This window comes from Vitis vinifera, chromosome 14 (assembly GCF_030704535.1).
Source record: "Vitis vinifera cultivar Pinot Noir 40024 chromosome 14, ASM3070453v1".
NCBI classification, from domain to species: domain Eukaryota; kingdom Viridiplantae; phylum Streptophyta; class Magnoliopsida; order Vitales; family Vitaceae; genus Vitis; species Vitis vinifera.
Window position 1 is genome coordinate 22,370,933 of NC_081818.1, and position 127,968 is coordinate 22,498,900.

The 127,968-nt window shown below is 33.8% G+C and overlaps 8 protein-coding genes, 2 long non-coding RNA genes and 1 pseudogene across 13 annotated transcripts; 2 read left to right on the plus strand and 9 right to left on the minus strand.

The window, feature by feature from the left end:
* Positions 1-16,864: 16,864 nt before the first annotated feature.
* LOC100242952 (protein trichome birefringence-like 19) lies at positions 16,865-20,482 on the minus strand. Its single transcript, XM_002279264.5, has 2 exons — positions 19,578-20,482; positions 16,865-17,867 (listed from the first exon to the last, which is right to left on the minus strand). The coding sequence occupies exons 1-2, from the start codon at positions 20,283-20,285 to the stop codon at positions 17,046-17,048; spliced, it is 1,530 nt and encodes a 509-aa protein (XP_002279300.4). The 5' UTR covers positions 20,286-20,482; the 3' UTR covers positions 16,865-17,045.
* Positions 20,483-26,081: 5,599 nt separating this feature from the next.
* On the plus strand, positions 26,082-26,948 carry LOC104881612 (uncharacterized). The gene is made up of 2 exons (XR_002031677.2): positions 26,082-26,401; positions 26,501-26,948. It is a non-coding gene; the product is annotated as an uncharacterized LOC104881612 (long non-coding RNA).
* A 10,025-nt stretch (positions 26,949-36,973) lies between these two features.
* GO:0016021 (tetraspanin-8) lies at positions 36,974-38,834 on the minus strand. The gene is made up of 3 exons (XM_002279227.2): positions 38,681-38,834; positions 37,467-37,663; positions 36,974-37,288 (listed from the first exon to the last, which is right to left on the minus strand). The coding sequence occupies exons 1-3, from the start codon at positions 38,832-38,834 to the stop codon at positions 36,974-36,976; spliced, it is 666 nt and encodes a 221-aa protein (XP_002279263.2).
* A 3,554-nt stretch (positions 38,835-42,388) lies between these two features.
* Positions 42,389-43,236, minus strand: LOC100241210 (protein TORNADO 2). The gene is made up of 2 exons (XM_002279168.4): positions 43,066-43,236; positions 42,389-42,703 (listed from the first exon to the last, which is right to left on the minus strand). Exons 1-2 carry the CDS (start codon positions 43,234-43,236, stop codon positions 42,389-42,391), a joined length of 486 nt encoding a protein of 161 aa, XP_002279204.2.
* A 7,185-nt stretch (positions 43,237-50,421) lies between these two features.
* LOC104881613 (uncharacterized) lies at positions 50,422-54,815 on the minus strand. Of its 3 annotated transcripts, none has more exons than XR_009467682.1 (5): positions 54,440-54,815; positions 53,208-53,311; positions 52,868-53,008; positions 52,048-52,158; positions 50,422-51,035 (listed from the first exon to the last, which is right to left on the minus strand). It is a non-coding gene; the product is annotated as an uncharacterized LOC104881613 (long non-coding RNA). The 3 variants fall into 3 exon arrangements; XR_009467683.1 differs by having other exon boundaries at positions 52,051-52,158; positions 54,440-54,814; XR_787574.3 differs by lacking the exon at positions 50,422-51,035 and having other exon boundaries at positions 51,920-52,158; positions 54,440-54,806.
* A 7,087-nt stretch (positions 54,816-61,902) lies between these two features.
* LOC100251476 (tetraspanin-8) lies at positions 61,903-63,254 on the minus strand. Its single transcript, XM_010662218.3, has 2 exons — positions 62,486-63,254; positions 61,903-62,331 (listed from the first exon to the last, which is right to left on the minus strand). Exons 1-2 carry the CDS (start codon positions 62,960-62,962, stop codon positions 62,014-62,016), a joined length of 795 nt encoding a protein of 264 aa, XP_010660520.1. The 5' UTR covers positions 62,963-63,254; the 3' UTR covers positions 61,903-62,013.
* Positions 63,255-63,352: 98 nt separating this feature from the next.
* Positions 63,353-78,660, minus strand: LOC100256612 (BRCT domain-containing protein At4g02110). 2 transcript variants are annotated; one of them, XM_002279109.5, is made up of 8 exons: positions 78,509-78,660; positions 78,151-78,262; positions 77,703-77,851; positions 77,237-77,370; positions 74,159-74,351; positions 71,989-72,609; positions 64,269-64,448; positions 63,353-63,687 (listed from the first exon to the last, which is right to left on the minus strand). In XM_002279109.5, the coding sequence occupies exons 2-8, from the start codon at positions 78,227-78,229 to the stop codon at positions 63,511-63,513; spliced, it is 1,533 nt and encodes a 510-aa protein (XP_002279145.3). In that variant the 5' UTR covers positions 78,230-78,262; positions 78,509-78,660; the 3' UTR covers positions 63,353-63,510. The 2 variants fall into 2 exon arrangements, with proteins under 2 accessions (XP_002279145.3, XP_010660521.1); XM_010662219.3 differs by lacking the exon at positions 78,151-78,262.
* Positions 78,661-80,228: 1,568 nt separating this feature from the next.
* On the minus strand, positions 80,229-87,650 carry LOC100244706 (protein FLX-like 2). The gene is made up of 5 exons (XM_002282769.4): positions 87,466-87,650; positions 84,660-85,236; positions 84,228-84,373; positions 84,023-84,123; positions 80,229-80,914 (listed from the first exon to the last, which is right to left on the minus strand). The coding sequence occupies exons 2-5, from the start codon at positions 85,214-85,216 to the stop codon at positions 80,453-80,455; spliced, it is 1,266 nt and encodes a 421-aa protein (XP_002282805.1). The 5' UTR covers positions 85,217-85,236; positions 87,466-87,650; the 3' UTR covers positions 80,229-80,452.
* An 11,190-nt stretch (positions 87,651-98,840) lies between these two features.
* Positions 98,841-101,904, minus strand: LOC100261704 (uncharacterized). The gene is made up of 6 exons (XM_002279088.5): positions 101,711-101,904; positions 100,728-101,040; positions 100,419-100,635; positions 99,593-100,130; positions 99,416-99,514; positions 98,841-99,314 (listed from the first exon to the last, which is right to left on the minus strand). Exons 1-6 carry the CDS (start codon positions 101,772-101,774, stop codon positions 99,058-99,060), a joined length of 1,488 nt encoding a protein of 495 aa, XP_002279124.3. The 5' UTR covers positions 101,775-101,904; the 3' UTR covers positions 98,841-99,057.
* Positions 101,905-107,522: 5,618 nt separating this feature from the next.
* LOC100266894 (uncharacterized) lies at positions 107,523-113,516 on the minus strand (annotated as a pseudogene).
* Positions 113,517-120,406: 6,890 nt separating this feature from the next.
* LOC100254983 (proline dehydrogenase 2, mitochondrial) lies at positions 120,407-122,477 on the plus strand. Its single transcript, XM_002282733.4, has 4 exons — positions 120,407-121,037; positions 121,193-121,841; positions 121,934-122,174; positions 122,288-122,477. The coding sequence occupies exons 1-4, from the start codon at positions 120,477-120,479 to the stop codon at positions 122,337-122,339; spliced, it is 1,503 nt and encodes a 500-aa protein (XP_002282769.1). The 5' UTR covers positions 120,407-120,476; the 3' UTR covers positions 122,340-122,477.
* The last annotated feature ends 5,491 nt before the right edge of the window (positions 122,478-127,968 follow it).

Consider the following 127,968-nt stretch of genomic DNA (forward strand, 5'->3'; position numbering starts at 1 on the left):
ATATCAAATATCTGTGTAATGGGTGAGTGGGGTGCAGACGTAGAGATACTATCACAAGAGACAGGCGAATACTCAAAAATGCTCAAATCCATAAATGAAGCAACAGAAACATCGTCAGAGCGGGAGACAAATCCCGATAAAACATCAAAAGAAAGAGATGGGTCCACAAGGTCGGACGCTCCCTCAACTGGGCTAACAATGCCCTCAAACAAACTACTATCATCCTCTGGAAGCTCTGGAACAGGAAGAGTCTGAGTCCCCTCAAAAACCTCAATGGTAGATACCCCAAACATATCAAATGCTGAAACAGGCTGAAGCTGAACAATGCCGGCAATCTGGCTCACGGTCATCATGTCCATCTCATCACGGTACTCATCATGGGGAACAACTCCATCAATCACCTCAGTATGATCAACAATCACCCCGTCACTCGTGATCTCCTCTGGAAAGCATAGAGACAACATGCTAGCTCGATCTGGAGACGTGGGAGTAATCGTCATAGGGAAAAAAGTGTCGGGAGCCCCATCACTCAACTGTAGCTGGTGAAATAGATGTTGAAGATCGGTCTCTCTATCTGTATGAACCACACTATCAATCTCCTCTAAACGAGGTCGAGTCTCTGATCCTCTGATAAAGTAGTCAGCCAAACTCATCCTATAGGGTCGAATAGGATAATCAAATGGTGTGTGGGATAAACGGGCTCTCACCCTCTCCTTGCGCAGCCGCGCCATGTGACGGTAATCGGCCTCAGTAGGGATGAATCCAAGTCCAAATGTCGTATCATGGTCAATGGCAGCTATGAACTCGCTCGGTCCCTGCTGACGTCGTCCTAACCCCATGCCAGGTAGAAAGGTCATACCCCTCATCATATCAAGAACCACTGTACTACTGTGCTGATCAAACGACATAGCCACAAAGTCTCTACAACAATCCTCAATCTCGAGAGTCTGTACCTCATCAAAAGTAAACCCAGTCAGAAGTAGGTCGTCCTCACTGTGACTGATCTGAAGTACTGGCTCAGAAGACGCAAATATATCCCTGGTAGAGCGCACTGTGATGACCTGCCCATCATGAATAAACTTCACCTTCTGATGAAGGGAAGAAGGAATAGCTCCAGCTACATGAATCCATGGTCGGCCTAGTAGCAGGTTAAAGGATGCAGGAATCCTCAAAACCTGGAACAAAGTGGAAAATGTGGCTGGACCAATCTGCAAATCGATCATCAAGGTACCCATAACCTCTCTCTTGGTGCTATCATACGCTCTGACTGTCTGAGTAGAAGGACCAAAATCTGAAGGCGCGAAACCAAGGGCTATAGCAGTGGCTAAAGGGCAAACATTCAGGGCTGAGCCGTTGTCCAGTAGGACAGACGGGACTCTACGGCCTGAACATCCAACTGTGATGTATAGAGGGCGCACGTGGTCTAAACCATCAGGTGGCAAGTCATCATCTGAAAATACAATGCAAGTGGCCCTGCCAGCCGTCATCATATGAATCAATCCCTCTGGAGTGGTGGTAGTCTCTACTCTGATCTGACTCAAGGCTCGAATCAAAGCATCTCTATGAGTACTGGATGATGCTAGTAAACTCCAGATGGAAATGCGAGCCTGAGTGCTCTGTAGCTGCCTCAAAACCTCATCATCATCTCTCCTAACCTCCTCATGAGAGGCTGTACCCTCAAATGGTCTGACTACTGGTGGTGGTGGCTGAGCTATCCTCCCACTACGAGTCACAATCTGTATCTCTCTCCCCTCCGAATCATCATCCTCTGGCCATAAGGTGAAATGAACAAAAGTATCCTGACATCCGATAACTAAGGGTGTAGGATGAGTCAACTGGAATGGTGCCTCGTCCGGGATCAAACTGAATGGTGCAGGAGTCTGAGGGACCAATGAAACCCCATCAATCTCATAGCTGTCATGCAAAACAATCGGCTCGGGTAATCCATCATCCCAACTCAACATGTGTATACTGTCATCCTCTATAAGGTCCATGTGATGAATATCTCCTGAAGATGGATGCACTGCGTGTGTAGAATGAGCAGGAAGAGGGTTAGTGGTCACACTTGGCTGCCCCAAGTTGACCAAACCCTGATCTATCAAATCCTGAATAGCATGTCTCAAAGCAGTGCAATGGTCCGTGTCATGCCCTGGTCCCTGATGGTAGGAACAATGTAAGTCCATCCTAAAGCGAGGTGGTATGGGTTGGGGTAAAGGCCTGGATGCTAATGGAATCAATAATCCACCCTCTGCGAGCTTCTGAAAAGCTCGACTCAAAGGCATACCCAACTGAGCAAACTGACGTGGTGGCCTCTGCACATAAGTAGTGGTCTGTGGAGCTCGGGGTCGAGTATATGGGGCAGGAGGCCTCTCTGCGACGTGTGCAGCAAAAACAGGCTGTGAGTCTGGATGCAGATAAGTAGGAGTCATGGGTCTGGAAGGAGCGGGTGGTCTGTAATGCGCATGAGGTGAAGGTGGATAGTAGTACCCAGGAGTCTGCCCAACTGTCTGATAGTGTCTAGAAGGTCTCATCCCTACTGAACTGATAGCACCAACATCTCCTGATCTCTGTCCTCCTGAAGGCCTCTTCCCCTTAGAATCAGTAGGGGAAGGCTCAGACCATAATCCTCTAGCAATGCCCTCCTCTATACCGTACAAAGCCTGTACCAAAGATCCAAAATCCGTATGGGGAAATCCCATCAAGTGTCTAGCAAATCTAGGCTGCAAGCTCCTCATGATCATGCTAATCTGATCCTTCTCTGAAGGACGGTCTATAATCTGTGAAATCTTCTCCCTCCAGCGGGAGATAAATGAAGTGACTGACTCCTCCGGCCTCTGTCTCAAAGCCTCCAACTCTCTCCTCGAAACATCAATGACAGTGTTAAATGCAAACTGTCTCAAAAACTCCTGGGCCAAGTCGTCCCAAGTCCTACGGCGTGATACCTCCAATGAAGCGAACCAACGCTGTGCAGCTCCACTCAGGGACATAGGGAAAAGCATAACCATCTGGGCCTCATCCAGTCCATGGGCCCTCATAACAGTACTATAGAGTCTCAAATGGATGCGAGGGCATCCTATGCCTGTGTATCTCTCAATCTCAGGCATCCTGAACTTGGCCGGTAGACTGGCCACTGGTGCTCCATCAAAATCCTCCCAAGTAATAGCTCCCTCTGAAGTCCTCATCTGTCTCAACTTCTGCTCAAGTTTATCCATACGAGCATGTGGGTCCTCTGAAGCCGGGATAGGCGATGTGATAGGAGGTGGGGCAACCTCGATCTGACTATGCAGAGTGAAAGGTATAGCCTGTGGTACTGACTGACTAGGCAGAGGTGGTGGCGGTACTGTGGTATCGAACTGGGTACTCTCCTGAACTGGGACCTGCTGGGTCTGCTGTCCATCTATCCTCTGACCAAGGTTAGCTATAGCCTCCTGGATAGAAGCCATGGCTGCGGCAAACTGGTCAACGGTAACTACCTGTGAGTCCATATCCCTCTGATCTGATCTCTGATCTGACTGGTCTGATACTCTGCTCAATCTACCTCCAACTCTAATCCACAAAGGTGAATCCAGATCGGTCACGGTAAACCCTCCTACAAATATGGAAACACTGAATAAGGTGCAACTCGAAGGTGACTCTGTATGAATCAAAGGCGTTGAAGCAAAGCCCAAATATACTCAATCTGATACCCTCTTCTGATTACACCAAAAGGAGACTAAGGAAGGGATAACCAATTCCAATTGTGACCAAGGCAGCTCTGAAGGTCCACAGATGCACCCACGTGTAGGAATGAAATCTTAATTGGGTCTAGGCTAACCTACAAGGTTAAGGTGGCTCTATAAGATAAAATGGGCGGGTCAAAGGATCCCTAGCAGAAGCGATCGTACCCTCCGGCGGTACGCAACCCTCTGCACGCCTCCAAGGAGACGGGGTGCTTCCATGCAAGGTGGTCATCACCTCCACACATGCACTTCCTCGCGTTCCCAGGGGGTTTCTTAATGGTGAAGGCTCTCCCATCTCTCAACACTCAGGGATAATCTAAAGTGCACAATGAAGGATGTGGGTGCATCCGAAAAACCTAAGATCTAAAGTGAGATAGTGAATGAAGACAAGCAATCATACGAACATGCAAGAGAAAGGGTTGTCATGCAACAAGCAGCCATGCGTAGCAGATAAATATCAAACAATCAAAGTCCTATCTAGCATATGTGAGAGTGAATCATGCTAAGTGAGCAAAACAATCAAGTGATCATCCAAGGCAATCAAACATATTAAGATAGCAAACCAAACAAGCAAGCAAATCAAATCACCTTGCCTAAAAAAAGAGGTACCCACTAATCGACCAATTAAACGCCACATTTTCCTTAAATAGTGTTCAAGCTTGATCCTCAAAATCCCCAGTGGAGTCGCCAATTTGTGGACCCGCATTTTTCACATGCGTCCCCACTCGATCGGCGAGACTCGCTTTTTATTTGTGAAAAATTAATTTTAAAAAAAAGTTGGAGTCGCCACTTATTTTATTTTTATTTTTTAAGGGAAAATAAAACAAGAAATAAAACCCTAAAAAAAATGACTCCATAATTTTTGGAAAAGCGTGTCTTTGAAAACCCAAGTCTTGGTCCGGGGATCAGGTTACTTATTGGGAAGGTACCTCTAAGAGGTAGCACCCTTCTAAGCCCTAAAAAAGTCTCTACTAATTAAGTTAAGGGGAATATGGCAATTAATCGGTTAATTATGGATACTAAGTAGGCTAGGTGATTTCAAAAGATTTGCATGCTAAACAAGATCAAATTGCCATAAAAGAAAGGTTAGGATGCGTACCTGGACCGCTTCTCAAGCGCTATCATAAAACATCAGAGTTAGTATAGAAGTATAACACACAACATGTATTTAATCATAGTGAATCAAGCATACATCTAAACACCTAAGGATCATCAAACATATGCATACTTCATAGTGACACGATTGTTTACAAAATTTAGAAAGTAGGCGATAGGGGGGGGCGTACCTGGATAGCATAAATAACTTACAATGCGCTCCCAGAAGACATGAGGGATTAGATAATAATAAAATAAAGAAACCCTAGCATGCTTGTTATCTAATTAGCATAACAAAAATTATCAAAGTATATGAAAACATTAATTATCACACACATCTTATATACAATTCCTAAAAAAAGATAGACATAATTTCAACGAGTGACAAAAATGGCAACAAAAATAATTTTTGAAAAGATTTTCTTATGTAGGGGTTTCACCAATTCCCCAATTGATATACACGAATTTAGCCCAGAATCATCCCATTATTTGGGACCACAAGCTTTGATTCGTGTTTTTGTTCAAAACCAAAATTTTTGTTGAAAACCGAGAAGGATGCAAACCGAACAAGATATGGTTGCATATTATTTTTAAATAATAAAAAAAAAAAGAGATTTTGATCCTGAGGACTCTAAATGAGTTTTTGAAATAGATTTTTAAAATGATTTTTTTGAGAAAAGTATTTTATTTTAAAATAAAAGGAATTAATTTGGAAAAAATAAAATATAAGAAATAAAATACCCAACAAAACAAAAATGAAACCTCAAAGTAAAATTTTTTTAGTAATTAACAAAAGTGATAATGGTGATGGTAGAGGCCAATCTTTATGATTTTCCAATGGCCTTTGAACAAATTTAATAAATATTCACCAAAGCAACAAACCAAACGACTTTAGATCAAATAAAACTAACGAAATATTAATCGAGAATTTATTAGGATCAATCAAGCACATAAATTGAGGTAAACAATTAAGAACTAATTTAAAATCAACCAAACACCTAAACATGTAATTATAATAATGTGAATATAGTAACACAAGCACATAGAATTCTAAAACATATTAACTAATCAACAACTAGACATTAATAACTTCCAAAACAAAAAAACAAAACTAAGTAACGAGGGATTAAGCAAAATGATAACCAAAATTAAAAAAAAAAGGACACATCAACTAAATAGAAAAGCTAAATTTAACTATTTTTAATACATGAGTATAATAACATGGGATAAAACTAATTAACTAAAATTTTGAAAAACTATAAACTAGGACAAGATTAGTCAAAAATCAAAATTAACAAACTTTTTTAAAACATGAGCATCGATTAAACTAATCAACTAAAACTCTAAAAAACACACGTACTAAAATTAGGTCAATCAAGAATTAAAATTAACAAACTTACAACATGAGAAAAATAACTTTTAAATTAAATATCTAAAACTCTAAAAAACACACAAAATAAAATTGGATCAATCGAGAATTAAAACGAACAAGCTCAGAACGTGGATATAATGACATGAGAAAGTAATAGACTCATCAACTAAAAATCTAAAACACATAAACTAAATAGGGTCAATCAAAGACTAAAGTTAACAATTTTAAACATGGAATTAATCACATAGGTTCAATAGGAATAATAAACTAAAATTCTAAAAACACATAAGCTAGATAAGATCAATCAAAACTAAAGTTAAAAAATTAAAACATGGATTTAATCAAGTGGTTCAATAGGAATAATAAACTATAATTCTAAAAACATAAGCTAGATAAGATCAATCAAAACTAAAGTTAAAAAAAATTAAAACATGGATTTAATCAAGTGGTTCAATAGGAATAATAAACTATAATCCTAAAAACATAACAACCTAGAAAAATCAAAACTTGGAATCAAGACAATGAATCAAAATCAAACTAACTACATTCTAACCTTTTCATCCGATTAAAAAATCAAAATTAATACATAAAAACTCTACCCTTCAATCCAATAAAAAAATTAAAACTAAAATCCTTAGAAATTCTAACTTACCTTCTCTAGGATTCCTCTATGGTGGTGCAGCTGCTCCTCTCTTTCTTGCCCGGCCTCTCTTTGTTCCCTCGAAAAAATGTCTCCGTGTTCTCTCAAAAAATTGCTTTTTTACGTGGATCGCTCTAAAAAAAATCTGTCCCTCTACCTATATGGCAGCCTTACCTTTTAAAATACACATGTGATGGTCTCTTCAATACGGAAAGCATGACTGCCCATATGGAATCATGATTTTGTCCCCCAAAAAGAAGAAAAAAATCTCATGCAACTTGGATATTTCCTCATTAAAAATTCCGTTTTCCATAAATTCTCCAATACATACCCATAAAGCATTTTGTTCCGAGAATCACGATTTCTCCATCTCCTTGCCGACAACCCCGCTTTGTATGGAATATTTTGTTTCTTTTTTTTAATGCATTTGGACATATGGAAAGTGCATTGCATGGTGGCTAACTTGAGATTCTCAAGGATGCAGCCGCATGTTGTGATAGTCACCGGAATGGGTGCTCCAACTGGCATGGATTGAAACCCTCCCCATAATGAGTAGACTTCATATTTTCTTCTATCATTTTGATGTTTTCCGCTTTGCAAACATGGTTCTAAAGGCTCTGTATAAGTCAGACGTTGCAATATTGAATTAAGAAAACAGGTATTACCCAGATTTTCCAAACCAACACCAATTGTTCTACTTGTGATCCCAATACCGAGCTCCAGATCCAACCCGTTCTTCATATGATTAGACCCATCTTGTTTTTTTTTTTCTACTCGAAGCCGCCAAACCAGTATTGTGCCCGGGTCGCTTTGCATCTGTGGTGGGGTTCAGAGTCTCAAGGCTAAAACCTCCGTCTCCGTCTCGATAATCCATTCATCGTCGTCATCACTGTTCTCCTTGCTTCTCTATTTCTCTCCATGTGTTCCAATCTTCTCTCACCAAATCAAACAACACTGCTAATTCATTAAAATACTAATTAAACTTCTGCCTCCAATCACCTCCTCACCGCGACTCCACCTTGTTTTCGTCCACAACAATCAGGAAAAAATCCAGATTCCGGCGACTCTCTGGTGAAGTCCTCTCTCAACCTTTCTGAAAATTCCCCAAGATCTTCTGCCCCGTTCTTTATCTCTCAAACAACCATCTTTACCAGAATTTCTCCACCTCTATTTTTCAGAAGACTTCCCTCCTTACTCTCTACTTCGACTTCTTTTTCTGCTCTCTGTTTTCTCCATTCTTCACGTCTTCTTCCCCTATTTTTCTTTTTCCCTTTCTCCACCCAATTCTCTCTCTTCCTTGCTTTCTGCTCAGTTATTCTTCCACTTCTTTTGTTTCAGCAAAATAATATATCCCCTTGCTGTAGCACCTGTGTAGAATGCAAGCTGCTCGGTGGCAAAACCCAAACGCTCGGCTAACGGGGTAATACCTAATAAGCTGAAGAAGAAGACCCATCCATGCTTTCCAGTAAGATAATGTAGCAAAATTGCTAAGGGACCGAAAGGTAGCAACATATTTATCTTCGCTTTAATCAAGACAATGTAAACACTTCTTAGAGGAGCAGTCCTCATTTTTTTAAAGATCCATGAGGTGGAGAGAGCTGCATGAGACCCAATATGAGATGTCTCGAAGTCAAAAGAATGAACTTTTCTTGTGCCTTGTGATGTGCTATAAGGGATCTCCGCATCTGATTCAAGGTCTATCTTCTCCTCAATGGAACCCATCTCCCTCTGCGTGTCCTTGGCTTTGTTATCTTTGTTGGTAAGGATGATCCTTCTTTAAAATTCCTCTCCCCATGCAAAATAGAATAATAGTATAAAAAAAATAAAAATAAAAAATTAAAAGAAAATTAAAGAAACTAATGAAATTAGTAATAAAATAGAATATCATTTCAAAGAAAAAGCAAAGGAATAAGGAGAGCTTAGATAATATCATTTCCTCGTTCGATAATAGGGTCACATGCGTATTTAAAGTATAAACAATTCAATCAATTTTTTATTAAGTAAATAAATAAATAAAATAAAAATAAATAAAAATAAAAATAAAGAATAAAGACAATTAAATACATGAATAAATAAATAATAAAAAGTAAAAGTAAAAAATGAATAGACAAAATAAGTGTAATTATCAAATACATGCCATAATAATAATATTATTATATATATATATATATATATATAAGAAATAATAATAATAAAATGTTGAGCCTCAATGAAATGTCTAAATGGACCTATTCTGAAAAAGGTGTCTAAGTGACCCAAGTGACGTGTGTAAATAAGGAGATGTCTCGGTGCGAGTCAAGGTGAATCTAGGTGGGCCTAGGGTGCCTAAATGGGCTTAAGTGCCTAAGTGGGCCCAGGGTGCCTAAGTGGACCTAAGATGGTGCTTAATGGGCCAAGTGAATCTCAAAACTATCCTAGAAATGAATGAAAAACCTAATTCTAAATTAGGGCTGCCAAAGGTCACAATAAAGGGTCAGATAGTCCCTCAACCAAAATCTCCGAGGTGACTCAGAAAAAGGTAAGTGGTACGAGTAGTAATGGGCCACCCTGGAACTACCGTGGAGCACTGGAAGTGGATTTAAAGACATGTGCTAAAGGGACAAAATTGAGGGTCTACAGTGGGACTTTACTTGTAATCAGAACAGGACTCTACTTATAAGTGGAACATGATTCTACTTGTAAGCAGAACGGGACTTTACTAGTACAATCTCAATGGAACTCTTCCCAAAGATAAAAGACTAAGTCAAATGGAATAAAAATTAAAATAAAAATAATAATAAAATAAAAAAAAATATTTTGAATTTTGTAAAAATTAGCCGAATTCACTAAAACACTTTTTTAGATTTACACTTTTCCTACATATATCTATCCCCTAAAGGGTACTTATCCTTGTACATGGTGGAATGATAATTCATAATTTCACTCAATTCTCATTCAAATTTTTTTTCAAGTCTGTTGTCAAATGAGCTATCACATTTCCATTGTCAACATCTAAAACAAAATCTCATTTTAGGTATCAATGGGGTTAGATAGGCACCAGTGGACACAATCAGCTATGGTCGCTTATTCTCATGCGGCTAATGCCTATAATGGTTTGGATGCCCATCTGGCCTCACCACCATTGCCTCAGTAGTATCCAACAATCTAAATTTTAAGCCCCTCTTCCTCTCTAACCTTGTTGTTGCCTTCAACTCCTTCCATCTTCATTCATTACTTTACTGGAAACTGGCTTTAGTCCTCATGCAATTCCCTCCCCATTATTAAAATGTGCCAGTGACAATGTCTTAAAAAATGCTACTCCCTTGAAGTTTTTTAGCCTAAAAAAGGTTCTAAATGTTGTCTAAAAAGCCTTTCTGTATCCGCAGAACATTGTAAGGTTCACGATGTTCTTTTCTATTTTTTTTTATTTTTTTTTTATTTTTTATGGCATACATGGCACCCAAAAATGTCACCATTTTCATAGAACACTCCCAAAAAGCCAAGTTCCAGTTGAGTCGATCACATAGCTAAATGTCTCGATTTGACTCATCCAAGCTTCATGTGCCTCATCAAGGTACACATTCACGAGGCGGTTGAAGGTCAGTCCATTGAGCTTTGCATCAATGGCTTTAACCAAGTCAGGAGACCAGGAGGATTCTAAGTTGAATTTGTACTCATTATATAGATGATGTTTGAATTTTGGATCTTTTCCATATGCAACATCTGTAGATTCTTGTCCCGCCTCAGATTCTAGGCAACCCATAATTCGAATTGTGATTCCAGGTCAAAGGTTTGACCCTAAGGGTTACACCTATCCACGTAGACAATCAATCCTAATAACCTCATTTTTTTTTCTCAACAAAACAATGTCTAACCCCAAATAAATTTATTAAGCTAAGACTTACTATATCATATTATTTTATTTCATTTTATTTATCTCCAAAACCAACCATCACACTATCACCTATTCCCAAGTATAATAAATTCGTCAACCCACTCACCACCCAAGGTGATAACCTAAATATTTACAATAATCTCTAAGTCAAAATATTTCCAAAAAAAGGTTTTACAAATTAACAAAATATAATTTAAGTTACAAAAGTTCAAATAACTCGAATTAGTATATGCCAAAAGGTAATATAACTGAAAAACAATCATTATTATGGTTCTTTTACTTTTTAGGGCTTTTTGGAACACTTCCTGTTCTTCATGTAGTTCCTCAAAAACTATATTTGCATCTAAAAATTTTAGAAAATAAAAGGGTTAGAATTTTCACATTACTCAGTAAAATGTTTTTACACCCAAGTAGGTTTGAGATTCTAGGTCAATAGAACATAATCATATCACAAAAATATAATAGTACATCTACATTGCATATCTGAAATGAAATTTCAACCATACAAATTTAAATCAATCAAAATTATCACTTTTCTTATTCAATCATGTGTATAACATATCAAACAATTCTAAATTTACAAAATATATAAGTCATTTTAGTCTTGAATAATATATTCAATCATACAATTAATGTCAATCCATTAAATAATACAATTCCTTATTTCAAATGCAAACATGATGTGGATGTTTACACACAATGCATTGTTTTTCTGAAGCTTTCACCAAAGGATATGCATTTGTACCCAAATACACTCCTCATTCGGAGTCTTCTCGAGGTAAACTTTTGAGTCTTTTACCCTAAGGATCTCACTCCCTTCTTAATTCACCATTTCTAAGGTATTTTCATTTCTTATTTATCTTTTCTTTTCATTTTTAGCCTCTTTAGGGTTTTTTCATTTTCATTTCCATTTCACTTTCTTCAATTCTTCTTTTTCTTCACACAACCATGTGCATATGAAGTGCAATTAAATCATATTTTAATATCCATAATTTTTCAAGACATAATTTTATTTACTTCTATTATGTTTCCTAATTTCCAACAATCCACACAACGATTTTTTTTTTTTTTTTTTTACCTTAATTACCATAAACATCAAAGAAAAACTCACAAACAAGTTGTATATCATCAAACATAATTTAAACCTTAGCCACATAAATTTTATTTATTCCTAATATGCTTAATAATTTCCAACAACCAACATAACAATTTCTCTTCAATTATATCATCCCAAATATCAACAAAAAAATAATTTATACCCTAATTTTTACTTATTCCCAACAATCTCAATAATATAAAATAATCATTTTAAACATATATCTATACTAAAAATTTTCAACAAATAATTCATATATATATATATATATATATATATATATATATATATATATATATATATATATATATATCACCAATAATTTCTATAATTTCTAACATGAAAACAATAAGAAAAATATATCAACCATTATTCGAATAAAATTATTTCACAACCAAAACAATCCAGTAAATTCTATCACAGGAACAACAACTAAATACCAACAATTCTAACATTTTGACCTTGTATTAAACTTTCATTCACTTCTCATTTAACATTTTCAAAACAAAACCAAATCATTTTACATGTTTAGGGTTTCCAAAAACAATCTAAATGAAAACTATATGACGATCTACTACAACTCAACAACTCACCCGTTTCTATGAAGGTTTTTGAAAGTAAATAAAAGCAAAACAAAAAGCCCAAAAAAAGTCGACAGAAAAATTTTAGGAAAACACACCCCTACTTGTACAGTAGAATCCAATTTTCGAATCGAGAATTCGACTCCACACAAGTGTTCACCACGTTGAAGACTATCACTTTTTGAGATTTCGTCACAATCGGAGGTCGTTTCATCGTCAGAGGCACGTGTACGACTACATCTCCCATTTTTCTTTCTTTCTTTCATTTCATTTTTTTTTCTTTTTAAGACTCCCATGCCCAACGACTTCATTTTACACACACACACACACACACACACACACACACACACATATATATATATATATATATATATATATATATCAATCCCTGATTTCCTAACTTGTGAATTTTTGCAGGATTCACAGGATCATGACCCCTAAAAAGGAAAAACAACCTTTTAAGCCCATTAATAAATCCTAAGAACCTAAGAAAACCCTTTCAGTTATTTCACAAAAATTCATGTCGTTATACTATGAGCCTTTTGATGTTGTAGGTTCTTAAAGCATGTTCCCAGATTTACCATCTTCAGAAGCCTTTAAGATTTCCTCATCCCCTAACAAGGATAATGAAGCAAGTTCAAGTTCGTCTCTAAGCATGTGAAGTTACAATTTGAGAGAAATGTTATCTTCCCTTAGGATGGATGTTTGACTATTGATCCAAGAAAGGGCTAAAGCCATGACAAAAGATAAACAAGTTTTTATATCTTCTAATCTTCAAGACCTTCATTTACATGTCTCAGCTATCCCAAGACTTCATGTTTTAGGTTTAATTAATCCATTTTCAAATTTCATCATTGTCTATATTGATGATGTTTTGATATATTCTATTTTTGTTGAAGAACATTGGAAACATCTCAATAGGTTCATCCAAACTGTCAAGGAAAATGGTTTAAGCTTGTCTGCCTTTAAGATTAATTTGTTTCAAACTAAGATAAGATTCTTAGGTTATCATATTTACCAAGAAACCATAACCCCTACGCAAAGGTCATTCCAATTTGCTGATAAGTTTCCAAATGAGATTAAGGATAAGAAACAATTACAATATTTCTTAGGAAGCCTTAATTATGTGTTAGAATTCCTTAAGGACATAAGCCAGTTATGTGCCCAATTAAGACAAAGACTTAAGAAGAACCTTGTTCCATGAAATGAACAACACACCAAGATTGTTAAGACTGTTAAGTCTAGAGTTAAGACTTTACTATGTCTATCCTTAGCCAACCCTGAAGCCTTTAAGATTGTTGAGACCGATGCTTCAAACATAGGTTATTGTGGGATCTTTAAGTAGAGAAATGGTAACCAAGAAAAATTGGTTAGGTTTACTTTAGGAACTTGGAATAATGCCCAACTCAATTACAGTACCATCAAAAAAGAGATTTTAAGCATTTCAAAATTTAAGATGATCTTTTGAACTAAGAGTTTTTATTAAGAGTTGATTGTAAATAAGCATAATTAGTTTTACAAAAAAATGTTAAAAATATAGCTTCCAAGTATATTTTTGCAAGATGATAAGTTATTTTAAGTAATTTTGATTTTCAAATTGAGTATATTAAAGGAGAAAATAACTCAATCCCTGATTTCCTATCTCATGAATTTTTGTAGAATCCATGAGATCATGACCCCTGAAAATGAAAAATAACTTTTTAAGCCCATTAAGAAATCCCAAGAATCTAAGTAAACCCTTTCAATTATTTCACAAAAATTCATGTCGTTATAGTATAAGCCTTTTGATGTTGTAGGTTCTTGAAGCATGTCCCCAAATTTACCATATTCGGAAGCCTTTAAGATTTTCTCATCCCCTAACAAGGATAAAAGAGCAAGTTCAAGTTTTTTACCTTCTGTGGAGGATTCTTTTCCCACAAAGTTATCTATTTATGATGCTAACCCTGTTTACAAAGAATTTTGGTATTTCAAGAGTCTTTGTGACTTGCAAGAAAAATTTAAGACTTTGGAAAGTAAACTGGAAATGGTTGACTTTCTTAAGTCCTAACTCGCTGTCCTTCAAAATCAAGCCTCTTTTTTCCTACTAGAAAAATGTGAAAATAAGTAGTCCACCCCACCAGTGGATGAATTAAAATTGAGTGAGGATGAGTGGAACAATTTTAAGTTAATAATGTACTTTTATAAGAGGGAAATTTCATATTCCCTTAAGATGGATGTCCGACTATTGATCCAAGAAAGGGTTAGAGCCATAGCGGAAGATAAACAAGTTTTCATATTTTCTTATCTTCAAGACCTTCATTTGTATATCTTAGCTATCCTAGGACTACATGTTCTAGATTTAAATTTAGTCAAGGATATTGAATTCGACGATTCTAAGTTTTGTAGAATTGTTAAGGACTTTCTTCTTTACCAACAAGGTCTTAAGCAACTGTTTTGCAAATGCAATAGAAATTTGATAATCAGTCATGTTTGTCTGAATTTGCAGTATTACAAACCAATCTGCCTTCCATGCAACCAGGAAGACTTGATCTTAACTCCAGACTTGCTCTTGGACTATGGAATAGTTTATCAGATTGTCTGCTCTAACCCCAATTAGACATTAAGTTTTGGAAAGAAGTTGGCTCTTGCTCTTCAACAAGGCTTTAAAATGAACAAGTTCTTTGAAGCAATTATCATCAGTAAAGCTCTAACACATGACCTCTCACCAAAAGGAACTCTGTTACCATGTGAGATTTAAAAGAATCATAGACAAAGGGAGAAAGGAAAAAAAAATGTCTAGAGTTTCTTATTAGGATCATTTAAAAATTAAAGTATGTACAAAGCAAATAAAGTTTAAATAGGTTTCCAATCAAAAGAAAATGACTAATTTACTCTTACTCCTAAAAAGAAATATAATAATTTTAAAATAGGAAATAGATGAGAACAACAAGAAGATTATAACAAGATCTTTTCATTTGAACCTTTCTTTGTAGGCTGCGGGGTACCTTAATCGGAATATGTCATATTTATTTCCTAGTTTTACACTGGCGATGTTGGCTCCAAGACAGCCAAGGTGAAACAAAATTGTTAAGGTAGAAATTAAGGAATCATGGCTAGGAGAACTATGGTGACATGGAGGAGAAGTTTGACTGTGGGATTCCGTAGTACCTTTTCCCCAATGTGAATCAATACACATGAATTTTGAATGATACGATAGGCCTTGAAATGCTCTTAGATTTCTTTCCTTCTTTGGGAATTAAGTTATATCATCGAGCCATGCCCTTCCTTTTCCACATGAATTGATCAAGTTCGTCTTGCACGTTGAAATACACTTACAAGCACCCAGCTCATACATGTACGTGCCCTTCTCTAGTAAGGATTGACCATTTTTGTACTAAAAAAGAACATGCTAACGTGCCCATCTCCAACATTTATGTAAGGATTGACCTTTCTGCAGTAGAAATTAAAGAATATGCTAAATGGCGTAATGATCCTCTCTCCGAACAAAAGTTGTTAGAAAAGTGTGAATAAAAGATATTTAAAAAGTTGTGATTTCTTCTTTAATATGTAAATGGAAATAAAAAATTGGGTAATGCATATGATAGTATGGTTCAAAGTCGTTGGTGTCACTTAATATGGTAATTCTCGAGATCCACTTACCTCGATCTTGCATCTATTTAATATGCTAGTTAAAAGATTTTAAAAATATTCTAAAATACTAAAAATAATTTTAAAAAAAAATTTTGAATACTAGTATGTAACATATGATATGATTGATGACGAGAATCAAACAAAATAGGTATTTAAAAACTTAAAAAGTAGAGATGACCCCATGAATAAGGCACATAGATCGGACCCACAACACATGAATTATGGCACCCAAATGACCCTATGCTATTATTCTTGTTTGGCTGCGACGAGAGAGTGCGGGCCACTAGTGGCGTGATGGTTCTATCTTAGCAGGAAATGATAAGATAAAAAAGGCCTCGAGTAGTGCTAACTCTAAAGAGAAAAACGTCTCACATGGAACAATGTTTCTAAAAGTTCAGGCATCCATGTGTACTCATCGTGCCTCCCAATTGTCTTATGCCACCTGTCATTAAGTGACCCCTGACGTGGCTTCAGAGCTAAGTTTATGATGGTTGTCAGCTGGACTCACTTTCTAGTCAACCCTCCTAGAAGAAACGTTAAAAATTGTTTTCTGTTAAAAGAAAAAGAAAAATATGTAAAAAGTTGATTAAGTCACGTCAACTTTTTACACCATTCAATTGCTTTATAGTATTATGAAATTTAAAACTTGGTCGTTGGGGGGTCTTTTCTGTTAATTTAAAACTTCGTAGGTAAGAGTTGGTTTCTTTCAGTGGCTTAATCATCAATTTGCTGAACACTCGAAACTGGCTCAATGATTTAAATTTGTCCAATCATCCTTCAATTATGAAGGCAGCCACTTTCTGCTTTGGAAAAAGCCAAAGGCCAGTTTGGCTGTGTACAAGTTCAAATACTAGATGAGAAGCCAAATTCTTACTATATTTTTAATTAAGATCATAAATAATATTCACTCATATATACCACCACAGCATTTGACAAGAAAAGGAAAAAAAATCAGAGATCCGATGAATCACAGACCCTAATTAAAAGACACCAATTACTAAAGCCTTGAAAATAAAAAATGAACTAAAATAAATAAACCTATTGGGCTCTCATCCTTTTCACCTTGGAATGAAGCTTTTCCTCATATTTTCTAGTGCCCTCCATCTTCAGCATCTCGAGCAAGAAATCACTCCATGTGTCAATGGGGCCCGGTAGACACCAGTGGACACAGTCATTATACAATGTCACATTAGCGTTTGGCCAGTGTCCGTATCTACTAGGATGCCCATCTGGTCTCAACCACATAGCCTGTGTCGTGTCAAGCAACCTAAACTTCAACCCCCTCTTCAACGCTACCCTTTCTGCAGCCCTATACTCCTCTATCTGGGTCATGTACAGCTCCAAATTTGGCCCCTCCATCGTACTCTCATTACTCATAAAAGGCCTCGTCCTCACACAGTTGCCTCCCTTGTTCCATAACCCATTTTCAAAGTGTGCAGGCGAAAAGGTTCGAAGAATCGTCATGCCCTTGAAGTTTTTGTTGCTGTTAATGGCTTTGAACACTGTTCTGAAAGCCTTTCGATAGCCGTAGTAAACTGTGAGGTCGGTGACATTTTCTTGGAGGCAGTAGTAGCAGCCGGATACCCGGCGGTTCTCGTAGAACATGGTTGGACGGTAGAACCATTGGCCAGCAGAGATGATAAGGTAGTCAAATTCCTCCATCTGATTTGTCCATGCCTCATCCAACTCATCAAGATAGAGGTTGAAGAGACCGGTCTGGGTTGGACCACCTGGGTCTGCTAATTTGGTTTTTATCAGAAAGGGTGTCCAGAAACTGGCCATGGTGAAGTTGTAGTCCGTGTACCTCCACCTTTTGAAATTTTCGTCTGTTGTGTATGAAACATCAATGGGGTATACTACCTGAACCAGCAAGGAAAATGTAGTACTGTAAGAAAGGAAAATTACCCAAGATTGAAAGATATTATAATATTCACACTCATGGACAGTCACGGACCCAGTACCAAAACGACATGAAGTTTTCTTTTGAAGGTGTAACTTTACTTTATTGCATCTCAGAAAAGAAAAAAAGTTGAAAAAGGAACATCTTTTTTTCTGTGTAAAAGAACACATACAGATCAATTATTTCTTATATTCCTGTACAAGGAAGATAAAATATCACACTCTCTCTGTTGGGTGTCCCACCTCAACGTCAGTGATATTATCTTTAAATAAATATAATGAGCGCATAGTGGTTGGGGGGTTTCAGCCACCAAATCTGTGTAAGGAGGACAATTGCTTTTGATAAGGATTTAGAAAAAGGAGCAGATAAAAAAGGAGGGGGCCATGTTATTGCTAGCTAAGCTTAGATTCCCTAAAGCTTGTCGTGAAGTTCAATGCAGATATACGTGAGTGAAGGAGGTAGCCCGGAAAGGAGCAATCATACCTCAACTAACTTGACTTTTCTGCAAAAATAGTCGAATTTTCAAAAGAACAATCTGACAAAACATAAGCTGGCAAAACGTCTACTTTCAATTTTGGGCTGGGTCTTCCTTCGTTATCAAAAACATTGTGTGTGTGTTTGTGTTTGTGTGTGGGCTTCCCCCTTCTTTTGTTACAAATTCTACTATCATATGATGGCATCCGGCTGTCCTACACCAAATGTGTGCATACCATATCAAGCCTGTCCAAAACTAAATCAGTGCAGATGATGGAAAACATCATCACTTCTACTATGAACCACATAGATGTTGATTGGTGACCCCCTTTCAATTTTCATCCTCTACCGTTACTTTATCAAACTTCTTAAGGTGTCAGAAAATCAAACAATATTCAATTGGTGCAAATAAAATGTGAAGCACATCTTCACAAGAATTAAAAATTCCACCGGGTAAATCATAGGTTTCGCCGCCATGCCCCCTTTTAAAAAGAATGATAATAATAATTTTTTGGGTTATTGTTAAAAATAATATTATGAAAAGAAGGGGACTTAATTTAACCCAAAAAAGAAAGAGTCAGAACAAACTTTCACTCTTCCACATGTGGTACGCCACCTACTTTACTCTAATAAAAATAAGTTAGCCATCGTTTTCAGATTCAGAACTGACGACTAGGCTTTTATTAAATTATTTAAGGAAGAGTCTGTCGGCTTGCGTAATACAAACTCCATAATAAAAATGGTTTTGAAAATTTGAATTTCAAACAAATTCTTTTGTAAAAAGGATGTAAGTATTATTTGTATGCATGCTGCTGCATGGAAAATTCAAATGGCTCCAATTATTACTTGCCATGTGAGATTCTACGTGGCAAGCCTATGCCACCCCAACTGAAAATTCTTATGTTTGAAAGGCAAATAACTCATTAGCACAGTAATGGCAAGGTATTGTATTAGGTGATGATGAAAGATTTTACCTAAACCTTGAATTTTGTGGTTAACTAATCTTGGCTTGACCAAATCAATTTAAACTGGAAATGGGGGAGAGAGTAGTTGATTAAGGATCAAAACCTATAAAATATGGGACATAGTTTAAAATAGTGATTTTAAAAAATAAAAATAAAAAGCATGACCAAGTAATTTTGAGATAGTAAAATTATATGAATAAAGATAATGTTTGAAAGCGCAGAAGGGCATACCCTGGATAAGAGGCACATCAAGGACTGCATATGGTTTCTGGCCACAGAATCCCCAACAAAGGCCAAGGTCTTATCTCTCATGAGTTCTAGGAACTGGGCTGGGTTGAAGATGGGTAGCTCGCACCCATCTGGTTTCCATCTCCATTTCATGAAGTCCAGGTCTGGCCTTCCGTATTTCATGCAGTTTTGATGCTCGTGGATCGCCCAACAGGTCGTGTTGGTGTAGTATGGCGCCTTGGGATTCCGAATCCATTCTCCAGAGAATATGTCGCACTTCTTCACTGTTGGTTCTTCTACCCTTATGGGGTCATCCTCCAATGGAGTATTGACATGTGAAGAGGATGGTTGACTTGAAAAAGAAGAAGAAGAAGGGGAAGAGGAGGAAGAAGAAGAAGAAATATTTTTCAAAAGAAATAAAGGGTACCCTAGCAAAGGGTAGTAGAGTGGGATAATTGTGAGGAGAACCAGGGCTAGTGTTACCAGAAGCACCACCTTTGGAGTCTTCTGTAGGGTGTGGCATTTCCCATATGGAAGAATGTCACTCCCTTGGAGCTTCATTGGAGAGATGGACAGAAAGAGAAAAGTTGAAAAATAATTTGGGCATGAAGTAGGAAAAGAGAGGTAGCTGAGCACATATGTTGAAGGAGAAGGTGGTGGGGAGATTTTATATGGATTAGTTGAACAAAGATGCCAATGTAAACTGATCATCTACAGGCTCCATCCAATGGGCCTGGGAATTTCATAATATTTGATCATGACCCCACAAATTTTAGCAATATTCCCCAATTATATGAGAAGCATATGTGTTGAACCTCTTTGCCACAACATCTTTTGGATTAACCCACCTGGATTTTCATTTATTTTCTTTGCTCCATTATTGTATTTGTTGAATCTTTTGGTCCATTTCTTTACTGTGGGTTAGATTTTTATTTGGGATATTCAAAAGATTTTTTTGAACTTTTTGCCCCCACTCAAAGGTACAGTTTTCCAACCATTATTTACCACATTGCCCATAAATACCACACTCAGTATAAGTCACAGTACAATCTTGAATCCTTATAATCTCAGTGACCTTAATGTGCATTTAAGATCTTTTCAAGGTATATTATTATCAAGAGACATTAAAAATTGTTACATGTTTTTTCCTTAAATTACATCTTTTTTTATACAAGGCATTACTAAAAAAATATTACACTAAAAATGCTTTTAAAATAATCATGCACCCCCAAATCACCTAAATTTTGTAAATTTAATAATAAATAAATAAATGTAAATGTAAATAAGAAGGCAATTAAGCAGAGAGAGTGAAGGCACAGGCATTTATTTACCAAGCATTGGAGGGATGCCTCTCACCCAACTCATGATTTGAGGTTTGTTTATTTCTAATTAATTATTCCTTTAGTCAGTCCAACTCACAAATGCTACTCTCCAACCACCAACCACATACATTTGGAAACCTTTGCGTGTGGTTCTCTTGCATGTGGGCATTCCTGTTTGAGTATACTCACTAGAAATCATTGTAAATCCTTCTATGATTTTTTAATCCTAGCCCTTTGATCATTCCTGATTAGTCCTAGTTGCTGATGAGTAGTGAGTAGAACTTTCTGTGAATTTTCAATACCCAAAAGGGTTTTGATTCTTAATTAGTCTCTCTCATACAGCATTCTCTCTCTTTGAAAATTTTATTCTTTGTCCTCTCATAAGGGATTCTCTTTTAAAAAATTTCCATTACCAAACGGTCAAATTCCTATTTCCTTTTCTTTTAATTTGTCGGTGTTTTCAAAATTTCCTGCTTATATCCTCAACAAATTTTCCTAGTTTACATTCTCCACACATGTGATAACTAAAATCTTAAACCATTTGCCTTTTTTCCCTTTCTTTTTGTTCTCCAAAGCAATTAGTTGCTGACAACAAGAGATTCCCACGAAAGCAAAAAGAAAAAAAGGAACAGAAAAGAAAAAAAAAACCAACACCACTGAGAATGTGATTAAGAGGGAGATGAGGTTGGTAACGGATTATAATCATGCTTTCACATCACTAATTGAATGCTTTCTTCAGATCACTGTTGATGATGCTTTTGGTGGCAAATAAAGATGGCCTTTAGTTCATTTATCTGACCCAAATTAATAGACTAGATGATAAAAATGTTGAACAAAAATGAAATTGATTAATTACTAATAGTATTTGGCCGCCTTGATAGTTGTTAGATTGTCATTTAATGGAATAGAAATATTATTTTTTGGTCTTCCTCTAGGTGGGTACGTTGTTACATCATGTATTTGCAACATATTCTAATTGGAACATTCAATCGCTATGTTTTTAAATTTGTTATGAAAATGACATGGTGGAATAGTGTCGGTGCCACCTAATTAATTGGAGATTAATTTTAAGCTAAAGTTATTAGGGAATTATAGAGATCGTTAATTCTTTTGGATTTGACAGAGTAGGCAAAGGAATATTCCAACTCCAATTTGAGTGATTGAATTTGATTAGAGGGATTAAACTCGTTGGTCTGGCTGTACTTTATCAGAATTAGTGGATAAGTATGGGTTATTGGAGGCCCATCAAAGGCCCATTTTTTTTTATTTAACAGCAAGGCTGAATCCTATTCAACAATTAGGATTATACACCATTGTGGGCTAACCATTTTTGTGGTAAGAAGATTTGTCATGCATCCTAAATCAGAGCCAGGCCACACAAAAAGGTAAGCGTGTATATGATCTGGGCCAGGCTCACTCTTGGTAGGCCCATACTCAGCCTAGTTTGGGCTCAAACTGGGCTATTGAGCCAACCCAGCTTTGGGCTGAAGGTTACAATTAATTAGTCTCGGAAAAGAAGAAGAAGACAAATGAAAGAGATTAGGTAGATAAGTGAATATATTGAAGGGGATGAAACTCCATAGCACCATCGCCACACCTAAATTTAATACTTTTTTGGACAAGTGTTTGTTGCGGGCCTGGTTTTGGGCTATATCCAAATTTCGTACGTGTATATAGGATGGGCTCGAGATTGAGAAAACAGCTGATTGTGCTTGGGCGGGTGAGAATAATAATCAAATCTTTATCTTGATTAGCGTCCAAGTATGTAGGACCAAAAATGATGAGAAATGATTGGCCACAAACTGGCATTGAAAAGAGAAGAAGGATCCTTCCGAGAGACAACCATGCAGACATTGCAACCAAGAATGGTGCGGTTTCCAAAGGCAACATTCCAAAAATTAGGCCTGAAAGTAGCTTCACATTACATCTCACGTCCGCACGCCCATTCAGAGGAGATGTTCCATCCATCAATTGCCCACCACTCCCACCAACCATTGAGTTATTGTTTTCCATCACATTCCACTCCTATTCTGTTTCCATTATCTTCTCCTGGGTTTTCTCGTTTGTTTCCTCCTCTTCTTATTCCCCTTTGAAAATCATGTATACCTCCCCCAAGCATTAAAACAAGGAACGAATGTAAATTTAATTGGCATATGATATGATATATGATTATAAAATAATAAATAAGATATATTATGTTGTAATTATATTTAGTTTATTTTCACAAATAAAAAAATAAAATAGAATATACATTATTTTTTAATATTCGATATTTATTTAAATAAAAATTATATTTTATTACTATTAAAAAATACAAAATTTCTCTTACTTTAATTATATTTATGATTACAATATATAATTTATAAACAAAATTTCTTATGTTATGTTATTCAATATATAAAAATAATATATATTAAATAATCCACATATCATTATTATTTATAAATATTTTTTACCTTTTTATAAACAAAATTTTGATCTTTTAATCAAAATTTTATTTTGTAAAATAAGTATAACAAAAAAATTGAAAATTTCTTTAAAAAAAATAACTTTATATATATAAGATTGATATATTTTACATATAAGGGATATTTAAAAAAAAAATTTAAATAAAACTCAAAACAAAAAATATCTATACCAAACAAATAATAATTATCCTCACGATATCAAAATCATTTCCCAGTATCGAGTTTTGTGCATGCAAATCTTATATGATTGAAGGAGCACTTCATATTTGTATAGGAGTTCATAAATTATGATAATGAAAATGTTTGAATTTTATGAATAAACTAATTGTTATACATTGATAAAATTTTTAGTTTTATATAGCAAAAATGCATTATATAATTAAAGTTATGCATAGAATAGGTAGTAGGGTATAGGATAGAGAAACATAGAGATGGTAATGGTCCAACCCTTTTATGGTATTTTTTGAAAAATCCAAAAATAATATAATTTAAGCCGTCTAGATCTGAGTTGAAGAGTTCTATAACATGTGAGAACCAAAGACAAATGATTTACGCTTAAGGGGGGGGGGGCTTCTGACCTCATTTGACCTAAAACTTCTGAATAAGCTTAGTTTAAGATAGGATTAGGTGGAGCTTGGTTGAAGTTTTCCAGGCTTGGATTATGTTATATTAGGTTGGCTTCAAGCATCTGGTCAAAGCTGAAGTAAGCCCAGGCAAAAAGTTAGATTGGAGTCATCAAGCCCAAAACCCAATTTATATTAATGTCATTCTTTTGAAAGCGCCATGAATAGAAGTAAATCAAACTTGATTCAATGAATTTCAGCTTAGAATTGAAGAATGTTGTCGAGGTGGGCCAAATTGGCAAGCTATGTTCTTTATGTCCTTTTTTTGAATTTTGTTTTTTTTTTTTCCTTGGATGAGTGACCTTTTTAGAATATTATAAGTTGAAATAATATGAAATAATTTTAAATAGTTCAATTTTATATAAGGTCCAAAAAGTTGTCCTATGCTTAGCTAGGTTGAAGCATCATGAAATAACTGAGGTGACCTAAGGGTGGAAGGGAACGATTTTCAAAATTGCGGATCTAAGCGAAAATAGGGCAGTTGGTGGTTGAGACGATACATTAAAGTTTACTTAGACGGTATATATAACTCATGTCGCCTTGTGCTATTGCCTTGTATTGTGTCCAAAACAATAATGTACTTTGTGAAAGTCTTCAAGTGGTATGCCAACCTTTAGATGTAGAATGGGTCATGTTGCCTTGCCATGCCACCTAAAATGTCATTGCGTTCCTCAATTTTCCTCGCTTGCTACACTTTCTTGATATGATCTAGGGCACCCTTTGAGGTCCCATAGTCATCAATATATAGTTCACAAAATTAGGCATTTAGGGGGCACATTTGATGCCAAGGAGACATACCAAGGACATGAATTGCAACCATAATTATGGAATATATAAGCTTAATAAGATATTTCATCGATATTTGACTATTCTTCTCCACAAACGTAACAAGAAATCTATACTATTTCCTATTTATGATAACTAGGAAAATAAATACAAACTTCATTTCAAAATTGACATCAATGACCATTCTTTATAATCCAATGATACTTTATCATATCTATACTATTTCTCTTAAAAAAAAAAAAAAGCCTACTTTAACATATATATTATTAGTTGTTCATTTTTGGCAAATTTTCATATGTTTTAATCATTTTTTTATGATTTTTTTAAATTTTTATTTTTTACACATTTTTAATGAAAGATTGCATTGATATCAATAGTCCCCATAACATTTTGCAAAATTGAACTATCAATACTTTTTTTCATGAATTCATATTTGATTTTAAGGTAATTATAAACTACCTAGATAGAGTTTGAAATTTTAATAAATTTTAATTCAACTTAAATATGAATAAATTAAACTTACAATGATGTTAAGTGATAAGACTATTTATCTTTTATATACATTATATGCATTAAGAATATCTAAATAACATTTTTTTTCCTTATAAAAAATAAGTATTATGTTATATATACAGGCAATACCATTACTTTTAACGCTATTATTAGAACCTTTTATCATGGAGATAATAGGGAAAAAAAATCTATTAATATGACATTATGTCAATTTATTTATTTTAGTTGTTTATGTTCATCTTTATGCAAAAAAGAAAAAAATTACAATATTTATAAAATATAATAAAGGCAAATGATAAGATGATGAAATTAACATTTTTGTAATAATGTAATGAATTAATTAATTAAAAAATAAAATAATTCTTATATTTGTGAATTTAAATCATTTCATGTTTTTATTTAAAAAATAATTCATTTGTGACATAAATGCCCATGACTATTTTAAATATTTATATGTATATTTAAAAAAGAAGTTATTATTATTATTTTTAAATAAAGATATTTTTATCAAAATGAGACCAAAAAATGAAAAAGGATTAGATTTTCAAATTTAGGTTTTTAATAACTCTTTTAATCAAATATGATGAGTGTTTTGAGCGAGAACCATCCTTATCAAATAAAACAATTTATTAAAATTTCCAAAAATACTAAGTTATGGGGTGTGATATAACACCCCGTAAGGAAAAAAGTACCCGTTGAAATTTACCATTTTCACCTGAAGTAATTAATCTTTATTTATTTTTTCTAAAGAATGGTTGTACCACCAAGTACCAGTACCACCATGGAGATGAAGGAAAAGGGCATTAAAGAGAAATAAGTATTCAGGACCAGTATATAAATGATGCCACCCACAAGTCAGAAGCAGAAGAGTGTTGGTCTCAAATCTCAAGTCTCTTAAAAATTGCGTGGTCCGCCTTCCAAGCCCTTAATGCCTTCATTGTGACCTCATTCTCCATTCATTCAAATTTTCTCATCCCCCACCTGGTCGCCTAGTCCTTCCCAACCTCCCTTTCCCTCTCAAATCTCCCAAAATCTTATCTTCTCTCTCGTTAACATTTATAACGTTTACTTTTCTCAAACGCCTCATTTTGTTAAACCCCGCAATTCCTCCTCAGGTAGTTAATTTCTCTCATTTTCTTCTCTTTTCTTTTGGGTTTTCTTTTTGACGACTTTCTGATCATTTTTAATTCTTTATTTATTTTCCATTGTTTAAGAAGGTTTTTCCAGGTTTAGTTGCAAGAATGGTGATGATGGGGTTGGAGAGGTTGCTGGTGAATCTAAAATCAAAGTTGAGGTGTCTGAAAATGAAGAAGCCTTACGATAAGATCGAAAAGAGTGAGAGCATGAGAGTGGAAATTAGGAGCAGGAAGGCCCGGAAGCTCATAGAAGAGACCCTCAAAGTTGCAGACTCTCCCAAGACCAAAAGCTATGCTTTCTGATCATCACTGTGCTTTCATCAATTATTACGAGGCACTGGCTTATAATTTTCCTTTTTTCTCTTTTTCTTTTCCTCTTAGTCTCCGCCATATATGAATAATCATATGATATGGTGGCTTTTCTTCTGTTTTCACTTGTCACATGACCCTTCTCTTTCTCTGTCTCACTCACAACCGTCCATATATGTAAGTTCCAGATCATGAACACATGGTTTATATTCTTACAGGTCGCCTGGCTCCTCTGGATTTTGTTTGTTTGTTTCTTGCTTGTTTTTATTAGTCTAGTTAATTACAAGAACCAAACGAGCCCTTGAAGATCGTGAAGGGTTCTCAAAGTGAGAGCTCCAATTTTGGCCATGGATATAATTTGATTTTGGTTAGGCTTCCCGTACACCTATTTGTCATGTGATAAGCCCGCGAGTGTGTAACAAAAATAATAAAACATAAATACTTTTAATCTTATAATTTAAAATTCACACATCTATAAAACACGTCACTACTAATCAAATCATAATTCAATAAAAAAACATGAATGAAGAGGGATTGTTGCATTATGTTAAAATTCAAGGTACAACATGAAGGAAATGAAAGACGAATGGTGCAATGATTGTTGGATGGATCAAGCTTGCTAGGTTCAAGATGGAGGATTTCCATGTAGTACAAATATGACTATCGAATGTGAAAGTCTTCATCTCTTTCTAATAGGTCAAGGCCGGTCACTGACCTAAATAGTGAGCAAAAAAATGACGATACAGTCACTCACTAGATCAATCATTATCATTAAGCAATATATCCAATGCATTCCAAGCAACTGTCTCATTTTGATTAACACCCGTTTCTTGTCTTCATGTGAAAAAGCTAAATGCTTTATTACAAGAGTATTTTGTTTGGTGCTCCTTTGGTAAAAGAGAATCCAAGATGAGTCGATAGCCATCAAAAGCAACAGCAAATGTCGTCATTATATATAAATTAATTTTATTGTATAGGGATCGAGTATTTGATTTGGAGTTCCTCTTTAGCCGTTTTTGAATTCTACTATACCCTCGGTCCATGCATTAGGATCCTAAAATAATACATCGTGACGTGTTTCGAACAATAGTCTCACTTTGATTAACACACATCTCTTGTCTGCATATAGAAAAGCTAATGCTCTAACAGAAGAGTACTTCATCTGCTGAAAGGAGTGAATTTAGGGAATCAAAGAGGAGTCATGGAGAGGACAACAAGTGTATAGACAAAACATGAAAGGCCTACAGCAATTGGCCCATTTAGATGTCATGTGTGTGTCAAGAAAGTGAAGCGAGTGAGATTTGAGGCTGAGGATTGAAGGAAAAGGAGAGTTGGTGGGGATGTGGAATTGTTTTCACATGAAAATGAAGCATGTTTGATGAAGGCTGAGCTTACTTCATATGGTTCATTTCCTCCAAAGCAAGCCCACTTTCTTCCCCACTGCATTATATAATTTTGAGTGCAAAGTATGTCCACTGAAATAAAGGTGAAGATGGCCGGTCCAGTGCTGATTAAAGTTGCTTTTAAAAGTGTAGGGTAATTGCCTTCTTTTCTTCCCCTCCAAATGGTGCTGTTTACCATGCTGTTGATTTTTGTATATTTATACACATGATTAAAGACAACACTTATCAAGGGTGTTTCAATTCTTACCTGAAATATTCTTTAATTTTATTACACTAAAAGTTTAAAAGTAAAACTAAAAAACAAAACTTTAGAATATCTTGTTTGAAAATAATCACTTCTTTATACTGATCTTTTTCCTCTTTCTCATAGCTTCCTTTTTTTTTTTCAATTCTACTTTTTTATGCTAATATTTTTGTTAATTTTCTTTGAATATTAGAGTTTTCTTAATTTTAATAAATTCTTAACAAAATTTATTTTGTAAATTAATGATAATAATGAAGTCTATAAAATTTTAAAATTATGTATATAAATAATATTAAATTGTATGTCACTTTCTTTAGTTGATGGTTTTAATGGTTTCCTATTTCATAAGATATCATTTTTTTTCCTTACTTTTAATAAGAATAAAAGCATATTTTCTATGATTTTGTTGTATTAATATTTTTTTTTATTTATAAAAACCTATTTTTTCAAATAAGTTAAAATTATTTGTCCAAGTAAATTAATTTAACTAAACTTGTTTGATTATGTTTTGAGAGGACAATATTTGCTAAAATATTAAGCTTCTACACTTAACAAAAAATAATAATAAATAAAAATAAATTCACCATTTTTACATGAGGCAAATCATTATTTTAATTGAAAAATAAAATTTTATTATCAATTGAAAACAAACAAATATCTAATGTTTCTCCTCATGTTAGCAATGCTAATGAAGTTACAAATCAAGTAGAGTTTTTGAAAAACCTAAAATCCAATGAGGTAACACCCAGAAGAGAGGTGAATGAGTAGTTTTTAAATATTATAATATAAGGGTTGAGATTTTAAACCCAATTGAACATGTGAAAGAGATTTAAATTTCTTTAACTTAATTAAACCTTGATAGATTAAAGAGACCAATGAAAATTCAATCACATACAAAAGACAAATATTTTTATATGGAAAATCTTCATACTAACTGTGGAAAAAAAAAAAAAAAAAACACAGGGTCTAAGATTTCAAATCAAACATCTATCATTTGAGATTAAGATAAACATATTTGCTTAAATGCTTACCTAAAGACTTACTCTCCAATACCTATATCATAATCTGCATCCACAAGGTAGCATATTAAATGCTCCAATGGATTCACCTTAACCATTGAGAGGGATGCAGGTTCTTCAATAAACCATAATTCAAATGTACAAATTGTTGAGAGTTTTTTGGGAATGATAGGACAAGTTAGGGTTTTCTTTTTTAGAAGCATCCAAACCTAAAACACATTTAGGTAAGGTATATATAGGCCTAAAAGCCTAGAAGGTCATAAATGGAATTTTCTTAAAAAATAAAATCTCAACTTTCCACAAATTAGTTAAAACATTTGATCTCAATTGTAAAACTTTTGATACAACCCTACCTTATCAAATAACTAACTTGCCATTATTCAAGCCTTTTCAAACTTACCTTTGATAGTCCAATTGATTAAACGACAACCTTAAATCTTCAATGGAGAGTAACTCATTGTCTAAAAAGATTCTATGCCAAAATGAAAACAAAAAAAATAATTATCAACAACAAAAACAAAATATAATGTCCTAACAATATCTCTCTTTGGCAATTTTGTGACAAAACAAAGTTACATAAACCCTCCAAAACTCTCAAAGGGAGTTTACATAACACTTAGTAATGCTTGTCTATATCTATTCAATTGACCACATACAAAGGACAAAACTATTCATCCAATAGTGCTAAATATCCCTATACTTGCAACCTGCACACATCACACAATAAATACCCAAGGTAAAGCTATATGTGGGAAATAATATAAACAACGAAATCAAATCAGGATAATAGGAAAAACAAATTAAGTTTGCAAGTCATGCACACATGTGAACTAATTGAAATCATCAAAATTAATCTTGTCTCCCCCTTTTTGTTGCAAAATATGACAAAGAAAACAAAAACAACAAATATCCATAGATAGATAAAAATAAAATAAAAAATTATGGATACAAGAGATAATGAAATGAGAAGTATACATCTAAATCAAGTAAGTTGAACAATAAAGAGAAAATTGAGTCTACATGGCTTTAATGTACACAAAATTGAAGAAAAACCATTGATAAAGCCAAAAAATTCAACTTAGGGCTCAATTTAATCGAATAAACTTGAAAAATTAGAAAGAACAATAATAAATCAAATAAAAGATCTAGAGAAAAGTTTCAATCAAATAAAACCAAGGTGGTCTCACTGTTTCTGTGGAAGATGGTCTCCTTGTTTCTATGGAGAGTAGTCTCCTTGGGTCCAAGAGATGTGGATTCGACTTGATGGCTGAAAGATTAGACAAGAGCAGTGAGATCTTTCTTACTAAATCCAAATAGAATTATTAATCACAATCTCAATTTGGAAAGAAGATCAATATAAATCAAAGTATATGAAGGCCAAAATGAACCAAAGGTATTAATTTTCAAGGGAATCAATTTATTATCTAATTCTATATTTTGAATTTGAATTCTTAGGAGCTACAAAACCATGTAATGACCTAATTAATTCACATTCAGTCAATGTGGCCTAAGTTCTTTGGATTTCTGTCTAACATGACATTTTTTTTTTATCTATATACAATACAACTTTTCTACTTCATTGTTGCTACCAGATCTACCTTTATATATTCCTCATTTCTGCTTCACTTTTCACTCTCTTAAGGGACAGTGAGAGGGACCTTGATTAGGCTCTAGTTTCCCATTTAAAGGAGCATTTGATATAGATGATATCCCGCTAGGGTGTTTCCTTAATGTGGAGCCTAAAGAGTTATATTATAATTGCTTCCATGAGCATAGAGTTGAGGTTGAGCATGATGTCAGACTTAGTCTTTTTCTAAGCTCGTGTGGTACTTAGACAAGTCAAAACCCTTGATCTTGTTAAGACATTCTTACTCTCGATGCTTAACTTGCTAGGCTAAGATGCACCCGACTTAGAAGCTTTAGAGGGCGTAATATGCAACATTTAAAGAATTGAAGTTTTATTGCTCAAATGAAGCTTTACAAGTGCTTAGGAACTCACTTGCTTGGTTGGTTAGGTTCTTGGGTGGTTTTTGGGAGATGCCTTGGCCAAATAAGGGTCTCACCTATTTATAGGCACCTTAGGAAGTTTCTGGAACCTTGGAGGGTTCCTTACAACTCAAGAATAATCTAGAACACCCTACACAATTCTATGTACAAACCTAGGTACAAGAATATACAAGAGATCCCTAGAATTCTCTAAAAAGCCTTGGACTCCTCTCATGCCTTCCACCATAGTGTACAAATGTGTGGATATCTTTAGGCATCTCTAAAACCTTCTACACTCTTCCCACCAATGGCTTAGTGTAGATGGCTCTAAGAGTCTCCAAAAGCTTCCTACCCTCTATATAACCCCCATGGGGAGGGTCATTGGAAGCATCTTGTGACACTGAGCTTTTTTTGCCATCTTTTTAGGACATAATGATCCCTTGTATCATGAAAGAACACCACAAGAGTCTTTAGCTTCCCTGATTGGAGCTACATACCCATATTATTTTTTAATGTTCTATGCAATCATCTATTTTGTTACCCCTTATATTTTCTTTCAAGTCACTGTGTATAGGCAAACCATTCTAGTTTCTACTAAATCAGTTCGTTAGCCCTTAGATCTTCATCCATTTATTGGAACCATTCCATATTTTTCTCTAAAGGTTCATAGTAAGTGGTTATGATATCCGTAAATTTGAAATGATCTTATATAGGGAGTTTATGTTTAGTCTTATTATGTCTTATTATCTCACATATCTTGTTGGATGTTGGGTTAGGCATCTAACATGAGGTTGAGGTGTTAGGTTAACATGCTCACATCAATGAGGGCTCTTGGTCTAAGCACATCAGTCATACTAAAGGGGTAATCAAAATACCTACTATTGACGAGGAGGATGAGATACAAGTGGTTGAGCAGGGTAGTGAGTGACATGGCCCTAGGACTTGAGGACGAGAGAGTTGAGGTTATGTTAGTAGTTCTTGAGACTTGGCTACTCCATCTCAACTCATCGAGGGTTAATTGTCATCAATCAATTGTGAGTTCACATTGATTCACACATTGATGAGCTTAAAGCCTATCTTGTTGCTCATTGGGATGCTTAGGTGACCCTACTTCAATCTCGTATGGATGTGCTCTTTGATAGTCCCAACATGTGGATGGCTGAATTACTTTTGTATGATTGTTGGTTATTAATTCTCAACTAAGCTCAAGCTCTCGTGGCTTTCCACCTCTAGATAATTCTAGCTAGCTTCTTTTGGGATGTATTAATTATATATGTTCGGCTAGATTTTTGGATGTACTTTCATGATATTATGATTATCCTTATATGTTTTGGATATATTTTGGCTTTTGAATGCATCCTGAACATCATTATATATATACAATTTCTTTGGTCATGCGTTCTTTATCTTTGCATCCTTTGTCAGTTTTGTGATAAAAAAGGAGATGTTGTATACTTGTTTAATTTGATTTGTTGCTTAATGTTATGGTTCAAGATTGCTTCACATGGATCATTAGATTACTATCAATTAGACTTTAGGCTATAACTATATTGCCTTTGTATCACTTTTTTTTTTCCAAACACTGTTTTTCACAAGTATTATTCTTTAAGTATTTGTAGGATCACAAGTTTAATTTTAATCTTCAAGAATTTTCAAGTCTAGCATCATTGAGTTGAAAATTAGACCTTAGAATGTTTAGTTGAAACATGAGCAAAATTGAGCGATATGCAAACTTCGTTTGAGAGTATTGGGAGGTTATGTAATGTATATTTTGTTGCAAAATTGCTAAAAAGGGAGATTGTTAGGTTATGTAGTTAAGCCGGATTAATTTTGTTCCATTCCTCTTAGATTAGGACCCTATATACTTTCCTATGATTTACACTACCTACAAAGGCTCAAGGTAACTATAAAATCAACTTTGAATTATGATATAGGTAAGTATTATCGAGTGTATAAATGATAATGATGTTTAAAAGGCATAAAGTGCACAAAGGGAAAATTGAGTAAAAAAATGATAATAATAATTGAAATAGGAAATTTTTGAAGGAGTGCTCAATCTCCCTTTAATGGTCATAATTTTTTAATTTTTTATTTGGTGCAAATTTTAGCTAGTTTCAAATTTGTTCCTACTTTCAATTTCAACTTTGGTAAACCAAGTTTTCTAAATTGAGTCGAATTATATATATATGTCTTATATTGTGTGTTTTCATATTTTATGTGCCTAAGCATTACATCATTATCCTTTGTGCTTAACTCAAAGCTCAAAAGATTTCATCTTTGTTCGCAAGGTTGTGGTAGTAGGATAACATCCCCTTAAGGATTTAAGGACTCTACTAAAAAGTACAAAGCTATTGCATTGTGGATATGAGGAAAAGTATAGGTATTAATAGTGTAAATCTCAAAAAAAATAGTGACTAACAAGTAAATAAGTAATTATTTTCCATATTCACTAGATTTAGCTCTATAATTTCTTAGCCCCCTGGCTTTTAGACCTACAATGTCTCTGAGAGCCCTTGTGAATGATTTTCCATATAAACCACTTGTCAATTAGTGCAATTGAAATTTTCAGGATTAACTCATAATTAATATTCTAATCAAAGAATTGGAAAAAATTTAAAGTTGAACATTTGAGCTAATATTTAAGAAATACCTATTTCCCCAAACTAGGCCGTTCCATGACATAAGATCTCAAATTTTCAATCTATATTAATGTCTATTTAAACAATTCAAACGAGTAAACATGTGTCTCTTTCATATTACCTAGGGTGTTCCTTGGCTTAAAATAAGCACAATTTATAATTAACTCTTGGATAAAAAAATTTCACTAATTTAGGTCTCATTTGGATACAATTTTTGTTGTTCGTTTTTTAAATTAAAAAATAGCAATAACTTGTATATAATAATTAATAGAAATTCTTCCACAAAATAAAATATATATATATCATATGTTCTTAAAAATCACTTTTAAAAATTTTAAAATTAGAGTGAAAATTTCTTAACACCTAATTTTTTTTTAAAAAAAATTAAAAACCCATTACCTTTTTAACATAAGTCTTCTGTGAGTTATCATATTTGATATAGAAATTATTGTTTATTTTCAAAAATAGAACATAAGTGTATTAAAACAAACACTTAACGTGCAATTATCTGATTTTGATGGTCGAATTCTATCATCATTTTTGGTCCATCACCTCAGTTTTGTTTCTTTTGCACTATATTTTCTTAGATGATATAGTCTACTCACTTCATTGATATCTATTTTAATTTCAGGATCTTATGATTTGCTATTATGTTTGTTAATTTTCTTATCCATTTGAAGGCTTTTAATGTTGAGATCCCGTTAATCCAACGTGTTCACTGTTACCTGCCAAACTCTGTACCTTTCCCTGTAGGAAATTTTCGTGAATGAATCAATGGGATCCATATAAACGCCTTGCTAAAAATATGTATGCTTCTGAGGTAGAAAAATGGGTTTGTGACAATTCTCTCTATCAACAGTGTTCTGGAAATGAAAGAAGTGAAAATCTGTAAAAGCAGCTTTTGGGCAAAATACTAGCGATCAACTGCATATATATAAAACGTAGGAATAATTCTTCGAGGGTTGTGCCTTTTTACTACTCCATTTTGCTGACGTTTGATCTCTAATAGCATTAATTCTTGGAGGATCCTGCCTATTTGTTTTCGTAGGATGCTGGAGTCTAATGAAATTCTCCAGTTGTTTGGGTTCGAGGATAATTCTATCTCGTTGCCTTTTGGCTAGGCCGCTAGGAACCTGTGTCTTGGTCACAACCAAGGTACCATTTAGAACTGGGCCCATTGCACTGGAATAATTTTCTGGACAACACTAATTTTGAACTTCAGTAGGATTTAAACTTGCCTTGTAACGATTACTCAAGTTCTTCAAGATGGTTGATTGAGGAATTTACACCTTTTTTCTTGTCCTTGTAATATAAAAGACAATATTTAAACTCAATCTCCAATGGGTGCCTTCCTCCTTTTTGATACTCATAATGGAAGGGTACGCCAATCTTCAGCCCTTATAATATTATTCACATCTTGGTATTCATGCATGTATCAGTTTCTTTTGGAGAATCACAAATCATACAAAATAATTATAGAAACCGATCATCTAAACAATATATACATCAGAATCTCATGTTAAATTTATAGGATAATAATATTGGAAGACATATTTGAATCCATTAAGATTATGTACTTGAGTTTTATCTTCCACATCTGAAATGAGTATTATAGCCTCAAAATCACTCACTGATGGGACGTGAATAATAAATAATTTTTCTATCTTCTCACGATTAGACTGAGGACCATAACCTTATTTATATCTCTTATTATTTTATTTTATTTATTGGTTCATCATTAATAAATAAAATAAAATTAGTCTCTATACATTGCAAATTAACCCATACAGTCTATATATATAGAGATGCTTTAAAAACCCATCATTAACTTAATTGATTATATTTAATTAAGTTCAAAAATAAAATAGCTTAATGTACAATGTGTTAATATGTAGGTCCATAATTACCAAAATATCCAACAATTTCATTGGCAGCTTGCATTTACTTTCTCAATGACAAGATGAAGATCATTGCTAGAGCTTCCATTGTTGAGTCAATTTGTACCTTGGACAAAAAATTATAAGCTTCCAATATCATTGAGTGAGTTTGTAGCTCGGAAATTATATATATATATATATATATATATATATATATATATATATATTTAGCTAGCCGATAATAATTGCAAAACCTATTTCCTCAAATGATTTTTCATTTCTCTTCTTAGAGAAGTGTCCCACATTGCAGATTCGAAGCTCTCACAGTTGGCTAGGTATTTGGTTCTTAACTTCTTAATTCCTGTGGTTCTGTCCTTACCAAAGCCTTACTAGAACTCTTGAATCCCTAACATTGTCCACTCACTGCCTATGTCTTCTTATTTCTTTGAGGCTGTAATGTTTTCCAGTGAACACAAAGAGCTTTTCTTTTTCCCATTCAATATATATCAAAGGGAGAGGCAGATCCACCTTGCTTTGTTTTCTAATGTTGGGTGGATAGAAATGTTAACATTAAAGGCTGTTTTCCACATTAAACATGGAACTTGAGTTTGAATTGATAAGACTAGATTGCAGCAGTGGAGCCTATGATGCCTCCAAGTTAAGGGGCCATGCAAACCCCTTCAGCAATCTAAATTTAAAGCACCGTGGTCTGTGTCATACCTCTTGGCAGAATTAGTTAGCTGTATATGTGAATGGGGCCATGCATGCCATCATGCATCTTCAAAATCCTACCATAATTTGAAGTCTTTGCATTGGAAAATCATCTGATTCCACATTCTTTTTTCATTAAAATTTTCAACTAGAGGAAAACCATTTGGTAAATTTTTAAATGCTTGTTGAGTCTTCCACCTTGCGGTTTCTAAACTTTTGTTTACTTGTTCATATTTTTTAGAGTCCTCTGGGAAGGAAATCGAAGCAATGTAGAGTGTCCGCCTTCTCTTAACCTTTTTGTTTGAATTCATTGGAAAAGACATCAAAAGTTTGTTTACAAAATAAATAGAAATATAGGACTGCTCAACTCTGATATCCACATCTCTGGTATTTGTCAAAAGCTCGGGTACTTCTGAAAGCACAGCAGCCGACCATGAAGTTGATGACGAGGAAGGCGATTAGGCAGCAAGCAACAATGCTTAGCCTCCACCAGTCCTCCTGTATCCTCGAAAGGACCCCTGCTTTGCACGACTCACAATCATAGCAGAGTGTATTCGGTTCACTACTCCACATAATGCAATCATGGTCTCGAGAAGCTAAGCCCGAGCTTGGGACTGTCCAAACGGTGCCATTCTTCAACTTATAACCACAGTGAGCAGGGGGCTTACAGCAACCATTCTGTAAGAAGAACAATTCTTTGTTACATGAAATCCTACAATGTTGATAATGTGCTAATTATTATCAGAATTTCATTAGCATAATATATTGAGTGCTTGCTTTCTTTCCATATCAGTTGAATGTGAACTATTTAGGACATGTTTTAAGAAAACTTCTAAAAACAGTCTTAGGGACATACCTTAATGGGACGATATAACCCACGCGCCGGTGGGGAGATTTCTGGGCTTGAGCAAATTTTAGTCTCGCTAAGACAGGCCTTGATACCGAGCCAGTTCTGCCTGTCAACCACATTCATCTGCAACCAGTCTGAAAACTGTTGGAGCCGTGGACTTTCGCCAGACACACCCTTTCTCATACCACTATGGACCTCAACAACTGCCAATACCGTGAAGCACAAGAGCACAAATATCAATAAGAACATCAACCATTGATAAAACCAGAGCATGAAGGTGACGCGATAGCATGAACCAATCATCCCCAGGATTGACACAACAAAAAGGACAATTCCAATCACAAAAAGGGGTTGCAGCAGGTAATGACTACAACTTGTATGGCTAGAAAAATGTGTAATCATGACTGAACCGATGAGAGGGAGTGATACTAAGAATGTCAGAAAATTGGAGCATGCGAGCAAGCAGCGACTGGCTCCAGACATTTATCTTATCAGATTGAACACCAGTGGATAAAATAGAAATAATCAATGGAATTGAAAGGGGAGATGCAGCAATGGTTGAAGAACGAGAGCAAGTTGATGGTGTTTGGCGTTTGAGATGCACACAAGGGTGAAAAAGGTTAAATAGAGAAGCTGAGGAGGAATGCTTTTATGGCTGTGTTCTGCTGGCTTATAAAGGAGTGAATTGTCGTTGCGTTGGTGCATGGTTAGTTTTAGAACTGCTGATGCAGTTTGATGAGTTGTTTTCTTTTTTTTTTTAGTTGGATTTTTCTACCGTACCCGTGGAGGGAACGGTAGTGAGTTGTTTTTGTTGTCCTTTCCCCTCCACCCTCCACCCTCCACCTCGGCACCTCCCTCGGGTTGTTTTTCTTTTTCTTTTTTTAATAAAATTTTAATTATTATTATTTACTAATCAATCTTTTTCTCCTAGAAGTGAAATATTAAAGCCAATATTCATCACATAAAAGAAAGCTCCATTACGAATAAAACATAAAAGCATAATTAATGTTAAAGCAAATAAGGGAGCCCAAAATCAGAAGCTAATAAAACTTAATTAGTAGGCCTAAGTAAATGGGCCTCACAATCAAGCATTAACCCTAAGGCTTAACTCCCTTTCCTTCTCTTCCTCCCACACAGACCCAATATGTCTGCTGTATACCCTAAAGATCTCGGTTCCAAGGGAGATACTTTGAAATAAGAACCTAGGTTATCTTTTATACATGAGGATGGCAAAATGGGAAAGGTCAGTGGTGGTCTATGGTGGCAACGATGATTGGTGGAGAAGAGCGGTAGTGCTTCTGGATTTCGACAAAGCCATGCTTGGGTGGTGGCGGCATCATTGATTTGCTGAAGATTAATAGCGACAACAGCCATTGGTGGAGAAGGACGATGGCTTGGTTAGCAAAAATATTGTTGATTAGCTGCAAGGGTGGAGGCCGGGTTCGGCCATGATGGTTTCCCCCTTGCTCCAGGTTAGTGTTGGGTTCGTTGATTCTCCCTCTCGACAGTAACCTTTCTTCAATTCTGCTTAATTTGGAAGTCATTGCAAGCATTTTTCATAATTTGGCAAACCTTGCATTACTTAATCCTTTTGTGAACAAATCTACTACTTGGTTATTTGTCTTTTAGTACCTGTAATGATCTCTCCTTAAAAGGAGTATCTCTCTAATAAAATGATAGTGCACTTGGATACGTTTTGTTCTTGCATGGAAGCTAGATTGGATTTTTAGCTAAACATATTGGTGATTTGTTGTCACATTGCAATGTTACTGCATAGTCTACTAGTGTTGATTCATGGCCATATTTTTCAAATCTTTGCTTTCCTCAACACATGGTTTAGCATTAGCTTCTATAAGTATGAAAATTATCTTTGCACTCTTGCATCTCATACTTTTGCAGTAGATCATTTGCATACTTCAGTTGATATAAGAATAAACCTTCATCCTTTGTGGTCTATTTGGAGTCCTATAAAGTGATTTAGGTCCCGAAGTTATCTCATCTGAAACTTAACTAATAGGTTTTCTTTCATCACTTGTATCTTCTTTTTATAACCCATATGATGATCAAGTCATCTACATAAACTAGCCTTATCGCTAGTTTTCCTCCCTGAGCTTTTACAATCAAACAAGCTCGAACATGTAGGAGCAAGTGAATAGTAACATTGAACTAGAAACTGTAGTCCACAAAGTTTTTCTTTAACTTGCAAACATAGCTTGGTTGAGCTTTGTTTTCAAAGTTTTTAGTTGCTCTATTTAGATATCCATGTAGGAAGGCACTCTTGGCATCCATTTGCCGCAACTTCCATGACTTACCAGTTATAAATGCAATTAAGTTATGTCGTATAACTCCAGACCCTCGAGGCAATATTTTATTCTAATCTCTCATTTTTTTTATAATTATGATTGCTCAATTTTGTGAGCTCGTTCATGACAGCAGCCATCATGACTCTCCTTTACTAGAAAACTCCTCGATCAATGAATTTTATGGTTCTAAACTGTACTATATCATGATACATCTCTGTGGAACACTTTCATGATTCTCACTTCTTGGCCACCAAAGACTTTCAGTTCCACTCTTGATAACTTCAACTCAGTCTTCTAGATCACAAGCCGGTGCATCATCTCCATCCATCAGCTCAATCAATGCAGATATTGAATCATGCTCCCCCAATCAAACTTGATAATAATAACTACATTTGGAGAACACGGATGGAAAATGTGGTGTTTGCTAATGGTTTTGAAGATCATATTGAAGGGTTGAAGGTCTATCCTCCAAAAGTAACAAGTTCTGGTGAAACAAATCTTAGATTTTATTTTGTGGCGATGGTCTGATCATATGATCCTAAGTTGGACTACTCTTCACTCACTTCCGAAATCATGGACAAATAATCGGCTACCAAACTTCTCATGGAGCATGGTATGCTTTAGAAAAGATTTTCTCGGCTTCATCAAAGGCCGGGTAATGCAGCTACCACTAGAGTTTCAGACCACAAGAAAAGGGTCTCTCCCAATGATGGAATATATCCTCAAACAAAAGAACTTAGCTGATAGTTTAGCTGCCATTAGAGAACCCATAACTGACATGGATCAAATTATCCAACTTCTTGGATGTCTTGGAGCAGACTACAACGCCATAGTTGCCTCACAGCTCTTGAAGATGAGGTCTCTCTTCACTCAGTTCATAGCATTTTGCTTACGTACTCATGAATAACGCCTGAGCTTCCAAAATTCAGTGGCAGAAGATAATATTATCTCAGCAAATCTTGCTACTCCACGGCATCGGAATTACAACAATAAGAAACATTACAACCAAAATACTTCTATTCACAACAGAAATAACTTGGGCTTCAATCCAGGTAGAGGCTCAAATGGTGGCCGGAATCAAGGATCTCATGACAACCAACCACAGTGCCATGCAACTCTGTGAAAAGTTTGGGCACACGGTTGTTAGTTGCTATCACAGATTTGACATTAATTTCCAAGGATACAATCCAAAATCAGACTCTACTCAAGTTAATAAATCCAACCACAACAATCAGATGCAAGCTATGTTGGCATCTCCTTCCACCATAAACTATGAAGCATGGTTCTTTGACACCGGAGCTACACATCATCTTTCTCAAGATGTTGATCCTCTTTCAGATGTTCAACCATACAAGGGTAATGAGAAGGTGATTGTTGGGAATGGTATGCAAATTCCTATTCTTCATACTGGTGCAAAATTTTTTCCCTCTCCCCTCAAAAGTCTTTCAGTTAAAAAGAGTCTTTCATGTCCCTAATCTTACCACTAATCTCATTAGTGTTTCAAAATTTTGCACTAACAACAATACATTCTTTGAATTTTGATGGACAGCAGCAGATACCTTAAGCTGCAAGCAGCCAACTGTAGCTTCAAGCATCATAACCGAAGTTTGTTAAACAGCTGAAGATATCAAAGAACTGTTAAAGAGTTAGGAGGTTAGTTGCAGTGATCAGTTAGATAGTTCTAGTTACAATCAGTTAGATAGGTCAAGTATAAAAGCAAAAATGTAAAGAACAAGTTATATATGATCCTTCAAAGACGGTTCCTTTTTTTGTTTTCATGGAGGTTGTGGAGTACAATGAATTCAGCTGAAGGGGGGCATGCATTTTAGGTTTTCTCTAGAGCTAATTTCCTCTTGCGTATATACCAGGATAGACAAAATGATGCATGTTGTCCACAAAGAGGGCTTTTTAGACAGGTTTAAGTCCTTTTTAGTCCATGGCTTTTGGGAATATTTGTCCCTATCTAAACAAAACAGATATTCAAAAGATTAATTTCTCAGAAATGTAAGGAGCAAAATAAGGACCAGAAATGACGGAAAACTAACCAGTGGTTTGGATCCGAGGTGTGACGATCCACTCCTAACCATGTAAATATTATCCGCTTTGGGTGCAAAAGGGTTCTCACAGTTTTAAAAGGTGTCTATAGGATTAAGAGGAGTTTATACTTATATGGCGTCAAAAACTTTTCCCCCTATCTGATATGAGATGTTACAAACAACCCCTCATACAAAAACAATGTCCTCGTTTTATCCTATAAAATTGCAGAATCAAATAGACAAACAACCTTACGGCAATATTGCTACTTAGCTTTAGTCTATCCAAACGTTTCTTCTCTTAATCGCATCAATCTGACAGTAAAATTTCATCTTTATAGGATGTACAGCTAGTAGGAAAATTTCATTAGACGAAGGTGAAGATCATAGGTAGCTGGAGGTTCCATTCTTGGTTAATTAAGTTTGTAACTCGGTCAAGACATTGTTATTTAGCTGATAAAAATTGTGGACAATACAGTAATGAAGTTTGTAACTCAGCCAAGAAAGTTATCCCGCTGATAAAAACTGTGGACAAAATGCAAGAATCCATTACAAATCAGCTAGATTAAAAAAAATGGATTAGTAAGGTATCTCAATTGGAGTTTCCATGTTTCTGGTACTGATCAACACCTCGGCTACCTCTGAATGCACAGCAACCAATCACGAAGTTGATGACTAGGAAGGCAATGAGGCAGCTAAAGAAAGCGCTTAGCTTCCTCCAGTTATTCTTTATCCTGGCGAGAAACCCTGCCTTGCATGAATCACAATCGTAGCACATTATGCGCGGATCATTACTCCATGTAACACAATCGTGATCTTTAGAACGTAGGCCTGATTTTGGGACTGTCCAAGTGGTACCATTCTTTAACTCATAACCACAATAAGCAGGTGGCTTGCAGCAACCTTTCTGTTCCAAAAATAAAAATTTAATTATTTCATGAAAAAAAATATTGTAGTCGATTAAGCTGTGTACAAGACCTTTAGAATGAAGCTAGTATATGCACAGAATCAGATTCATGAGATTGATATATACCCTTCAAACACATTAGAAAGTGGTAGGAAAGATGAGTTCTATGTTTTGCATAGCTTCATTCTGGAAATGAGGTGATTGTTTGGCCTTCCTAACATTTGAAAAGAGAACACTTCACGTAATATGTATTGAAGCTCCTTTTCAAGACTGTATGCAATTAATAATTTGCAGATGAAAGAGCACAGGATGAACTGATCAACTCTAATATATATTTCCTTATGTGCATAAGAGAGAGATACCACTGCCCCAGGCTGTTTTTCGCCCTCACAAAATAAAGTCTCAGAAAGACAGCTTCTAATGGCATTCCAGTCCTCTTTATCAACAACGTTAAGCTGCAACCAATCCGAGAACTGACGGAGATGAATAGTTTCGGCTGGTTCACCTTTATAGCTGCTTTTATGCACTCCCATGGACGCCAACATGGTGAAGCACAAAAGGAAAATTATGCATAAGAACAGCACCCATTCATATAACCAGAGCATAAATGTGACGCGACAGCATGAACCAATCATCCCCATGAGCGACACAACGAGAAGGAGGATACCTATGACCGTGATCGGTCCTTGGATGTAGCTGATGCACTTTGAATGCCCAGCACTATTTATAATCAACGCAAGAAAAAGGATAGGAAGAGAGGTTAAGAATGTCAAAGAGTTAGTGAAGCAAAGTAACCCACGACAGGCTCCAGACATTTTCTATGATTTTGCGATTGCAGGACTCTGAGAGAAAGAGAAAGAGAGACAGGGGGGAGAGAGAGAGAGAGAGAGAGAGAGAGAGAGAGAGAAACAGATGGTGGGTTAGGTGTTTGAGGTGAATGCAATGGTGAAAAGGAATGAAAGGGTCTGCTTCTAAATCAAGAGGTTTGGAAGACGGGAGGCTTTGAATTATCACAGCTGTGCACCCTGGCAGGTCTAAAGAGTGGGTTGTTCTGTTATTTTTTCTTCCAAAAATCATATATGTTAAGATGGCTGTATTTGGAACAGATAACTAAATGCCTTTCTAATTTGTGGTCATCGGTGAGGGGAGGATCAGACTTAGGAATTCTATTGGAGGAGTTTAAATGAATTAAGGGCTAATCTGATTTGAATAATTAATTTATTATTAATAATATTTCCCAATAAAAGGAAAGAAGAAACTCATAACGTAATTGAAAGAGAATGTTTTTAAAAACTTTTTCACCATTCATACCTTAAAATATGTAATCATAATAACTTTTATAAAAAATTTAAAGACTCTTTTTGGAACTTACCTCAAAAAGATAATAATTTAAAAAAAAATGTTTAAAAATTTAAGATATTAAAAAAAAATTACTACTATATTTTTAAAGATATAAAATAAATCTATACTTTTTTTTTTCTTTTTTAGAAAAGATATTATATTTTATATAGAAGTTATTATTATTTTTTAATTACAAAAACTAGAATAGCAACTTGGGCAAGTTGGTTAGGTTGATGACTAATTCAAGTATAATCTGAATTAAAAAACAATCAATCCAATCATAACACAACCAAATCTCAACCCAAGTAGCTCTCAAATTTATTTCAAAATTAATAAAAAAAATATTTTCTAAAATCATTAAAAATTATACGGGAAAACTAAAATCTCTAAAGAGAAAAGCAAAATTAAATTTGAAAATTAAGCAAAGCCTCATTTCATAAATTATTAATGGGCTTGAAAATGGGAAAAAATACCCAAAAGAAACTGAAATTGAATCAAATCAACCTTTAAAAACCATTTTGCAACAGCATATTCATGAGATTAAGCAGCTTATTAAGCAAAAAAAAAAACAAGAGAAAAGAAGAAGGAGAACAACTATAGATCATGAATAATTAACTAATAGTCCAATGTATGGCCTCCAATATGCACACCTAATAAGCAAATAATCCAAGATACAATAAAAAAAATGTAAAAGAACAGACAATGAGAAAGAGAAAATGAAATCAAACAAAGCTTACCTAGATTTCTCCTCACAAGTGCAAGCACTTAGCTTCTTGTATGTCAAACCTCTTCCCCAAGCAAGGTGATTCTTCAAGTATTCCAAAACCCTCTTTATAAAATCAATTGGGCAAAGTCTCCTCCTCCTAAAATATATATATCCCCCCTAAAATTGAGCTCCCAAAGATCCCTTTGGGTAAAGGAGAGTGGAGATTTGGACATTTGTCTTTATTTCCTCCCAAGCTCAAAGTCTCTAAAAACTTCTTAATCTAATTCAGGGTTAAAGGTCACCCAAACATTTCCAAAACACACTCATGAACCCCTCAAAGCTAACCTTAAAAATGGGGCTCGAAAAGAAGCTAAAACATGCCCAAAATAGGCAGAACCTAATCAACTAGTCAAGGGAACCGATCAACTTGTTTCAACTGATTGACCGGTTGCCTCAACCGGTTAAACCAATTGAGCTCAACTGGTTTGACCCCAAAAAATGTCTCAAGTCACATGAAAGGGTCCTAAACATGCTCCAATGCGCCAGAACTTTGGGGAAACCTAGGATGCCACTAAAGTCATGCGACAGATCTAAAACCTCCCTCCAAAAGGTCTCTAAAAAGTGATCTAAGAGTCAATGCCAAGATTGAGTAACAGGCATACCACCAAGGAGCACGATGAATGGCTAAGCAAAAGGGGATCCTATGCGCGTACTACACGAAAATGTAAGGCGAGGGGTAACAAGTATGATGAATAATATGTGCTATGGGGACAAAATGGACGGTCTATACTTTATCAAGAATATTGTCATTACAAAATGGAGATGGTGCATGACTTATGACAAGACGTGTTCTTAAATGTCTTGGTATTGATTCTAAAAACCTTGTAATAATATAACTATAATTAATTCATGTTTGGACCTCAAGAAAGTTCAAAGTCCAAGCTTATGTTCCTTCATCTCATTTCCTACTTCTTAGCTTTTTAGGGGCAACCCATTGATGAGAATGAAAAAAAGATTAAGGTGATAAAGACTTATGGGCAAATAGCTTAGCTTAATGGCTATAATAACATGCAAAATGACAAGGCTAAAAAGAAATTAAGAAGTGTCCAAGAAGTTGAGTACCAAGAAAAGTAAGAAGAAAAACCAAGAAAATAGTAAAGGCAATGTCAAAGTAGGAAGGAGAATAAGAAGAGCTCCCTGAAATGGAAGAGGTTTTGGGGTTTAAGATGACTCAATGGCCTAAGAACCAACAAAAAGGAGAGCTTCAACCACCTACATGTTGGAATATCTTGATTAATCCACTTTGAGCACTAGATCATGGGATGCATGCTACTAACATCCTAGGGGTACTAAACCTAAGCAAGGAAGTATTTTTTTTTTTACTCTTAAACATTAAATATAAGTGCTTAGAAAACAATACATGCAATTTAGATGTTCCTTGATCAATTCCAATTGATGAAGATGGTGATACAGTTCTTGAAACCTAGTGATCTTCCACCCAATCACTCTTTTTTTTTTTCGTCGTAAAAATGGAGGGGCACATTGTAGTCGATTAACCTAGTAATCTTTTGTGGCGAGAGGTGAAAAAGTATTGAAGCGTTTTATATGAGAAGCATGCCAAGAGATGTATGGGCACTATGTATATAAGGCACCATGATATGTGAGATATATGTTGTCTGCGAATGCATATATGATATATGTCGATGGAGAAAAGGGCATTGTAGCAGTTATATTGCACGATATTAGGATGTGCAAAGGGTTGGAAGTAGCACTCATGGATTATGCATGTGTTTGATTGATTATACATTGGGTTGTTTGATGTTGTATGCTTACTAGATTGTTATACTATATATTATCTACGTTGAGTATTACATGCATGATGATAAAACTCTTATTTCTATTTTGGATTGACCATCCTAAAACTTGCATCATATCATCATTCATTGAGTTATGCTCACTTTGTAGCTAGTTCCCTAAAATTTTCAAATGATGACATAGTATAACGAGATATCAAACAAGTTTCGGACGACGAACAATAAGGCATATAGTCGTTGTTGTCTTTTCTTTTTTTGCTTATTTTTGGATAGACTATTGGCATGTAGCCATTTCCTTAGGTATGTACAAGTTTTTGGTTCCTTAAGGTCAGTTTTTATGTACTTAAAACTTTGTGCCTTGGAAGGGTAATGATTATGTAGTTCTTTTAATATGATTCCTTGTATTACTCTAACATAGCTTATTTAATCACAAGTTAATTTCCCTTCATAGAATTGTATCTCCATCTCAGTCTTTGAACTAGAGAGAAGGCATTGCCTTGCGGGAATGGCACCTGCAAAGGGTGGGATCATCACACAACAGCCTAAGAACCAACAAAAAAGAGAGCTTCAACCACCTACAAGTTGGAGTATATGGATTAATCCATTTTGAGCACTAGATCATAGGGTGCATGCTACTAACATCCTAGGAATACTAGACCTAAGCAAAAAAGTATTTTTTTTTTTTTAAAACAAAAACATTAGATCTAAGTGCTTAGAAAACAATACATGCAATCTAAATGTTCCTTGATCAATTCCAATTGATGAAGATGGTGATGCAGATCTTGAAACCTAGCGATTTGGCATTCAATCACTCCTTCTTTGATCCATAGAACTTGTGTAGAGTGGCTACACACCTTAAGAGGAGAGAGAGAACAAGGGTAGGTATCTAGAAAACTAATGGTCTGAAAAGTTAGAGTTTAATTAACCTAAAACATATGGGGTTTATATAGATATGGGTTTAAGTGAGTTTAGCCCTACAAGGTCCTAATTAATTAATTAGACTTAATAGGCTCCAATTAATTAATTAGATCAATCTAGTTAATCATAAACTTACGTGCAACCTTAAGCTCTTACCAAAGCATCATTATGCACATAAATGATTAATTCTTTATAAATCCTCAAACCTTCATGTCAATAAAAAAATAAAAGCTCCAATGGGGACCATTAGAACCCATAAGAAAATACCAACTTCCTTATAATTAAATTCTAAAGTTGACTCAACATTCCACTAAAAAGAGTTAATTATACTCTAATATTCTATGTCATTACATCGAGATAAGAATTGATTAACTCCAATTTAATCAATCCCTTCAGTCCATGACGTACCATCTACTATATGAAAACTTCTCATGAACTGGTGTTCATAATCTAATGAGATAGATGATATTAACCTCTTAAGATTACCTCTACAATCCTTGAGTTTTAAATCCTCCAACTATGTTATCAATTAACATTCTCTAACTCCCTAAGAACATATGTCAAATTTCATTAAAAGAATTACTACAACACATAAATTTTATGATCACAAGTCTTTAAGATTACTCAATGGGACATACTATCTCAAACCCATGAGATATCATATCATGATATCTATCTTGAAAATACCTATTGTCACATGTTTTATGTTACATTGGGAAAGATTTTAGCTTAAATGAGCCCTAGGTAGAAAATGTTGCGAGGTATAGGCCACATGTACCCTTGGAGAACTCACCTAGGTGAGAGTTCTTATAAAGTTGTGATTATAGGATTGAGTTATTTCCTAGTAACTCTTGTGAGGATCAAGATATCATTGCATGACCATTAATAGTGTTAACTCATTTAGAACCAAGTCCTATATCATTATTATATGTGTGATAGTTGTAGTTTGGTTCAAGAACCTAGTCTAAAGATAAATCCTCAAATATTGGAAGTTGTTAACACTAAGTGATGGTTCAAGTTTGGAAGACACCTACACATGTTATTTAGTATAAAGTTGCCCAATTTATTTCATTTTTGTATTTATTTATAATTTATTTTTATTGTTACTTTTGAAGCTTTAAACTTTGTATGGGATTGTTGGGAATTTGATAAAAGAAAGTTTAAAATTTTATTTATGTTAAAAATAAAATAAAATAAAATAAAATATTTTATTGGTTTGGTAAGTCAACATTCACTTAATAGGTAATTGATAGCCTTGAACATTTTAGACCATTAGGTGGGATTTTTGAGTGTTAACATGTTTATCCATTATGTTCACAATATCTCTATCAATGTCCATCTAAAACAAAATCGTTCTTACCATACCTTTTGGGATGACCTGAAAAAAATTCTGCTTAGTTCTCTAAAATATGAGTTTTTTTATTCTAAAAATTAAGATGGATGTAGTGAAGATATTGTTGAGAGTTATAGAGCTCATATCTTGAAAACCATTGATTATTGATATCCATATATAAGGAGATGATAGTAGCTTTAGGACTTCGATGTGTTTACATATGCCTCTCCAAAATGTACTAATTTTTCTTGTCTTCGTTTATTTTATTTATTATGCTATAGGGGCCAAATGTATTTTTCTATTTAAGTAGAAAATGTTGATCGCAAATTATACCACTTCCACAAGTATTACAAATGTAGTCTTTCAGCATGGGAACTCGACGTTTTGATGACATATTCTCCTAGCTAGTGAGCACACTCTCGATAAAAACAGCCAAGCATAGTCACATCATAAATAAAGTAATATAATATCTTTAGAACATTATAAATGTCAATTTCTTCTTTTTCATAGTATTTTCAATGACATAAACAACAATTTCAATCGATGCATAATTTCAAATTTTTGCTTAAAAAAATCTAACGGATGGGTAGGTGGAGATGTTTCAAACCTCGTCAAAAATAGCGTCAAATCCACCCATTTAAAATGGAAAGATTGGTAACTTTTTACCTGCATTTTCTATATTTTTCATTGCATAATTTAGTTGTATTCAACGGATCAAGAATAAAATTAACTCGGAAAGCAAATCCAAATCTAACTGCTACCCCCTAATCATTTAATCAATAGGTCATGAATCTCTTAATTTAGCATAAAATACAGCTAATTAGTTTAATTTAAACGTCAATTTCATCCCTATGTCCCTTGCAGTCTCTCCAAACATAACAAAAAAACCAACTCAAACGATGGGTGCAACAACACATTCTTTCAATCTGCCTATGGAGATCACAACTCTTTGCTTTCCCCCTTCAGCTGTCATATATATTTAAGCAATATCATCTTCATTTCCTTTCACCATGGTTAATAAACCTCAACCTCCCTCTCCCTGTTTCTTTTCAAACAGTTCTTGCGTTTCTTCCTGGATATACTAACAGAGAGTAATTTTCTCTGTCCTGGTATTCAATCGTATAGAAAATGTCAGCCAGCCGTGGCTGCCTCATCTTCACCAACCTTCTGACCTTCTTAGCCTCAATAATTATCGTGGCTTCGGCATTGCTAATACGATTTTATGGACAGACAAAGTGCAGTGGCTACGTCCAAGGACCAATCTTGGTGATTGGTATCGTTTTATTTGTGGTGTCCCTGATAGGGATGATTGGTTCGTGTTGTCGCCTCACGTCCGTGCTCTGCGTATATCTGTGTGTGATGTTATTTGTGGTGATTGGCCTCTTGTCCTTCACCCTAGTGGCAATCGCAGTGCTGCCCATGAGTAACCAAAAGGACGCATCGAGTGAAGGGCTTTCTCCCCTCCAAGAGCACTCATATTTGTTGAGGAATAATCTGATTGATGAACATCAGTGGGTTGGTATCAAAAGCTGTCTTTCTGAGACCAAAATTTGTTCAGGATCAGAAATGGCCTGGACCAGGTCCAAAGCACTCTCACCCGTTAAGGTATTGCGAATGCCTTTCTGAGTTGGATCACCCTCCATTTTTATAGTTCATATAGAATGCAAATTGATGCATAGATTATTCAAGTAGAATACTAGGTTTACTAACATAATTCTAATGTACTATAATCATATGTTTTACAGGTGGGTTGCTGCCGTCCCCCTTCCTATTGCGGTTATGACTTAATGAACAGCACCTTTTGGCCGGTAGTGAGAACAAGCATGCATAATTCTGAATTCAATGATTGTCGGACATGGAAAAATGAACCCAATGTGATGTGCTATGATTGCGATTCATGCAAAGCGGGGTTTCTTGCGAGGATAAGGAATGACTGGATGAAGATAACCACCGTCATTAACTTTCTCATTGCTTACCTCATAATCAACTTCTTGATCGGTTGTTGTGCCTTCAGAAGTAGTGTAATTGCTGACCAGAGATACAGAGATTACAGTTGAACCTGGTTCTCTATTTGGTTTGTCCACAATTTTGTATTGCCTTTTCAATGGATTCTTCAATTTTGTCCACGAATTTTTTAAATGGAAACTTTAGGATGCTAACAGCTCTGTCATTGAGGAAGAAAATGCTATCTTTCAATAATATTTGTCCATACCAGCACACCTTCAGCATGAAAAATAAATGGGAATCAACAAATGAATGATTGTGTATAAATTTTGATGGATGTATTTTGTTATAAACAATAAAATCACTGCATAGAAGCTCAGATAAAATTAAGAGATTGGAGGAGGTGAGATGCATCATAATCGTAAATGAAATTAAAAGGCTAAATACTTAACAAATCATGCAGCAACAATCATGGAAAAAAGGGACACTACAAAGAAAATGTAAAAAGATGACGTTTTTTAAGCATCAAGATAGATATAAGATGACGCTTTCCAAAAGCGTCATCTCTTAGACTGACATCTTATGAATTTCCAATTGTTGATGCTTTTCAAAAGCACCATCTTCTTTGGCGGTTAACCATGACGCTCATAGAAAGCGTCATTATTCTAAACCTTGGCACTCTATAAGGGTCATTGTAAGTCTGCAATTTCATTCATCTCAATATTGACACTCAATAAAGCATCATTGTATAGGTAGGAGCAACATCGACACTCATGATAAGTGTCATCTTATAGCATTTTTCAACCTTGACGCTCAAAAAAAGCATCATGTTCTTAAATCTTCAACCTTGATGCTTATGATAAGTGTCATCTTATAGCAATTTTCAACCTTGACACTCAAGAAAAGCATCATGTTCTTAAATCCTCAACCTTGATGCTTATGAAAAGCGTCATTGTATATTTTTAAAGTGACGTTGACACTCATAATAAGTGTCATCTTCTGCCTTTATATCCTATGAGAACAAAGCATGATGCTTTAAAAAAGTGTCATCTTATCTCATTCGAAATTTTAATAACCCATAAAAGTCCTAATTATGCCCTATTTTATAATTTTTCACAAACAATGAATGAGTAATAAAAAGTTAATTTAAGAAAGTCCTAGGAGAAAAAGTACTAATTGTGGTGTTTCTCTTTCACTATTAAAGTTTACTAATAAACAGACATAATTAAATATGAATTTGCTTAGCATTAAATTTAGTTGAAATTGTTCAAAAAACTAAAAAATTTACAACTTCTTTTTCAACTTTGAGTTGTTCATAGTCTTTTGCTGCATCTAGTTCTACATCATCTTTCTTCAAAATGTATAAAGATGGTTACAAGTCACATTCTAGATGCTCAACCTGCAAAAATAATTGAGAGGTTATATATAACTAATATTGACAAATAGTAAAATAAAAAAACAACTCTATAAATGAAATGTGTATATACCAATTTTTTAAATTTCCAAGATATATTTCTTCCACTGCAATAAATTTTAACATGTTGGAAGAACTAAACAAACCCCAATAATTTTGTTACACCAAATTTCTAAATATTCCTTGAACTCTTGTTATGTGTTTAAGAAAGCAATCAATAAACCACTTTCTAGTGTTTTCCCAAATGCTCTCTTTCTCTCGCATACACGGGCACAAAAGCAAATGCTTAGAAATAGGCAGTATTTTTGTTTGAAAGAAAATTCCCAAGAAAGAGAATTGCTACATTGAGCTGCACATTTTCAACTTGGATCAGCCTTCAATAACCAAAAGGGCCTCATACATTGGTTTTTTTTAAAAAGAGCACCATAAGAAGGAAAGGAAAAGTGAGACCAGTCATCACCAAACGCACAAGCAAAAATCTCTAGCAGCCATTATGAGTCATTTTTCCTTGAAATTGCTTCCAAATGCAACCAGCAATACTATACATAAATTCAAAATATACTTCCTAAAAGCATAAACTAAATAGGTGTCACATAGATGGACATTTGACCCTTTATCCTCTATATGATCCACCAACCCACTCCATCCTTTCATAGAAACGTGTTTGATTGCTATTTAAAAAATTTTTTAGTACCTAAATATCTCTGTTGCAACTGGCATGGATTCATCATACTCCTTGGCCCCACTGGCTATTGTCAAGTCAAGATGTGTTTCATTACCAAAGCATGCCTTCTTACAAGAACTATAGTGGAAACTAGACCCTCACATAGATTCTCTGTCCATAACCATCCAATATAAACATTAAACTAAGTAAATGAGAATGACTAGCTTGTAACTTGACAAAGAATAAATCAAAAGGTAATTTAAAAGGACATGACAGAATATCAATTAGCATATAAAAGGTGGAGGGTGCAGAAGAATTATCAGAAAAATAAAGACACGTCTTCATTTTAAGGCAATATGATATGGCTTACATTGATAAACCTAGATTACCATTCCATGTGAATGGTTGATAACAAATAGGACAAGCTAAAATGCTCTTGCTGATGCTAACCTCCTTTTCAACTAAAATAGAATCCTGAACATAAGAAATAAGATACAATATATTGTGTCATGACAGGAAAAATTAATTATTTCGTAATTCCTCATGTGAACTGACTGTAATTGAAAAAATAAAAAGACATCATCTCATTAGCACCATATGATAATTTTCCTCACATTTTCCCTCAAAATTTCCAAAAACCAAACATAGGGAAAAAGAAAAATAAATTAAAGCATAAAAGATGAATTTGGTTGTATAGAATTTGCAGCCTTGGAATTGATAATTTTCCCCTTTTGTGGTGGATGCCCCAGTGTCAAGTCCACCGTTTGGTTGTTTTCTATACCAATTGGATTTCCAGTTGAATTTAAAAGCCATAAACCCAAATTCCCCAAGAACAAGTAAGCAACTCCAAGATAAAAGCCGGTTCTCCAGTTCCGTAAAAATTGAACTTTGAACCAAATCCAATTCTACCCAACCAAATGCAGCCTAATTCTTCAAGAACCATAAAAGAATAATGAATGAATCAAGAATGGACAAATACATTGAAAAAAAAAAAATCGGGAGTAGTACAAATTCTCAAAAAAACTAATCATAAAGAATCACATATGAATTAAAACAATTCCTATGAATCTGTTTTATGCTCGATTGACCAAAAAAATATAATAGTAGAACTTGTTTTTTCTCTCACGTACGTTCATTGCACATGCGCACACAGTTACCAATTGACACAGCCACCAATTGCAATGGAAAATGGGGGTTGGTGGTTTTGGAGAGTGGAGGAATTTATTTTTAAAGGGACTTTCAACATGCACAGAAGGAGATGGGAATAAAAAAAAATGGAAAGATAAGGGGTGAGAAGACACAACCGAGAAGGAGGATGTCTTGAGGGTGGAGAAAACACACAACTGGAACTCTCCACTACCAGCCACAAGAAAAGTAAAAAAATGTGACCAAAACAGGGCACAAATGGGTAAATCAAAATGAACAAAACCCACATTTCATGCCTAATCAACAAATCAAGAACAGAGTAGAACAGAGCATGTACCACGAACCGTGTTTCTTCTCCACTACAGCCCATAAAATTAGGGCACGATTTGAAACTCGACCAACATCAGAACACTTGCAATAAATGATGAATATGGAGTTGAAAGAGTGGAGAATCACCTGATTTGTCGCTCGTTGGTGGAATTTGTAAGAGAAGAATGGAGTTTCAGTGCTTATTCTCTGTTATGAGAGTCACAAAATGGAGATTCAAAAATGATCTCCAGTTTTTAATACTTAAGATCTCACACTAAGGCTTGGAAACACACCGTCTAGCTAGATCTCCAATGTCAAGAGCCTCATCTGGAGTCATTGATCGATGTTGATTGCGGTTAACTGGGCTCCTAGGGTTTGTCGGGGTTTTGCGAAAATTGAGGGAATGTTTGGCACTATGAGGTCGTGGGTAAGAATGGGAAATTTTTGAGCCATATATAAAGGTGTTATTTTAATGTCACTTTTATAGAGTGCCAAGGTAAAAATTGATAAATGAAGACGCTTATATAAAACGTCGTGCTATAGGAAGCGCCATCATCCTTCAGCATAAAGCGCCATGGTCTAAAATTTTCCTTTTAAACGCCAACTTCGACCACTTATTTACTCAACTGCCACTCTAAGAGCCAAGTTATGACGCTTATTTGAAAGCGCCAAGGAATCAAGCACCATAAATTGTGTTTTTTGTAGTAGTAGGAAAACCATGCAGACTTTTTGCAAGATATATATCAAATTTGTGCAGACTAAACCTAGCTCCATCTAACCTCAGCAATGCCCCTTTAAGTTATGTTTAGTTCCCCTGAATGTATTAAAGAAAGAAAAAAATCTTTAAAAAAAAAATATTTTATCATGTTTAGTTATATCACAGTAAATATAAAAGAAAATCAAATATAATTAAAATTAATTAAAAAAAATTATCTATTTTTAAATTATTAATCTTTATATTGAAAATTTAAAATAAGTAAAATAAATTTGAAATAGGATATAAAAATTATTTATTGACTTTAAATCTACTTTTTTTCCTCTCTATTTTCATTTTCCTTTAAATTTTTTCTCATGTTTTTCAAGAACCAAATATAGCCTTAGGAGAATTTTGTGTCCGAGTAATTGATAATGAAATGAAATGTCAATATCTAATTGTATTGGTGTTGCATCACATTGTTAGGCTTGTCAAGGTAGTAATTGCATTGATGAGCAAGAAGAACTAGAGTGTTTGGTCCAATTGAATACTTTCACTTATTGACTTAAGTTGACTTTAAGTTAAATTATTCTTAAATGATTTACTTAAGGCAGCTTAGTCAATTAGAGTTAGTTTACAAAACTATTAGGATTGGTTAGCTTTGAAATTAATTAGGAGTTCATTACATATGAAAGAGTTATTTAAGACAAGGGTGTAATATGTATTTTTTTCAAGTCTTTATAAAAAAAAAGCTCACTTCAAGTCCTTTTATGCCTTTGTTTTATGGGGACAAGGTGCATCTATTTTTCTCACCTTGGACTGTGATGAAGTTAAGTTTTTTCTAGTATTTGAAAATGCAGAAAGGCCAAAAAAATGGAGAATAGAGAGAGATGAGGAAATAAATTTAGTCAGGGAAGTAAGAAGGGAACTACGAGAAACTACTCAATTACTAAGAGGTCAAGGTTCAAGGAGATCAAGGAGTAACTAGGCCTATGAAAAATCCAATCATTCTTAGAGGAGAGCTCGCCTAACTAGGGCAGTTATGAGTCAAATGGAAGCTACGAGGAGATTCATGGTGATGCAACCCCCAACATTTATTGGGCAACCAAATGTTATGGTGGTAGAAAATTGGTTGAGCCATGTTAAAAGAATATTGGAGGGTTTGGACATTCTAGAAAACAGAAAGGTCAACTTGACAATGTGTATGTTAATAGATAAAGTAGACTTTTGGTGAGAGACAATGAAAAGAATATATGACACATATGCGATGAATTGGGAGTAATTTAAAAGGATTTTTTTAAAAAAAAATTTTTGGGGAAATGGCTAAGCATGCCAAGAGGATGAAGTTTGAGTATATTATCTAAGAAACCATAACAATGTTAAAGTATGAGTCTTATTTTTCTGAATTGTCCAAATTTGCTTTAGGTATGATCAATAAGAAAGGAAAAAATGCAAGAAAGTTCCAACAAGGATTGAGGCCTACTATTAGAAATATGGTGGTTCCATTAGCCATAAGGGACTTACCTGAGTTAGTCAAAAAAACCTTGCTGGTTGAAGAAGATATAGATGATACCAACCAAATTCAAAAACAAAAGGGAGATGGGAAGGGGAAGCAAAAAAAAAAAAACTCCTAGATGAGGCCTCAAAATCAATAGTAGAAGCAACAAGGCCAACAATATGATAAGCATTTGTCATTTTGTGTTAGCAAAGAACAAATGTTCAAAGGGCAAAAGCCACTAAAGCATGTTTTGGTTGTAGGGTAGGAGACCATTTGTAGAGGGTTTACCTATGAAAAGGTGCATTCAAATCTAGTTTCATCCTCAAGAAGGCCCTCAACAAAGGCTAGTCTTACCCTTTCAGCCTCCCCAAGTTCAATTGTCTTGCTACTAGGTACCTTAATTACCCCCGATAATGTAGGGAACTAGGACAACTACTACAACTAGCCAAGTTAGATCATCTCAGGAATCAAGTGCTAAAGATAGAGGGAGATAAGCATCATCTAGAGTTTTTGCACTAATCCTAGTAGAACTAAAGGACAATGCCATTTTGGGAGAAGGTATGATTTCGGTCTTTAGTCATTTGGTGCATATTTTGTTTGATACGGGTGCAACACATTCTTTTTTCTCTATATCTTGTGCATATACATTGGGGTGAAAATAGACATGGTAGAAAACCTACAATAAATTATCTCCCCTGTGGGCATGAATTCTAGAGTTGATAGAATATGTAAAAGATGTGTTATCACCTTAACAAATAAAGTGTTCCAAATTGATTAGAGGGTTCTAGACATGATTGGATATGATGTTATCTTAGGTATGGATTGGTTACTAGTATATAGAAAACTTATTGATTGTCATCATCGTATGATAATATTTTATTTGCCATATGGATTTGAGATTTGTTTTGTTGGGGGAAAGTGTGTTAATTAGCCATTTACACTATCTAATCCATGTTATCAACATTGATTAAGGAAAATATCAATAAGTTCTCTACTATGTCTCTATAGTAAGATAAAAAAACCCCAAAAGGATATTATAGAAATTTCAATGTTAAAAAAGTTTCACTATGTATTTTTAGATGAACTGATGAGTTTATCACCACATAGAGTTTGATTTTTCTCTTGAGATATACCCAAGAATAGATCCCATTTCAATGGCACCCTATAGGATGGCCCCTCTTGAGTTGAAAGAATTGAAAATTCAATTAGAAAAATTATTTAATAAGGGTTTTATTCGGCTAATTACATCACCATAAGGAGCCCTAGCGTTATTTGTGAAAAAGAAAGATGGCACCTTAAGGTTATTTATTGATTATAAGAAGTTGAATAGAGATACTATGAAAAATAAATAATATCTTCCAAGAATACATAATTTATTTTATTAGTTGAAGGAAGCCCAGTATTTTGGTAAGATTGATTTTAGAACTAGGTACCATTAACTAAGGTTTAAAGAGAAAGATATCCCTAAAATAGTATTTAGAAATGGATATGGGCCTTATGGATTCTTAGTCATGCCTTTTGAACTAAAAAATGTTTCTACTGCCTTCATGGATTTAATGAATAAAATATTTTATGCTTCTTGGATCAATTTGAGTTTTTTTTTTTTTTTTCTTTTGGACGATGGCATAAGAACCAGAATGAAAACTTATGTCACTACCATCTAAAAGAAAAACTATTGGAAACAAGTAAGTCTATAATATCAAACATGATAGCAATGACCAAGTGGAGCGGTATCATGCAAGATTGTGGTTAAAGGATCTACTCAAAAAGAAGGTGTTAATTTCAATGAGATCTTTTCTCCAATTGTTCGACTTACATCCATTCAAGTAGTCCTAGCTATGTGTGCTAAATTTGATTTACACCTTGACCAATTAAATGCAAAAATTATGTTTATTTATAAAGAGCATAGCAAACTCAATTTAGACCATTGTATATATTATGAAAGGTTTAAGGTTGATGATTTATTATCTTGTTGTTATACGTAGATAAGATGTTGGTTGTAAGTCCCAACAAAGATTGAGTTCAAAACTTAAAGGCACAATTGGCTAAGATATTTGAAATGAAGGATCTAGGACTATCGAACAAGATTCTAAGGATTCAAATTCACCAAGATAGACAAAACAAAAAGATTTGACTTTCATAGAAAAACCATTTGAAGAAAATTTTACGTTGCTTCAGCATGCATGATTGTAAGACAGTGTCTACCCTACTTCCTATGAATTACAAATTATCTTCAAGTATGAGTCCTAGTAATGAAGCAGAGAATATGAAACTATCTCGATACATTAGCAATGGGAAGCTTAATGTTTGCTATAATTTGTGCAAGACCAAACATTGCATAAGCAGTGGGAGCAATAAGTCGGTTCATGGAAAACCTAGGAAGAAAGCATTGGAATATAGTTAAGAAAATACTTAGATACATCAAAAGAACCTCAAATGTTGCATTATGTTTTGGATAATCAGTATTCATCATTAAAGGTTGTATTGATTCAGATTTTGTAGGTGATCTTAACAAAAAGAAATCTACTATGGGTTATATGTTCACACTTATAGGAGAAGTTGTACAAAACTCCAAATTGCTGTTTTTGAAAATTGTTCTGAAAAACAGTTTTTTAGAATAGTTTTTGGTGTTTTAAAAAATATTTGTGTGTGTGTGTGTGTGTGTGTGTGTGTTTGTGTGTTTGGGAACTGAATTCTAGAAAACAGTTTTTGCTCTGAAAAACCAAAAAAAAAAAAAAAAAAAAACATGTTTTGTTGAATTAATAAAAAAGTTTTTTAGAGCAAGTAAAATAAAAAATATGTTTGGATGTTTTTTTTCATTTAATAAAGTGTTTTCTTCAATTAATTTGATATTATAAATATATAAATAATTTTTATATGTATAATTCATTTAAATTAAAAAAAAATATTCCATTTAAACTAAATGGACTTTGTGGGCCTTGTTCTAGCCCAAATACTAAAGCCCATAATTCTCTTCTTCTCCATCTAGAAACCTAAAGCCATTTTCTCCTCCATCTCAGTTTCAAAACGCCAAGTTTCAGTTTCTTTTCTCTTTACTTTCCCTCTCTGGATTTTCTCAGTAAACAAACATGGGAGACAGTCAATACTCATTCTTCCTCACCACTTTCAGGTAAGTGATTGATTCACTAGATTCACATGCAAAGACTCACATCTCTATGTGTGTCATGAGACAGTCCTTTGGGAAAGCTGGTTATCGAGCACACATTGACCGCCATTGGATTAAGTCAAACATCTCTAGGGATCAAAGGTATATTCACCATTTTTATTTGTTTCTTAGAAACTCTTTTTTTTTTTTAATTTGGAATTCTTTTTATTGTAATGGTCTTATTCATTTTGTTTTAATTCTCTAGAATGTTTGGAGTCATTTTTGGTTTATGGTTTGAGCAATTTGAATTAGACCTCTGTCTGGTTGCCTCAACGTTAGTGTTGGAGGAGAAACCACTGTGCTGAAGGAGAAACCACTAGAGAAAAGTGAGAACAAGGAGAAGAAAAACACAGAGAACAACTTGTTCTCTAATGTCTTTTTTTTTGTTCTTTAAACAATCCAAAAAACAAGGAAAACAACATTTTTTTTGTTTTCTAAAAAGAGTCATTTTAAGAACACGAGGAACAATTAAAACAAAAACTACTTCCTCTATCAAACAGATTTTTAGTGTTTTTTGTTTTCAATAACAGAAAACGATTTTTGAAAACAGCAACCAAACAGACCTTATATCTCCATCTTTAACAAAATAGAATTCATGGCAGCTATGTACACAAGCTTGCAAAGGAAGCTATCTAGATCAAAAAGTCATTGGAGGAGCTTGAGCGCAAACAAGAGAAGATTTCTCTATTCTGTGATAGTCAAGTACCTTGCACATTGCAAGGAATCTAGCCTTTCATATTAAGACTAAGCATATAAGAGTTCAATATCACCTTGTTCAAGAAACGGTGGAAGAAGGAACTGTGAAAATGCAAAGTATCCATACGAATAACAATCTAGTAGATACCTTGATAAAACCAATTAATATTGACAAATTTGGCTAGTGTAGATCCTCCTATGGTTTGACGGTAACACAAGCAACATGTGATAAGGCAAGACATAAAAAACTGACTTCAAGTGGAAAAATATTAAGGTTGAAGTCATTTCATATTAGCTAGGAGTCAAAAGGGGAGAGTTTCCTTGTACTATAAAAGGAGGCATCCACCCCTTACACTATTCATCTCAAAAAAAAAGTTTTCATCATTTTATAAGTTTTTATATTCTTTCCTTTTAATTAGAGGGCAATTATAATTTTGTCTTCATAGCGAATATTTTTCGGTCTTGGCTCGTGGAGGTTTCCTTCATTATTAGGAAAGCTTTACCACACAAGTACTTTTATCCATTATTTTATTTATTACTCTATTTTCTTTTTATTGTTCCATTTTCAAATTATTTCTACAGCTATCATTCCATTGATCTACCTTACTTTGCATCCAATCAGACAATAATTTGAAGCCCAGAAACCTCACCGGATCCACCCTTATTACCACCCACTTGCACCAACTTCACCGCCAGAACCGTGAAGCACAAGAGCCCTAGTATTAATAAGAACGTCACACACTGATACAAACACAGCATGGATGTGGCTCGACAACAGGAACCAATCATCCATATGAGGGATGCCACATAAATGAAGATCCGATCCCCAGAGCCAAAAGTGGCCCTAGAAGGTAGTTAGTGCAAGTTGTATGCACTACATAATACCGGAGAAGTATACCTATAGCAAGAATAGGAAGCGAGATTATGAAAATGACCAAGTTTGAGCAGGCAGGCAAGAAGCGAGCGGCCCCAGACATTTTTCTCAGGTATCAATGCAATTTGTATCTGAGAATGAGAGGCAGAAGATGATAGGATTTTGAGGTCAATGAAGGGGGACAATGATTTAAATAGAGAGCTTGGAGAGGGAGATGGAGAAGGCTCAAACGAACATGAACAATTTTCCCATTTCTCTTCATTTTTCCTTAAAAAAAAAAAAATAGATAAAATGTTTTTGCCCCAATGATAACATCATTCTGTACCCCTTGCCTGCCTTGTTCTAAGAGATTAGGTTGATGATAATTAATTCCAAGTCATAGTGTTATTTTTAAGAAATATTTACGAAAAAAATAAGTTGAGAACATTCCAATTTTTTAACATACTTATATTGTGAAAAAAAATCGTAGAACGGTTTTAAAAATGGTTATAAAAGTTTATGTTTTGAAAACGGCTTTAAAAAACATTCCAAATAGATCCTAATTTTTCTTACATTTCCTGTCATCCTAAAGAGATGGAAAAATATCCAATCATGCATACACTTAAACTTATGGTTATCTCCAACTGAGTTTCTCTAGAGTCTAGTTTACTCCTTTGTTATTCAACATTGGTAGGAAGGAAATGGAAGCAACATATATACATAAATTAGTAACAGTTTTAATCAAATAGCTAGCTTGTCCCAAATCCAGTGAAAGACATCAAAGGATTGTCAACAAAATAATAAGGTAGTTCAGCTAAAATTGATCTTTACGTCTTATCTGGAACAGACCAACAGCTTGGCTACTTCTGCAAGCAAGGCAACCGATGATGAAGTTGATGATGAGGAAGGAAACAAGGCAGATACTGAAAGTGGTTAGCTTCCTCCAGTCATTCTTTAGCCTCGCAAGAAACCCAGCTTTGCATGAATAGCAATAATAGCAGAGTCTGTTTGGTTTGCTGCTCCACATAAGACAATCGTGATGGTTAGAAGCTAGGCCTGATTTCGGAATTGTCCAGATGCTACCATTCTTTAAGACAAAACCACACTGAGAAGGAGGCATGCAGCAACCATTCTGTAGAAAAAAAATAAACTAAGAAATAAAATATCTAATTTCAGACCTGTAGAAATGAACCCAACAGCTAGCCATTGATATGGAGCTTCAGTTGATCATAAATTCCGAGTTGCAGATACTAAAAACATCAATTAAAGTATTGCATGAGAGAGACCTTAATGGGAAGGAATACTCCAGGCTTGCCCCCGGAAATGGCTGGGTCTGAGCAAATTTTACTCTCAGTGAGACAGCTTCTGATACCAATCCAGTTGCTTTCATCAACCAATCTACACTGCAACCAATCCGAGAACTGTTTGAGCCTAGGGTCTTCCCCTGTTCCACATTTGCTACCACTCTCTTCCGTCACAATGAACATAAATACAGTGAAGCAGCAGAGAACAAGTATTAACAAGAACATCAGCCATTGATATAACCAGAGCATGAACGTAACCCCACACCACAAACCAGTCATGCCCGCGAGGGAGACCAGGAGGAGGAAGATCCCAAGCACCCACATGGGTACTTCTAGATAGGTACTGCACCTTGTATGCCCGTAATATCGCAGAATCACGGCTGCAGCAAGGACGGGCAGGGAGCTTAAGAATGTGAGAAAATTTGAGCAGGCGAACATGCCACTACAGGCTCCAAGCATTTTCTATTAGATTTGATTACATGACCATACGCATCTAATCTCTTCTCTAGGAAGAGATAGATACAACTCTGGTCATTTGCGAGAAAGAGAATGAATAATGTTTATTTAGACAGAAATTGGAGGAAGCTTTTCCCTCATGGCTGCCCTTCAGAAGGAAAGAATTGGTTGCTGTTTTGGACATATACAGTTTGGGTTGGTTTTTTTTGTTACTCCTAATTTAGAAAGTGCCTTTTTTTCTTTGAAAAGGAAAATACTTTCTGAACCAACTCTCCCAGAAGGTTATCCCACTGACTATCTTGGGTCTTCTGTCTGATCTGAATTAATTCCCAACTAAAATGTGAAAATGTCACATTGCTGTGAGAAAAAAATAAGAACAGATAAATAGAAGCATGATATCAAGGGGCACAGTTCATACATTAGAAATATGAATCGGAAGCGATATGATCAGCATAAGGTTTTCAAGCTCGAATGCTTTTGAAAATCAGTGTATGTTTTACAAAAATATCACCACATTTGTGATAGGATACATCAATTTAAATGCATGCATGCTAATGGAAGTGATGGTAGAGCATTCGGAGATCCTTGCAGTGAATGCATGTCCATGGCAACAAGGGGGGGTCCAAGCAATACGAATGAACGCATCGTATCCTGCAAAGATGGCAGCTTACAAGAAGATCCTCAGGTTCTCGGCAACGGCATTCACAACAAACTGGTAGTCGTGAGGACTGCTCAACCCAGAAATAGAACACAAGAAAGTAACCATTAAAACTCAAATATATGCAAAATCCAATCATATTAAAGATGGGTATTTAAAATTACCTAAAAAAAAAAAAAAGAAAGAAAGAACGAACGAACAAAAAAGGCACGATTCTGCTACAAGCCTGGGTAATGAAAATCTCTTATGTAGGACAATGAGTGAATGGTGGAGTTTTCAAATATATCAAAAGAACTTGCCTGGACAAACCAAAAGAGCAGAGCCAATGGAGTTCTAGATTTTTATTTACAACCAGAAAAACCTTGCTGTTAGTTATACTGCCCCTTTACCATATGTTTGGTTCTTGAAAAATTCAAAAGAAATTAGCAAAGAAAAATAGAAGGAAAGAAAAGTTAAAGAAAATAAATAAATTTAAATTAATAAATTATTTGTACATGCTTTGTCAAAATAACTTTAATCGCTTATTTTTCTTTTTTCCATGACTAACCAAACATGAGAAAATTACTTTCTTTAGCATTTTTTTTTCCTTTTTCTTAGTACTTTTTAAAACCAAACATATAGAGCTGTCTAGTATATGGGATAGAAATTTACCTGGGCTCCAAAACTGGGAGATTCTTGATCAGCAAGGATGAGAATATCTGATGTTGATGGGGCATACGGAATAGTTTGTGAGTATATTTTCTGATCAGAATAAGCAGCATCATCCACTTTTGTGATGCTCACAAAACTAGCCTTGCACAAAGGGCATGTCGCAGTCTTTCTCCTTGAAGCCTGTAGAAGTTAATTTTTACAAAATAAAATGAGCTCATCATAAAGAAAACAGAACATGATTTGCTGGTAGCCAAACTAGACAAGGCATAAGAATTCAGTTTATCAAAAGAAATAACCTCCTCACAAATTGAAAGCATGAGGTAATATTAAGCTCTCATAATTAAACAATCTGACTATGTATCTAGGATCCAGGAAAATATGGAACTGAACTATGCACTTGTTCAGGGCAACAAAAAATGTAATGATGAAAGGAAGAGATCTTTTGATAGGCAACACTGAATGGAAAGATAATAAAGTGTTCTTTGCACTTAAGCACTGGCAACTAATTGTTGCCCACAAATAAGTGAACTGCCCCTAGTCACAAAGTTCTCAAACCATCACCAGAGAAAGAGAAATAAAATAAAATAAAAAATAGAAAACCTTCTGAAAAAAAAAAAAAATTGTCAGGGCTTATCACATTGTCCGACTACCTACCTTACAATCAAATCCTCTTAAGGGCTTGACCTAATACACTAGCATGCAACTCTAACTCTTCTAATGTGTAAAGTTACCAACAAAACTGAGTTGCCACTTGGCAAATTGGATTGACTAGGCTAATCATAGGGCTTTTCAGGTACCAGGATCATTCAATGTCTGTGAAATTGGCCATTAGAAAACAAGGGAAATATTTTAAAATAGATATCATCCAAACTGTTAGTGAACTCAAAATGTGACATTACTTAAACAGAATTATGAGGAACAGGACCCAGCTATTTCCCTAAAATGTAGAATCCAGGAAAGCACCAAAATTTAAATTTCATTACTATTCATTGATAATGAAGAAATAAAAGAAAAACATTAGGTCCATACAGTGAAGAGAATAGAAGCACAGTTTACAACTAAAATTTCTAACCTCCAGACTCTTAACTGGGAAATATAAGATGAAGGATGAAGAATGAAATATATATATATATATACACACTATGAGAAAGATGCCCCTGAAGGTACCTCCATGCTTCACAGGATTTTTAACCATCTTTAAATTCCATTCTTTCTAATGATTCCCCAGAACCGCCCAAAGGTCGGGTTTGATCAGATCAATTCGCCCATGTTGAACCATTAGGTTTAACACAGCTGCCACCTTCTTGTAGGTTTCGCTTTCTTTGAACGACATATGATCCTTTCCTGTCCTCCATTTCTCTCTTTTTAATAATATTCGGTTTCCCTATCCCGTTGTGAAATGGGAGAGAGAGAGAGAGCGAGAGAGGGCGAGAGAGAGTGCGACGGGAAGTGCGATGGTGAGGAGGGGGAAAATAGCTCGGCGCCGCGTAGTAGAAGGAAGGAATGCAGATTCGCAGTGGAATCCAAGACGTTCGAGATTGTTGTGGATGATAGGAAAGGAAAAATCCAAATCCTCATCATGGAGAAGAAAGGGGGGGTTTCGTCATGGGTCCGCTTGGGACCGGAAAGTCTAGGGTTTTTCTTAGAAGGGCTAAACCTCTGTATCAAGGATGAGAAAGAAGCAAGATGGGGAAGGGAATGGAAGGAACAGGGGAGAATGTACACTATGACGCGAGGGATAAACAGAGCAGGAGGATTTATCCGGCTAGGGGTCTCCGATCTAGAGAGAAAGAGGTTCTGCATTTTCATCCCGAGAGGCAGAAGGGATAAAAGGGGGTGGACGATCATGGCGGAGAAGCTTCACCAGTTGGTAGGTATTCTTGGTAGAAAACCAGAAAACCAGGAAGTAAAGGCTATGGGGAAGGCTGTTGTGGGAAGATCGTACGCAACAATAGCGAAATGGCCACTGTCGGGCAAACCAAATGCAATCGTAGTGAAGGCTAAAAGGGAGGAAACAATAGGATTATTACAGAAATTGGAATGTTGTGTTGTGGCGAGCTGGAAAAACAGCTCAGGGGGAGAAGATCTTGAGAAATTGGGGCAATTTTGGGCAAAATCTTGGGATCTAAGAGGAAACTTAGGATTGGCTAAGCTAGAAAAGGAAAGAGTCCTGCTGGAATTTGAAGAGTTGGAAGAGGCAAGACGTGTTGTCTCCTCTGGAAATCGCTCGATGGGTGGAGTCCAGGTAGGGTTGGAGTTCTGGAACCCTAGGAGTGGATGCTGGGCAGAGGAGGAAGAAAGAAAGGAAGTTTGGGTGAGAATAGTCGGCCTCCCAATCTCGTTATGGAATCCGGTGATCTTGAAGAGAGTGGGGGACGAATGCGGTGGGTATATTATAGTTGATGAACAGACGAAGACGATGGGTGAGCTTCAGTGGGCTAGAATCTTGGTGAAATCGAGAGGAGAGTGCCGACCGAGCGTCCTAGAAATCGAAGTGGAGGAAGAGATTTATGTTATGTCCTTATGGTGGGAATGTCGACCGGTGCTGAGGAGGAATCGCAGACAAGAAACTGGTCGACAAAATATGGAGGTTAGGGGTGAGGGTGCTTCACGCACGAAGCAACGAGTGGAGGAGGAGCGGGTGAGCGTGAGGCTCGAGACACTAAACTAGTCAGTCGAAGGGAAGGGTGAGCAGGGGGTTGGGTCAGGTCGGGCGAAGGCAATCCAAGATCTAAGCCCAACAACCCAGATTTGGGCCTCAACCGATAAATCATTACATGGGTTGCATTCTTTAAGCCCAATCGTGGGCCCAAATGAGACAACGCGGGTCGATGGGCTTAGCCTGGCCAGCGGGTCTATGGACCTTAAGATGAAAGGAGTGGTGGGCAGTGAGGTTGGCCTAGAAGCAGGCCCTTCGTATAGGGCTGATGATGTGGGCTGCCTTGCCAAAGGCTCAGCTTCGCCAAAAGTCCAATCTTCAAGCAAAGGCCCAACTTATGCAAAGGGCTGCCTTAATCAGCCTGATCTAGATGGAAAGTTAAGGGAGGGCCCAATCTCGCCAGTAGCCCAAGTTCCAAATAAGGACCCTCAGGAGAAGAACTTCCTATTGAAGTACTGCATCTCAAGTAACGGGAATCCTCCTGAGACAAAGTCCTTTGTTGCGCAGGAGTCTGAGGATACGAGGAAGCAACAAGGTGTGGCTAGGTTGTCAGAGATAGATAGGGCATTTGAAGAGGAATCATTGAGGTATGGAATGGGGTCTTGTTCTTGGGGGAAAAGGGCTTTGGGGGCTTCTCATCTCAATTCTATTCTTTTTTATCGGACTCCGGGGGGGGGGGGGGGGAGTTTTACGATCGTTCTGGGGATTGGACGAGGAAGTACAGGTTGATAAGACTATGTGGTTAACAATGTATGAGGCTTGTAATGAAAGGATCAATGGCTGTAGGGAAGTGGAAGTAATCAAAAGTAGCAGTGGCAAAGCCAGGGGGATGGATGGGGTCTGTGACACATATGATGCTCAAGTCGAGAGAAGTGAGCCTGAGGAAAAATGGGAAGAGAGTAGCTTGGCAAAGTTCAGCCAGTTCCTAGGATTTCCGATGGAGGGGCTAGAGAAGGAAATATTAAATTTTTTTATTAAAATCAGAAAAAGAAAGGAGAAAATACATAGTAAAGAGCTACTGGAAAGGCCTAAGTTTGAAAGGGAGCTAAAAAGGATGGAATGTTCCGTAAACTATGAGAGAGGGGAATAAACAGAAAGGCTCGGTACAGGGCAAAGGGCGCCAAATTGTGATTGTCCAATGAAGTTGAAAATTATGAGCTGGAACGTGAGGGGAGCAAATGATAGCTCCAAAAGAAAAATTATTAAGACTTTCATAAGGAACCAAAGGGTGGACTTAATCTGTATTCAGGAGACAAAGATCTAATCTATGTCGGATGGCATTGTGAGAAGTTTAGGCTCCGGGAGATTCCTAGATTGGAAAGTAGTGAATGCGGAGGGGGCTTCGGGAGGAATTCTCATTTGCTGGGATAGAAGGTCTCTAGACATCCTAGATTGGGAGGAGGGACATTTTACGCTATCTTGCAGATTCCGGAATGTAGAAAATGGGGTTGTTTGGGTCTTTACGGGAGTGTATGGCCTTTTCTCTAAAGTGGAAAGGGATGAATTATGGGAAGAGTTTGGGGCGATTAGAGGGTTGTGGGAAGATCCCTGGTGCTTAGGGGGGGATTTTAATATTACTTTGTTTCAAAGGAAAAGGAGTAGCCAGAGGAGAATAAGTTCAGCTATGAGAAAGTTTGCTGAGATTGTGGATGATCTTGGGTTGGTGGATCTTCCCCTACAGGGGGGAGAATTCACTTGGAATGGGGGCCATAATAATCAGGCTTGGGCAAGATTGGACAGGTTCCTTGTGTCCCTTAGTTGGGTTGATCAATTCAGTGGGATCACCCAAAGCAGGCTGCCTCGGCCGGTTTCCGATCATTTCCCAATGACGTTAGTGGGGGGTGGGATAAGACAAGGCCCGGTTCCATTCAGATTTGAGAATATGTGGCTTAAGGTTGAGGGATTCAAGGTCAGGGGCAGTGCTAGTTATAAATTGGCTCATAAGATGAAGGAAATCAAACAGAAGTTGAAAGTTTGCAATAGAGAAGTCTTTGGAAAGCTGGATTGTAACAAATCCTTAGCTTTGCAACAGGTGGAATTCTGGGATAGGAAGGAAAGTGAGAGAATTCTGACTGTGGAAGAAACAGAGCTTAAAAAAGAGGCAAAAGAAAATTATAAAAAATGGGTGCTTATGGAGGAAACCCATTGGAGACAACTCTCAAGGGAAATATGGTTAAAGGAAGGGGATAGAAACACGGGTTTCTTCCATCGCATGGCAAGCGTACACCGTAGAAATAACTTATTGGAGAGAATTAAGATCAATGGAGAATGGCTGCTAGAGGAGCAGGAGATTAGGGAAGGAATTGCTAATGCGTTTCATAATATGCTTTCAGAAGATATGGGGTGGAAGGCGGACATTGGGAGACTTCTGTTTAATCAGATCAGCCAACAAGAAGCTGAGAACCTGGAGAGATTCTTCACAGAGGATGAAATCCATGCGGCCTTGATGGAGATGAATGGGGATAAAGCCTCTGGCCCGGATGGTTTTACTATGGCTTTTTGGCAAAGCTGTTAGGATTTTGTTAAAGAGGAGATTCTAGAAATGTTCAAGGACTTCTACGAACATAGCTCTTTCCTCAAGAGCCTCAACAATACTTTCTTGGTTCTGATTCCCAAGAAAAGTGGGGCTGAGGACCTTGGAGATTTTAGACCTATTAGTCTCCTGGGAGGGCTTTACAAGTTATTGGCTAAAGTGCTAGCTAACAGATTGAAGAAAGTAGTTGGAAAGGTGGTTTCTACTTCTCAGAATGCCTTTGTGAGGGGAAGACAAATTCTTGACGCTTCCTTAATTGCAAATGAAGTGATAGACTCGTGGCAGAAATGAAAAGAAAAGGGCCTTATTTGCAAATTGGATATAGAAAAAGTTTATGACAGCATCAATTGGAAGTTTTTGCTAAAGGTTTTGCAAAAGATGGGTTTTGGGTCCAAGTGGGTGGGGTGGATGTGGAGCTGCCTATCCTCACTTAAATTTTCAGTGTTGGTTAATGGGGTGCCTGCAAGCTTCTTTCCTAGCACTAAAGGCCTTAGACAAGTAGATCCCCTGTCTCCTTACCTCTTTGTTATGGGAATGGAAGTGCTAGATGTCCTTATTAGGAGAGCTGTGGAGGGGGGTTTTTTATCAGGATGTAACATAAGGGGTGGAAGTAGACCCCCTTTGAACATCTCTCATTTGTTTTTTGCTGACGACACAATTATATTCTGTGAGGCTAGTAAGGATCATCTAACTCACTTAAGTTGGATTTTAATCTGGTTTGAAGCGGCTTCGGGCCTAAGGATTAACTTAGCTAAGAGTGAAATTATTCCAGTTGGAGAGGTGGTGGAGATGGAGGAGTTAGCTGTTGAGCTAGGCTGCAGGGTGGGATCCTTACCTTCTCAGTACTTGGGTCTCCCTCTAGGGGCTCCCAACAGAGCGCCTTATATGTGGGATGGGGTGGAAGAGAGAGTAAGGAGGAGACTAGCGCTTTGGAAACGGCAATATATCTCTTAAGGGGGAAGAGTCACTTTAATAAAAAGTACTTTGGCTAGCATGCCAATCTATCAAATGTCTATTTTCAGAATGCCCAAGGTTGTTGCTAGAAGACTTGAGAAAGTGCAAAGGGATTTTTTGTGGGGAGGGGGAAATAGGAAGGGGAAAATTCATCTTGTTAAATGGGAGGTGGTTTGTAAAGACAAGGATAAAGGTGGGCTAGGCCTTAGGAAGCTAGCCATGTTGAACAAAGCTTTACTTGGCAAGTGGATATGGAGGTATGCTTGTGATAAAGATAACCTTTGGAAACAAGTGATCAAGGTGAAGTATGGGTAGGAGGGTCTTGGTTGGAGGCTAAAGAAGGCTAATGGGGCTGTTGGAGTAGGGGTTTGGAAGGAGATTTGGAAAGAATCAGAGTGGTGTTGGGACAACATGATGCTCCGAGTAGGGAAGGGCAACACGATCAAATTTTGGATAGATGTGTGGTGTTCTGATTCAGCGTTGTCCCACTGCTTTCCTCATCTCTTTGGCATGGCTGCTCAAAGGAATTCAACGGTTGAGGAAATGTGGGATCAAAGTTCGGGTCAAGGAAATTGGAATCTAAATTTTTTGAGAGATTTCAATGATTGAGAGTTGGATTCGGTTGGGGAATTTCTCCATATGCTGAGGGGTTATAAGCCCTCTTTGAAGGAAGATTCAGTCCTGTGGAGGCAAGGAAGAAGTGGTCAGTTCAGGGTCAAGGAAGCTTATAGATTGTTGACTAAGTCTGATGACATAGATTTTCCTTCAAGAAGCATTTGGGTGGCAAGGGTGCCAACTAAAGTTGCTTTCTTCGCATGGGAGGCGACGTGGGGGAAGGTGCTTACGTTGGATAGACTTCAAAGAAGAGGGGTGCAACTTCCAAACTGTTGTTTCCTGTGTGGATGTGAAGAAGAAAGTGTAAATCATATCCTTATACATTGTACAGTGGTTAGAGCTTTGTAGGATATTGTTTTTGGTTTAGTTGATGAGAAATGGGTTTTTCCAGAAACTATAAAGGAGGTATTAGCTAGTTGGAGGGGCTCGTTTGTTGGGAAGAAAAGGAAAAAGATTTGGGACGCCATTTCGTTGTGTATTTTTTGAACGGTGTGGAAGGAGAGGAATAGATTAGCCTTTGGGGGGGTGTGTTGAACATTCAGAAGTTAAAGAATTTTTTTGTCTGTAATTTGTGGAGTTGGGCCAAATTGTATGTAGGTGAGGAGGCGTTCTCCCTTATAGGCTTCCTGGAGTGGATAACATCCACTTAAAGGGAGGTGATTCTTTTTGTCTTTGTTCTTTTGAGGCTTTAGCCGCCTTGTATACTCCCTGTATACTTTGTGGCGTTTTGCCTTTTTAATGCATATCCTTCACTTATCAAAATATATATATATATATATATATACACACTTGTGCATCACATGCACTTGTAATTTTCCATGTTGAGAAAACTGGGGATTTAACCAATAAAAATTGTTCTTTATCACGAAAAGCTTCAATGAGCATATAAACCCCTAAGAAAAGAAAGAAGAAGAGAGAGAGAGAGAAAGATAAAAAGTGAATGCACAGAGAACATGTACCATGTGGTCAGCCCAGCTTTGGATACAAGAGTAGCAGAAGCGATGTCCACAGGGCAAGACACCTCTGGTTGAAGAGAATTCTGTCCAGCATATTACACATGATAAATTTGCTGAAGTAGGGATCATTTGTCGAATCCGATCCCCGTCTTTGATTTCACTATTTATGTTATCCTCAATATCAAAACCCTCATCCTGAGATGTTCTTTCTGGAACAGTTGATAATTTCTCACCATGCAATTTTGAATCCTTAGAAGCAAGACTGTGGTTCAAATCTCTTATCTCTTCAACATCTTCCAAAGTTCCATCTCTATGACTACCATGGTCATAAAACCCATCATCGGATGTTAATCTTCTAATTGTCGAAGTACTCTCATCCCTGACACCATCTGAACAGTTAGGCGGAGGCCCAAGATTACTTCGTCTGTTACGAGCTGTAATTAGGTTGCATTCTTTATCAGAGTCAGAAAGCAAAGACTCCAACATATCTCTACTGGCATTCTTTTTAACAAGCCTCCGACCTTTACGAGAAGGTTCAGATGAAGTACTGCTGTAGATATAATTGCAATTACTCCTTTTCTGCCTTACAGAATGTCGGTGGGAACGAAAACTTGATTCTTCATGCTATTCAAGGAGAAACAAAAAGCCCCAAAGTTTCAATGGTAAACACAATAACTAACATACTCTTTTCCTGAGTTAAATATTGCAGAAGAAAAACTTAAAGAGAAAGAAGAATATAAATGAGTAGGTTTATCAAGTGAACAGAACTCAAAGCAATAGCAACAACGATTCTAAGCAACAAAACCAGGAGAAAAGAAATAGAGAACAATATGTCCCAAAAATGTGGATAAGTATCACAAAAACAAAACAGTGCGCCCTTATGATAAGTAGAAACCCCTAAGAAACAAAAGGTTCAACGATTCTCTAACAACCGCAACAATAGAGCTTTGAGAAAATGAAGTAATTCTACCACCAGGTGGAGTGAATTTGCATGCCAAACTTAAATCATATTAGTCAGTGAAATCATAATAATCTTATAATTAGAATGACTTTCCTGTTTGCTACTACTCCATTGACTGATATCTCCAACAATCATGATCTTAACTAGATAAAATAATTCCCATTTTCACTCCAGCATGCACATAACTTCCCAATCATATCATCTGAACTAGATAAGTGTTCTAAGTCCACAATAGATTGAAAAATTAGCTATGGTTAAACCAGGAGACCAAATCCAATCTCATTAGAATTCCAAACATGTCTTCTTGAAAAGATACTTAAATGCACATTGAATTACTTTTCACATTGTTGTTGACTTCTCTGCTCAATGTTAATAGCCCATATACGAATTTCACATGAAATTATGGAGAACATAAAATACTTAGGCTTCGTTTGGATACACTTTCTGTTTTTATTTTTAAAAATAAAAATTTCTATATGAAAAGTAGAAACTCTTATACAAAAAGTATAAACTTACCTTATGTCCTTAAAAATTACTTTCAAAAAATTTTAAAATTCAAGGCAATAAAAATTTGTAATAGCTCAATTTTTTTTCTCGGTCCTAAAAAACCTTTACATTTTCATTGTAAGCCTCTAAGAGTCCTGTATTTTAGATAGAAGTTACTACTATTTTCTGTTTTTAAAAACAGAAAACAGAAAGTGTATACACACGGACACTTAGGTGGTGTTTGTTTTTTTACTTAATTCTAAATAGAACCTTAATACTTAATAGTATTAAATATTAGGTTGTTTGTTTTTGTAGTATTTTATTTCTATTAAGTATTAAAAAGTAAAAAAAAAACCATTGTGTTTTTTTTCTATTTAGAAAAAGCCACATATTTTGGCTTTTTCTATTTAGTAAAAAGTTTATAATAAGTCATGAAAAAGTAAAAAATCAAACAACCTAAATTCTAAAACTAAATGGTTTTAAGCAAAAAGCCAAAAAAACAAACACCACCTTAGTTTTCTACAAAATTGAAGAGCAAGTTTAACCACTCTTAAATTTTTTAATGCAATTTAAGAAGCTCACTCTTAATTCTTTACTTATAAGTCAACACATCAAACTGATAGAATTCATCCTGTTCTAGTGTAATTAATTGAACCATAATATTAGTTAAATTATACCCACTGTACTCTATGAAAAAAGGCATCATATATTAGATTGTCTTGTTACCTCATTTAGCAAAAAAGAGTCAATCCAAACAGCATCATCAGCACCTCCCCACCCCTTATCAACCCACAGTTCTTTAGAGATATCACAAGCACTGCCTCGGACAGAATGTGCTCTACCATTCTTCTTAGTCAGAGGATTTGCCTTCTCAGAAACCAGTGGAACTTCTAATGATAATGGCCCCACTTCTTGCCCACTGCCAAGAATCAAAAGCCAATAAATGTAAGTCCTAGATCATGAATTTATTAGTAATGATACAAAAAAGGCAGCAGTGACTGCAGTGGCCAAGGGCAGGTGACCCTTGAAGCTGAACATTTTGGCTGCTGTTTGGGTAGGCTTAAAGTTAAAATTTATGGGCACATAGGCATAGTCTAGTCCTGAAGCGCAGTAGGACATCGACTTGAAATTAAGGCCTGGATGATGCTGCATTAGTATGTATTTTATGATTATTTTATACATGCACATACACAGAGACATGCACAGACCAGGCTGCTATGCACACACTATAAAATATTTAAACCTAAGCCCAAAGCCACCCCATACCCCAGGTCTGTATGGCATCACCATGTTCAGCATGTTGGCTCTGCCCAAGCTCACTCCTACGGATGACAAGCAAATCCAAATGTGGTTAGAAAACAAACAGCTCAGATTTAAGCCAAGATTTCTGCCTAAACTACATGACAGGTTTTCTGTATCTGTGCCTTGATTTTAGTAGAGTACTCCACATCTTAAATTACATTTAAAGAACATAATGCCTTTATGTTTGTATTATGCTAAATATTCAGGGCATATATAAAATAACACAATTAACTCCAGGTGATTATTAAATACTGCCTTATTGATGGCTTTTCTGTATCAAACAACCGGCCAAAGGAGACAAGTGACTTATATAAAAGGTAGGCACTTCTGATCAAAAAATATATATATAAAAGGTAGGCGCTTTTTACAATTGCATGGCAGAGCAGTCTTGCATCAAAGTAGAAAGTGATAAACACCAGGTATACAAGATCCTTAGATGTGGTAAGAAGGTTATCCCCCACACTTCACTCAAAGTTCCATCAAATACTCAAAAAATCTATAGAGAGGAAGAAGTATCACAACAAAAATTAAACAATTAAACAGGAATATTATATAGATGTGACAATTTTTTGCTCATGCCTGTCAAGTGATCCTGAGATCCAATGCCATTAATCCAATGCCATTAAGGCCTGGCTCAAGTGGCAAGGGATTGGAGTGAAGATGTAGGAGGCTCCAGGTTCAAGTTCCAACAAAGACAAAAAGAAAAAATGCTACCTATTAAAAAAAACCTGAGATCCAGTCCAAGATTCTGACATTCTATGATACATGGAACACTTCTCCCTATTCCATTGATCAATAGGTGTTTCTACCACTTCTCAATATGAATCCATACCTTTATTTACTTCCAAAATGTGCATGAAAATATTTATGTCACATATTTTTCTGTGATAATATATATTAGTTTCTTCAAATCAATCATTATTTTTCTTATTAACACAAATGACAAATTAATCATTATTGATTAATTTTTATTTTTTACACATATGTCAAACATATATATGTGTATTTGTATATATATAATTAATAAGAATAATAACAAATATTATAACAATAAAAATAACAATTAGGCATAGAACTAAACCTTCTAATGCAAGCAATAAAGTCAACACATCTCTTGCATAATCACTCAAAAGTAAAATTATCATTTCAACCTTTTGAGGTTTCCATACATGAAAAAGGTCCTGCAAACTCGTGATTGATCTTCCCACTACTATATTTCAGGGACAATTACATCAGGATTGTGGCATTTGTACAAGAATGATTGGTTATCAAACAGTCCAACTTGGAAATTCAACTTCCAAACAAAAAGCTTGGGAACTTGAAAGATCTCTTCCAATAATTTCAATTTTTGAAAAAAAAAAAAATTAATCTTTCAAGTTCATATACTGATATGCATTCCAATTCGGTGTCTCATGCTTACACATTCAAAAGCTTGCTAGGTTGGCCTTTTTTATTTGCATTAAGGATGGACTTATAATCTGATATAATGGGAACTTTAATAATAAAACTGCACTTTGAAAAGACAAATTTTAGTTGTTTGACATGTGGAATGTGATATGGGGACATACTCTTCTTTCAATAAGAAAATGTAGTGTTTGACCTGGAAACTTCCTAAAATCTAGATACAGGGACATGGCAGTGTATGATAATATGAAGATGGTCAGGAATTTCTTTTATGAGACAAATACATTTACCAGTATTTGTATTCATGTAGATCCAGGACCCATGAGAGGTAAAATGACTTCATAATTAAAATGAAAACTCCAAACTGGTTTGATCACAGTGGGAGACAAGTGCACAACACAGCAATGTATTCACTAAAATTGCAAAGGTCGTTAGGTTCAATCTTTTTGCTCAGACTGGAAAAGAAAATTTTGGATTCAGTTTTCCATATTCCATAACAAAGAGATCTATATACAAGAAGGGTTGTTCACATTGAAGGACTAAGATTCATTTTGTATCACTGCATTTTTGTGAGAAGGATTTATCAAAACTTTAATTTGATAAGCTTGTAGTCATGATATGTGCATAAGAATAAGGGAAGTGTCATCAAAAGGCATGAGCTTAATGACAATGCAAGAATATGTATTAACTTTTCCATCTTTTTTACTTAAATAGTTTCTATAAAACCATAAAACTATCAAGTTCAATTGGTTGAATTAGTTGTCTTGGACTTATTTCTACAATTATTTTTCCTTTACTGAACCCAACCCAGAAGAAGGGTTGTTTCAACTTTCAAGTTGAAACATGGTCAGAACACCAGTCCAGCTTTTACAACAAAGCTACACTCTAATTATCAATAGTGAGAAATTTCCTACATATCCTAGGTTTAAACTAATCTAATATACTTTTTATGAAAAAACTACAGTTGATAAATATGAAATTCTGAATATACTATAGAAACATAACGAATTTATGAAACAAAGGCCCAACTAACACAAAATCTGAGAGGCAACAAGCTCTTGCAACAAAACACAGAAATGCATATCCATGATAGCATACCTCTGCAGGAGATAAGAGTTCTCTGGAAGGCGCTTCCCCGCCTTGATGCAATCTTCAAACCACCTGTGGTTAACAATCAATGTCTTAAACTTCTTAGCAAGACTGTATTTCCTTCCTTCAAATTTCCAACATACCTAATCACAGAACAAAAAGGGAAACAATCAACTAAATATTCATAATAACTGCCCTAATCAAATGCAAAGACAATGTAAGGTTCATTTTTATTTACTGGAAATGAGCCCTTCAAAATAAAACTAAATGCATAAATCCCATAATATACCAGTTAATTTGGAATTGAAAACTGAATTTGAATTTCATAAATCCCAAATATAAGTTTATAACAACTTGTAATAAAAGAAAAACTTTCAAATCTTATAAATGGAATCTCAAAACCGATGCAATTCTTTGCAACCAAATGCAGCTTTAAAAAAAGACAACTTTTTGATGGTCAAAATCAAAAACCCACTAAATGTGTAATCGATCTTGACATTGTTCCAACATATTTTGCACCGGTCTGTGATATCAACTTAATGAGGTTGGACCGCTCCACGCCATGGTAGCCGCTGACAGTAGCAATAATAGATTCCATGCCTTGAATAGCAGATTCTTCAGATTCTGTAAGAACAAGAGATTAGATCTCAACCATACAGAAATTTGCAGAACAAACTTTAATAAATCAACACTGACTAAAACCAAAAGGCTTTAGCATCATTCGTTTGCCTTTTTTCTCTTTTTTTTGGGGGGGGTGGGGGGTTTAGAAGAAAAAATGTGCATTCATTCGAGATTCTAAAAGCAAGGAAATTGCGTCAAGAAATGCAACCTAAACAGGACCTTAAGCTATAAATGGGGGCAATTATGATAAGAAATAATGCTTCAATTGGATGCTGATAAAACCAGGGAAAAAGAAAAGAAACCTCTGAATCTCACAACATTCGAGAAAACCCCAACTCCCATATGGTTCCGAGTATTCATTTCAGTGCTACGATTTTTCATCGGCCAAACGGACCCGAACCCTATATTTGGTGACTGAGAAGGAGGCAAAGAAAAGAATTCAAATTTAAGTATCCGTACTTTAGTTTTACTGAATCCCAAATGATGAAGATCAAAATCCCAAAATTTCAAAACTCTAATCCCTTGTCTTCTCATACATTCTCCGCATCCTAACGACGGCACATAGCGAAAAATGAACTTCCCATTCAAGAAACTTGAAAATGAAACCCTAAGATGATTTTATGAGTCGACTGATATATAAGAGAGAGAAGTAGAGAGAACCTTGAGATTGGTATTCCATTGGCGAAAGAGTGAGTCTTGCCGGGAAATTGAGAATTTTGAATTTGTAAAGGACGATGCTAGGGAACCAGAGAGCTGTGCACAGCGCCACAGCGAGGAGTTTTTCCTTTTGAGATGACAATACGACGTCGTTTTGGCATCCTGGAAGGTTTTTAATAATTAATCGTAATAAAATCAAGTGGATCAAAAATATTTGCTCCAAAACGAAATAACAAAAATATATTTGATAATGAACAGCAGATTTTATAAGATTTTAATTGGTTTGGTTAAAAAAAATATATATTATATTTTTAGTACCTATTTACATATACTTCCTATTTTTTATTTTTAAAAATACAAAATAATAAATATTTATTGAATAAAATGTAAAAACCTTTTGAGACTTGCTAAGATGATAATTTTTTTAAATTAATTTTAAAAAGTCTTTTTATTTTTCATTTTTGTTTTGTGTAATGGTTCGTTTTTGTCTACGTCGTTTACTGAAAATCATCGAATTACAATTCTTTAGTTTGATATCGATAAAATTCGATTAATTATCTTAAAAAACCCGGATTAACAATCTCCCTCTTTTTTATGATGAGAAGACCTAAGATATAAAATCGTATGTATTCCCCAAGTGCTTGTCATCTATGTAACTAAGGATAAATAATAGGTGAAATAGCCTAAAGGAAAGTATAATAGGTCAAGGCTGAGGTAGATGAGGTGGTGAGTAAAACCAGTGAAGGTACTGGAGCCCAGTTGACCAGATTGTTGACCACCCTACTCTTCATATTGTGATTTTTTCCTTCTTTCCTCTTTCATTTTAGGCCAAATTGACCTTAAATTATCACTCTAATCATGTAAAAATCAATAGTTTCAAATTTGAATCCAAATACACATATTCAAAAACAAGCATGCCAAGTAATTATGTACATATGAATACAAGTCGAACCCCAACCAAAAGGTTGGGACTAGCATCCACTAACAATTAGGGCAAGTTTGCCTTTTGTTAATTATCATACACCACATATATATATATTAAAAGTATTCATATATACAAAATATTAAAACAATCCTTTAAATAACAAATTAATTATAATTATTTTATAAGTAAATAATTCTTTTTCATTTAATTAAATAGTAAAATGTTTTTAATATCATTAATATATTAAAAAATTATACATGTATTATTATTTAATACAATTAAATTAAATATATCATAATTTTAATATTAAATATATTTTAAAATTAAACATATTATAATCAAATATTATAATATTATTATTGAATAATATTTGCACTTTTATTTATATATATATATATATATATATATATTAATTTATTCAACAAAATAATTTTAAAATATCTATTATACTTCTAAATTCATTTATAAATTTTTTTATATTTTCATAAGTTTTGATTAATTTTAGATCTATCCATCGATATATCTCTAATATATTCGATGTATCCGTAAAATCGAATCATCAATATATCCATGATTATAGATATTTTTATCCTTGGATTAAGTCAATAGAAAAACATTGGCAGCCTTTCTGCATTCTACCAAACATAAACTAAATAAACCAAATATTGCGGCCATAGAAGCCATAGATGAATGAAGAGACTGTAGAAGCTGGCCCAGTAAGCAGAGTAAAAAACACAACACCAAAGATGTCTATCGCAACATGAAAACCCCAACAAAATGATTAAGAAATGTGGAAGATGCTATGTAAGGATGGCTTCCTTCATACTTCAACTGCTCATGCTCCCTTCAACCATGTACTTCTTTCACTCACATGTTACATTGTAAATGTATATTGTTCATAGCAACATTTCCATAATCATAAGAAAGATTTTGTATGTAGGGCCTTGCTAGAGGGGAAAAATACAAAAGAGAATGAAGGATATGTCCATTGATCAAATAACAAGCATTGAAAAATCTCCTGCTCATCTCCTAACAGGGTTTCCACCTCGTGGTGCTGCCTCATACCCACCTCCTGAACGTGCAGGTGGTGTTGCAGACCCATAAGGAACATTATTTCCGGATGGCACCTGTCCATGGGGGCCAGGGGCAGCTCTGGTAGGTGCATCATAGTTAGTGCCCCTGGGTGCATCATAAACCGGTCCTCTCTGCCCATCATAAGCTGGCCCTCTCTGTGCATCATAACCAGGTCCCTTTTGAGCATCATAACCAGGCCCTCTCTGTGGATCATAACCAGGTCCTCTTGGTGCATCATAGCCAGGTCCTCTAGGTGCATCATAGCCGGGTCCTCTAGGTCCATCATAACCAGGTCTGCTAGCAGCAGGGCCAGATTGAGGTCCAGCATAAGCAGGAGTACCACCACCACCACCACCACCACCTGCAGCAGCAACACCACCACCTGTGGCACCAGGGAGGGGGGCACGTCCCTGTCATACAAAGCAAGCGCATTATCAGTCTTCACCTTCACCATCTGAATAATGGTCCATAAGGAATCAGAGGGAAAAGCATCGCCTCATAAACAATCAGAATTAACTCCTAGTGAGTTCTCCCCCAGCCAGATTCAAACAATTCAATTAACCTCTTATTTTTCAGCAGAATTTCACCTTTTATTTGAAACTGTTGAGCCTCATTACCCAGATTGGGACTCAGAATACATCCACATTCAATGCAATAAGCACTTCAATCCTTAAATAATCTGCATTAGCAGCTTGGCTTTCAAGGGAAGCAAGGTCCCACATGCCCATACCAACTAAATATTAATATTTAAGTTTATCTGGCTTGTTCCAATTCATTTTAATACCATTGAGATTAGTAGTTTCTACATGGCATCACTCCACCATATACAGCCACTCTTCATGATTTATATATATAAAAAAAAAATTAAAATAAATAAAAAAAACAAGTAGAACTATAAATCAATACCCTAAATACAGTTCCATTTATAAAAAATCTTGAGAATGGGTTGCTCCATGGCCTGTAACGAGTCCAGTAATAATGTCACACCTCTTTTAAATCTTATTTTCCTATATTTAATCCACATATTTTTTTAAAGAAGCCAACACAATCCACATACTTATGAAAGATGACAATAACTTAGTTACAACTGCAATATTTTACTTAGATATTCTCCCAATATTGCCATTTGTAGTTACAACTGCAATATTTTACTTAGATATTCTCCCAATATTGCCATTTGTATCATTTTTTTTTTTTTTGATAGGCCCAATATTGCCATTTTTATCATTTGCTCTCCCTTAACAAAGTTTCATCACCATCCACCAACACAGCATTTTAAGATTGCAAAACCAAGTAATAAATCATCACCTATCAAGAAATTAAATAAAATAATAAACCATCACAGAGAGCCACAAAATATATTTAGGATAGAAGAGAAAACATCTAGCAAGGTAGACTTGAGACCATAACTCAATCAGTTGACTGTCTTGGCATTTGAGTTTGGTTGTAAGGTGGGTGTCCTTCCTTCCTTTTACTTGGCTCTTCCTTTGAGTGCCCCATTGAAATCTATAATGGCTTGGGATGGGGTGGAAAAGAGGCTCCGTAAAAGGTTGACCATATGGAAAAAACAATATATCTCTAAAGGAGTGAGAATTACTTTGATTCGAAACACTTTTTTTAGTATGCTTATATACTTTATGTCTTTGTTTTGCATGCCAAAGTCAGTCAAATTCAGGTTAGAGCAGATTCAAAGGAATTTTCTTTGGGGCGATGAGGCTCTCATTTGGAAGCCACACTTGGTAAGGTGGGCAATTGCTTATTTAGATAAAAGGAGGGGCTTGGGAGTTAGATGTCTAATCAACACTAAACAAGGCTCCCCTATGCAAATGGAGTTGGCGTTTTACTTATGAAAGGGGGGCCCTTTGGAAGCAAGTTATCAATGGGAAGTATGAGGAAGAAGAAGGGGGGTTGGCACTCTCATGAAGTGAGGGATGAGTATGGTGTTGGGTTATGGAAAGTCCTCAGAAATGATTGGATCTTATGAGTAAGAGTTTCTTACTTAGTGAATAATGGTCAAAGATTGAGGTTTTGGAATGACAAGTGGTGTGGAGATGAACCGTTGTGTGTTACCTTTCCTTCTTTATTTGCCTTAGCTGTTTCAAAAGAGGCCTAGGTGGCAGATGTTTGGAATTCATCAGTTGAAGGGGGTGGTTGGACTCCTTGCTTCTCTAAGCTTTTCAATGATTGAGAGGTTGAAAGTGTGGAGCAGTTCCTTTTGAGACTTCAAGAGAAGAGGGTGTATAGGGGTGAGGAAGACTGGGTGCTAAGGACAAAGTCAAAGAGCGGAAAGTTTTCCGTTAAAACCCTCCATTCTGCTTTGGACTCCAGTCTCCTTTCAGATAAGCATTAGTTGAAGCCCTTACATACTGCCTAAGGTGGGCTTCTCTGCATGGGGGGCAACATGAGGAAAGGCCTTATTCACTGTATAAAGATAAGGATTCTATGGTAGATGCTTTTTGCTATCTTTGGCATGTCTTTGGTTCTTTCCTCTACAATTAGAGAGACCCTTCTTGCTTGGAATGGTTCTTTTGTGCGCAAAAAGTGCAAAAAGACTTGGAAGGTAGCCCCCTTATGTATCTTTTGGATAGTTTAGACGGAAAGGGATAAAATTGCTTTTAAAAATGAAGCACTATCAAACCAAAGGCTCAAAAACTCTTTTATTTGTAATTTGTGGTCATGGACGACAAAATTTATAGATGATGGTCCTTTGTCTTTAATCAGCTTTATTGATTGGTTAGGTTCTTGGTGAGGACAAGTATTCTTTTTGTAGCCCCTCTTTTCTCTTGGTTTTACCTTTTGGAAACCAGTGTATACCTCCTATATACTTTGTGATGCTCCTGTGGGGCCTCCTTTTTACATGTACTCTTTTATTTTATCTATCAAAATAACTCAATTAATTGACATTCTGTAGGAAAGCCTATTAAAACAAAAAGTGAAACCCATTATAAAGGGAAAAAAAAAAGGAATGACATTCTATAGTACAAAAATCATATATATTCTTCCAAGTTATCCACCAAAATTTTCTAAAAGAAACCTGCAGATGGTATCAATTCATAAAATGGCCAGAATTTTTCAAATTAACAAAATAAAACAAGCTGCCTATAACTTTTTATGATCAATCAACATATATGAACACATACAAAATACGGCATAAAATCATATCTTTAATTTCTTATTTTTGATAGGTATAAAATTATATCTTTCATGTCCGGATATTGATTTTTGAAGCTTCAACATATCCAACTTAATACCATCACCAGGAGAGCCAGTCATGCCCATATTCACAAATCAATAAATCCCAGTTTTTTTCCACTGTAAGATTGTCAATTTCCTTAGATTTTTTTATCATCTTGGTTTTCTTACGCAACAAATGATGGATTAAGACAGAATTATCCCATTCATTTTATGTGAAATTGAATATGACCTTGGTTTCCACCTGAATTGGATGATATAACAGAGCATAAAGTTGTAATAAACTTAAAACCTAGGCAAAACTGAACATGAAGAAGATGACAAACCTGAGGAACACCATAGCCATCTTCATAAGCATTGTGTCCAATAGGATGATGCCCAGAAGCCTCACCCTCATTGTACCCTGTAGGGCCACCATATGGACCACCTGCATTTTGAATGCCATACATCAACCATATACAAATTACAATAAATATGAGAAACAAAGAACTCTAAAAGGGAATGAATAGCTGTCTTAGACAGCAAAGGTACCAGTTCTTCTGTCCATATTAGCTGTATTAGTTAACTCTGCACGAAGCTTTTCCACCTCCCTAGCCATGGTCATGTAGTTCTTCTCCATCACCTGAAGTGACTCAAGGTGATCATTGTATAACTTCTTTTCATAGTCATAGGTAGCCCTGAATGATCAAAATAGAAAGTCATGGCACCTTCATCATTTCAGTCAAATGAATTAGAAGAAGAATATTTAACCAAGACTCAAAGGAAGGAGAACCTGTGAATTACAGTGGAAAACAATTCCAAGAAACAATTACTTATAACTGAACTCCTACAATAAACTTCAAGCTATATTTTTAATATACTATTTAGAATCAACTTCCAGTTTGATCGCTTAAAGTGATTAGCACCTAACTTTAAGAAAACATCAACTTCCAGACACTTGTAAACAACAGTGCAAAAATTTACCTGCAATGCTGGTATTCCTGTCTTAGACTCTCTAATTCTGCCATCAGAGCAGGAATCTGCTGCACATCTGAGTGGGATCTCTGTAGATCCTGAGTCAGTTGTTGAACTTTAGAAATAAGCTCCTGCCTTGCTGCGACCAAACTCTGGGCATCTGCTCGTGCCTGCTGCAATTCTAACTTCACAGGCTCTGCTGCCTTTAGTTCAGCTTCCATCTTGGCAATCTTATCTGTAAGACTCCTCATCCGCTGTTCTCTCTCAGACTTCATAACTCCAATTTGAGCCTGTAACATTTGCAATTCATGTTGTGCCGCAGCAAGTTCTTGCCTCAAGGTTCCATGTGTAGCAGCAAGCCTCTGGTTCTCATTAGCAAGTCTCTGCATGTCCACATGTTGTGCAGCAAGCTTCTGTTCCATAACTTCCGGGGGAGGCAACATATCAAAAGGAGAAAATACACCATGTGGGGGGCGAATTCCAGGAACAAATGAATCAGGATGCATTAATCCAGGACCTGGAAGAGGGCGTCTTAGATGAGGTGGGATTCGACCTTTGCTTCCCATCTTAAGTTGCTAGTTTTGACCTGTAATCAGAATATTCATAATAAGGAAGAAGAATAGAAATTGCATAAGATAGAGAAAAGACAAATTTAAAGAAAACTAATTTTCTTAAATATAGGAAACAAGAACAAAAAAAATTGAGGAAAAGAACTGATTGAAATAAAAAGCAGCATAGAGAGGTCTGGAAAATTTCCAAATTCAAGCAACAAGCAAAGAGTTTATGAAGAATTCAAAAACCTGAGTAGCCACTGACTAATATACATCACCCAAGAAAAAAAAAAAACTTTCCTATCACCATAAAAGAAAAATTGTATTTCAAACAATTATAAACCATCAAATTATCAAAACAGGTATACTAAATTTAACTTCTTCAATTTTATGTGGCAATAACACAATTCTCCTTAAACCATTTGCCATGGCAACAGGGGGAATGCACCAAAGCCATGGCCAAACATTCTAAGGGAACATTTAAGCAACAACATAAATCAATCCCAATAATCACAAACCTACAGGAAGTTCCTTACTTCCAATCTGAAAGTTGAAACAAGATGAGACAAATGAAAGAAAATAGTTGAGCTGTGAAACCGCTATCTTGAGCGTTATAGACCAGCTTGTAGGTGCAACAAAAGCACAAATATTTTATTTGAAGGGGAGGATGAAGTGGAGAAAGTTCACACAGCCTAGGATAAGGAAGATAACAAGCCTGCAGAGAACTTGACAGAGGAATTATAAATCCCTTTGCATGCAAGATCAACATCCTACCATGCCATGCAAAGGAAAGGATATAATTTAAACAACATCCAACAGTGATTCTTATCAAGTGACAAAGTATTCATGACTTTTGATTCCAGAAATGGCCAAACTAACCGGATGCAATGTTCAACCAACCAACTCCTCTTCATCTGATGTGACATATGGAACAAAGTTCACTAGCACTCCTGTTGGTTGAAAATTCCAATGGCAAGGTACCACCTTTGACACAAATAATCTTTCGCTGTAGGGAGGGTGTCTTTGGATGTAGCAGCTGGCCACTTCAGGCCAGACTATGGATGAAGGTTGAACTGATATAGAGTTTCAAATAGGTCATTTGGTTTACTTGCTTCCTCCAACCCTACTGCAAAGATTTTCAGTGCCATGAAGAAATTTACATCTAGCACCAAGATATTATAGCCAATTTCAAGTGGCTCAACGGACTGGACAGCTACAATCATGAGTCACCAACTAATCTCATATCCACCCAGATTTCCAAGTCTCCTTTTCAAAGGAAAAACATAAAAAACAAAAAAACAAAAAAAAAAAAACAAAAAAACAAAAAAACAAAAACAAAAACAAAAACAAGAGCAAAAACAGGTTGAGTTAATTTTGTACCTGACATTGCATTTCCATGGGTGGGTGAAGAAAAAATTTAGCTAGAAGAAGTTGTTATTACATAATACTATACTCGATAAACCCAATCAGGCCATGACTCGAGTCCTGGTACAATGGTCAAATGGATTTCCTGAAGACACTACTTGTCACAATTGGTAGAAATCCAAATAAATTTTCCACTATTTCAAACCGGGGGACAAGGTTGACTTGTAGCAATCAGAATGACACATTCATAAACTGCATGAGGGGAGTTGTTTCCAAGTAAGAAGTTAGCATTCAGTTGGGCATAAAAATTTTCTGAAAGATGCCAATGGATTCATCTAAATTAATCATTTTATTATTATCATCAATAATCACCCCTTCATTCCAATCATCCACCTGTAATATTCATTGGGTCATCTATTGGCATGAGAACAGGTACCATCCAATTCAAATCAGTAGTCTTGAAATAAGGGTTTCCCCCTATAAATGAGATTTTGCTTCAGAATTCTATGTCCTCCTCTCTGATCGTATCAGACATTTCCTGAAAGAACCCATTCTCAGGAAATTTTTGTTCGGAAAGGCAATTCTTTCCATTTCCCAACTCAAATCAAAAAGACTAAAAATAAAAAATAAAAAGTTGTTGTTTTGATTATCGAACAGGTCCATTAATGCAAAACCCAAGCATGAAACCGTGAAAATTCATCAAGACCACATATATAAACAACACCCACAACCAGTACCACAATCCAGCGAGAAAATGTAAAATCAACAAACTTGCCTCGGAATTGAGCAACTTTAGGGCATGAAACAACACAATCCACCCAAACATTACAAAATCAAATCAAATACCAGTGCGTATACGCATGTGAAAGGGAAAGAAACGAGGTTAGGGTTAGGGTTACCTCGGGGAGATGATGACGCTGCCGTTTCTCCACTGCCTCTCCCGAACTGAAACCTTAAACCGTGTAATAAACCTAAATCATTTTTCCCTTCCGTGTATTTTTTCAATATTACATTTTATAAAGTAATTTTTTTTCCTAGGCCAAATTTAGGGTTTTTCAATTTTTTATATTACTAATTTTGTTCCAAGTGTCTTGGTAATAAAGTTGTTATTATATATATATTTTTAATTATTTAATAAAAATTATAAATAAATAAATAAATAAATATATATATATATAAAATTTAATAAAAAATAAAACAAAAATTTTAATCTTTTAAGTATTTTTAGGTATTTCTGTTTAAAAAAAATATTATAACGTGTGACAACTTTATTCATATATTTATTTTACAATAAAAAAACCTAGATATCAAATTATAATTAATATTTTTTTATTATTTAATAAATAAGTGTTATTATTTGTTTAATAAATGTATTATGAATTTAAATTTCTTAAAATTTAAGATTATTAATAAACAAACATACATTATGATTTATTTTTACAATAAATAATTTTTTGTACAATTGTATATTTATATATTTTTTAAAAATGTGTAAAAGATGTATAAGAAAATATATATATATATTCAAATAGTATTGAAAAATGTCAAATAGTATTCAAATAATGATCAAATAATAAAAGTTGTCTTTCATTCGACAACTTTGATTTTCAAGAACGCATGTAAAGAAACGTGGCTTTCCTACCTATAGCCCCTAACAATATTTAATTTCTTCATCTGAAGCATGGAGGAAAGAAGCTAGTTGTCTTCTACAATTATTTTTAGATTCAATTATACTTCAAATCCACATAATCCATCAAGGCTCACATCCGCCAATTCCTCTATAAATAGAGATGCAACCTTCGTAACAAAGGCAAAACGAGCAAAGCGAAGATCAAAGCCTTCAAGAGTGTTCCCTAAAATTTTTCTTTTAGCTTTTGTAATTTCTCCCTCCTTCCAAAAATCTATTCCTTTGTATTCGTCCTTCTGTTGTCGATAAGTCAATCTATAGTCAAAACTCTCTTATAATCAAGGTATAATTTTCAATACAAAAATTTTATTTTAAGATCAATTTCTTTGTTCTTGTGTTCAATTTTATGCTATAAATTAGACAGAATTAGATACTAAATATTTGTATTTTCATAGACAACATAATCTTTTGTGTGTATGAACTGTTGTATATCCTGGATATAAATGGTATCATAGCCACGTTCTGCTTAAGAACAAAGTGGTATTACAAATTGAAACAATCTTTAATCACTAATTTAGTCATGACTTAGTTCGAATTGAATTTCTTGTGAACGGTTTAGTGAACCTAGATAGCGGCGTTTAAAGGCAGAATGAGTGTAAGTCCCGTGTTGATCTGCTTGTGGTGGTCCCTGTTCAAGAAATTATTTGAATTAATTAAGAATAAAATTATGATTATTTTATGTGACAATGAGTAATATTATAAAGGGATTAAATAGTGTTAGTTCATCCAGATCTCTTAGAATAGGTGGTCTTGCATCATATGCATAAGATAATTCTACATATAATTCAGTCTGTTCTTCATATGAGTTAAACAAATCTACAAATTCATTAGCTACATCATCATATAGTCATCACATAAAATTTAATAATTCAAAATTAGATGAAAAAATGATTCAAATTGAAAATAAACTTAAAAATTTATTAAATGTGTCTAGCTTTGTTTCAAAAATTCCTTTTTTTGAAAAAAAAAGTCTGAGTTAACTATTTTCCCTCATCTTGATAATCCTCCTTTAAATATAAATATCATTAGGAAAAGATATATTAAAAGAAATCTTTTTGTTCTTGATGTAGAATGTATTAAATTTGATTATTTTTCTCCTTATAATAATGGTAAAAGAAAGTATTTTAAACAACTTCCTCCTCAAGTTACAAATACTTGAAGAAAACAATATGAAAAATATATGCAACAAGTTAGGATGACAATTCCTTTTTTCCATTAGTTTTTCAAATTTAAGAAACCCCTTAAAAGAATTGCAACATTAACCTCAAGAAAAGCAATAGAAAATTCTCCATATAATAAAAAATTATTAGATCAACAAAACTTAACTCAAGCAGAATCAAAAGAAGAGTCAAGTGGAACAAAATTTAATTTTTTCTACCTCGAGAGAGGTGGAGGAAACATCAACATCAAAGATAGAAAAAACAAGTGAAATTAATGAAGTACAAAAAATAGAAAATAAAGAAAAAACAAAATAAAAACAATAAATGTAATATTTTCAAAAATAGCTAAGCAAGTTTTTTTTCTTTTTTTTGATGTTATAAACAAAATAAATGATGAGGAAACATAAAGAAATTATTTACAAAAATTAAAAAATTTAATTCTCATGGAAAATCCAAATAAAACTTAAGAAATCAAACCTGCACAACACTCAATTGATGAAATTTTTAATAGATTCAAAAGCCTATAACTATTGAAGATTTGAAAGAAGAAATACAAGAAATAAAAAAGCAAATAGATCAATTAAAACAATAAAACAAGAAAATGAACAAATAAGAAATATAATACAATACAAACAAGAAAATTTTGTTGAAACGTCTAATAATCAAGATCTAGGAATAATAATACATGATAAACAAATTCCCATAGAATCATTTATAAATACAATATCAAAAATATATTTTCAAAGATGGTATACAAATGTAAAAGTCATAATTGAAGATTTTGAAGTAGAAATGACAACATTAATAGACTTAGGAGCTAATATGAATTGTATTAAAAAATGATTAAACCCTACTCAATAATATGAAAAAATAGGACAAGAACTTTTCGTTGCAAATAAAGGAAAATTAGACATATAATACAAACTTCAAAATGTTCACATATGTCAAGATAATTATTGTTTTAGACATCAATTTGTGTTAGTGCAAAACATGATCGAACCTTTAATCTTAGGAATTCATTTTATTACATTGTTTTATCCATTTCAAGTAACTGATGAAGGTGTCAAAACTACAATATTAGGAAACACCATATTTCCCCCCTTTATATATCCATTAACTAAAAAAGAAATACATCAAGTCCAAAGTGATTCAATAAATAAAAGGATAAATTTAATTCAAAGAAAATAAGCTCATATAAATTTTCTATCAAAAGAAATTCAATATAAGAAAGTAAAAAAACAACTTCTAGAAGATAAAGTTCAGAAAAGAATAAAAGAAATTTAAATTTTTTTTCAAAACGAAATTTGTTCTGATATTCCAAATGCTTTTTGGTCCAGAAAGAAACATGAAATAAGTTTACCTTATATTCAAAATTTCAATGAGTCTAAAATTCGCACTAAAGCTATACTTATTCAAATGAATGAAAAACTTTTAGAATACTGTAAATAAGAAATTGATTAATTAGTAAAGAAGAAATTAATCAGACCCTCAAAATCTCCTTGGAGTTGTGTTGTTTTTTATGTTCAAAATGTTGTTGAACTATAAAGAGGTGCACCCAAATTAGTCATCAATTATAAACCTTTAAATAAAGTATTACAATGGATAAGATACCCTATTCTTAATAAACAAGATTTACTCAAAAGATTTCATAGTGTTTTACTTTATTCAAAATTTGATATGAAATCAGGATTTTGACAAGTTCAAATTAAAAAAGAAGATATATACAAAATTGTTTTTACAGTCCATTTTGGTCATTATGAATGGAATATCATGTCTTTTGGTCTCAAAAATGCCCATTCTGAATTTCAAAATATTATGCATGACACTTTTAACTCTCATTTTCAATTCATTATTGTGTATATTGATGATGTTATAGTATTTTATGATTCATCCGAAAAACATTTTATTCATTTAAAAAAGTTTTTCAAAGTAATTAAAGCAAATGGAATGACATGTTCTTATCCAAAAATGAAATTATTTCAAACAAAGATAAGACTTTTAGGACATGAAATTTATCAAGGTAAAAAAAAAAACCGAATCAAAGGCCAATAGAATTTATTAACAAGTTTCCTGATGAAATAAAAGACAAATAACAATTGCAAAGATTTCTAAGCTGTTTAAATTATGTTTCTGATTATTTCAAATATTTGAGAATTAGGAAAAATACACCTGCATGGACTGAAAATCATACTAATTTAGTCAAAGAAATTAAACAAAGAGTCAAATATTTACCATGCATTAACATCCTTCATCCCAATGCATTGCTTATTGTAGAATCAGATGCATCTAATTTAGGCTATGGAGACATATCAAAGCAAAAGTGCATATAGTTCGATATCATTCAGGAATTTGATTGGGTACTCAAATAAACTATTTAACTGTCAAAAAAGAAATTTTTTATCAATAATTTTATGTATTTCAAAATTTCAAAGTGATTTGATAAAAAAAAAATTATTTTAAAAATTGATTGCAAAGCTGCAAAAGACATTTTACAAAAATATGTTAAAAATCTAGTTTCAAAACAAATTTTTGCAAGATGACAAACTTTACTTTCAAATTTTGATTTTAAAATTGAATTTATCAAAGGAGAGTTGAATTCTCTTCCTAACTTCCTTACTCAGGAGTTTTTGCAAGGTAAGGATCATATTTTATCTTAATGGGTACTCCTATTAGGCCCCAGCTTCCTTTATCATTCAAGAAAACCAAAGTTTCATATAGGATGATTTTGAATTTTCCAAATATTCGTCATACTTTTCCAATACAAACATCAAATTCCTTTCAAGTCCTAACTCTAGACTTTTTTTCCTCTTCAACCTTCAAAAAGCTTTATTCAAGCTTTTAAATCAACCTCCAAAAGTATTCCTATCCAGAGTTAATATAGTCCAAGTTCTATTCCAACATTTCCATCTTCATCTTCATTTACTAATAGTCAATATGTCAAAAAACCCAAAACCTTAGAAATTGCTTTCATTGAACCAAAGTTCAATTTTGAAGAAGTTCTTAAAATCCTTCATTACATCTTTCCTTAAGGAGTCAATTTTAATTCCAATGATCCTTTCAAAACTTGTCAATTTTATGAGTTTTTCTTAGTTGATACTGATTCAGTCGAAATTACTCATAATACTGATAAAAACAATCCTCGGAGCATTGCATTCTCCAAATATCAAATTCTTAGAGTCATGACCTTGACTCATTGAAATCAAAAGCCCTTTACTTGCAAGGCTTTTAGTCAAACTTTCCATCCTATGAGCTACAACTACATAGACTACATGAATGCTTGGTATAACATGTCATATCTGCAAAGTTATCAACATTCATGGTTTATTCAATTTTCAAGAGGTTTTTGGTCTACTAGACTCCATATTTCCTCCTGAAATTTAAGAAAAATTCAACTTCTACAAGAGCAAGACTTCATCTCAATCTATCATTCAATTGAGACTCCTTCATGGATTCTTACATGGAATATTATCAAGAAGCAAGAGCAACCTCCTCATTTTCCATTATATCTCTCTAGAGAATTTAGCATCAAATGGTAGGACAAATTCAATCATGAGTTCATGTGTCAACAAAAGATTTTCTAAATAATTTCAAGGCCAGAATCTTCAAATTCAAAAGATTCAACAAGCCCTTCTCAAGGGCCAACTCAAGCAGAATTCCTAACTCTGATAAGCAAATGTCAAACTTCATTAGCAACTGCTACAAATTTAGAATAATATCGTCAAAGACTTATTCAAACTCTCAAATAGTTTGGTGATAATTAAGATAATGAAAAAACTGAAGACATAACTTTATCAAATGATTCATATGTAGACCCCGAGTTCATCCTGTATAGTAGACCTATGGGTCAATCTAAATAAAAGATTTCAAGAATCTTTTGTACATTTATCCCCTTGTATTTATCTAGTAAAAAGACTGTGTAAAATAAAGAAACTAAGTGAAAGATGCTTAAGAAAACAAAAAAAATACTATTCAAATAGTAGTGAATAGTGTCAAATAGTATTCAAATAGTAAAAATTGTCTTTCATTTGACAACTTTGATTTTCAAAAAAACATGTAAAGAAACGGGGCCTTTTTACTTATAACAAGATTTAATTTTTTCGTTTGAAGCATGGAAAAAAGAGGTCAACTGTCTTTTGCAATTATTTTCGGATTAAATTCTACTTTAAATCCATAGATCCCATCAAGACTCACGTCCACCCACTTCTTCTATAAATGGAGATGCAACCTTCATCACAAGGCAGAGCGAGCAAAGCAGAGATTAGAGTTTTCACGAGTGTTCCCTAAAAATTTTCTCTTAGTTTTTGTAATCTCTCTCTCATTCCAAAAATCTATTCCTTTGTATTCATCATTCTGTTGTCAACAATCCAGTCTATAGTCAAAACTCTCTTGCAATCAAGGTATAATTTTCAATACAAAAGTTTTATTTTGAGATCAATTTCTTTGTTCTTATGTTCAATTTTCTACTATAAGTTAGACAAAATTAGACATTAAATATTTTTGTTTTCCTGTTTGAGTTCATAGACATAATTAATCTTTTGTGTGCATGAATTAATTCTGTGTAATACCTAGTAGTCAATCTTTTCTCCATCATAGATCCAGCCTAACCAACATCTACATAAACTTCAAACTTAAGCTTGTTATCTTCCTTAAACAAAAGGTCTTTCTTTGGAGTTCCTTTTAAGTAAATAAACTTCCCAATCATTTTTTGATAAATACCTTAATCAACTAGTTTTTCCTTCTCTTGTTTTTCTCCTAGCTAGTGATTGGACCCTATTAAAGTGCCAATGGGTTTGCTACTACCTACATTTGTCTCTTGAAGGAAATCTTAAGTGTATTTTTGTTGGGAGATAAAAATTATTTGTTGAGATTTTGTCATTTCAATTCCCAAAAAGAATATTAGATTTTCAAGGTCTTTAACTTCAAATTCTTTTGCTAGATAGACTTCAATTCCCTAAAAGAATCTTAGAGAGTTAGAGCATGCCACTTGATCACATAATAGGAGGATTTAACACTTACGGATTGTAGAGGCAATCTTAAGAGATTGATATCATTCACCTCGTTAGGTTACGAACACCAATTTATGGGGAGCTTTCATGCAGTTGTTAATAAGTCACAAACTTGAGGGTTTTTATTTTTTATTTTTTTTTATCTCGATTGAATATCATAGATACTAGACTACAATTGACTCTTAGTGGTGAGATGTTGAGTCAACTCAGAATTTGATTATAAGAGAGTCAATACTTTCTTATAGATCCCAATGATCTTCACTTAATCTCATATTCCTTGGTGACACATTATTTAAGAAATAGTTGGGTTTTTTTTATTCATATGTGTATATAAGGACATTTTTGGTAAACAAGAGCTTATAAATGACCTTTTTGGATTAATTAATTAATTAATTAGAGTATAATAAGGTGACCTAGTAAGTTAAATTAAGTGACTAAAGCCTAAGGTGAGGCTCAAGTCAATTAAGCCTACAAGTAAATATATATAAACCTTTTTTAAGGGTTTAAGACTTAAAATCTTTTTATTCATTTTTCCAGAGGGAGGAATCTTATCCTCCATCGCCATAGAAAAGATTCTACCATTCTCAAGTTCCAAGGTCTAGGAGAGAATCATTAGGTAAAAGATCGTAAAGTATTCGATATGCGCATCGCCCTCTTCTCTAATTGAAATTGATGTGGGAACATTCAAATTATAGATATCATTTTTTGAGCACCTAGATCTAAGGTTCAAATTTTTTTATTGCTTTCATTGCCTAGATCTTGATCCCTAAGATTGTAGTAGCATCCATCCCAACAATCTAGGGCTTGGAATGGAATAATCTAAAGATTCGAACAACTAAATACATCTTTGTTGCACACTCCAATTTGTGGATACATCCATACTCCCCACTATGATATGTCATTTACACATTTACACCTATCTCCAAGTAAACGTTTGAGTACATTGCATACTAATGGAATACAAATATTCATTTGTAGGAAATATTGAAAGAATTTCTTCCATTCCACAACTATGGGTAACGACAATGGTTTTTTTTTTTAAAAAAAGTGTTTTATTTCATTTAACTCTACTATATAAAAACCTATATTTATAATAATCTAATCATATTTGGACTATAACTCTAATTCATAATTCAACTAAGACTTCTAAAGTAACATAAAATAAATAAATAAATAACAATTCATAATATTTCTCAAATTTCTAAATTCTTGTAATTAGGATTTTTATAGTCTCCATTAAATTGAGCTTTAAAGTCAAGCACATTAAGTATCATATTGAACTTCTTGAACACGCTTGCCTTAAGTATCATCTTCAACTTCTTGAACACGCTTGCCTTTAATGGCTTTGTAAAAATGTTTATAACTTAATCTTCTAATCTACACAACTCAAACTTAATTTTATCATTTTTTATGAGTTATCTAATATAATAAAACTTAATGCATATGTGTTTGCTTCTACCATAAAACTTTGGATTTTTTGTCAATGCAATATATACTTATTATCATACAAAATCTTTGTAGGATCTTTTTGTTCATGCTTCAACTTTTATAGTCAATAATGCTACATTTCATTACTTCTTTGAAACCATGAGAATACTTTTTACCCGGTGGTATTCTTTCTAGTATGTACATCACCTCCCTAAACACTATTTGTATAATCTATTAGATTGAAGCTACTTAAATAGGAGTAGAAAATTCCATTATCATGAGGACCATTTATATACCTCAAAATTTGCTTTGTTGCTTGTTAATGTGACTAATATGGTTTTTTCATAAATAGGTTTATAATTCTCACTTTATAGATAATATTTGATCTTGTAAAAGTCAAATAATGAAGACTTCCTACTATACCCTTAAAATACATGGGATTCTAGTGTCTCCCTTTTTCATCTTTAATCGCTCTATACTAAGGGTATGAAATGTTGTTGATGATTCCATCGTAACTCATTTTAAAATGTCTATGACATACTTCTTTTGCAAGATAAAGATATCATCATCTATTTATTGAACCTTAATTCCAAGAAAGTATAACATTAATACCAATTTTTTCATCTTAAGTTGTTATGTCATTGTCTCCTTGAAATCATTAAATATTTGCTAATAGTTTACTATTAATATTAAACCATCCACATATAGGAATATAACAATTATATTACCATTAGAATATAACTTGATGTAAATTGTGTGCTTAAAAGTATGCTTTTGAAAATATGTTGCAATAGATAAGTATCAAGTTCAATGTACCAAACATGTGGCATTTGTTTTAATACACACAAAGCCTTTTTGAGTTCATAAATTTATTTCTCTTGTTTCTCATTGTTTATCATACCTATATTGTTTTTCAACAAGAATTTTGAATTCTTTAAACTTACAAAAAGCCTCATATTTTTCCTTTAATAAATAAATATAAGTTTTTCTTGTAAAATTATTTATAAAGGTTAAAATATTTTTGTTGTAACTACGAGATTTTACCTTACTAGATCACATATATCTACATGCGCCAACTCTAAAGTTTGTTTAACTTTTTCTAGATTTTCTATCTAGAAAAGAATTCTTATATTGCTTCCTAAGGAGACATCTTTCATAGACACGATCTAAAACATCAATCATTGATAATCCTATTCCCATATTCTATTGTAGTTATAACTTTAATCCATGAAAAATTAGATGACCAAAATAACGATGTCAAAGCTAATTGTTATCTTTCATTGTTGCGTTCAAACTAAATAAAGTTTTTGATTCAAAAAACATAAGAAACATTCGATTTTTTTGTCTTATGTATTTTTGCAATCATCTTCTTATTTTTATTACTAAGAATGCAAAATCCATTATAGATATTAATAATGTCCTTTTTTATTAATTGCCATATGCTTGATAAATTCCAAAAAAAAAAAAAGGAAAAAATACATATATTATAATAACGTCAGTATCATTTTTAAAGAACGTATTTTAATATTACCTTTATTCATGATAAAAATTTTGGAGTCTTCTTTGATTGATTCATCTAATCGCAAAAGCATTTTCTTACTATGCATATGGTTGAGACATCCTATATAAAGATACCAAACATCTTTGTTTGCATTTGATGTGTTATATTATAGGCTAATACTAAATTTTGATATGCCTCAATAGGGTTTCCCTACTCTACTTGTTCATTCTGTAATTTCATTCGACATTTAGGCTTATAGTGTCTATACTTCTTACATCTAAAATATTTTGTGTGACGTGTCTTTCAATCAACAAGTGTTATCCCTTTCTCTGGAAGATTTTTGTCACCATCTCCATCTCTAGTGTTGGAGTTATTATGTCCTACTTTACATCGACCACTTTGTTGACTACCATGACTTTTTTGTAGATGTTCTACTTTACAAAGCCTACTCAAAATTGGTAGAGTTGATTCTCCGATTCCTTCATTGTTCATGTGAACACAATGAACTTATCAACCATTCAACTATAAGAGTGAACACATTCTTTCCTTTTTTCAATTACAACAACATATTCAAATTTTGCATTTAAATATCACATGACTTTCTCTTGTATTCTTTCATCATCAACCTTCTCACTATTAACCCACAATTAGTTTACAATGGTTTGCATCCGATCAAAATAAGTTGAAATTGATTCAATGTCATTCATGAAGAAAGACTCAAATTCACATCCTAATATTTGCAATTTCATTTGTTTGACATGATCATCATTTTTGTATAATATTTATAGAGTATCTCATGTCTCTTTTGTTGTTTTTGTCAAATATAGATTTATGTACTGTTTAGAATATTATATCAAGTGTTTTTTTTTATCTATCTTTTAAGAATCTTTCAATAATTATTTTTGCTCATTCAATAGTATCGTAAATTCTTTTGGAGGAGTCACTTCGTTATAGCCGTCATTCACTAAATATCATAAATCTTGAAATCTAAATAGGATATACATCTAAATGTATTAATTGTTGAAATTCTTACATGTGAATTTTAGGAGTTATAGTCGAATTAAGTTATTATTTACAGTCATAATCTCACAAATAAAATCACAACTTTCTTAATATTCAATATATTCTTTGCTATTCTAGCTCGCACAACATGTTGAACCACTCAATTATGGGATAACAATAATATTCCCTGAAGTAATATTTTACTTTATTCAATTCTAGAAACATAATAACAAACTTATATTTGTGATAAATTAATTCTACTTGAACTAAACCTCTAATTTAGAATTAAACTAGGGCTCCTAATTAACATAAAAAAACTAAATAAATAACAATTCTTAGTATTTATTAAATTCATAAACTTCTTGTAATCTAACTTTAATTCGGATTAAGATTTTTAATATTTCTACTTTTAACTTCAAGCAAATGCAACACCATATAAACCATAGAGGAAAGATGGTCTAGGACTTGATGAGAAAAATGATAAATGCTATTTTCAAAATACTCGTGGCTTAATGATATGATTTACTAATTGAAGGTGTTCCTTTCACACAAAACCTTAATACTAGCATGTTTGCTTGAGTCAAAATCAAGGCTTTAAGGAATTCATTGACAGCTCAAGTTATTTTTGTAATGTGCAGCTGAAATGCTTAAATATCTGCAATTCAAAACTCATCAACCTGTTGAGCAATGTAGTAAATGGCTTCACCTCAGGCCACCACTTGAGGGATGTTGGCTAGGGATGCTTTTATCTTCTCCTCCTCAAATGACAAATCAACCATATTTCCTTGCAAATACTTCTCATAGGCTGGAAGGTCAAAATGGCCGTGTCCGCACATTGCCGTGAGAATGACCTTTGATTCTCCAGTCTCTCTGCAATGGAGAGCTTCCCTGATGGTAGCAGCAATGGCATGAGTTGGCTCCGGTGCTGGTATTAATCCTTCTGTCCTAGCAAATTGTATAGCACCTGCAACAAAGTAAATGTACGAATTGACCTGTGTTCTATAGCTCCCAACGGTATATATTCTATCCTTAAGAAACCTTTTGTTTTTTGTTTGCAAAAATTACCTTGAAAGCATTCAATCTGAGGAATTGAGATTGCTTCCATGAAACCCAGTTCATAGACATGTGAAAGCAATGGTGCCATACCATGGTAACGCAAACCGCCTGTAAAGTAGGGGACATTCTTCAGAAAGAAGCAAAACTTCACATATATAGAAGCTCCTTATAGCAACAAAGTATTACCTGCATGAATAGGATCAGGAACGAAGTCATGCCCAAGTGTATGCATCTTCATCAAAGGAGTCATTCCTGCTGTATCGCCATAATCATAGGCATATACACCTTTTGTTAATGAAGGGCATGCTGTAGGTTCAACTGCCCTTATAAGAGGGTTGATTCTCCCTTTGAGCTTCTCTCTAATAAAAGGAAAAGTGAGCCCACCAAAATTAGAACCACCACCAGTACACCCAATGATCACATCTGGGGTCTCACCGATGGCTTCCATCTGTTTTATGCACTCCTCGCCTATAACGGTCTGGTGTAGCAAAACATGATTGAGAACACTTCCCAGACAGTACTTGGTATCAGCATTGGCGGCTGCAACCTCCACAGCCTCTGAAATAGCTATTCCTAAACTGCCTGGGCTTGATGGATTCATCTGAAGGATTTTTCGGCCTGCCTCAGTGATGCTAGATGGAGATGGATGCACTTTTGCACCCCAAGTTTGCATCATCAGATTACGATATGGTTTCTGATCATAAGAAGCGCGAACTTGCCACACCTATATATACAGAGAATCAAGAAAGGAGTTCACCCTTATAGGTAAGAGTAGCATATATATATAAAGACCGATCAAGGTTGGATCAATGAAGATACCAAAAGTACATAAAAATAAGTCAGAAAACCGGTCCAGATGATTGCAGAGAAACTGGAACTCAACTATATCCTTGTACATCTATTATTTCCAAAACTTTTATTGTGTTATGGGCTTCAATCTTAAATACATCTAATACATAGTAAGCAATAAGTCAACCAAATTGAATAGAAAGATATATGATGTATTCCTTACTTCACAGTCAAGGCCAAATAAGCTGCAAGCAAAGGCCAGTGAACTTCCCCATTGGCCAGCACCGGTTTCAGTAGTAACACTCTTGACGCCTTCTTGTGCATTATACCAGACTTGTGGGACTGCAGTGTTGGGTTTGTGGGATCCAGCTGGGCTAACACCTTCATACTTGTAATAAATCCTGGCAGGTGTGTCAAGAAGCTTCTCCAACCTCTTGGCTCTGTCTTCCATTGGACAACATTAGACTCTGAGCATAGTATATCATATTCAGAAAGGTGAATTTCCCACAAAAAGCTTGAGTTATGCACAAACCTGATCAGAGGTGTTGGACGCCAAAGCCGATAAACATCAATAACTTCCTCTGGGATTGCAATGAACCTGTCAGTGCTAGCCTCTTGCTTGATCAATTCATCTGGAAACAGGGGAGACAAATCTTCAGGTTTGATTGGTTCCTGAGTCTGGGGATGCAGAGCTGGAGGAGGTTTAACTGGAAGGTCTGCAATTAAATTGTACCACTGATGAGGAATTTCAACTGCTTGAGGCCCAGCCTTGGAAGATGCAGCTCTTGCTCTGACTCTGCACCTAGGTGAAGCCCTCAGGAGCATAGGCTTCCCTTGCTCCCCAACTGAATGCAAAGAAAAGATTGAACTCATAGACTGTCATAAAATTCAATTCAAACTTGTCTGATTTTGTCGATGGGTCTTTCAACACAAAAACTGATGAAGCAATAGAAACTAAATTTGAAGCTGGAACCTTGTCATATAGTATCAAAAAGTACAAATCTACAGAATGAAGGATTACTAGATCCTCTGAAGTGAAAATCAGCTGGATTGAATAAAATTAACATGCTATCTTAATAAAATCTGTGGCTAAAATCTATGAACATGGAAGCCTCTTAAAACTGTTTGCAAACAAGAAAGCCCATAACAGATGATCAAAAATGTAATCTTGATCATCTCTGCTACATTAAAGTGACCCATCAAATGGTCGTCCATAAATCAAAATTTTCAACAAGACACCCATCAAAACCTTACAAAAAGAACCACAGATATCTAAAATCCCTTTCCTTGTTCCAAAGTGAAGCTTCAAAACTGCCCATGGCAAAAAGCAGCATTCAAAATACAGTTGCGGAGTCCTAAAATACATCAGACTGGGTTCAAAAACCCCAGAAAGGAAAGCGCTAGGAATTTACACAACCCACCAAATTTTCAGCAGAAGACAAACACTTATTCCACAACAAACACATCTCCATCAACCCTTATCAACCAAAACCCCAAGAAAGTAAAAAGAGATACCTTTGATGCTGAAGCTTGGAGAAGAAATGGAAAGTAAACTTGCAGAGAGTAGGGACTGAACCATGTCTAGAAGATGAGTATGGATTCAATACTTCCGGCTCTCCGCAACCTTCAAGAAAGAGAGAGATTACGGACTAGGGACTTTTCCAACTACAAAGCTATTGGGACGGCTGCTCTTGAGTCTAACAATAAAATGACCAGTCCAAGAATAGAAATCAGAAATAACCCAACGTGGGGTCATTGACTTGGAAGAGTTCGTTCTGGAATTTCTGAATTCATGAATAAATCCAAAGATTTTATGTTTTTTTCAAGCTTTTTTTATAGTTTTTTTTTCTTTATATTCAAATTCATGAAAATTTCCAATTTTAGAAGAAAGAATTTTCGGATGTATTTAAAAAATAAAATTGAAATTAAATTCATTATTTTTAAAAAATAATATTATATTATAAAAATAATTTTTTATAAAAAAAATAAATAATATAATATTTTAACTTTCATATAAAGTATTTTTTTATTGGAACTGCATGCATGGATTTTGGAAAAAGGCTTTTCCTTCGGAAAAAAAAAAAAAAAAAATTGAAAGGGAAACAACCTAGGATTCTGAACTTATCGTATGGACGGTGGTGGATTCTTAAAAGAATAGTGTCGAATGATTTGATATGAAAGGTTAAATTTTTTAAATATAAATAAATAAGCAGAGAGCGACAGAGGGAGGAATCCACCACGTGATTGGACTTTTGCGACATAAGAAAACAAAAAAAAAATATTTTTTTTTTTTCAATTTCAGTCAAATGCCCTCGATTTAAATCAAATACACTTAACTTTCGATTAGTTTGAAATTTTATCACATATTTTTTTTTTTTATCTTGATATTTTTATTAATTCATATTTAATTGATCGAATATAACATAAAATAAGATAAAAGACGATATATGATAATTATTTAATTACTTGTTTTATCTTACATTCAATTAAATATAAGATATGATAAATAGTAAAATATATTGTCCATCATTTTTTTATTCTTTGAATATGTTAATATCATGTTAATACATAGGATATGCATATTTTATGCATTAAAAAATAATTTTTTTTGTCAATTTTTTATATTTGTTTTTATATACTTATTTTGTAAAATAATTTTTTAATTATAAATTAAATATATGATTAAAAAATAAAAGTTAAAAAAATATTTATAAAATAATATTAATATATGATATATATATATATAAATTATTTTTATATATTGAATAATATAATATAAAAAGTTTTTATTTATAAATGGAAGAAATTTCATTTTTTTTAAATAAAGATATTTGAATGTAATATAATTTTTATTTCAAATATTATAAATAATATATATTTTATATTATTTTTTAAATTTATTTTATAAATTAAATATAAACATAATATAACATAATATATCTCATGGAATATATTACCTAATATATAGAATATCATATCCAGTAGAACTTGGACTTTTCAAATATATCTTAATTCTTAATTTATATTGGAGGTCTTTTTTTGTTTTTACCATTTCCATTTCATTGTAATTAATTTTGTTAAACATTTTTTAATTACTAATTTTGGAATATATTTAATTAAATTACCAAAATGCTATAAAGTTTATAAACTTTGGGAATATGAATTTTAGTTATAAAATTGAAAATAAATTTTATACCTTTTTGGTAAAAATAAATATTTTTTTATTAAAATCTAATATTAATTTATATTTTTTGTAAATTTTATTTACATAATAATTCCTTTTATTACATCACAAATAAATTTGAAAAATATAAATTATATTTTTGAATTACATTTCTATTTTGCTTGTTGTGGTCCTTTGATGTTGTACTAATTAGTATGGGATCAATTATTGTTTATTTACTTTAAATGGCAAAAGGAATTCTATACAAACTTAGAGTTTACTGGGTAATAGTTTTTTAAAACAATTCTTAAAAATAGTTTTTAAGAATTATTTTTTAAAATCGTTCTCTAATATTTGTAGAACAAATGTATGTTGAGAAGTCTAAAATATTTTTAATATGTTTTTAATATTTTAAAAATAATTTTTTTATCTAGTGTTTTATTTTTACTCATTCTGCATATTTATATAATTATTTTTTAAAACAATTCTCAAAAACGAGTGAAAACAACATAAAATAACTAAAATATATTATTTGAAAATTATTAGAACAGAAAATAGTTTTTTTTGTTATCAAATGTGTTTTTTGTTATAGAGAACAAAAAATTGTTCTAAAAAACAATTTCCAAACGAATCTTTATTATGTATTTTATATCATTTGCAAAATATATATTTATCATACTAAATTTTATATTAGTAATTCATCTTATAATTAAGCTAATATTTTTCCTTATTTTTTTATTTGAAGGTAAAGAAAATTAAATAGGGCTAGTTTGCTTATTAGAAAACTTGAAACAAAGAAAACTAAGGAGAAAAAGAAAAATAAGTTTTTTTAAAAAATATATAAATTTTTTTATGGAAAAATTAGAGAAACAAAATAAAATTTATGAATAATATGCGCCTATTTTGTAATTGTTTTTTAAAACAATTTTTGAAAATTGTTTTTGATGTTTTATAAAATAAAAAAATTGAAATATTTTTAACTTGTTTTAATATTTTTAAAATAATTTTTATATTTAATATTTTATTTATTTTTTATTATTTTACATGTTTATATAATTATTTTTTAAAAGTAAACTTCAAATTTTCTCGTAACCCAACGCGTTTTAAAGAACTTAAAGAAGTTGGCAAACAAATAGTATGTTTTCTCTAAATTTTGACCACAATTTTCAAAGAAAAATAGAAAAGAAAATCTTTTAACTTTTTACCCTTTCTTTTTGTATAGTATTTTTCTCTTAATCTTTTTTCCTGATATTAAAAAATAAAAAGAAAAAACATTTCTTTAACACTTCTCAAATTTCTTTGAGGGAAAAAAATAAAGAAAAAAATTATAAGGAAATAATAAGGTTTTTTCTTGTTTCAATATGAATGGAAAATTTGAAGGGAAAGAAAATTAAATTATTGAACAATAAACTCTTTTTTTTCTCCACAATTTCGTAGTATTTGTTTTTAATGATTTCCAAACATTAAAAAAGGAGAAAAAAAAAATAACTTTTTAATTTTTTTTTTCCTTTCCCAAACTCAGTCTAAAGTGGTGAAAACCCTGAGGAGTTGTGATGTGATGTATGTGTGGGAGTCAAACCATGAAATATGACTGTATGGATCAGAATAGATGCAGATTGACCTTTAACAGGGCAGGTGACTCATGAAGGCTTTTTATCAATGGTATGATAATTTTAAAAAATTATTCTTAAATTATTATAATAAAAGAAGTTATTACAAATATATGGTAGTTTTTGTCATCTAAGAGAGATGGTGTATGGATAAAAATTTTTTTTAACCAAAATCGTCTTTTCAAAAGACAATTTTATTTTCATTTTAAAAAAAAAATTCAAAAGGGAAATCGTTTCTTGAAGAGACGAGTTCTCATGAAAAAAATTTAATATTTTTTTAAAAAAACATCCCAAATTATAAATAAAAAAAAATCCTCAAGGGAACTCGTCTCTTGAAGAGACGAGTTCCCATGAAAAAAAATAATATTTTTTTTTATAAAAAAATAATATTTTTTTTTATAAAAAATCCCAAATTTAAAAAAAAAAAAAAAATCCTCAAGGGAACTCGTCTTTTCAAGAGACGAGTTCCCATAAAAAAATTAATATTTTTTTAAAAAAAATCCCAAATTATAAAATAAATAAAAAAATTGGGAAATCGTCTCTTCAAGAGACGAAGAGACGATTTCCCATTAAAAAAAATCAATATTTTTTTTTAAAAAAAATCCCAAATTATAAAAAAAAAAATTTGGGAAATCGTCTCTTCTTGAGGATTTTTATTTTATTTTATTTTATAATTTGGGATTTTTTTTAAAAAAAATATTAATTTTTTTTAAAAAAAATATTAATTTTTTTTAATGTTGAAGACGATTTCCTTGGAGGATTTTTTATTTTATTTTATAATTTGAGATTTTTTTTCATGGGAACTCGTCTCTTAAAAAGATGAGTTCCTTTGAGGATTTTTTTTTTTTTTTTAATTTGGGATTTTTTAAAAAAAATATATTATTTTTTTTCATGGGAACTTGTCTCTTCAAGAGACGATTTCCCTTGGGGATTTTTTTTTTTAATTTGTAATAAATATTAAAAAAATATTAATTTTTTTAATGGGAAATCATCTCTTCAAGAGATGATTTCCCTTTTGAATTTTTATTTATTTTTTAAATGGAAATAAAATCATCTTTTGAAAAGACGATTTTGGTTATAAAAAAATTTATCCGTTCACTCTCTCTCCTAGATGGCAAAAACTATCATATATTTGTAATAAATTCTTTTACTATAATAATTTAAGAATAATTTTTTTAAATTACCATATTATTGAGAAAAGTCCCATGAATGAATACGTAAGGTGGAAAAAATTTAAAGCTCCTCAGCATAATAATTATGCATAGTCATAAAGTCAAGATAGATTCAGTTCTACCCCTTTATTTCAAATTGGAAGAATTTATATTAAAAATGTATTTAACAAGGTTTCAACAGAAAAGGCATAAAATCACTCAAAAGTAATATGATATAATAGAAAGTGAAACCACTCACACTAAAAGACATGGAAGAATTGTTGTTTAGAATAAATGATTGGGGTTGAATTCATCAATCACACATATTTTAGCTCTCTCACCCAAGACCAATTGTAACGACTTGCACTTAATCATGTGGATATTGTCCCCCTTATATTTAAAGAGCTTTTACAACTTTAAAATGCATTTATAAGATTAAGAAAAGTTTATATATATATATATATATATATATTTCCTATATATATAACGTCTTCATTGTGTCCTATGAAATTGTACGACTAAACAAACAAATACCATATATATATATATTTCCTATATATACAATGCCCTCATTGTATCCTATGAGATTGCACGGCTAAACAAACAAATACCTTTTATAGGACCAAACAAACCTCTACATCAAGATCGATGATTGATTTTGATATCATTAGCAATGACTTGTACTTAACCATGTAGATATTGTTCGTTTTGAATTCAAAGAGTTTTTATGACTTTAAAACGTATCTATAAGATTAAAAGGAGTTCATGCATATATAAAATTCAGAACTTTCTTTCCTATTCAATGCGAAATATCACACCAAGAGAGTGCTTGGTAAAATTAAGACTTATTACTTCACGACTTGATTAACTTTCAAGTTAAATCATACTTAAATTATTCACTTAAAACTTATTATTTAATTCTTACTTTAAGTATTAAAGTTGCTTGATAAAATTAACTTAAAACTTATTTTAAATCATCGAATTGACATATTTACCCTTACAAATTATAATTAGGGCAAAAGAAATCATGAAATAATAAAAAAGATCATGGAAGTAATTAGAACAAATAAAAATAAAAAAATAAAATAAGGATGTGAGTTTAAGAATAAACTAATTATTTTTACTTATTACTTAAAATTATAGTATTAAATTATTTTACCAAACATTTATAATTTATTTAATAATTTAAATAAAGTTATTAAGTTATTTTACAAAACACTAAAAACAATTAAAAATAGGACAAAAGAAAGTCACTTATTCCCATTGGATTTTTTTTTAAAAGAAAATTATTATTAAAAAATAATTATTAAAAATTTAAATACTAAGATATGAAAATTTTGGGTACTTTTTTTATTTATTTTTTATTTTCTTTTATCTCAACTCCTCTTTTAAAAAGAGTTCACTTTCTATATTAAATTGCTATAATTTTAAAATTATTTTTGATAGACCAACTTTTTTTTTCTAAGATATTTTAAAATTTTTCACTACCCTGCAAAAAGCCCCATTCCCATCTGCAGTTGGTGAGCTTCAAACCTTAAACTAATGCCCCTACTCAGAAGCTCATGCTTTCAGCTTAAGGTATGTCTGAACAATTCCTATCATCTCGCTTCCTGAGAAACGCCTAAGACACCCTCTCGCAGCCGCAACCTCACCGAATCCTGAAACCGAGTCACCACTGAAAGCTTGTTTACTTCTCTTCCATCATTTCCAAATCTTCTGTTTGATCTTCACCCCCCTTGATGGTTGGAAGAGGGAATGGTTCAAGTGAAGTTTTCATGATGACGGCTTCTCCACCCATGGCACCAACAAAGTTTTTCAACCGACACATTGCAAATGGGACAGCTGTCCTATAGCTGTGTCTACAGCTTCCATTGCTTTGACTTTGAAAATGCTTGCCTTGTCATGGCCTGCAATCATCAATAGCCTCTGATAACAACAATCAAGAAGAATGTCACGTTTACATCAAAGGAAAAACGTGAATCTATTATCTTACAGATACGGAAGATCATGAATTTGACTGTCAGGCCCCATGGATATCTGAGCTGTTGAACACATGACAGGCTGGGAACCCAGGTAAAATATTCAAGCAACCCACGATCATAGACCTTCAATTTTACCATCTTCTCTTTAGATTGTGAAAATTTTCCTAAATTGGTTCAGGATCATTGATCATAGTTTTGAATCTTGTAAATATGTTTTTGAGTTGGTTCATTCATTAATAAAAATGTGCCACAAGTCCTGTTTCTCGGTGCTTCAGTGCACAAAGATCTGCGGCTCATACCCAAGTTGGTCATTTCTCAGGCTTGACAATGTTGACGGGAGGAAATTTTGTTAAACAAAAAACAAGTCAGGCAAGAGAAAAAACAAAGAGATCTGAAACTCAGGAGTTCACACCTTAATGTGGAGAAACCCAAAATCATAGCCATCTGTTCGGCTGGTTTGTGCTCATCCTCCCCTGGTACAAATACACTAGGGCAAGACTGCAAAGGAGCTGATAGTGCTTTAGCTATGGCAGTTGCTTTAGAAATCAGAAGTGTTCGATAGTCTCCAGTTGCTCCAGGAGCTTCTAGGATATCAATACCAAGTGATAAGCCCAGGCCAGCTATAATTTTAGTGGGAGCTACCATGCATGGTCATAATCCATGTGTCTTTTCAAATGGAGGAGCCTGCAAAAAATATGTTCCAAAAAATAAATAAACCAAAAATGCACTGCAAGATTTAACTACCTTTATACTAAAAAATAAAATTAAAAAAAAAAAAGAATATGCTAAATAGAACATATTCGATGCAGTTTTCACCTGCAAGATAAACACTTAGCAAATTTCAAGCTTATCATTGTCAGTTGAGGACATCTCATGCCTACTGTAACCTTGCTTTCTTGTTATATCTCACATGAAATATAATTATTTACACAGAATATCACCAAAAAGGGAGGATGTGAGGAAGTTGAAAGATTTAGACAGTACAGAGAGCCCAATCTTTACTGGCAAATTGATCCTTTATCTCCAGAAAGTTCTGAGAATTCACCCTCGTCCAATTTTAAAAATGTACATGCATGCCCAAAGCTATCAAGAATGTTACCAGGTGCTACTTGTAGGTTAAAATGCTTCTGTGAGAAATTTTTACCCTCTTCTAAATTTCAAAGCATATATTTGTAAATCTAAAGATAAAAAGCCACACAATCATGCCCAACAGTAGACACATAAGTAGTACTGCTATCTAATGGTAGCTGAGAAAAGTGCATGCCAATTGGTTAAAATGCTCGCAGCTTGATTGGCCTGAGTGATACAACATTTGGAAAAAGAACAATGAGACATCATTTAAGGATTGAGACAACAGACCTCAACGCGGATACCAAAACCCCGTAAAAGGACAACATTGGCAATGTTCTTTCCTTCTGCTGCCCATTTTGCATTCAAAGGGTGAGAAACAATAATTCATGATATCTCCTTTGGACAATTCATTAAAAACTGCAGCTGTGTGCTTTGCTTCATAAGTATCATCTAGAGCTGTAGCTTGCAAAAGCGAACGGTTATCCTTTAATGGGTCTGTTCCTGATATATTTCCACTTAAATTTGGTCCTTTCACAACCACTCCACATCTATGCTCTGTTGCATACCTGTGTAGAACATGATTTTGTTTTAAATGCCACCTATATTATCTCTAAATTAATAGGCTTTAAGTTCAGCCTAAAAAACCCAAGTGTCTAATTTTACTTGAGATAAGTGACTCTATAGAAACTTGGACACAGGATGCACTCTTAAAAGCAAACAATGTAGAGGTAGTTAGGCCAACCAAACTTGATCTTTTTCTTGATAGACTTGCTCATTCATAAAGACTTGCTCAAAAAAGTGACAGGAATTTTAAGTTCTCTAGAACCTTTTATGTGACACAAAGTTCTCATAAAAATTTTACAGTTCTGAGGATGTTCAATCAAACAATAGAACTGCAAGTAACAGCAAAATCTGCACCTGACTCTGACTTCGTATTGAGGAAAAGATGGCAGCTTCATTCTGTCCAGTGCAGCACAGAGGGTAGGTCCTTCTTCTTCAGAATGCCTGTCAGCCCTTCTACTGGTGACTATTCCAGTCTTCTCGTCTAAGGTTGCAATGTTCGACTGTAGATAAAAGAACGCAGAAGGGTGGTCATAAGATGGAATAACTAAAAATGACAAAGAACTTTAGAACAGTCTTTTTCTTCAAAAAAAAAAAAAAAAAAAAGAAAGAAAAATTCATAATAACAGAGCAATGGGAACTGCACAAGAAATAGAAGACTGCAATACATGCAACTGTGCACTCGTGTGCACAATTGCATATGTGTGCTTCTGTATGTTGGATATAAATATGTAATGTATGTGTTCAGGTATGTTTGTATGAATGTATTAACAAACTCATCGTCAAAATTGGAGCATAACAGGAAGTGGAATTCTTCAAGAGAAATGAAAATAAAAATTGTCATTCATGAAATCCTAATAGTGATCCTACACCTTAAGTTGGGATGTTGGTTGCTATTTTCAGTGGAAGCCATTTTCTTCAGAATGCCCATACTTGGTGGAGGATTTGTGCCTTCAAATATGCTAAGTCTAGTATGGAGAAATTCAATTTTCTTGGAACATCGCAACTGTACCTACCTTGTGCCAATATGGTAGAATCTTGTGGGGGACCAGAGGTCCAGCTAATCAGAGAATGAGAAATCAATTAGTTATGATTTCATACTTTATAGGTGAACACCATCTCATGCATAATATATAGCCTACTGAAACAAATAAATTCTACTTAAGTTCTTTTACCGCACCAGCAGAAAAGAAAGAGATTGCAGCAGCATGCTAAGTGAAGGATCTGCCTTGTCAGCAACAAATATGCACAAATCTATGTAACATTCATGTGGAAAAAAACACATGTAAACACTGGGTTGTTCTATAGAAACCAATCAAAAAAATAATATAGAAGAAGAAGAAGAAGAAGAAAAATAAATCCTTTGGTGTGCCTCCCTAGTAAGGCAAAAGACAGTATGAATAATTCAAAGATTGAATCTTGATGAAAATGTATAAACTCTTAAGCAGATTATTCCCTCCTACTGTTGGAGGCATTTTGAAAAGATATCAACCTGCTCCAGATGAACCAGAGGAGAATGACTTAAAAATCAGTATTTTGTGCTTCAAATTCTCAAAAGAATCTGAGCACTTTGTCTTATTGATGAAAATAAAAATAAATATAAGAAGAAGAAGATGAAGAGTTCAGGAGCATCTTTAATGTGACTTTCTTGGTGGCATGCCTTCCTTGGAAAACTTGGAGCACCTTTAATGTGAGTTTCTTGGTAGCATGCCTCACTTAGAAAACTCAGATAGGTTAGGGCTGCTAATATCTATTCCATTGAGAATTCATCATAAAGGCATTGTCATGTCAAGGTCCCATGGCCAATCTATAACCAGTTAACTCTTATGACCACTGTGACTTTTCATGATAGAAAAGCTAAATTCCAAAAGAAGCTCAAATTTATTCAATATCCAGTTGGCACAGAATGCATTTCAAAATTTTCTCTTAGACTCATTTTTAGTGTAATGAATAGGATTTCAGCTATAACTAATATATGAGGAACACAGTTGAGCCCATAGATAAGTCTTGACTCAGGTTGGGTTTGTAAAAGTTGGAGGCAATTGCAAATCTCCCACACTTAATACTTGGTTTAAAACCTTCACCGCACAAGGATTTTGGTTTCTATGTCATTGATCTTGTGAGGCATTAGTGATTCAGTATCAATGCTTGTTGATCCTTAAGGGTAAATTTTACTTCAGTAAACAAGTTAAAGAGTGTTTTTACAAACATGTATCAGGATCTTCCAGACTCAAAAGATCATTAGCGCTCATTTCTGTATAAACTCAAGATTAGATGTCCACATTCATGTGTCCAAACTATCCATTTAATCAGAAGACCAATTAGAATTTCTTGAATTCTATTTTTCTACATAAAATAGACATGAAAATAATAGCAGTGGGATAGAAGGTCACAATACTGAAAATTCTTTACCATACACCACATTTTCTGATACTTGGATGCCATATTCTACCTAATGTATACTTGGTGAAAAAATAAATTATAAAGCCTTATAAATATGAGCATGAAAAAGGAGAAAAAAAAAGGAAAAAAAAGAATAAATATCCACCTTGAATGCAATATCACCAGGTGACATTGCAAATCCAGCACCCATGGACTCAAATGCACCTCACCCCGGTAATATATTCTTGGGTCATAAGTCATAACCCAATAAAGAAAGGTGTGCAGTGTCACTTCCACAACCCAAGCCTACTTCAACAGGATCCATGAGACCATTAATTCCAGCAGATGCAATGGCATCTAAATTTGGTATTTTGGCTGCTTCCGGAGGAGTCTTGTCTCCCAACCTTGGCAAAGACACATCTCCTACCTCATCAATCAGCACAAATGCCACTCTTGTCTTAGGCTTGATTGCACTATCCATGCTTCTACATGCTATCTGTAGCTGCCCCTACTCTTTCACAATAACAAGTAACCAACCTCAGTCTAATATTGCAAGACCAGCCCATCCTACTCCTGCAATCTGAAAAAAGAAGAAAAAAAATGTCACAATGACTGAATCCTCATGTACACTAAACTAACTAGACATTGGAAGCATCTCTTTGATTACAACTAGTAAACAAATTCGGGTCAACTCAGGTGGAAAATCCAGATAAATGAGAAAGGAATTGCAGGTTAAAATTGTAAAAATCTTTCATATTAATATTTTCATTGATTTAACTAAAAATTTGGACAAAATGATTAGAAAATTTGAGAATATCGTATTGGTAAAAGTGATAAATAAATTAGGAAATTTTCTGATAAATTTCCATTCCGAATCAAGAAATTCGATCTGTCAGTTTGGGAATTGGAAATTATTTTAGATGCTTAAGAGAACATATCAGTAATGGAAACGCAAATCAAAATAATTTCCAAATAAAAAGCAAAAATAAAAAAGGGGTTTAGGGTTTACAGACAATGAACCAAGAATTGGTAAAATTGGAAATGTAAAATGATTGATTCTGAGAAGCATGAATGTTACCTGTAAGATGCATCAGCTGTGATTTTTAGTGCTTTCAGACTCTGAAAAAGGTGAAGAAGAGGTAGGGTTTTGCGAGATTTCTCCAGGGTTTCATTTGGTCTCCATTTCGTAATGTAGTAAAAAACACATTCATCAGTAATCACCATCACCATCTGGATTCTCCTCTGCAATTCAACCATGGGGAAACGCAAAAAGCAGACGGAGGTTCCCTGAATGGACCAAGAGGTTGCCTAAGGCCCAAAATGGGGCCCGGCCCAAATAACATTTCCATTTCTCGTAAATTAGGGTCCAAACCAAATGTATTCACTATCAATAATAAGAAAATTTAAAGCTATTTAAGGAAAATTCTAGTATATGGTAAAATTTAGGGTTATTTGAATAAAAATGATGAAATAATCCCGTATTTTTAGATAAGTTACTTTCTAAGTTTATACATCGAAAGAATTGAATTTACAAATTTGAAATCATTTCATCTTTTCAATCAAATATTTCTAAAATTTGCATTGTTAAATATAATATAAATAAATGAAATCAAATACAAATAAATGGATAGAAGTATAAAATAATTAAATCAATATATAAAAATAAAAATTATGACGTGTTTGGTAACTGTTTTCCAAAACAATTATAAAAAATAGTTTTTTCAGAACTTTGATTTTTATAAAAGAAAAGATTGTTTAAAAACCTAAAATATTTTTAACCTATTTTTAAAAATAATTTTTATATTTAATATTTTATTTTTAATAATTCTACATGTTTATAAAATTATTTCTTAAAACAATCATAAAAAAATAAATGAAAATAAAAAAAACAACTAAAAAATATTATCTAAAAACACCATATTTTCTATTTTTAAAAACAAAAAACATAAAACAATTTTTTGTTATTAAATGTGTATTTTTTTTTTAAGAATAAAAATCTATTCTAAAAAACCCTTAAACTTCCTCCAAAAAGAATAATTTTAAAACAAAGTGTAATTTTTATAAAAATAATTTTTTTATTTAATAAAATATCATAAGTGTAATTTTTAATTTAGCCAAAAAAAACTTATATATATATTTATTTATTTTTCTATTACATCTTATCTCAATTTTCTATGCTGCCTGCTTTCACATATTCATTCCCTTTTTGTTTTGTTGATTGATAAGGTTGAGTCTTGGCCTCTCTTCTTGGCGTATATATGAAAACATTGTCTTTATCATCAATTTGGACTTGGATTGTCACAATGCAACACAAAGAGTAGAGGAAGAAGATAACTAATAAGAAATTAATGAATTAATTAAGCTGAGACCTCCATGAGAGAGTCAGAGAGCTCTCATCTTTGTTCAGAAAACAGACCAAAAACCTGGCTCTAAGAACACACAGATCACTGTGCCCAGGAAGAAAAAGAAGGATAACAGCAAAAGAAAGAAATGGAGAGAAGTATCAGCTTCACTTGTTCATTCCAGTTGCATCCTTGGCAGCTTCAACAGCCCCTTCTGCCTTAGCCTTCATTTGCTGACCAGCCTGCACATATATATCATTCAATTCATTCATAAAGTTGAAAAAAAAAAAAAAAAAACCCAACTTCTAGTGGATTTTGAACAGAAGCATTTTTTGATAGGTTTTGAGGTTAATTTGGGGTACATCTTGGCATGACTCCTTGGCAGATTTGCAAGCATCGCCGGCCTTGTCCATCATCTTCTCAGTCTTGGCCTGAAACAAACACAACAGTACACATCACCATTCTCAAGAACTTGCAGAATGGAGAGTCTCAGAAGTCAGAAAAGCTAATTAAGGCGAAGCGCACCTGGACTTCGCCCTTGGCCTCCCCAGCTTTGTAGCTCGTCTTGGAACTGTCCATTTCTCTGGTTAGTTACTTGGGAACACACTTGATATCTCAACTTTGATGATGACTGCCTTCTCCTTACTCTGGGGATTTATAGTTTTTCAAACCAGTCCATCTTCTGACAAGTGTAGCAGTTTCGTGGGCACCCCTCATGCCCTTTTTTTGGGCGTTTGAACAGGAGATATCTGGATGAGATTCACCATTCTATTCAAAATTGGTTAGGACTTAGGAGTTCGTTTATCGAGGTTTGGACAGCTTCTTCAGTGTGATTAAGGCTATTTTCGGTTCCAAAATGTATACAAAGGAAAAGAAAATAGAAAGGAAAAATTTGATCAATGACGTAAAGGCTTCATAAAATCAAAAATCAAAAATGAAAAACTAATAATGTAACTTTTAAGGCTATGTTTGTTTCTCAAAAAATTTGAGAGAAAATACAAAGAAAAGAAAATGAAGAAGAAAAATAAAAAGAAAGAAAAATAAAAAATTGAGTTAAAGGTGATAAATTATTTTTATTTACTACTTCAAACTCATTTTATTTATTTTAATTCATTAATATAAAGATTAAATAATTTTAAAATACATAAGTTTCTAATTAATTTTAATTATATTTAATTTTCTTTGGAATATTTTATAGAACAATCAAATATGAGAAAATAATTTTCTTTATCATTTGTTTTCTTTACTTTATGCTTTTCGAGAACCAAACATAACCTAAGTGTCTTGAGTTAGACTCGGAATCCCCTTCCAACTTGTGATTGGGCAAGTGACCAAGTTGGTGTGGACCAAATGATGCAATTCTAAAATTCCATACGCGAAAAGAGATGGAAAACGTGCCCACTCAGTCGATGGGGTTGGAGTCATACTCATACCACGCATAGCCAACTTAGACTTGGCTACCATTGGAAACATGAATGGGAATTCCCAATATTTTACCAAACCACTTGTGGGGTCTTGGATTTGCAGATACTACAAAACTTGTAAATCTCAACTTCTCATTTTTAATCCAATTTTTATGGTCTTGGGCCAGCTTGGGGTGGTGACATGATGAGGATAAAATTGGGTGTGAAGGATGATGAAGAATTATTTTTTTCTTTTTTTCTTTTTAGGCTATGTTTGATTCGAATAATTTGAGGACAAATATAAATGGAAGAAAATTAAAAAGAAAAATAGAAGTAAAGAAAAAGTAAAAAGTAAATAAAAAATATATTTAAATTCAATAAATTATTTTTATATATAATTTCAAACTTATTTAACTTATTTTAATTCATTAATATAAAAATTAAATAATTTTAAAATATATAAATTTTTAACTAATTTTAATTATATTTAATTTTTTTTATATTTTTCATAAGATAATCAAATATAAGAAAAATGAAATATAAGAAAATCATTTTTCTTATATAATACTTTTTTTTTTCTTTCCTTGGTATTTTCTAGAAACTAAACATAGCTTTAAATTCTATTTGGTTCTTGAAAAAATATGAGGGGAATAAAATAGAGAGGAAAAGTAAAGAAACATTAAAAATGGATTTAAAATTAATAAATTATTTTTATATGTTATTTCAAACTTAATTTACTTATTTTTCCTCATTTATATAAAGATTAAATAATTTAAATATATATAAATTTCTAACTGATTGTAATTATATTTGATTTTCTTTTGTATTTTTATGGTGAAATTAAATATAAGAAAATCATTTTTCTTAAAAAAATGTATGTATTACAAATTATTTTTAAATAGATGAAGATAATATTAATTTTAAAAAATTAAGGTTTTTTTTTTTCCATATCTTTTCATATAGGTGTTTGGTACAGGGAAATGGAAAGTGAGAATAAACATCTTATTCTTTCACTTCCTTATTCTCAAGTTAAATAAATTTTATGAAAGTAGAAAATGAACAAAAAATGATTCGGACAAAAATCAAACCCCACTTATAAGTAGAATTTGAATTCATCACAAATAGGTGGTATTCAGATTCATTTATCCTATTAGATAATGTAAAATAACTTAAAATTATTATTTTACCCTTAGATTTCATTCAAATATTATAATAAATATTTGGTAGCTTTGAGAATTAAATATTATAATAAATATATTTTTCTCTTTTTTTGGTAAAATATAATTTTACAACTGCTTAAGCATGACAAATTATTCAATTTTTTATCATAAAAAGAATAATTAAATAATTTAATGTTAGGGTTTAATGATATTTTATGATTTATTTTTTATTTATTGAGTGTATATATATATATATTAGTCTTATTATTTAGTAAAAAAAAAAAAGCTCAAATTTTATTTTTTTAAATAAAAATAAAAAATTATTTTATACTATGTGTAAGGGAATTATTGTCAATTTATTTCTTTTTTTATTCTCATTCCTTTTACTATGAAATATTGGAATTGACACAAATAATCATTCTAACCTTAAATTCCTAAATTTATCAAAACGTTAGAAATGAAATTACCAAATTCATTTCCATTCACCGAGAAATAGGAATAGAAACACAATTTTTATTTTCATTATTTATTCTAGGATATCAAACACCCCCTAAATTCATTCTTATCTAAGGAGGAATGGAAAGAATTCATTCACATTCCTTATTCCCATATACCAAACAAGAAAGCATTTACTTTTATTTTTAATTTTCATTACAATTTTAAAATTTATTTATTTTTATATCTAATATAATTAATGGGGTTTTATTGAACTTTAACAGGATGATTTAGACTTTATATCCTTCAAAAGATGGCAATAAGGGATCATAATAAATATTAGTAGTGGTTGTACCACCAACCGGATGTCATTGGAATAAAAATATTTGAAATTACAATTCAATTTTGGAAATAAAAATAATAATCTTTTTTGAGTAACATAAGAAAACATTAATTAAAATATTTGATATGTGTACTTTTTTTCTTTTAACATAAAGTTCATCCCAAGGTTTGATTAAGTATGATGATAATAAAATAAATTTTGAATTACTATTTTTTTTTCCTGTATTTAAGTAAGAAGAATTTTAAAGAAGGTAAGTTGATGATAAATCAAGAAGGAAAAAAAAAAATCAAGAAGGAAAGAAAAACCTCAAAAGAAAAGATGAATCAAAACCATTTTTCTAATTATAAGATTGTTGGTAAGCTAGGATCATTCATTTTATTTTTACTTACATACCTAAAATCATCTAAATGCTAAATTGTTTTGAATTTATTTATAAATTGGATGAAAAAATTAGTTTAAGGAAAAACTTGAGTTTTAATGTGATTAAAGTCTTCTTCAAGATTTTTCAAAGGTTAAGAAGCTATAAACCGAGGTTTTTCCTATCTTAAAAAGATATTTTCCATGCAACTAGTTGAGGTCAAAGGGAACTAGTTGAAGCAAACAAAATGTTCGGAATAGATTGAACTTTATTTTAACCAGTTTATGCTAAGCCTTAACTAATTGAACTTATTGGGTGCAACAACGTCATTCTTAAGCCAGGTGAATGAGTCATCCAAATGATAGTGATTGAATGTCATAAAAGGCTTAAACTACCCTCATTGAATACAAATTGGTTTTCAAATAAGATGATCAAAATTCAATCCAAAAATTGGTATCAAAATCAAGATATGGGTTTGAGCCTCGAGAGGCTCAATAGCCTATCCAAATACAAGATGTTATTGTTAGAAATCAAGTAAATAAAATCTCTCAATTCTAGTTTAATGAACTTAAAATAGATCTATAAAACTCACCTTATGACATTGTGATAAAGATAACTTTATGTAGATTGTTTGCAATGTTGAGTCACTTTTGGTAGAATTATGTATCTCTTGAATCAACATTGATAACTTATATCTTCCCTCTCCTTACTCTCTCACACTTGATGTTTGTATAAAATGATGGAAAACCTCACAAACTTAGAATGAGTGAGGAAAGGGACAAAGAGCCCTTTCATGTCATTTCAAGTGACCTTTCATCGAAAGTCACAAATGAACACTTCCTTTTAGATACATGAATCCTCATTTCTTAATTCCATGTGATATTCATGACATATGAAAACTTTAATTTAGGTGCATGACACACGACTTGACAAGTTCATGACTTTGGTCATCGTACCTTGTATTTTCCAAATATCATGTATCATATATATTAAATTTTTCCTATACATTAAATATGTAAAATGGGAAATGTAAATACATTAAGCTCATGACTTTGGTCATGAACCCTTAGAATAGCGAAGATTAACTCCATGTGATCACGAAAGCCATAATAATTCCACATATATTTGATGTACATCAATCCAAATTTATCACTTGAAGTTTGAAGCTTGATTAGTTTGATTTCCACCGAAAAAAATATATATATTTAAAATGGTTAAGTTATGTTTGATTGAATGGACTAGAATACGATAAGATTATAAGATATTATATTTAACAGATAGTGTATACTTTAAAATATCATTTCTTTTTTTAAAAAAATTATCACATCTTTACTATAATATTCAATAGGAAACATATCTTAAGATATTATATTTGACATATGTTATATTATGTTTTTTATTTATAAAATAATAAAAAATGGAAAGAAAAAAAAGATTTTGAAAGTTTAATATTTATTTAGAATAAAAATTGCGTCCCAATATTTGTTACTTAAAAAATATAAAATTTCTTTCATATTTAGTATTATATGAAAATTATTGATAATTTTGTAAATAATTTTTATTTCCTTGTTAATAATTTTGTAATTAAAATATTTAAAATTTATAAATAAAAATATGTTATTTTAATAAAAAATTATTTTGTAAAATAAATAATATAAAATAATTTTAAAAAGGAAAAAAAATAGATAAAGGTAATAAATTTTAAAATTTATGATAGCAGGAAAGTTATTTATTAGGAAAAATAATATTTTTTTAATTCCTTTCGTAAAAGGAAGGTAATTTAGCGGCCGACTCGTTGGAATGTAGATTTAGAAAATTCAATGCCTAAAAATGTAAAAGAACCCCACCACAGAATCTCGGAAGATTCCGAAATCCCTATTTTGGAATACTGGAACTACGGAAAAGAAAAGTGGCGCGTGTAGATCACTCTCGAAGGTCTCCCTAGTCACATGACTCACATCCAACTCAGCCTGGTCCTCGTGATCATCCATCCAGCATTGCATCGCGTCATCAAAATCCGCGAGTGTAATTAGCTGCTTCCAAAGAGCGTGTTACATTATTTCTGATGAAACTAAAATTAGAAAATCATACACCGCACCACTGCAGCCTCCTCTCCAATTAGCTGGCACACTGTTGTATCATGAATGATTGGTAGGGGTGTAATTTTTATTTTATTTTTTTATAAAAAAAGCCTGGAATTCTATTTGGTAAAAACTAAAATTGCAGAGTAACACCTTGTAAAAAGGTGTAATTTAGTATATAACCCCCACGAAGGAGATCCGGTAAAGTATCCAAACGCCTAGCATACGTTTCGATATTGATGGCCAACCGTCTGGTCTCTCCCTCTAAGTTTCTGAATCTCCGCTGCTTCGTCAGAACTCTCCACTCATCTCCCTCTTCGATTACCGACGTGTCTCCGCTCAATTTAGCGGAGAAACCGGAGGAAACTACTCTTCTTTCGCCAACCTTTGCGACCGGCGCCACCTCTTCCACCTCCACAATCGACCTCCACGATGTCAAGGGTCTGTTTTCATCCATGTCCACGGCCAAGTTGCTGCGCTCCTCCGTCAACCTTCACCTGGCGACCTTGGAGCCCATGGTGGATGTGGGGATGTGGGTGATGAAGTCCAGAGTTTTGGAGACTGCTGTTTTACGTGAGATTGTGTTGGGGACGATACGGCATACGTTTTACGAGCACTTTTGTGCGGGGCAGGATGTGGAGGAGGCTTGCTGGACTGCGAGGACGATTTGGAATAGTGCTGGGTTGAGAGGGATGTTGGTTTATGCTCTGGAGCATACCACCGATAACGCCACCTCCGATCGGAATTTGGAGGGGTTTATCCGGACCGTTGAAGGCGCCAAACGCCTTCCACCTTCTTCTGTAAGCTTCAATTTCTTTTCAATTTTTCTAGTGTGTGTTTGGAACTTGTTAATGTTTTCTTCATAGGTAAAAGTTCTTGGTTTTTTATTTTTTTATTTTCTGGACCACATGAATATCAGTGTTCATATGACTTTTGGTATCTGAATTTACAATAGGTGAGTTTTGTGATAGCAAAGATGACTGCAATTTGCTCAATCGATCTTCTCAAGCGGGTAAGCGATTTACTGAGATGGCAACACAGGGACCCTTCTTTCCATCTTCCATGGAGGCAGAACTGCTTTCCGATTTTTGCTGATTCCAGCCCCTTTTATCACACCCTTGAAAGGCCAGACCCTTTAACCCCTCAAGAAGAGAAGGATCTCCAACTAGCCCTCCAGAGACTCTTCAAACTCTGCCAGAAGTGCGTGGAAGCAAACTTGCCTTTATCGGTTGATGCAGAGTATACATCAGTGCAGCCTGCCATTGATTACTTGACATACTCTGCTGCCATTCAATACAACAAAGATAAGAACAACCCCATTGTTTATGGCACAATTCAAGCTTATTTGAAAGACGCAAAGGAAAGATTGCTTCTGGCAGTGCAGGCTGCAGACAAAATGGGAGTTCCCATTGGGTTCAAATTGGTGAGAGGAGCCTATATATCCTCTGAAACTCAACTGGCTTCTTCCTTGGGCTATGATTCTCCCGTTCACAATAGCATTGAGGAGACTCATGCTTGCTTCAATGGTTGTGCTTCTTTCTTGCTCGAAAGGATCGCTGGTGGCTCAGGTGCTGTTGTTTTGGCCACCCACAACCTTGAATCAGGTAAAAACAAGTTCAAACTTTCATATACGATAAATGTTAAGAATTCCCAGTGTTGGTTGAGTCTGATGTGAAATGTTGATCATGGTGAATAGGGAAATTGCTAGCCACAAAAGCGCGAGACTTGGGAATTTCGAAGGAAGACCACAAGGTCCAATTTGCTCAGCTATATGGAATGTCAGAGTCACTTTCATTTGGTTTGAGAAATGCAGGGTTTCAGGTTAGCAAGTACATGGCATTTGGGCCAGTAGAGAAGGTGATGCCGTATCTCCTTAGGAGAGCTGAAGAGAACAGAGGACTCTTATCTACTTCAACTCTTGACAGACACCTCATGAGGTAAACCTTCTTTTCAAACAAATCAAAAAAAAAAAAAAAAAAAAAAAAGCATCAAACAAAGGTTTGGCTTGATCTTGATGTCCTTTATCTTAATGTCATCTTCCTCTGTACAGAAAGGAGCTGAAGAGAAGGATAAAAGCTGCAGTCCTTGGAGGTGATTCCTAGAAATGATGAAAGCAGTCACCTAGCTCATGATGATCCTCCATCAATATCTGTTCGTATATAATAAAAAAATTTATCAGTGCTTGTATATGGGACTCTGATGTAAGATCCATTTCAATATATTGATGTCTATATTTCTAATGACGTTGATCCTTAACTCCTGGTATGAGGTTCACATTGACACATTGGCTTCACACCTCCTGGCAAAAATCCATATTCCCTACCGGGCAGGTGGGTTTTTGCCAAAACCATCGGCATATTAATGGGATTTTCTTCTTGAAGACATAGAATGTTAGGTTTGAGGTTAATCTCCCTGGATGCCTCTGTTTCCCTCATTGAAATGTTAAAATGAGCTGCAATATGAATGTATGCTTCATTTCATTTCATTTTTTATTTGAATTGTGCACTATTATTCATCCGCCACCCCAACAGTATTCTCATCCTTGATGCCTTCAGGACAGAAAGAGAAATGAAAAATCTCAAATCTGTCACTAAGATGGAAGATCTACTCAAACTTTAATTCTTCTAACATTTGAATCAACCAAACAATGGTATAGGTGTATAAGTATCATTGATGGAGACTGAATCCTGAAGTATGGCCAATATGCAGTATGTGCCAACGGCAGTGACGACTAATATGATAGGCTGAAATGCTGCAGATCAAACAGTTCACATGTTGAGCTGCTTGGTCAGCTGAATATTCAGCTTGGGCTGTCATATTTTAAAATCAGGTAGAAGAGGATAACAGCTGATGTTAGAATGATGTGGAAGCAAAATCGAATGCATTCTCCGTTTGTTGACTTAGGACTTGCAAGCTTTCAAGAACTTTCCCGAGAAAGAGATTCTAGAGAATAATAAATTTGAAGGTACCCATTTCACTCACTTTCTTAATCATCAATGACAACCCAATTGAATCCTTTCCAAAGTCCAAAAAAATAAAATAAATACATGGAATGGGTTTCACCGACCATTCTATTTGCTGTCTAGGGAGTAGCACCCAGTCCTTCATATCATACCAACCCAAAAGAAAATAATATCATTGAGCAAACAAAACAAAATGTGACCATAATATGTCTCCCAAGGTGGATTATATAAGTGGCCCTGACCATAACAAAATGTGGGTGTGTTTGAATTGGATTCTTGTATCCATGCAATTCAGTTTATTGAAGTTTTTGAACAGAGTAGCTGCATAACCTCCATTTTGTCTTCTAAGCACATATGAAAATAGGTGTTTTCCTGTATTTTTTTATTGACTAGTAGTTATTTCTTGGTGGCCCATTAATACCAGTACAATTTACTCTTTTTGAGTCACTTTCAGGGACCCTTCATTGAGGAGCTCGTCTGGACCTTCATCGTGACCTTGGTTACTCTTTGAGTTTATATTAGATTTCACTTAAATCATTTTCCACTTAGTTTATGTAGACACTTTTTAGGTTAGTGATTTTAATTCGATAGTTTAAATAATTCTCATGTTTTTAATTCCAATTTACTTTAACTATAATTTATTTATTTATTTATTTAGTTTGGATGTATTTGTGATTTTATTTCATTAGTTTAATTAATCATATTAGATAAATTTCATGTTGTTAATTCCGATTTAATTTTAATTTATTTCTTTCATTGGATGTGTTTGTGATTTTAATCCAATAGTTTAATTAATCCAGTTAGATAAAGTTTATATATTTTATTATAATTTAATTCAGTTTTAATTTATTTTTTAGTCTAGATGTGTTTAGTTGATCTTATGTTAGTTCTTTATTGTTATTCTCAATTTGTGTATTTCTTGAATTCCAGTTGTTAATTCTTGATGGATATTTTTGTTAATTTATATAATCTAAATATTAATAGTTTATTGTTTTGATAGCTTTTTTTGTCAAATTCAATCTTCAGAGGCCATTGAAAAATAATGATGATTGGTCTCTATCTTACCACTTTAGTTTTTTTGGTTGTCAAAAATTTTACTTTATGATTTTGTTTTTTTTTTTTTTTTTGCAATGTATTTTGTTTCTTATATTTTGTTATTTTCAAATTAATTTCTTTCATTTTAAAAGAAAATACTTTTATCAAAAGATCCATTTTTGAAAATATATTTTAAAAATTCATTTAAAATCCTTAGAATCAAAATCTCCTTTTTAAACATGAATTCAAGCTTATAGTCCAAAAATAGATGATAATCCATAGGCTAGATTTATGTATATCAATTGGGGAATTGGTGCAACCCTACATAAAATATTTTTTCTTATCGTTAGCTTGTTCAATTTACTGTGTGTCTTAAAAAAAATGATCTATTTATGATGTTTCTAAAATTTTTCCAGTGATTGTATGATATTGTAAACATCTTGAAAAAAAATTAAAACTTTGTTTGAGTTAAAAAACAATTCTGAGATGAAAGATATAACTGGGTATTTTAGGGGTTTCGTTCTCGTCTGGTTTTGGACACCTGAAATGTTTTTGTAAAAATAAATTATTAAATGACCTTGTAAATTTTATTCGATATTTTTACTTGATTTTAGACTTCTTGAAATTGATTTTAGATACATAAAATATTGAAAATAGTTTTCATAATTGAAAGATATAATTTCCCCTTTCTAAACTCATTGCACTACCCTAATTTTGAACAGAGGAGTTGTTTCATTATTTTTAAAATTGATATGTGTGCCTTTTGACCTTGTCTTTATTATTATTATTATTATTATTATTATTATTTGCAAAATAGACATTCTAAACATGTTTGAATTTTTATTTTATTTTACTTTTATGATTTTGTAGCACTTATATGTTACTTTAAAAAATCAATTTGTGCATGCTATTGAATTATGCCCTAGTCCGGACCTTTTGGGATGTTTTTGTAAATTGGAATCAATTAGAGTTTTATTAAATTCTTTGGGATTTTGGTGATAATCTAGACATATAGAAGAGGTTCCCTAAAAAATTTTGTAATTAAATTAATATTCTGAATAATTTTTTATGATTTATTTTACAAACCTTTCTAGTCAAACTGCATGCTGAATTTCCTATACAATATTTGCTTTATTATTTAATCTAGTGTTGTTTGACATATTTTGACTTGGTTTTGACTTTTATTCTCTAATGTAAACATAATGAGGATGTTGTTTGATTTTTTCCATGACAAAATAATTTTTTTAGATATTTGTTTAGGATTTTCCAAATGAATGCAACTATTCTACCCCTTGTTGCATGTTTTTGTCTTAGTTACTAATTTTGACACTTATAGTTATCTTGAGCATTAGTTTAAATTTAATAATAAACTTGTGTGCATGTCCTACATGATAGTTGTTGATTCTTTAAATTCATACCATTTCATTTGAGTTGTATGTATACCATATATATTAGGGTTTATTGTCATAGTTATTTGTTATTACTAGTGAGCTAACCCTCTCTAACTAGTATTGTAAATTGTGCTTGCTCCTAGGTACGTCTCTGACACCTTTTATCCTTTTGATTCTATAATATGAAAACTTTTGAGTGTGGATATTTTGATATATGTTATTAATTTGTGTGCTTTGGTCAATGCTTGATTACTTCAATGAGATAGAATGCATGTTGTATATTGTATTATATTATCAAACTAATTTTGATGTTTTCATAAAGCATTTTGAGTTGCAACTCAGGTACTTTCCTATCTTCCTTTCTCTTATGATTAATTTCTTTGATATGTTTGTTAGGACATAATAGCATGTTGTTTGCCCTTAGACCTGATCATCTTTGCTTTCTTTGGTATTCCTCATTTATTATTTAATTGTCATATTTCCCTTAACTTAATTAATAGAGACATATTTTTAAGGCTTAAAAGGGTGTTACATTTTTAAGATATCTTCCCGATTGGTAACTTGATGCTCGAACTTAAACTTGGGTTTTTCAAAGTCATACTTTTCTAAAAGTTTAAAGAATCATGTTTCTTAGGGGTTTAGTTTTTTGTTTTACTTTTCCTTTAAAAAAATATAAAAATTAGTGATGACTCTAATTTTTTTATAAAATATAATTTTTCACCTTAAAAAGTGAGTATCATCATCGAATGAGGATGCACATGAAAAATGCGAGTAAGAGTAGCACCTATATTTGTTTGGGAATCTCTTATACATACAGACTAGAACTATTTGCGAGAAATGGCATGTAAACTTCACATGCAAAATATCACCTGTGAATACACAGCACTGACCGCCTGTGCTGATCAAGTTATAACTGTCCGTCTTGCAGAAGTTATGCACAATCATTCAAGGATGTAAGAGTCCAGTTCGTACTTCGTTAAGCAAAAGGTCTCATGATCCAGAAAAAATGGTGGTGCATGAAATTAAAAATAAGGGAGAATTGCCTTAGCAGCACAAATCTTGGGAGAAGGGCTTGGAATCAACAACATAAATCGGCCACAGTTAAAATGACATCAAACATATTGCCTATAAAATGAAAATCGTCTATACATGCCTTCATATACGAGAAACTACAGAACTAATAATAGCAATAGGATCACACTTGAAGTGGGTGTCAAGGTACTAGGAAAGCAACCAGGCGGGGAGTCATGGGTTGTGTTGTTCCTACTAGAATGGCAGATCATTTCCACTTTGAAAAATGACTTCCAACCACGAGGGAGTAGTCATCATATATTTGTAGACTAAAGCAAAACTAAGAATTCCATTTGGTCTTAGCCAACTTTGCCCAATCAGATTTTGTCAGTGAGCTATCTACACTCAGATTCCATCACTGGGCTAAATTGAGGATTCCATTTACCTTTGCCTAACTTTGCCCAATCATATTCTGTCACTAAGCTATCTAGACTCAGATTCCATCACTGAATTATCTGGCCCCACAGAAAATGATGTAATCACTTTCTTAAAACGATCAGAAGATACCAGAAAGAATATAATGCAGGGGAGAAGAAAATGAAATCATACGACATTTCCCACTAACAAAAATATGTGGTGGTCCTTGAAGGAATCCTGAGCTGGCATATTGAGTTTGATGGGTTCATTTTTGTAACACTAAATGGCACTGGTCAATTCGGACTCTACAAATATTAAGGACAGAGATGTGAGTCGGAGGAAATGATAAGCCAACCAGAGGGTTTTTTTTTTTTTTTTAAAATCCCTTTTTCTTTCTCCTGCAAATCTGAAAAGGAAAAAATGGGGTGAAAAAGGGTTTTGTAATCCTTTGGAAGAACAAAATTATTGAGTGAGACACAAGTGGAACCCCAACATTACTTTTGCTGAAAGGAACTCATACCAAGATTGCAGCCGGTCAAACCATTACATTTTACTGTAAACTAAAACATAAGGCTCCACTTGGTTCAACAAAATAACTCGGGAAAATAATAGAGACAAGAAGAGCAAAGGGGAAAAAAGAGAAAAAAATCAATATTTTTCCCTTGCTTTTGTTTGAGGAAAACAGAGAAGAAGCTATCCATAATGATTCTTGAGGAGGTGGTGGTGCTGGAGGTTGGTGCACTACTGGGGAGAAGTAGGATGGTGGTGCACACCATGGCAGATTATTGTCCATACTGAAGTTACAGATTTTTTTACTCAGCCTGCCCTCACCAACAAAGAAATAAGCTTCCATTCAGCATTTCTTTTTCTCAAACACAGCTCTTTCTATAATCAACAAATTCTAATGAAAGATC

Bases quoted from the DNA above. Each gene is read 5' to 3' on its own strand.
- LOC100254983 (XM_002282733.4), top strand. From the start codon at position 120,477: ATGGCCAACCGTCTGGTCTCTCCCTCTAAGTTTCTGAATCTCCGCTGC. The intron at 121,038-121,192 runs GTAAGCTTCAAT...AATTTACAATAG, and splicing joins AACGCCTTCCACCTTCTTCT to GTGAGTTTTGTGATAGCAAA. The intron at 122,175-122,287 runs GTAAACCTTCTT...TCCTCTGTACAG, and splicing joins CTTGACAGACACCTCATGAG to AAAGGAGCTGAAGAGAAGGA.
- LOC100244706 (XM_002282769.4), bottom strand. From the start codon at position 85,216: ATGGGAAGCAAAGGTCGAATCCCACCTCATCTAAGACGCCCTCTTCCA. The intron at 84,374-84,659 runs GTAAATTTTTGC...TTGATCATTCAG, and splicing joins CAGGAATACCAGCATTGCAG to GGCTACCTATGACTATGAAA. The intron at 80,915-84,022 runs GTTTGTCATCTT...TTTGTATGACAG, and splicing joins ATGGCTATGGTGTTCCTCAG to GGACGTGCCCCCCTCCCTGG.
- LOC100251476 (XM_010662218.3), bottom strand. From the start codon at position 62,962: ATGCTTGGAGCCTGTAGTGGCATGTTCGCCTGCTCAAATTTTCTCACA. The intron at 62,332-62,485 runs GTCTCTCTCATG...TTTTTTCTACAG, and splicing joins GAGTATTCCTTCCCATTAAG to AATGGTTGCTGCATGCCTCC.
- LOC100241210 (XM_002279168.4), bottom strand. From the start codon at position 43,236: ATGGGAGTGCATAAAAGCAGCTATAAAGGTGAACCAGCCGAAACTATT. The intron at 42,704-43,065 runs GTATCTCTCTCT...TTTTTGGAACAG, and splicing joins AAAAACAGCCTGGGGCAGTG to AAAGGTTGCTGCAAGCCACC.
- LOC100256612 (XM_002279109.5), bottom strand. From the start codon at position 78,229: ATGAAAAATCGTAGCACTGAAATGAATACTCGGAACCATATGGGAGTT. The intron at 64,449-71,988 runs GTACATGTTCTC...TAACTTCTACAG, and splicing joins AAAGCTGGGCTGACCACATG to GCTTCAAGGAGAAAGACTGC. The intron at 63,688-64,268 runs GTAAATTTCTAT...TGGGTTGAGCAG, and splicing joins CTCCCAGTTTTGGAGCCCAG to TCCTCACGACTACCAGTTTG.
- GO:0016021 (XM_002279227.2), bottom strand. From the start codon at position 38,834: ATGGCTGTTGTCGCTATTAATCTTCAGCAAATCAATGATGCCGCCACC. The intron at 37,664-38,680 runs GTATAAAAGATA...CGGTATTGGCAG, and splicing joins TCCCATTTTGCCATCCTCAT to TTGTTGAGGTCCATAGTGGT. The intron at 37,289-37,466 runs GTATGTCCCTAA...TTCTTCTTACAG, and splicing joins GGTTATATCGTCCCATTAAG to AATGGTTGCTGTAAGCCCCC.
- LOC100261704 (XM_002279088.5), bottom strand. From the start codon at position 101,774: ATGGTTCAGTCCCTACTCTCTGCAAGTTTACTTTCCATTTCTTCTCCA. The intron at 101,041-101,710 runs GTATCTCTTTTT...CTTTGCATTCAG, and splicing joins TCCAAGCTTCAGCATCAAAG to TTGGGGAGCAAGGGAAGCCT. The intron at 99,315-99,415 runs GTAATTTTTGCA...ACTTTGTTGCAG, and splicing joins TCAGATTGAATGCTTTCAAG to GTGCTATACAATTTGCTAGG.
- LOC100242952 (XM_002279264.5), bottom strand. From the start codon at position 20,285: ATGATCAGTTTACATTGGCATCTTTGTTCAACTAATCCATATAAAATC. The intron at 17,868-19,577 runs GTATGCCCTTCT...TTGCTGGTTCAG, and splicing joins TGATGTGCCTCTTATCCAGG to GTAGTATACCCCATTGATGT.